The sequence below is a fragment of the Choloepus didactylus genome, chromosome 2 (genome assembly GCF_015220235.1).
Source record: "Choloepus didactylus isolate mChoDid1 chromosome 2, mChoDid1.pri, whole genome shotgun sequence".
Taxonomy (NCBI): Eukaryota; Metazoa; Chordata; class Mammalia; order Pilosa; family Megalonychidae; genus Choloepus; species Choloepus didactylus.
The window spans coordinates 158,127,345-158,254,980 of record NC_051308.1 but is presented as its reverse complement, the minus strand read 5'-3'; the positions used below and the strand labels follow the sequence as shown (position 1 = coordinate 158,254,980).

Below are 127,636 nucleotides of genomic sequence, written 5' to 3'. Positions count from 1 at the left end.
TCAGTTGTGGAAGCTCATCCAAACTTCACATGTCCAGAGTTTTTTGGGGTAAATCAGCCTCCAGCCTCCTCTCCTCCCAGAGGTAGGGGACATGGACTGATATGGGCTGACATGATATAGCCCAAAGTCCCAACCCCTTAATCACATGTTGGTCTTTCTAGCGTGGCCAGTCCCCCACCCCAAGGCTGCAGTTGTAGACCTGAGCACACCATGAAGAACAAAAGACACTCCTATCACAGGAAATTCCAAAGTTTCAGAGGTTACTTCCCCAGGAATCAGGATCAGCCAAGTTTTTCATTACACCATACTCTCATTATACAAACATAGCACACTCGATTTATCCATTTGCCTGTCAACAGAGATTTAGGTTGTCTCTATAGTCTTCTACTGTCACTATATAGCTACTCTTTAAATTGTAATTTGCTGTATATATATTTCACAATAAGGAAATAACTGAAATTATGGTACTGTAACTCATAACAACTTTGGAAATTTCCTGTACAACTACTTGTTAAATCATACTTTGAAACATATTACCTTTTTGCATATATATTTCAAAATAAAGAAATAACTGAAAATATGGAACTGTAACCTATAATATTCTTTGAAATTTGCTAACTATTTGTTAAATTGCACTTGGAAAGTTATGACTTCTATGGATATGTGTTATATTCTACAATAAAAAAATGAGTAAAAAAAAAACTGTAGTATGAATACCCATTGATCTGCTTCTTCTCCATCATGTGGTGTTGGTAATTGCTGCAATCTAACAAATATAAAATGGCCATTCATTGAGGTCTTACTTTGCATTTCTTTGATTGCTACTGAATTCTAGCATCTTTTGTCATGGAGGTTTCCTCTTCTATGTTTAAGTCCTTTGCCACTTTTCTATTGTTTTTTTTTTCTTATTGAAATAGTTTTATGGTTGTTACTGTTGTTTTGTTTTTAATGTATGTAGATACTAATTGTTTTAGTTTCTTAGGGCTGCTGTGAGAAAGCACCACAAACTGGATGGCTTAAAACCACAGAAATTTACCATCTCACAGTTCTGGAAGCTAGAAGTCCACAATCAAGGCGTTAGCAGGGCCATGCTCCCTCTGAAGTCTCTTGGGAAGAATGAATCTCTTCCATGCCTCTCTCCTAGCTGCTGGTGGCCCCAGGAGTCCCTTGGATTGTGGATAAATTTGCCTCCATTCTCACACAGCCCTCTTCTCTCTTTGTATCTATCTCCCCAGGCTATGTCCAAATGTTCTCTTCAAATAAGAACACCACCCATATTGGATTAAGGGCCCACCCTACTTCAATAGGACCTCACTTTTTCTTCCCTTGTTCCATCTGTAACAAACCTATTTCCTCTTAAGGTCACATTCTGAGATATTGGAGATCAGGATTTCAATATATCTTTTGGGGGGACTAATTCAACTGACAACACAGATCTTTTCTCAGTTTTATGCTATGGAAAGACCCTTCTCTGTGTTCACCAAATCCCATTTTTTTTTTCCTCTTGGAAGAACAATGAAACTATAATTCCAGCCTCCTGTAAACTTAGCGGGAATCTTTGCATTCTGGCTAATTGAATATGGACAGAAATAATATATGCTACTTCAAGGCTGGGTCTGAATGAATCTCCTTCCCATGTAATCCTCCATTTTATCTATGTTTCCTCTCATCAACCAGACAGATATAGAGGATCCAGTGGGAAACTCAAAGGCCCTGGCAGGACTAGATGAAGGAACTTGAGTCACTAACTGATTGAGTGGTGTGGAGCCCCTTGCCAATATTCGTTATTTCCTTTTTTTATTATTATTATCATAGCCGTCCTAGTGGTATGAAGTGCAATCACATCGTAGTCTTGATTTGCATTTCCCTAACTTCTGTATTTACTTTTAACATGTTAAAATTTTACCTAATATAGTTAAGTCTTTATTCATTAGAAATTGGCTTTTAAATGGTTTGAAGTAGGGGTCTAATCTCATTTGTTTTCCATGTGGCTACCCAATTAACCCAGAACTATTTATTGAAGAGTCCCTTCCACCTGCATTGACCGGCAATGCTCTTTTAGACTTCCTCCCAGATGTGTTAACACTAACAAGGTCTGTAATTATGTGCTAATACAGCTGACAAATATCAGAAGCTGATAATAGTCCAAGGACTTCCACCTTGCCCACTGTAATATCCCCTATCCAGGGCTCTGAGGCTCAAGTTCCAAGAAGAAAAAGAGGAGAGGGGACAATGGGTTCATGATGGGGAGAAGAGTTGGAACAGGGAGAGGTGGTTGTCCAGTTCTCCCCTTAGCAGCTTCTCTAGTATCTAAAACAGTGAAAGCACTATGCTGAGCAAGGCAAATGTAAGATGCATTTCATTTGAGCTTACATTTCATCTGCAAAGATGTTTAAGTGTTGATTTAATAATAGAAAAGTCCTTCAGAATTTTTATCCAGCCATTCATCTGGAAGCAGAAGTGTATCCCTTTTTAATAAATATTTTTAAATGATAATTTCAAGCATAGTGAAATTCAACCAAAACTCATTTGTTCATAAGCCAAACTTCAACATATTTTACTTTTTGCCACATTTGCTTTAAAAACACTTAAGAGATGGGACTTACCCTCATGAAGCTCATTACTGCAAAGGAGAGGCTAAACCTGCTTATAATTGTGCCTAAGGGTCTCTCCCTGAGTGCCTCTTTATTGCTCAGATGTGGCCCTCTCTCTCTCTAGCTAAGCCAACTTGGCGGGTGAACTCACTGCCCTCCCTGCGACATGGGACCTGACTCCCAGGGGAGTAAATCTCCCTGGCAGCTCAGGATATGACTTCCAGGGATGAATCTGGACCCAGCATGGTGGGATTGAGAACATCTTCTTGACCAAAAGGGGGATGTGAAATGAAACGAAATAAAGTTTCACTGGCTGAGAGATTTCAAACGGAGTCAAGAGGTCACTCTGGTGGACGTTCTTATGCACTATATAGATAACGCTTTTTAGGATTTAATGTATTGGAATAGCTAGAAGTAAATGCCTGAAACTATCAAACTGCAACCCAGTAGCCTTGACTCTTGAAGATGACTGTATAACAATGTAGTTTACAATGGATGACAGTGTGATCGTGAAAACTTGGTGGATCATAGCCCCTTTATCCAGTGTATGGATGGATGAGCAGAAAAATGGGGACAAAAACTAAATGAAAAATAGGGTGGGGGGGGATGATTTGGGTGTTCTTTTTTACTTTTATTTTTTATTCTTATTTTTACTTTTTCTGGTATAAAGAAAATGTTCAAAAAAATAAATTGGGGAGATGAATGCACAACTATAGGATGGTACTGTGAACAGTTGATTGTACACCACGGATAATTGTATAGTATGTGACTATATCTCAATAAAACTGAATTTAATTAAAAAAAAACACACTTAAGAGAAATAAAACATTACAAAAAAAGTCCCTTTTACACCTCTCCTGATCTCACTTGCCATCTTCCCTCACCAGAGTTAACAACTGTCCTGAATTAGGGTTATCATTCCCACAAATGTTTTTGTGCTTTTACTTCATATGTATTTTTGTCTTTATCTTTTAACAATAAATAATTAAATATTATAATTTTGCATGTTTTTAAAGCATATCTTAAATCAGAAAACAAAGATCAAGTCTATTGGAAAGGCAGTTAGTGTTTTGCATATTTTAAATTTTCATTTGAAGAACTTTTAAATACTAAACATTTGTGTTATTGTCTTTTATTTTTTAAAATTATTTTTATTTAGCAATTATTTTGCATTAATGTTCCCTTCTTTTAATATTTTTATTGTCAAATTCTATAACAGATAGTGATCATTGTTACATGTAATTGAAATATATAATCTTGTCCAATATATTGGTTCATAATAATAATAGACCATGATTTAATTGTTTATTTTTTTAAACAGAAAACCTCTGGAACTTTTAGTATAACCCATTCACAGAGAAATGGTTCACTGTTTATCATTATGGTTATTCATTCCAGTTTTAAAACATGTAAATAAAGTGTTATGAAAGACACAGAATAACTTATAATTTCAGGAACTCCAGAATCCCAAAGATTAATATCTGTGAGGAGTTTGGAAATACTAGTACAATACCCAGTTAATCCCTGCAACTTTCTTGGTGTCTGCTGGATGAAAGAGGACTTTTCTCGTGGCTTTATTTTCTTGCCATCTCAAAAATCCTGTCTGCTTCAAAGTAACATAGTTCAGCTGAAAGTCTCAAGCAGTGTGGGTGCTACCTTTAATTCAAGCATACAGCTTTCACCTTTCTCTCTTCCTACCTCTGCACCCTTCATTTTATTTCCTTCCCTTAATTCCTTCTTGCTTTTTTATTCAGTAAAATGTTTATTTATGCAATAAATATAGAGTCAACAAATATTCATTGAGGACCTCCTACATGCCACTAAGGATGCTAGACACTATTAATACAAATATCAATAATACGAGGTTCCTTGAAGTATAACAGACATTTTTCTTTTTAATTTTGAGAAAATTTCAAATACAGAAAAGTACAAAGAGTAGCACGATATATTAACCCTTCTCCACACCCACAGACCTCAAATTGAACAAATCTTATATTTCATTATATTTGCTTCTAATCTTTTTATTTTACAAGAAATAAAACACAACAAAGTGAAAATACCCTCCCCGAATGCAACCCTCTATCATGAATTGGTGTGAATCATTTCAGTCCATTTGTAATATTTTTCTCACATGTATGTACTCACAATATACAGAAAAAGTTCATTTGTTTCTGTTTATAAAGACAATATTGCTCTGTACATATTCTGTAACATTTTCCTGATTATTTGGTCTCTGAGCTATATCCATGCAAGTTCATTCATCTTAGCATCTTTATAGTAATTATTGACTGTATCATAGCACTCTATTTGTCTGTTTCCCTACTGAGGGACATTTAGGTTGTTTCCATCTTTTGCCATTACCAAAAAATACTGCAATAAACATCTGTATACCATTTCCTTGGACATGCGTGCAAGAGTTTCTCTAGGGTAAACATCCAGGAGTAGAATTTCTAGATTATAGGGTATGTGTATTTTCAGTTTTAATAGCTACTTGTCCGGCGCTGCCCCGCTCGGTCCCCGGTTCCCGGCCGGCGAGGGGAAACAGGGAAGGAGAGAGAGAGATGCAGACTGCGCGAACTAACCTGGTCATGAATCACGACTCGAACCACACGGCAGTTGTGAAAGCAAGCCCTTTACTACAGCTAGATGAACATTCTGTGTTACTGGTTCCCACACGGGGCACGGCGCCTCGTGGGAGAGCAGCCTCGATGTGGCCGTCAGGCACGGCTCCTTGTGGGCTGTCTCACCCTACCCCGTCCGGGTAAGACCTTTTATACACAATTAACAACCAATAAGCTTCTAGGCTAGTATCGCGTATACAGGATTTCGATTGGTAGGAGCGGGTGGCGGATACATGCGTCACTATGCGGAAACAGGATGCAGGCGCCATCTTGGCTCACTCGATGGGCGGGGGTAACTCTAGAGCAGGCTGCAGCGCATACGCTAGGCCCGATTCGGGAGGCGGCTTTCCACATCTCCCCCTTTCTTATTTATTTTTGACCCAGTGTCTCCAGTGATGAGCGTGCTCCCGTGAACCCAAATGGTTCACAACCTCTTTGGTGCTTTGGGGAGTCTGGACTAGGCCTCAGCCATCCAGCGGCGGAGCCTCTAGCACCAACCAGAATGCTCACGTCATATGGAGACCGGAGAGTCCGTAAGCTGGAAGCAACGTGACTCTCCCTGCAGTGCTTTGCCTGGCAACTGGGGAACAACGACGGGGGCAGGAACAGCAGTAACCAGAGTCGGGGGTGTCACTAGGTGTCTCTGTGCAATGGCTAGGGTCCAGTCTGGCCACAACTAGGACTCTGCCCTAGAGACCCACCTGAGACAAAATTATGACTACTGGTGTTGCCTTTTACACCCGAGAAACAGCCATGCGATTCGCTACAAATTTTGCTCCAAAGCGCCCCACCTGAGGCGACCAGGAAGGGGTATGGTTAATAAATCGGTCACTATCGGGGGTAACAGAGGTGGGAGTCATAGCCATCATAGTGGTAACACGCAATTGCTGCTGCGCTTGAAACAGGCGTTCTAGAATCCCACCAATAATCCCACTGCAATGAGGATCCAATTAGTTAAATTGGGCCAAGAGAACCAGGAAGAAACACTGTGCAATAGTTTCTGTAGAACCTCGCCTAACCCGGAGAGATCGACTTTAACGGGTTTTAACTTGATCCCCCCAATTGTGTCTAAACTAGATTCCACCTGTTGGGAGAGATTAACAAATTCAGGAAAATATGACCTTTTCAGCCAATCAGAGACTCTGGAAATGCTTCCGGTCACGTTGGCCCTGACAGGAGTGACACAGAGTTTAACCGTAAGCCACCGGGTGTCACATGTTTGCTGAAGCACTCTCCAGAGTCCATCTGTTTCCAGTCCAAGTTCATCTATCTCCGCTTGGAGTTTCTGAATGGCCTGGAAATTTAAGTTCAGCATCTGATTGTGGCGGCGTAGCACGTCTCGGGTAAGGTTGACCAAGCCATTTACCGTTTCCATCGTTATGGCGAGCTGCCGATCTGTCCATGCTTGTAGCACAGCCTGCCCGATCGTTGGGACAAACAAAGAGGAAGCTACACTGGCAGCATTCGATAGCCATTCTTTTATGCCTCTTGGACGCCTAGACTTAGAGAAGGGGATATTGTTAAGTGAAACAACTTGAGAAACAGGGCCAACCCAGTCGGTTGCCTTGACGGGGAGCCAGACATAACTTGGGCGATACACTAGGATAGCGGGGCGGCGAGGCATCCGGGTCTTTGGAACGGTTGCAGACTGTAGGAGCAAGCCCTGGAAGGAAAAGGCACCTTTGAGTCTCCTTTTTACTCAAGATCCCTTCACAAGACTGGCGGCTCTTCCCTGTAACGTTAAGAAATTCAAGCAAGACTCCCTTACTTAACTCGCCATTACCAGTTTCACAAGTAGCATTCGCCGCAACTGTGGTGTTGACAACCTTGACAGAGAGGTTAGCAAAAGAGAGGATCAGTGTGTCATTGGTGAGGGGGAAGGACTCGTTGAAGCTTGTGGAGGAAATATAGTTCCACTAAAAAGAAAAAGGCAGATTAGAAGGATTGCTATAGGAGAGCAAAGAACAGAGTTACCGATCCTCTTTTTGGGCAACCGCGGGGTGGTCAGTCCTACTATTATCGTCTTGTCGGTCGTCGCCATCATCAGCAGGGTCGGAGGCTTGGTCTAATGGTTCAGGTTGTATATTCGTTGGCGTTTCTGACAGCTGTTCCTTGGCTTCTTCAGGTGATGTCACGGTTCTCACCAGTCTTTCCGGAACCCACACTGGTTGACGTCCTGGTTCCTGGGGAAAAACACAAACAGAGCCTCTGGCCCAGCTGAGCACCGGGTCAGGGCCTTTCCACTGCCCCGACAGGACATCCTTCCAACGGACTAGACCTCTATGCGGAGGACTCGGGGTGGTGTGTTGCAGGGCAGGTGTCATTCCTTGTGAATTTTCGTTTAAAAAATTATATGTGAGCAAGGCTACAGACAGTCGAGCTTTTGGGGACAGGCCGTGGCCTATACCCTCTTTCTGTTTTTTAAGCAAGTCTTTGAGAGATCTGTGCGCTCTTTCAATGATTCCTTGCCCCTGAGGGTTATAGGGGATGCCATGTTTTAATTGGACATCCATGTTGTCACAAAATTTTTGGAAGGATTTACTAGTGTAGGCAGGCCCGTTATCCGTCTTTAACGTCTTTGGCTTACCCCAAGCTGTCCATGCAGCAAGGCAGTGTGCAATGACGTGGGAGACTCTTTCTCCTGGTTCAGCAGAGGCAAATAAAACTTGGGAGCATGTGTCCACCGACACATGTAAGTACTTGATCTTACCATACTCTGAATGATGAGTGACATCCATCTGCCAAGTATCCCCTGGGGTGAGACCCCTAGGGTTGACCCCAACCGAGGGGACTGCTCTCTGCTCTGCACAATTGTTGCAGGCTCGGACAATATCTCGAGCAGCTGCACGTGGTATGCTGAACCGCTTAGCTAGGGTACCTGCATTGATGTGAAACTTGGCATGGAATTCTCGGGCTTGTTGATACGGTACCAGCGTCGGAAAGATGTGCAGCTGTCGAGTGGCTACATCTGCGCTATGGTTCCCCTGGGCCATAGGGCCAGGCAAACCTGTGTGGGCTCTAATATGGGTTATGTAAAAAGGGTGTTGCCTGGTCCATATAACCTCCTGTAGTTTGGCAAAGAACGTCCTTACTGTAGAGGAATGTTTAACAATGCCCACCGTTTCTAAAATTTGTACAGAGTTCACAACATAAGCAGAATCCGAGACGACATTTAAGGGCTCGGAAAGGCTTTCCAGGACTGCAATGATAACCTGCAGTTCTACCCATTGAGGCTTTTGTGGTTGGAAGAGCACTGTTTTAGGAGTGTCCCCCTCCACACAATACGCCCCTGTTCCAGAGCTGGAGCCGTCCGTGTATACGGTGGGGGCGCCTGCTAGTGGCCTAGGAGAGGTTACTTTGGGAAAAATCACTGGGTGCCGGGTGACAAACTGCAAGAGAGGAGCCTTAGGGAACTGATTGTTAATGGGACCAAGAAATGTACACCGGAGAATGGCCCATTGATCTATGCATCCGGTGAGTATCTCAAGCTGCTGGGAAGAATAAGGCACCCTGAGATTTTTGGGCTGCTGACCGAAATGCTGCACAGCCCTTTTAATGCATTCTAGGGCCAAGTCTGCAACCGCTGTAGGATAGTGCTCTAGGACTTTTTTGGGGGAAACTCCAGGGTGGACCCAGAGCAGCGGCCCCCGCTGCCACAGTACCGCAGTGGGCTGTAATTCTGTCGGCAGCACGCAGGCTTCAAAAGGCTCATCAGGGTCTATTCTCTTCAATGCAGCGCCACTGAGCGCCTGTTCCACCTGGCATAGTGCTCGCCTTGCCTCTGGAGTGAAGCTTCGAGGTGAGTTTATATTAGAATCCCCCTTCAACAGGTCGAACAAAGGTGTTAGTTTGACATTGGGTATTTTTAGGTATGGACGGATCCAATTGATATCCCCCATGAGTTTTTGTAGATCATTGAGAGTGTGTATATTGTCTAGCCTGAGAGACACCTTTTGGGGGGAAACATGAGTGGGTGCGACTTTCGCCCCCAGGAAAGTGGTAATGTCAGTCATTTGGATTTTTTCAGGGGCAATCTCTAGGTTAGCTTCTCTAAGACTAAGGACTAAATGTGACAAAACTGTTTTAAGAAGATCTGTGTCTCTATGGGCTAAGAGAATGTCATCCATATAATGGATGATTTTCACTTGAGGGAACTGCTGCCGAGTGCTAGCTAGCTTCGCAGCGACATACAGCTGGCACATGGTAGGACTATTAGCCATGCCTTGGGGCAGGACTGTCCATTCAAAGCGTTGACAGGGCTCCTCTTGATTACTAGAGGGCACAGTAAAGGCAAACTTAGGGGTGTCTTCAGGGTGGAGCGGAATAGAAAAGAAGCAATCTTTCAGATCTATGATGAAAATCGACCAGTGCTCCGGTAATGCCGAGAGGAGGGGCAGTCCCATCTGAACGGGCCCTAAAGGCTCCATGCAATCGTTAATAGCTCTTAGATCATGTAGCAGTCTCCATTTACCAGATTTCTTTTTTATTACGAATATAGGGGTGTTCCACGGTGACGTGGAAGGGGCGATATGGCCCTTTTCTAGTTGTTCTGATACTAGGGCGTGCAACGCTGCAAGTTTTTCCTGTGGCAAGGGCCACTGAGGCACCCACACCGGAGCCTCGGTTTTCCATTTTAGTTTTATAGGTGTGGGTGGGAATCTCTCCTCAGTGGCCCCTATGAAAAACCCAAGCCTCGTCTGTCAGACTTGGGGGCAGCTTGTATAGGCTCCGCACGTCCGTGCAGTGAAGCTCCTAAACCCTTGCCGGGGGTATACCCCATTTCTTTTAGCAGTCGCTTAGAGGTTGGGGAGTAGCCGCTAATTAAAGTAACGTCCATTTGGGTCAGAATGTCTCTTCCCCACAAAGACACAGGCAGGGCTAATACATAAGGCTGGAAACTGCCTTGGTGTCCTTCTTCATCGGCCCAATGAAGGGCAGCTGCACTGAGCATGGGCGCTGAAATTTGGCCTATTCCTCTAATGGGCTCTTCCGCCCTGCTCGTTGGCCAGGTGGGGGGCCATTCTTGTTGTCTTATGATAGACCGATCGGCCCCTGTATCGAGCAGGCCCAAGAAAGATCTGCCTTGCACCTTAATGGTTAGCATAGGTCAAGACTCCAGGGACATATGGAGTCCCTCAAAAATCGCTCCACTGGATCCGAACCCTTTTTCCCCTCTCTGTCTGATTCTGCTTGGAAAGACTGCATGTAAGCTGGGTAAGAGCAGGAGCTGCGCCAGCTTATCACCTTCTGCAATGACTAAGGTGCCCCGCTGAGATTGAACCATAACTTGGGCACGGCCTGTGAAATCTGAATCTACAAGTCCTGGTATAACTGTTAATCCTTTCAGGGCCGTGGATGCTCTTCCCAATATGAGCCCTACAGTACCAGCCGGTAAGGGCCCCTTGAAGGAGGTCCCTACTAACTGGACACCCATGGAGGGGGTTAGTACGAGTCTGGAGGTGGCACAGAGGTCCAGTCCTGCTGAGCCGGGGGACGCACGAATTTGATCGGATCCTGTGTTGTCGAATGGCATGCAAGGGGGTCCGTCGAAAGGGCGGACCCCCTCTTCCCGTTTTTTGGAATCTGCTCGGGGCGGCCAGAGAGGCGTCTACCCTGCGCATCGAAAACCGATTTACAGTCTTCTGCGCGGTGGGGGCCTTTGTGGCAACGGCCACACGGCCTGGTTGCTGCACCTGGTTCGCCAAACCGTTGAGTGGCAGGGGGCTGACGTCTATTGGGACAATCTCTCTTAAAGTGCCCTGATTGGCCACAGCCATAGCACCCGTTAGACTTTGCCCCTAAGGTTCTCGGGCTTTTTGTAGCCACCTGTAGGGAGCTGGCTAGCATGGCAGCTAGACCTGCATTAGTTAAAGGGCTGCCAGCATCTCTACAGAGCCTGACCCACTCTGTCAAATTTTTTGCTCTGTTTTGTGCCAGGATAACTTTGCACTCCTTGTTGCACTGCTCAAAAATCATTTGCTTAACCACAGTCTCTGCTACTCCTGGATCTGAGAAGATTCTCTCAGCTGCGGTTTGCATCCTGGCTACAAAATCCGCAAATGGTTCTGTGGGGCCTTGGTGTATATTGCTGAGTGAGGCCTGAGCCTCTCCCTCACCTGTTAGCTTTTTCCAGGCACCCACAAAACAGCGGAAGATCTGGGCATAGACCTCTTGTGGGAAACCCGTTTGGTTCTGGGCATGGGCGCCTCTCCCCAACAGCATGTCAGCATTCCACCCGCCACGTCTCCCCGCCGCATTCCTTGCGGCCTGCTCTTCAGCTAACTCCTCAAACCATGCTTTCCAATCTATGAATCGGCCTGACGGCAAGCAAGCACGGGCTAGCTGAAAAATATCTGCGGGTGTATGATTTAGAGCAGAGAGGTTCTCGATCATGTTCAAGGTATAAGGGGCATTGGGGCCATACTGATGGACGGCCTGCCTCAATTCCGTCAATAGTTTGTAATCATATGATTCGTGCCGATTGCCACCTTGGGGATTGATAATAACCGGGTACATTTCTGAGACTGGCTGCGGCTCAAGTGGCTGGTAGCCACCCAGCATGCCAAAAGGTCTAAATGTTGTGAAAGGGTTCCATCTCCAGAAATGTCTCCCACCACTACCTAATGGCAAAGGGTCCTGAGGGCCTGTATACTCGGGCGGGGGGTACGGCAAAGGTTGCCCCTCCCCTGACCGACCCATCGGGGTTTCCGGGTCTGGCAGCAAAGGATAATTACATTTACTGGGCATGGCCACTAGAGGGAGCTCTCGGCAAGGTCCTTTGGTGGGACCGCCCAAGGCGTCAGTTGGGAGCTGGGGTGTCCCTGGGGGTGCAGCGGTAGACATTGGCGGGGCGGAAGGCCGCACGGGTGTGGCGGGAGGCTCCTCCCACTCAATTAGCGGGGATGCTTCCGCCTTCTCGTCAGTATCGCTATCTGACTCTGAGTCAGAGTCACTGGACTCCGGCGGTTTGCCCTTACAGGAGCCGTCCGCTGACGAAACTGACTGGGTTTCTTGGAGCGCGCACCGTGCTTCTTGCAAGACAGAGGACGGGCTTAGGCCGGTAGCCGATTCTAGTTCAAGGACCGCACGGACGGTCTCCCATATGGGTACTAGAATCGGGTCCATACACACGCCCGTCTGGCGCGCTCGGTCTATGTCGCGACCGAGCTTCATCCAAGAGGGTAGGCTAAGGCTGCCGGTGCAGGCAAACCAAGGGGCAAAAGTATCAACATCATCAAGAAAACGCTGAAGGGAGCTTTTCCTGACCGAGATACCCCGTTGTTTCAAAAGGTTCTTTAAGGGAGCTAAGAGAGGTGAACTTCCGGACTGCCCCATGATTGCAGTCGGCACTATACTTCAGTCACTCGGAGAGCTCTTCCGAGTCCCCCGGGGTCACCTGAAAACCCACGGGCCCTAACTATCATGTAATAAGACGCACTCACCTTCTCGCGTTGATCAGGCGCGGGAAGTCCGCCGTAAGCTCGACGCGCAGCGCTGCTCTCCTCACAGAGGGACCGTCGAGAGCGAGGCAGGAGGAGGAGCTTCCCCGTACGGGCCACCACTTGTCCGGCGCTGCCCCGCTCGGTCCCCGGTTCCCGGCCGGCGAGGGGAAACAGGGAAGGAGAGAGAGAGATGCAGACTGCGCGAACTAACCTGGTCATGAATCACGACTCGAACCACACGGCAGTTGTGAAAGCAAGCCCTTTACTACAGCTAGATGAACATTCTGTGTTACTGGTTCCCACACGGGGCACGGCGCCTCGTGGGAGAGCAGCCTCGATGTGGCCGTCAGGCACGGCTCCTTGTGGGCTGTCTCACCCTACCCCGTCCGGGTAAGACCTTTTATACACAATTAACAACCAATAAGCTTCTAGGCTAGTATCGCGTATACAGGATTTCGATTGGTAGGAGCGGGTGGCGGATACATGCGTCACTATGCGGAAACAGGATGCAGGCGCCATCTTGGCTCACTCGATGGGCGGGGGTAACTCTAGAGCAGGCTGCAGCGCATACGCTAGGCCCGATTCGGGAGGCGGCTTTCCACAGCTACTGCCAAATTACTCTGCAAAGCTCCAAATCATCTAACAAACATTTGAAGTTCACTTTTTATATGCCAGGCATAGACCTAAGCACGGATGCAGCAATAATTGGGAAAAAAAAAAAAAAAAGATAAAAGTCCCTAACCTCATGGAGCTTACATTTTAGTGGACAAAAATGGTCAATGAACATAATAAGTAAATTCTACTGTGTGCTAGAGAGTGATAAATACTGTGGAAAAAAATAAAGCAGAGAGAGGAGAATGAGGAATGCTGAGAAGCTGCCATTTTAAATAGGGTGGAAGGTAGATCTCACTGAGAAGACAGTATTTTAGCAAAAAAATGAAAACTATCTGGCTAAGTGTTCCAGGCAGAGAAAACAGCCAATGCAAATCAAGCATGTGCATGGTGTGTTTGAATAACCCCTGGTAGGACAGCGTGAGTGCAGCAGGAGCCACAGGGGAGAATGGCCAGAAATTAGGCTAGTAACAGGCTCCAAGTTATGCAGGACCTTGCAGGGCATTGTAATAACTTTGGCTTGTATGTGGAGTAAAAGGGAGCCACTGAAGGTTTTTGAGCAGAGTTTGACTTACGTTTTAAAAGTACATCCCTCAGGCCTCAGTGTTGAAAGTATATCCCCAAAGGGTGAAGATTGCAAGCAGAAAAGTCAAGAATGACTCTTAAGTTTTTATTTGAGTAACTATGAAGATGGAAGTGCCATCAATTGAAATGAAGACTGCAGGATGAGTATACTGAAGGGGAGAATCAGTTCTGTTTTGAACCTGTTTTCTCACAACTTCTCAGACTATCTACATTGAAGGGTCAGTTTGTATTGATTTGTTTTAATTTTTTTCACAGACTGATACTTCTGCAAAATACAATACAAACAAATTGCTAGAAAAATGAAATAAAGACATATAAAACACAACCCCAATTTTATACATACATAACAAAGCTACTCTGTCAAATTGCTATTACTAAGCACTCTCAATTTCTGTACTTCTTTTGTTGCAGATGGGTATCAAATATTTCATAAACTGGTAACAAATATTTTGTGGGTTGGCACTGATCTTAAGACCACACTTTGAATTACTCTGTAGTAAACATCCAAGTGGAAATATCTAGTAGAGAGTTAGATACTCAAATCTATGTTTAATTGTCACCAAGGGCAGAGGTAATATCCATAAATTTGCTTTGAATAGCATTTAATATTAATTCCAATTTAACAACCACTCATTAAGCATGTACCACATTTGAAGCACTATGCTGGCATTTTATAGCAATGCTATGGGGAGGAGACAGATTATGATCTGTGGGCAACCTGGGCAGGCTAATAATTTGATATCCCTCACACTTTTAACTATTTGTTCATTATATACTCAGTGGAAATGGGGAAAAACTGATTACTGTTTACAAACACATGTATTTCTTTCTTTACATTCAATAAGGAATTTATTAAACACAATTTGCCAAACTAGACAGCTTCTTGGGAACATACTGAACTGTTCAAAGTTTAGATATTAAGTGAGCTGAACTCATGAATAAGTTTTGGTTGAATTGTGAAATATTGTACCATCCCATAGCAAAAAAATTCAACATAGATTTTATATCAAATCTGAAGCTCAGTCCACTTGGTTAAGAGAAGACTCAATTTTATCTTTCCCTAGGATGTAAGAAGTCTCCTGTGGAAGCCCAAACTAGCTGGCAACATATTTCTGATTGACTACAGTGAAGTTTTAATATCTTTTGCAGAATGCCTCTTATAACAACACAGTGGTTACTCTGACCCTTTATCTGGTTTGGCTCTGAGGAAAGCATCATCACCCCAGAATTCACAGATGCTAAAACTCAGATTTAGAGAGTTTAATAGCTTGCCTGATGTCACTTTTCCAGAAAGGGACAAATTAAGGCTTTAAACTATGGTTTTCTAACTTTAAGTAGAGTATTGTTTGAGTGACCCCACTGTAAAAAATACTTAAAGTGCCTTAATGGTAATAATCACTATGCATGTAGAACTGGAATTTCACTGGCTCTTGATAACTGCTGATATTGTAAGACTGAAGCCAACCTACAAAGAGTCTTCCACACCAACTGTTTCTGGATATAAGGTGCAGGGTCTCACCTATACTCACAAAGAAGTCCTATTTGCTACCACATGGGCCCACATTTTCCTCCCCAGCCCCTGCACTGGCCTCTCTGGAGACATGTACTGCCTCCAGCCTGCAGATCCTCTGTAGGTTCTTGCCTCCCCTGGTGGGAAGGAGCAGCAATTCTGATGCAGTGGGCCTGTGTCCTCTTTAGTCCCCCTTAAACTCAGGCCATATTACATTCTTTGCAGAAGTGGTGAGAATGCCTTTCTCCTCACTTTAAAGTTGCACATATCCCAATTTCTTGTTGAAGTTTTAGTCCTTTTATCTAGAATTGCCAGAATTAGCCCTCTTCTCCAACAGCTAAAACTTTGTTACTGGGTCAGAATTTTCTGTCTGGTTTTCTCATTCTGAAGTGAGTGCTCTTCTGGGAAGCTCCTTAGTTCCTCATGCAATAGACTGTGGTGATTTCCCCAACCACTGTGCCAGTATGTCTTAATCCCAGCAGTTTAGGACTCAAACAAGGACACTCTCTCTCCCACCCTTCCTTCTTACAGGCAAACTGATGCAGACAAACAAAAGGATCTTCAGAGTCTTCAAACTCTAGTTTCTAAGGTAACCCTCTTTATTATATACCCATAAGATGGGTGGGGTGCCATGCATCAAAATAATAGATAGTAATAATCACCTCATACCTAATTTGTCAGATTATTTTTGTGTAAATCCAATCTGAAGCTTATCAAGATGTCCTTAAATGATCAGAGAGGTATTTCCAGTTAAGACTTCTTGACTTATTATGTTTTTGCTCAACTAACAAAACTAAATCTAATTTTGTAAAAAAAAAAAAATGTTCATGTTTTGGGTAAATTTAATTCAACATTCTCTGGAAGAGCATGCACGTGCTCACTAGCCACTATGCTAACTTTTCATTTCTGACCACTCCCAGGAAACAACAGATGGTTTGGCAATCATGAATTTGTAACATGAAGAAATTACTAAACTTTTCCAATTTAATTTCTAACTTTCTTGGTATTGTGACTTATGACTCATTCCTCCAAATGGACATTCCCTTGGGGTGTCTCTAAAAAAAGATGACAGAAAGGCTTGGTGTCTCACCCAAATCACAAGGTAATAATCCTTACTTCCTTAAATCCAAAGGCAAAGGATTATGAATTTGTTGTTTTAGGAAAAAGAAATATTTTAGAAGAGTTCAAAGTAGCTTTTGTTAGAGAGTTTCTTCTGAATTTGTTTTCAGGAATAGCCAATCAATTATATAATACAACATCTATTTTCTTAAATATACATGTCAGCCACTGTGCTACACAATGGGGATAAAAAGGAATGAGGCCCCATCCCCACCCTAAAGGAACTCACAATCTTGAGGTGGAGACATTCAAATAAACAAGCCATTGTGACACAGTGTGATACTTGCTATGGTAGAAAAACAGAGGAAAGAGTGACTAATTCTGTAGGCTTTACAGAGAAGGTGATATTTGAATCAGGTCTTAAAAAATTAGGAGTTTACCAGGGATCAAGAAATGAATAAATACATCACAGGTAGAGGTGGAGGCAGAAGAAGCAGGATGAGCAGAGACAGAGTTGTGAAAGGGCAGGACACATTTGGGGAGCAGTGGAGAACTCAGTGTACCAGAGCCCTGCATGTCAACCTGGGACATGCCAACTCCTGGGACATACAGCAGTTTACAAGGGCTATGAAAAAACCACAGGATAAGCATGCCACAGCTGCCTAGGACTTCGACTCAACTTTATGTTCTATTTTGTTTAAGAGTGATTTTAGATGTATTTTAAAATGAGAACAAACACGAATATATTGTGGAGCAGAAAGCAAAAATGTCATGAATTCTTCAAATAAAACAAATATACCTTAGTTGCAGAAGTCTATTTCAAGCTACAGCTCCTCTACTATCAGTCCTCTCTAAGCCCTGACCCCCGTGGTTTCATTCCTCTTGGCTTTTGGGGATCTGCAGCAGAGAACCTTGAGAAGCACTGGACTAAAATGTGGGTTAGACCAGGGAGAGAGGCAGGAAATGGACTTAGAAAAAGAGCTCATTATCTTTCAGTTGTCTTTTGGGTATCTTTCAGAACATTATTTAAAGGCCAGATTGTAGTGGGTAATATCAAGATTGAATCTCTGGTTTAGAATACTCTTTGACAACTTGGGGAATAAATTAGAGAGGAGGGGACACAGCAAGTCAAGAGGCTATTACTACCCTCCAGGTGTGAGATGAGGCATACCTGAGGTAAGGCAGAGGCCCAGTGAGGTTGGCAAAGAGGAGATGGATTGAGAGATATTTGGAAAAGAAAAATGACTGACTTAGTGACATCTTGGCTGTGGGCAGTAGGAGGTAGGGATGACTCAGATTTCTAGCTTTGCAAAGTGATGGACAGTGATGTTCCTACAGAAAAAAACAGATTCTGAAAGTTGCCTGAAAGATATCTGAAAGATAATGAGTTGACTTTTGGCTCTATTAAGTTGTGGAGTTTATGGTACAGTAATTTGTTTACTCATTTTTTCAAAATCTTTCTTTGGCAAGTATTAAATGCAATGAACTGAGCTAGACATGTAATTGAAAATGGCCAGTTCGTAGCTGGAAATTCAGTTCTGAAGATTCAAAGGTGTATTAGGTTGAGAATATAGAAATGCAGTCACTGGTGTGTTTAGAGGCAATAGTTGAAGTTAAGGGGGATAGATAGCACCAGGAGAGTGTGCAAAAGTGAGAAAAGAAATCTCAAGACTGAGCTTAGGGGAAAACTAATCTTTAAGGGTCAGAGATAGAAGAGCCTAGGAAAAACTTGTCACAATGTTTAGATAAGACCTTCTCCCAATTGTTTTTTTAAAAAAGATTTCTATAGTAAAAATTATTTGCATTTTGCAAACACAAATTCCTCAGAACTTTGAAAGAATCTACATGATATTCCTAAACACTATGCAAAAATCTTATCTTCACTCAGGATCACTCAGTCTGAGAAATGTTATAAATCCATAAGCCTCTTCTCAAGTAAATATTTTAATTTAAGTTGGGTGTAAAAATTAATTTAGATCAATTATAGCACCACATTCCATTCCTTTATTAAATTCTGCCAGCTTACAAATTAGGCAGTTATAAATTATCTTTCAAAGGAAAGGGGGAAAACTGTTCAGCGAGATGAGCTTCACTGTATGAATCTCACAGGACTCATAATCACAGATAAAATGAACCTTGGAGTTACTCATGGATTTAATCATCTTCCCCTGAGTCGCATACTGCCAGCTTGAGTCAAACTCTGTACAAGGTTACCTTGGCAAGAGGAAATACACTAGAAGTTCTAGGACATCGATACCCAAATGAACCCTAAGGCAGGTTCCTAGGAGCGCCCAGCTCGCCGCTGGGAATAAGAAATAAAGCTGCCCTAATGAATTCCCATCCTGCTCGACATTCTGCTCCGAGAGATCCCACCCCAGAAGATTCTCCTTCGGGTACGAGGCGTGGAGCAAACCTCTAAGACTTGGGGTCAGGCAGGGTCACTGCCACCATTACATATTTAGTTACACAACTCCATTCCTGCTAATGGGAAACTCAGGATTTAGCCGCGTCTCGCGTTGGGTGACTTCACAAGATAGCAACCAATCACAAACTAGAAACTGTAAGAGAGTAGACACTGTATTGGTGCGGTTCCTTGTCAATCTTGCCAGAGGTTTCTTCTCTTTTTTCTTAGCAACTGATGCGTCGGAGCAACGGCCGGTCAGGTAATTGCGGTTTGTACTCCTGTGATTTGGTTTTCAGGGCGAGGAGAGTTCCCGAGGGAGCTTTACTCCAGTTCCCGAGGGAGCTTTACTGCAGGGGACCTCAAAAGAGTCTTTTCTCTTCAGTGTAGCAGTATCAGGTAAGGGAAGCTCTGAATGGGAAAGGGGGCTTGGAAAATTTTTAAGTATTTTACTTACTCTCTCAAGGCCATGTCTACACGCAGTAAAGAATACAAAAAAGTACAAGACTTTTCCTGCTTGCAAAGAGCTTCTAGTGTAGCCTGGGAGACAAAAAGATCAAGGAGAGAGCTACAGTGAGGGCAGAGATTGTGCCTTGTTGACAGGTTGTATATCCCGTGTCTAGCACATGGCCTGGCACGTAGTAGTTCAATAAATATTGAATGAATGGATATGAAAATAGCAGGACGCCGATTATTCATCAGTAGAGGGGATCAAGGAAGAAAAAGATTAATGTGGGCTTAAGTAGACAGGCAACTTCAGAACCATTAATGAAGAGCTGAAATAGATAAAGAGAGAGGCAGATGAAACAGAACATTAACTCCAGGAAAGCAAGGACCTGGTGTTATTCCGCTGGGGACTAGTTTACCCAGTACTTAATTGGTGTTCATAATAATTGTCTCTCCCCTCCCCAAAGTATATTGAATGCTGAATGAATTCACTGAAGCCTTTCAGGCAGCTCTGAGTTTGAAGACCTCTGCTTTTAGAGGCCTGGAATAATTAACTTCCAGATACAGGGTGCTTAGAAAGTGTTGGGGAAAACAAGATTGTCTGAGTAAGCATTTCGGGAAGAAGGTTATATTGGAGTAGAGCCCTGAAAGATGAGTAAGACTTAAATGAGCAGAGAAATGTGTGCGTGGTCTGCAGCAGGAGGGGTGGGGAGTGAAGGGGCTTCTCTAGAGAGAGAGGGGAAAGTACCCGGACTGTTTGAGAATGAATGTTAATCCTGTGAGGCTGGAGGAGAGCTGGAAGGGTGGGTGCCATGAGGCAGATTGTGAAAAGTGTTTAAGACCATGTTTACAAGTTTGAACTTTATCCGGTTTTGCAAAGTGTGATCTGCAAATCACCAATGCAAGACTACCTTGTAAAGCTTTTAAAAGTGCAGAGTCCTGGGCTCATCCCAGACCTGCAGTATCAGAATGGGGCCAGGAAATCTGCATTTCATATGAGCTCCATTTCCACACTGCTGGATGTGCACAATAGAAACCCACAAAAGCCATTTTTTAAGGAAGCAACTTGATAAGATCTGCGTTTTAGAAAGAGCTCTGTAGGTCGACTCTATGGGTGATTGTTCTGGTTAGAACAGAGGCAGAGCGGTCAGTTAAGTGTCCATGATCTAGGTCGTGGTGGAGATCTGTGGAAAAAGTTAAAGTAGTCTGTGAACTAGGTAGGAAAAAAATTACATGTTTATTTTCACTAACCGCTAATTGAAATGTATTCACTTGATAGCAAACCACAAGAGTATACTGGCAGGAACTGTGATTTTGTCACCAAAAGAAATCAGTTTTTTCATAATACATTATGGATATTGCATATATTATTTATGCTCATCACTACCTCAGAGTTTAGGTAGTTATTAGACCCACTGCTAGATGTTGTGTTTTAATGTGTTAATAAGGAAGCACATGAATTATTATATCAGAATTTAAAAAGTGATTTGATAATCTGTACCCTTTGTCATCTCATGTTTTTATTTGATGCATAGGCCTTATGGGGCTGCCAAAGGGGTTCAGGGCATGAAACAGTTTAAGAACTCCTGATATAGGAGGACATGCTGAAGCACAGGAGGCTATGGGAAGAGAAGGGCTTGGAATTCAGGAGGTATTTCAAAGGGAGAAGTGATAGGAAGTGGCATCTACTTAAATGAGTAAATATCCAATCCACTTCCAAAGCAGCGGAAATGGATGTTGAAGGGAAGAAACAAGAGTTATTTTAAAGAAAGTATTGGCAATATTTTCTGATGCATTTTTATAAAGAATAAAGAAATAGAGTCAAAGATAGCTCTAAGAATTCTAGCCTGGAAACCTGAAGAAAAAAAAAATATATATGTATATATAATCCTGCTGCCAGAAATGAGATAGTTGGGAAAAGGTCCCAAATCTGGAGGAAGGTAATGAGTTTAGTTTTGACCATGTTGAGTTTAAGGTGACAATAATTAGAAATACAAGACCAGGACACAGGTGAGCACCTGGGGCTGGACATGTGATTGGTATCAACCTGTCTAGAAGTGCTTCTTGAAGCGCTGAAAGTGGATGAGCTCACCAGTGAGATGACTACAGACAGAAGAGAGAAGCAAAGTTTACTAAATTATTATGGTGGGGTAATAGATTATTCTCTCTGGAATAGATAGAGCTGGGTTCGTACTCTGACTCTGCTATTTAGCAGCTCTGTGAGACTGGATTATTTGCTTAATCTCTCTGACCTCAGTCACTTCAATCAGTGCAATGGGGATTGTCACACCCATTCCAAAGGCTGAGATGAAAATTCACTGAGAACATATGTAAGGCACTTCAGTGGCAATAGAGGGCCTGCCCACACAAGGTAATAATAATAAATGTGTTTTCCCCTTCTCCCTTTTAACTAGGGATGTGGGCATATATTTGAAGAGTCAAGCAATCAGAGAAACTATACCAAGGGTCAGGGGTGAGGAGAAGGAAAATAAATAATCAATGGAAATAGGAACAAAGTATAAGAGATGCAGGAGGACCAAAACAATGCAATATAACCAGAAACCAGAGGAGAGAGTTTTGAATACATCTATACGTTATTAGAGAGGCTGCACAGTATAGGGATTAAACCTGTGCCTCTAGAGTCTAATAATACCAACTCTGTCACTTACAAGCTGTATGATTTGGGGATAAGTTACTTTTCTGTGCCTCAGTTTTGTAATCTGTAAAATGAGGATAATTATATATAGAACCTACTTCATGACTTTTGAAAAGGATTACATTAGATCAGACAAATAAAACACTTTGAACACAGTTAAATGCTCAATAAATATTAGCTAATTTATTATTCTACGTGTTGCTTTCTGTGTCTTGGCCATTTCTCCTACACTAAATAATAAATTCCTTGAAGATGGAAATAGCACCTAGCCGATAGTAGATGCTCACCAAAACTTATTGATAATGATCATAAGTGATCAAAAAACTTTCTGACTACAAAAGAAGACAAACAAATCTATTCTTTAGTTTTCAAAAGTTAGAGAAGCATACACAGTTGGAAGTATTTTTGAAATGCCAAGACTTCAACAGAATGCAAAATACCCGTTTACAAAATTAACCCATATCTGGAGTCACCTAGCATATTCGGGTCGTAATGCCTAAATTGTAGTGTGCTACATTATTCTGCGCTTATGGTTCCCTTGCCAATACCTCCTTAAGATATTAAGTTGTAATCTTTAAGGAAAATGTTTTTCTCTCAAATCCTTGTATATGCTGAACATACTAACAGCATTATCCGTTCTAGTGTCTTTTTATGAGGAATGTCCAATTTTCACATACATGATTCAGGTCAACTCACTGTGAGGTTATCGTGGGCCCTACACATGGGTGAGCAAAAGGCAAGAGCCCTGTCCCTGATGAACTTACAACCAGTGAGAAAGATAAGTAGTTTAGATGAGTAGCTATAAGACTAAAATGAGTAATTGGTGGTATAATGGTGTTTTCAGGGAAGCCAGGAAAACAGTAATTCATTATCATGTTTGGAGAGGTAAGGTGGGGTTTAAGAAAACTTCACAGAGGAAGTAGCATTTTATCTGGGCCTTGAAATATGAGCAGGTTGTGATTCTCAGAGAATAAGGGGAAAGGGATTCTAGGCTGAAGTCACTGTTGGTGATCGTGGGCAACTTGCAAAAAATAGACTAATCAGAAACATTGTAGGAATGGTTATCTGTGTCTGTGGAGGGGGATTCTTTTGGGAGATGGATGTGGTATACTCATTAGAAGCTGCCTGAAGAGCCCAGGAGAACTTTGAAGCTTACTCAGGTTTTAGTTGAGATTTACCAAAAAGCAACAATTCTTGGAGACATATTTACCAGGCACCCAAGACATAAGTCTTGGACTAATTTTAAATCTATCTTTAAAAGAAAATGAGATGGGAGAGAAGCATGGCAAGCTTGCAAATATCTTGGAAAGAGAGGAGGATGACCACCTAGATAAGGTCAGATGATTGAAGACTGGGGGAAGTAGTTCTTCCCTAAAGAAGATTCTGAACGAAGAGAAGGTGGCAGTGCCACAGGTCTTCCCAGCATCAAAGATCTCATGGGTGGGAATTAGCCACCCACCCACAGATACAGGCAACAAATGTGTGCATTACAGGTGAATGATGTGAAAAGAGGAAGTTAATAACTGTTTAAAGCTTTGTACTATGTTGTGGTTTGGAGCTGTGTGTATCCCAGAAAAATATGTTCTTAAACTTAACCTATTCCTGTGGGTATGAGCCCATTCTAAGTTGGACCTTTTGATGAGCTTATTTCAGTTAAGGTAAGGCCCAGCTCAATCAGGATATGTATTAAGCCTATTATTGAGAGTCCTTTATAACCGGCTTGAAATTCAGGCAGAAAGAAAGCCACAGAAGGAGTAGACAGAAGCCAAGCATCAATGGAACCCAGAAGAGAAGGGAGAAACCAGGAGATGCTGCCATGTGCCTTCCATGTGACAAGCTAGAGATCAGGGATCCCCAGCAGCCAGCCCCAGAACACCCTTGTCTTTGGGTAGATGAATCCTTGATTTGCACTTTTTTCCTAACCTCAAAAATGTGAGCCATTAAATTCCCACTGTTTAAGCCAAGCTATCACATGGTATTTGCTTGAGCAGTCAAAGAAATTAAAACATATATCAGTATAGTTTCTATCACTTATCTCTTCATCTTCAGTAGTTATCCTCTTGAATATCATGGATTGCTCTGAGTGTTCTTATAATCAGTGCATGCTATCAAGATTTTGAACTGTTACTCAGAGGACTTACCCAGCACCATGTCTCTTGTCACCCTCTAATGTCTTTTTTTTCCTTGTTAATAAAAATTTTTATTTGGTTTATATTTTAAATGTAATAAAAAATTATAAATCAGAGAAGTTAGTAGTATGAAAGCAAGGAGAAACTAAGCTGGACCATTTAGCAAAACTAAGAGGCAACATTCATTTAAAATAAGTCAGAAATTGATTTTTTTTTTCCCCATCAATTGTGATTGAACCTGTCTATCATATTTCAGTTGCAAAAGACTTAGAAGTACTCAAGCTGAAGAGGTATCTGCTGATTTTGTTTGCTTCAATGTGAGTTCTTCACCATTAGCCTTTTTAGCAAATACCCATGGCTTTCCTTCTGTTGATGGCTCTTTTGATTTGGCAAAGAGAACAGTGAGGCCAGCAAAAGGTCACCACATAGGCAGAAGAAATGGACCCAGGGATGCCATATTGGGTCCAGTAGAGGGTTCTCGTTGCGACAGATCAGCCACGCAGATGGTATTCGTTCAGGTCAGCTGCAATTTGACTTGCAAGGCATGTGAAACAAAACGTGCCACAGAGAGACTCCGAAGTCGCTGAAACAATCACACATGCTTGTCTGCCAGTTGGAGGTTTGGGACACCGTCGACTGAGCTTGCGTTTTCGAAGCAGGGCCCTAAAAGGCTACTGTCTGAAAAGGAAGAAGTTGGTGTAAGTAGTCTGGGCATTGCTCTTGGTAGCCACTTTGAGGGACTATGCTTCACTGGCGAGAGAGGCAATTTAGATCAAGCTGTTGTTGATCTTTGAAGAGTATGATTTCTATCTTCACCTCCCCACATGCCCAGAGCAGCGACCCCTGAGGTGAAGAAATTCACTGAACTATTAACATGAAGTGTGCTTTCCCCGGTGAAAGTAGGGCGGACAGGGTCGTTCACAGCCTATTTTTAGACATGTACATACAAGGTGTCCAGCCTTCCAATGTCTTTTGCTGTTAGCATGGAAGATAGAAAATGTGTCCTTTGTACAATGGTAGCAAAAAGCTATTCTGGAATGGATGGATTCATTTACAAAGAAAATAAGTGGTTTTTATATGAAAATATTTTAATTGAATGCTTACGTATTTCTTAGTATTTCCTTTCACAAATTCTGTTCTGAAATTCAGTCAGCCATAGTGCTTTAAAAGCCAATTGTAACACAAGCTACTGGGTTAGGCATAACTTTTAGAAATAGATGAAATATCTCTTCTACTCTTCATAATCATGATTTGATTTCAGTGGGGAAAAGGAAAAATGTGGTAAGCATTTTAGAGTTATCTTAGTCAAGTGATATCTGGTATTTAACAGTTTTCGTGATTTTTTACTAGTCAATTCAATGGGGAAAATAAGATTTGGAAAATATAATACAGTGCATACACTGCTTAAAATATATAATTAACTTTATGAAAAAAATTTTCAGTAATCCCTACTGTCACTTTCCTATTCATTAAATTTTTCTTATGATAAAAATATATATAATACAAAAAGTTCCCATTTTAACCATTTTAAGTGCTATTAATTACATTCACAATGTTGTGCTGCCATCACCACCATCCATTTGTAAAACCTTCTGCATCACCCCAAACAGAAACTCTATACACATTAAGCAATAACTCCCCATTACCCCTTCCCTCCAGCCCCTGGAATCTACTTTTTGTCTCTATAAATTTGCTAAAGCCTCCTGTAATTTAAAAGCAATATATTTTATTTTGGCTTTGTTTTTAAAAATAAATTGTGCTCAAAAAATAAACCTGAATAAATAAGTATGTTTACTGAAGTAATGCAGACTACGTTATTTGTTTATTTAGATATCTCCAATTAAGAGTGACTTATTTTCCAGACATAAAATTTGTAGGGTTTTTATTATTTTAAATTACTAAAATATACTGTAAAATTTTGCCTAAAACACATATACAATACAAAATAGCTACCTCTAAAGTAATAATTTTCTTTTCAGTTTAGATTTTTTTCAAAAGGCTGACCTCAGTTAATGAATTTTTCCATCTCTGGTGCCTGGCAAGTTAGATACTATGCCTTTTAATTAAGAAGGCTTAAAACCTCCAAAAGCCTGTAGAACAACTTGATTTTTCTTTTTTGTGGGTCACTAGGCCATATTTTAGATGTAGGAGTTAATATTTGTGAAAGTAGTAAACAAGCCATTCAGGTAATGCAGCATGAATTTAATACGTGTTCCAATTTTGTCACCAAATGTACTGCTGGTAAATTTACCATCTTCCCCCGAAAATTAGAAACATCCAAATTGACCAGAGATGATTTAATAGCAGCATTTGAAAAGAACCGAGCACATGTATTTACTTTGACTATTTCTTAAGATGCTTGTATTTAATTGATGCCTATATGAAAACTTAATGGGGAGGAACCTAAGATGGCTACTAGGTGAGACAGAGAAAAAAACACCTCCGTGGAAAACACTAGATAAAAAACCAGAAAGGACCCAGAACACCACTTCCAAAGTAGCACCAGCTGGACAAGTTCTGCTAAAGCCACAGGGAACGTGCGTTTGGTGAAACCAGGAGTCTGCATTCTGAAACTAGTGAGTGAGTAGGCTGAATCCCTCAGCCACGCTGCTTTGGGGGGAAACGGTGGATTGGACTTTTTAAAAATATAAAAGCAGCCCGGGAACAGCTGCAGATAAGATGGGAGCGGTCTGGACTAATGTCTCAGTGTCTGGGGTGGAGGATACCCCTTCCCACACCCACTGCTGATTGTCTCAGGTCCAGGGAAACAAAGGGGAGACACACAACTTGCAGCAGTCTCCCCAGTGGGTGGGGTTATTCCTGCCAGGGGTGAGCACACAGGGCAGAGCCAAGCCAGGAGGCCCAGCCCCACAGCCGTCACCCCAGCAGTCAGGGCTGCTCCTGCCCAGGGCCGAGCACACAGTGCAGAGCCCAGCCAAGAAACCCAGCCTCACAGCCATCTCCCCAGTGGGTGGGGCTACTCCAGCCCAGCTGCACACACAGCACACATCCGAGACAAGAAACCCACCCTGTCAGGGAGTCTTTCCCACAGCACTGCTCACACGACACAATATGGGCCATGGACAGTGGCCTTCAATACACCCACGGCTGATTGTCCCGGAGCTGGGAGAGCGGAGCTGTGCGGAAAGGGGGAAGGTAACACATCCCATTCAACCATCTTTGAAGTGGGCTGGGAACACCCGTACACAGCCCGGTGGCCCAGGGCTTCCCTGGAGGCCGGTGCTCACTTGTGACGTGGCACGCCCCCCCCCCCCAACAGAGGTCCTGGAAAAGCACAGCAGGGAGGGGGGAACTGCTCAGAAATCCCAGGGAACCTACGCCAATACCAAGGACTTTTGTGTCAGCGGCAGAGAACAGCCTTAAATCTCTGGGAACACCTGGGAGATTTGATTGTTAGATCTGCCCTTCCTCCCTAACCACACAGGCACACACCCCTCATTGAGGGCAGACAGCACCGACAACACACCCAAATTAAGTGCACCAATTGGACCCCAAATGAATCAGATCCCCACGTACCACAAAGTTGGGGAGAACTGACTTGAGGGGAATAAGTGACTCACGGACACCATCTGCTGGTTAGTTATAGAAAGTGTATGTCACCAAGCTGCAATTCTAACAAATTAAAGACTCACAGATGCCATCTTCTGGGTAGTAAGAGAAAGTGTACGTCACCAAACTGTGTCTCTGAAAAATTAGATCGATATCCTTTTTTTTTGATACAACTTGAAAGAACCCTATCAAAAAAAACAAATGCCAAGAGCCCAAAAACAACAGAAAATCTTAATGCATATGATAAAACCAGACGATATGGAGAATCCAGCTCCAAACACACAAATCAAGATTTCGGAAGAAACGTTATACCTCGCAAAATTAATTAAAGAACTACAATCAAAGAACAAAAACATGGCAGAGGATTTAAAGGACATCAAGAGGACCATGGCCCAGGATATAAGTGCCATAAAGAAGACCCTAGAAGAGCATAAAGAAGACATTGCAAGAGTAAATAAAAAAATAGAAGATCTTATGGAAATAAAAGAAACTGTTGGCCAAACTAAAAAGACTCTGGATATTCACAATACAAGACTAGAGGAAGCTGAACAACATCTCAATGTCCTAGAAATCCACAGACTAGAAAATGAAAGAACAAAAGAAAGAATGGAGAAAAAAATTGAAAAAATCGCAATGGATCTCAGGGATATGATAGATAAAATAAAACATCCAAACTTAAGACTCATTGGTGTCCCAGAAGGGGAAGAGAAGGGTAAAGGTCTAGAAAGAGTATTCAAAGAAATTGTTGGGGAAAACTTCCCCAACCTTCTACACAATATAAACACACAAAGCATAAATGTCCAGCGAACTCCAAATAGAATAAATCCAAATAAACCCACCCCAAGACATATTCTGATCAGACTCTCAAATACTGAAGAGAAGGAGCAAGTTCTGAAAGCAGGAAGAGAAAAGCAATTCACCACATACAAAGGAAACAATATAAGACTAAGTAGTGACTACTCAGTGGCCACTATGGAGGTGAGAAGGCAGTGGCATGACATATTTAAAATTCTGAGAGAGAAAAATTTCCAGCCAAGAATACTTTATCCAGCAAAACTCTCCTTCAAATTTGAGGGAGAGCTTAAATTTTTCACAGGCAAACAAATGTTGAGAGAGTTTGCCAATAAAAGACCTGCCCTACTTCAGATTCTAAAGGAAGCCCTACCAACAGAGAGACAAAGAAAGGAGAAAGAGATATAGAGAATTTTAACAGACATACATAGTACCTTACATCCCAAATCAACAGGACACTCATTTTTCTCTCGTGATCACAGATCTTTCTCCAGAAAGGACCATAAGCTGGGACATAAAACAAGCCTCAAGAAATTGAAAAAAAAAAAAAATTGAATGTACTGAAAGAACATTCTCCAAACACAATGAAATACAAATAGAAGTCAATAATTTTTGAACTATAACTCCACTATTTACTTCCTACGTGATAAAAAATACACAAGCTCTAAGGACAAATCAGTGGTTTTGAACTCAATGTAAAATGTGTAATTTTAGACAACTATATAAAGGTGGGGGAATGAAGGAGTATAGGAACATAGTTTATGTGCCCAATTGAAGTGAAGGTGGTATCAAAGAAAAACAAGATTGATATGGATTTAAGAGGTTAATTTTAAGCCCCACAGTAAACAGAAAGAAATTATCAGAGAATATAGCCATAGAGATGAAAAGTAGAGTTTGGGTTAAGAGAAATGGGGGAAGGGGCAATGGGGAGTTAAGAAAGGAGTGTAGGGTTGCTGTTTGAGGTGAAGGGAAATTTCTAGTAATGAATGGTGGGAAAGAGCATAACATCATTCTAAATGTGATTAATCCCACTAATGGTAAGGCTAGGGAGGGTGTGGAATGGGAAGATTTAGGCTGTATATATGTTTCCACAATTGAAAACAGGAAAAAAAAAAAAAAGTCGTAACTAGACGACGACTGAATGCTAAGGATGAACTTGGATGGGATTGGAGGGTGGAGGACAGGTGGCTCGAAGGGACACAATTGAGACATAAGGAAAAGGAAATATAGAATGTAAGCATTGTATCATTGTTGAATCTCTTATACTTCTTAGCTGTGCTTAATGGAATTACATAAAAGAATGTTCTTGTTCATGGGAAGTACATATGTGAATTACAGTGTATGTTCAAGGATGTGTGCAGCTAACTCTCATATGTTCAGAAGACAGAGAAATATATGATGGATGATAGATAGGGAGGGAGGGAAAGAATAGTGATGTGACAGCATGTTAAAGTTGGTGGATTGAGCTATCGGGGGAGGAGGGTCAGGGTATGATGGAATTCTGTGTATGGGGCTAGTATTGTTTTTGCAACTTTTCATGTAACTTTCAATTTATTTCAAAAGAAAAAAAAAAGAAAAAAAATTTAATTAGCAGAAAACTTTTATTGTTATATTATTTGATCTTTCTCAGAAAATGTGATCTCCCAAAATAAAATGTCACTAAAAAAAAAAACTTAATGATAATAAGCACCTCCTGGTTCCTGGAACCTGTTGGAATGTTACTCTACATGGCAAAAGGAAATTAAGGTTACAGATGGAATTAAGGTTGCTAATCACCTGACTTTAAAAGAGAGATTATCTTGGATTATCCAGGCGGACCCAATGTAATTACGTGGTTTTCTTTTTTTTTTTTAAACTTTATTGAAAAATTAAAACAGACAAACAACAACAACAAAAAAAACAAGGGTTTTTAAAAGTGGAAGAGGGAGGCAGAAGAAAAGGTCAGAGTATGTGATGTGAGAAAGAGTGACTTTGATGATGTAAGAAGAGGGCCACAAGCCAAGAGATGTGGGTGGCTTCTAGAAGCTGGAAACAGATTCCTTCTAGAAGCAAGGAAACAGTTTTGCCTTAGACCCTCCAGAAAGGAAAGAGTTTATCCCTGCCAACAGTGTGATTTTAGCCCAATGAGACCCTGAAGTGTAGAACCATAAGATAATAAATTTGTGTTGTTTTAAACCACTAAGTTTGTGATAATTTATTACAGCAGCAATAGGAAACTAATACAGCATGCATACAGGTTATCCCACAGACCCTTAGGCAAAAGCCTTGTTCAGACTAGCTGTTCACAGGCTAAGAATTGCAGAAGGTAAGGGAACCAAGGAGTTATTAATTCAACACATATTTGGGGGGAGGATATGTACACTGTACCAGTCTCTGGGGTTACAACAGTGAAAAAGGAAACACAATCCGCATCCTCACAAAGCTTATACTCCAGTTTCAGTCTAATTTCATATGCCCCAAACTGACCTTCTAATCTTCCCTTTCGAGTCTTTTCTTCCCATGGGATCCCATCTCAATAAATAGCAACTCCATCCTCTCAGTTCCTTAGGCAAAAATCATTGTAGCCATCCTTGTTGTCTTTCTGTTGGATCCTATATCCAAATCATCAGCAAATCCTATTGGCTCTACTTTCAAAGTAGACCCAGAGTCCAATCACTGGTCCCCATCTCACTCTCACCTCCTTGGTCTAAGCTGCCATCATTTCTCCCATGGATTATTGCATGTCTCTTAATTGGACTCCTTGCTTTAGCCCTTTCACCCCTGCAACTGCAAACTTGGGTCAAAGCTGTTCATTGCCAAAAATTTTAAAAGTAGGAATTACTAAATTTAGAATTTAGGTTGTCAGAATCGCAAAAGATTGATTAAATCATAAAATCATGCCTTTCTAGGTAAAGTCAAAGATTTTGAATAGCTTCATTTATAATGAAACATAGTAAACAGTTATCATCCAAATAGGAGGGATAATGTAGTACAGTTAAGTGTGTGGTCACTGGAGCCAGACAGCTTGGGCTCAAACCCTGACTCTACCTTTGGCAAGTTACTCAACCTCTCGGTGCCTCCATTTTCTCCTCATAAAATGGGGATGAAGATGATAATAATAATAATAATAATAATAATAAAATAACTACCTAAAAGCATTGTGAATATTAAATTTAAAATACACATAAAAATTTAAATACACACTGGCACACAGCAGTCAACAAACGTGAGCTATCATTATTACCATTTGAAAAACTACATGTGAAAAATCTGAAGGAAAAAAATGTATATACACAAACACCCAGACACACCCATATTTTATTCAAGATTTTGTAATCAAGGGCCTAGGTTTAAAATAAAACTTGAGATATGTTGTGGGCTATGAAATAATCTTCAATTTGTGTTATGTTTATTAAAATGAGGCAAACCAGTCTAAGATGACTGAACTGATGATGATGAAATATTTTCTCATTAAATCTTCATAACCACCCTATGATGTTGGTTTTATTATCCCCATTAAACAGATGAAGAGACTTAGAAACCGTGAGTAATTTGCCCAAAATTGTGCAGCTGGTACATGATAGAGCATGTTTTTTAAACCCTGGTGGTCACTCCTGAAATCACACTCTTAACCGTTTAACAAGACAGGAGCTGGCGGGCAAAGGTGAATATTGAGGAGACTGCAAGGAAGGTCTGGTGACCTTTTGGCCTGTAGCTGTCCTGTCATAATTTGAGAGTAACTCTACAGAAAACTTGAGAAAGGCGTTCTCTGACAGGACAGATAGGGCCGTAGCAGTGACATGTACACATTCTAGGACTCAAGTCCTATTTAAAATTATGTTAATTTAAACGTTGTACACCTATGTGCACGTTGTGGGCCTGTCTCTCGAAGGGGACTTTAAGCTTGTCTTTGTCGCTCGGGCAGCCATGGCGGAGCACGCACATGGCATCAAGGAGTAACTTCTGGAAAGGGACACAGCTGTGAAAGAGGTGGGGGGTGGGGGGACCAGTGTTTCCCGTCAGCCCCATGGCAGCGCTTCAGGCTGAAACCCTGAGTTTTGGCAGGTCACCACCGGGTGCTTTCAGCTGACTGGCTCCCCTGGAACAGCGAGATTTTATCAGGAAGATTTTTGTTTCAATAAACCTTTGGTCACAGAACACCCATTCTATGAAGGTGCCTGTAGATATGGCCGACTGTAAAGCTGAGACAACATATTCTTATGTTTGCTAAATGATAATGCTTAGTATTTGAAATTTTAAACCAGAATTTACTAATGATGTCTCCTCTTTATGCAGCCCAAGACTGAACAATGGCTCCCAAAACTCAAAAACAAAAGAGCACGATGGGTGGCCGTAAAAAGCAAAAGCATGGCAAAAAAACCCCATTACCTGGTATGAATGGTCTTTCATATAATGAAATTTTTAATAAATTTAATATTTGTACAGATATTAATAGCCAAAGTGATTGTAGTTTTATGTATCAAGTAAAATGAAATGTTTTTGTGGTCATAAAGTAAACCCCTGCTGAATTAAATATATGGAATTCTTATTTTTTATTTAGTTTCATAACAGTATCAATTGTCATATAATGAATGCCATAGTAAATATATTGATAAAAGATAATGCTGTGAGAAAAACAACTATTCAGTTTCTCTGTTATTAATAAAATAGTTTAAGCCCTCATTGTATATATTTGCATTTGTGTTTTGAGGTTTGGTAAAATATTGCAATAAGCTGAAAGATATATTTGATTCTAAAATGTAAATTTGGCATCCTTTTTTTTTTTTTTTTTTAACATTCTAGATCATGAAGAAGAGATGCCTGTATCTATGGAGAGCTTGGGTAAGTGGGAAGACAGTTTAGAAATTATGTCCCAATTTGAAAATATTTTAATATGAAATAAGGAAGAATGTATATTACAAATTGAAGTAATCCATCAAAATGTACATGAGCTAAAATTACACCATGTCATTTAGAATATGCAGTGAAAAATGTTAAAGAATAAAAAGGAAGAGTAGAAACAGAGTTTCAAACTGAGAAATAGACTTGAACCAAGAAGCCTTTTAAAAGTCCAACATTATATGATTATTGAAAGATCATTTGTATCTATACAGTCTGTTAAGTCTGCAAGTAATTACTTTCATAGTCTAATAAAAGTATTTTTCAAACTCTGTCTCATGGGCTATATTTACCAGTACTTTGTAGTAAGGTTTATATTAAATTTTCTGTGGAAGTGCTATACAAATGCTAAGTGTCAATTAAAAGGGGATATAATGGGTATGAGATTTTTCTTTTTGGAGCAAAGAGAATGTTCTCAGATTGAGGTGATGACTGCACAACTCTGATTTTACTGAGAGCCATTGGTTGTACACTTTGGATGTATCATATGATGTGTGAATAAAACTGTTAATTTTATTTGTCTGTAGACTCTGTGTTCCTTCCCTATTTTTACTTCTGGTACCCCTTATTTTCCTGAGCTACTGGAGCTTTCCTCTGGAGGCTCATTTCAGGGAAAATAGTAATGTAGTAAATACAACAATAAATAAAAGAATCAAATGGGAATCTACACTTTCAGGATGACAAGGCAGGGACTATCATCTAAAATTCATGTCCCATGTTTTTTTCAGTTTTCCATTAATGAAATGGTCAGCTCACAGATACTCTATCCACTCCTAAGCAGGGGCTCTGTCCCTAACGCCAAAATGGAAGGCTGTTTCGCTAAAAATGAGGTCCATGCCACTACTGTCTTTGATGCAGATGATGATGTTAACTTTTTTATGAGTGGTCAAGGTCCTTCCCATCATAGCCCTTATTCCATTATTTCAAGGAAAGAGGCAGATTTTAAAGCAAAAAAACTAGAACTTAGACAACCGAAGTAGTAATGCTGCTACTTTTAGAAGCTAAATTCTAATTCCAATAGGATTTTTGGGGGGAAAACTTTTTTCTTGGAGTTAGCTTAGGGATGAACTTTGTATTTAGAAGCAGAGAGGAGACAGTAGGTATAGAACAGAGGAAGATCTAAAGAGCCTGGTAGGCCATTGTAAAGATTTCATCAAAGGAAGGTGGGGAGCTATTGGCGATATTCAAGTGTAGTAATTTATGATCTGTCATTATGTTTTTAAAGGATCATTCCAGCTACTCTTGAGATATGCAGGGGCAAGGGCAGACGCAAGTAGACAAGTTGGGAAGTTGTTGTGTAATCCAGGAGAGAGGTGATGGAGACTTGGGCCGTGGCATGTGGAGGTGGTGAGAAGGTGGGAGGATGTCAGGTAATGTAAGTGGCACTGCCTTCAGCATACCTGGAGCAAGGTACGATGCCCACAAATATTTATTAAATTAATGCATGTACCACTCAGAAACGTGGGAGTTGTATTCATGTCCTGTGGCTGCTGTAACAAATTACAGCTAAACAAATTTGGCTTAAAACAACAAATTTCTTCTCACAGTTCTGAAGGCCAGAAGTCCAAAATCAGTTGCAGTGAGCAAATTTCAAGGTGTCGGTGGGGCTGCACTTCTGGAGGTTCTAGGGAAGAATCCCTTTCTCACCTCTTCCAGCCTCAGGTGATTACTTGTGGCCACATCACTCCAACCTGCCTCTCTGGTCACAATTGCCTGCTTCTCTTCTGGGTGTGTCAAATCTCCCTCTGCCTCTCTCTCCCTTGTAGGGATGCTTGTGATTGGATTTAGGGCTCACCTGGATAATCCAGGATAATCTCCCCATGTCAAAATCCTTAACTTAATCACATTTGCAAACAACTTTTTCCTGATAAGGTGACATTTTCAGGTTCTAGGAATTAGGACCTGAAATCTTTGGGTGGTCATTATTCAGTCTATTATACGAGTCATCCTAGATTCCTTTCTTCCCCTCAACAGCTCCCTACACCCATGTAAACCACCCCTCCTCCTGTCACTTCCACCTCTAAAATATAATTCAAATCCATCCACTTCTCAGTATCTCCGTACCTGCAACCTTAGTCCAAGTCTCCACATCCCTCATCTTAACCTCTTAACTGGGCTCACGTCTTCCACTCTGGGCCTCCTTCAATCCATTCCCCACACAGCAACCTGACATGTCTCTTTCCTGTTTAAACCCTCTCATGGCTTTTTTTTTTTTTTTTTTTTTTTTATACAATCAGGAGCTCCTTACAGTGGTCCATGGGTCCCTCCATGCCCTGGCTGTGCCTTGCTCTCTGACCATGTCCCTTCCTCCCCCAACATCTACAGCCCACCAGCCTTGCTTAGCATAGAACATATCAAATTTATTCCTGCCTCAAGGCCTTTGCTCTTATTTCTCCTGCTGCATGGATAGATCTTCCCTTAGATCTTTAGGCAACTATTTCCTCCTCATTCAGCTCTGGGCTCCAGTCCCTCGTCTCCGAGAGGCCTTTCGTGACTACCTCTCCTTCACCTCCAGTTATTCTCTATCCTACTACCCTATTTTATTGCCTTCATAGCACTTACCGTAATTCTGAAGTTAAAGTATCTGTTTGTTTATGCATTTATACTCTATTTACATGCATACACAGGTTCTCGCTTGTTCTTTCTTTCTCTCTCGCACAAACACAGAAGTTCCTGAGGGCAAAAACTCTCTCCTTCACCACTGTACCCCAATGCCTAGGACAGTTCTGGACATATAATACACACTCAATAAATATAGATTGGTTGATTGGTTGAATAAACAAATGATTTCCCCTCTTCTTCCTACCTAAATAGGCCACCACCACTCCCACCCTCTTTTTTCTCTTTCTATCATCCTTTTCTTCTCCTACATAGGTGGAAGCATTTGGGAATGTTCTTTATCTTGATTGTGGTGACGGTTCACAGGTATATAGGTATACTTATCAAATATGTACACACTTGAAATATGTGCAGTTTATTGTATGTCAATTGTACCTTAATAAAGCTGTTTTTTTAAAAAAAGTATACAGCAACCAAAATGTAAAGAAAAAAAGGTATGGATGAAATGCACAGGAATATTTAAATTAACTCTTTTTCAATGCACAGGGTAATATACAAGTAACCTATGATTTATATTGTAGGGCCCTCTTTCTTTTGCACACACTGGGATTCTGAAGAGTGAATTATATAGGGCTCAAGTCTGTCTTTAGCCCCCACTCTTACAGGCTACTGGGTAAATAATTGTGTGAAGAAGGAGCAGGATCCTCTCCTGTGCCTTGGTTTATTCACACACTAGAAAGTATGGCATGGGAGTTAAAGGGGAGGGACCCTGGTTTGGATCACATCTCCCGTTTCCAACTCCCAGCAGCCAACCTTGGACGTATTACTCGAACTCTCTGGCCTCAGCTTCCGCAGCTGAAAAATGGAGACAATTATAGTAGCCACCTCAGAATGTTGCTGTGAAGACTAGATGAGTTAATAACACGCATAATGTACTTAGAATAGTGCCTGACACACTGTAGCTGCTCCACAGAAGTTACTATAATTGATATCACTGTTTTTTGCTCACATTACTTGGACTGAGGCCCGCCCCAACCTGGCACCCTGCCCTTGTAGCAGGGACTTCTGGTCTTAGCCTGCTTCAGGAGGCCCCGAAGGCCTCCTCCTCTACTCTAACACCTTTCCCACTCTGTTCAAAGCTCAACCGAGCCCCTCTCAGTGCTGATCACCACAGCCTCATTGCTGTATGCCTGAGATGCTGTCCTCAGTGTGGGCCTCAAAGCCACCAGATACAGAAGTTCTTTTAGTAAACTTAGCCAGAGACCCTTTGGGGTCACTGGAAGCATTGGGCCTTGCTCTGTTTAGTTTGGCTGCCCCGCTGGTGGGACAAGAAGGTACTAGACTGTAGGGGTTTTGTGTGGTCTTATCGGCTGCCAGTAGCCTGCAGCTATTACTGATTTCCATCCGCAGCTGGAAACAGTCTACTGGTTTTCCTAACTTCTAGATAACTTCTAGATAAAGGAATTTTAGGTTCTCTATTAAAGTTGCCTTGAAAATGTCCATTTAGTGTGAAAGGATCATTTTTGTGAAAAATATTAAGCCAGTAGAATTTGATGAGCATGTGTAGTGGGGGCAGGTAACATAGAATACAATCTTTGTCACTGTCTTTCCCATCTTTTTGATGACAGGAAGTTTTTTTGTCTTCCTGATGCCTCTGTTTATAAAGGAGGGATGCCTCCTTCTTGGCAGTAGCCCAGTGTAAGTCTTACAGTTCCACCTAGTGGTGGAACCAAGTGCAAAACTACAGAATTTTATTATGCATTTGACACTATACAAAATTACCATTGACAGTAAGTTCTTGAAGGATTTCTTGTATGTGAATCAACTCAGCTGTTGCTTTTTGAGCACCTCATGTGCCAGATGTTAGATACTAAGTGTTTTGAGGGAAATAAAAATGGGTAGTTTGGCCCTAATTTATGAACAACTTGTATTCCAAATGTTTGCTTGTTATGCCAATTGGTTTGGAAGATATTGCCTCATATAATCAGTGTATGCATGCAATACTTCAAAAAAAAAACAAAAACAAATTACTTGAGTAATTGTACCATAAAATCCCAATTTCTATGGGAAAATAAGCTCAAAATTCCAAATTGAGAGGCCATGCCCACTTCTACCCTTGCTGGCCCATCTATAGAGAAGTGGGAGGGGGACTGTCAGGATATCCAGGTGTGCAGTGTGCCCTGGGACCCTGGGACTCTGGGAATGCAGAGTTGGGGGAAGGGGTTCTGGGGATGGATGTGCAGCTGAGACTAGGATGGTAGACGCTGATGTTGGTAATAAGGATAAGAAAATGAGAAGGCTTGAGAGAAGGGAGAGGAGCAGGCAAAACATTATATTGTCCTCTTTCACCCACTGTTCCAGCGCTTGCTGCTGCTGAGGACTGCTCTGGGGTGGGTGGAAAGGGACAGGAAGGACAGCAATGAAAGTCTTCTGAATTCCTCCTGCCTCCTCTTCTTCTGAGGGTAATCCTAAGGCTAGTGAACCAGAGGGAAATAGGGGACTCCCTATGCCACTTCTTTCCTACTACCAAAGGATTATTTGGAAGAAAGTATTAAAAGATGAGAAGAACTGAGTGTTCCAGTTTGCTATTGCTGCAAGAATGTAAAACACCAGAAATGGATTGGCTTTTATAAAAGGGGGTTTATTTGGTTATACAGTTACAGTCTGAAGGCCATAAAGTGTCCATGGTAATGCATCAGCAATTGGGTACCTTCACTGGAGGATGGTCAATGGCATCTGGAAAACCTCTGTTAGCTGGGAAGGCACATGGCTGGCATCTGCTCCAGAGTTCTGGTTTCAAAATGGCTTTCTCCCAGGATGTTCCTCTCTAGGCTGCAGCTCCTCTTCAAGATGTCACTCTCAGTTGCTCTGAGTTCCCTCTGTCTGTCTGCTCGTTTATATGGCTCCAGTGATTTAATTCAGACCTACCCTGAATGGGCGGGATAACACCTCCATGGGAATTATCCAATCAAAGTCTTGCCCACACTTGATTGAGTCACATCTCCATGGAAACACTCAAAGGATTCTAATCTAATCAACACTAGTATGTCTGCCTCCACAAGACTGCATCAGAGATACTGGTGTTTTGGGGGACATAATACATTCAAACTGGCACACTGAGTAAATTTAATTTGACTATTAAAATAAAGAGCCCTAGGGAACAGAAGCACCTATATAGGCTCAAGGCAAGGTTCCTTTAAAATGGGAGCCAGTTGAGCGAATCAACATGTTGAGTGACAACAGTATTCAAATAGGAAAGTTTAAAAGGAGAGGAATAGCTGATTGTTGAGCAAGGTGGACAAGACACACCGCAGAGCCAAGTCGGAGGGGAGGGCGGATCTCCTGATTGAACATGAGGGCAGAAAGGCGGTGGCAGGATTTTGTGCTACACAGACCCTATTCCCTCTGTGAAATAGGAAGCAAGGTCACCTAGCGTGAGGGAGTTTTTGGCAAGGAGTGAGGTTGGGGGTGGCTTACAAAAGCAAGTTCGATTCGAAAGAGCCTTAAAAGATTTTATCTTTGACCAGTCATCTCACTTTTTAAATCTATCCTAAAAAAATTAAAATGTGATAAAAATGTATGCACTAGTTATTTATTTGCAGCATTTTTTTTACAATAATTGGAAACACATAGGAAAGAAATGTGCTTGCCAACGAGGATTTAAAAATTATACTGCAGAATTAAATTAATTTAAAATGATGTTTGAGATTATTTAATGTCCTAGTAAAATACTTGTGACATAACAGTAAGTGTTAAAAGCAGGATTTAGAATTTCACATGAAGTATAATATATAGATTTGGTAGAGGTGATAGAGCAAAATATTAATAGAGGTTCTCTATGCAAGATGGTATCAGGAGTCATCGTTAGTTTCTTCTTTTTACCTATTCCAAAATGTTTTATAATGAATATATTTACTTCTAAAATAAGAACACTTTTAAAGACTTTTAAAATTTTAATTGAGAATATTTAAAGCAAATGATAGCATGTTTCCTATTGCTATTATTTTAAGTGGTTACATTTAATGTCCAAATTTTGCTTTGTCATTACTAGGTCATCCAGAAGTTTATCCTATAGTGTTAACTACCAAAACCCAGGAAATATTTAACTGTCGAATAGATGAAGATGTCACAGATAAACAACCTTATAAACTTATCAGAAAAGAACATATTATTGAGGACTTGGTTAATAGAGCTGCAGTATCTGATTTCTACCCAGTCAAAAAAATTGTCCGGGTGAGTCCAATATTTATCTTTATTTCTTAGTTCTAGCTCATGCGGTTCCTTTTCCCGGTACATAGTTGTCACGGCCCACAGTGGGTTTTGCAGCCGAAAGACTAAAGAAGATGCCAAGCACGTTCTGAGACATGAGCTTTTATTCAGGGCTTACGTACTGTGGAAATGGAAGTCAGTCACATTGCCATGGATTTAGTAGTGGCTCTGAATTCTGGCAGGTTCAGAGCTCAACGTGAAGATACTCCACAAAATCAGGGGATGCCAGGGAGTGGTTTATAAGGGTTCAGACAAAAACATTCCAATAGATATGGAAGCATAAGCTCAGGAGTGGGGGTCTTGTGGACATGGGGGGGGGTGGATTATAGTCAGCAGGGAAGATGGGAGCATTATAGGTTATATGTAGACAATAGTATCTCAGGGAGTTTCAGGGAAAAAGTAATTTCAGGAGAGAGGTAAGGTATAGATTACATTTAGTGCCAGAGACCTGATTTTACAAGCAGAGTAGGTCAAACCTTAACTGACCTAGGTCATACAAGCTGCTGTGTGTACAGTCTTCAAGGCCCTTGGGCAAGGCCCTGGCCCAGGGCTCCCACAATCCACCCCCACACAGCAATTTGCGTTGACCATAGGACAGACATTGCATCCATAATCCACAACAACAATAAAGTAAACAGCAGAGTACAAGTAAACGTCTAGATATAGACAGTAATCCTATTAATAAGTGGTGCCATGGCAAGTTAAAGAATTAAACCATTTGGACCAAGGATCATCAGATAAATGTTCAATATTTTGTATATGATCTTGTATGTGATTAAGAGTTTGTGTTACATTTTTGTGAGTTATCGGGTATATATACACAGCATTGAATATTAATTAAAGCACAAGTACACCTGGGGCTGAAATAGCTAAAGGATAAAACTACCAGGCAGTCTGCTTTATTTTAGATCTAGTTTTTACTGTTTCCTAACTTTGACCAGAGAAATAAATTTCCCTTTCTGCAAACTTTCTGCAACTTTCTGTATCTATTCAGGTTTTGTCCTACATTTTCTCTTTTCTTCATTCTGAAACAACCCATCTAGGACAAAACTACTTTCTTTTTCCTTTTAATAAAAATGTTTAAAAAAACCTTTATATTTTTTATACTTAAGTTACCAAAATAATTTTGGAAACTGTTTTCAAGCAAACATTCTACAACATATAATTACCATTAAAATTTAAATGTTTTAGAATAATGCTAAGTACTTAAAACACTTCAGTTAATGCATTATTGAAACAGTAATATACAATTTTTAACAAGAATTAATGGTACAGGTAGGCATTAAACTGGATGGCTGGGTGGTTTAATAATACATAAGCTAAGTTTTCATTAGTAGATAGAAGAGTTCCAAGTGAGGAGGGTGGTTTACATGCTATATTTTTCTCCCTCTGCAGCGGCAGGGAGCCCTTCGGGGTCAGATCTACAGTCAACTTGGGGCATAATGAGTGTTTACAGAATTATGCATACATTTCCCTAGGGGATGGGGGTCCTGGGTTGGTAATGCAAGTAACTTTTGGCATTTTAGGTAATTCTAATACCCTATGGGCTTAGGATTCTCAACCAGCGTGGCTGCATGGGCTAGAACCAGAGCCAGTTGACCTTATTTTCCCCAATTTCGGGTGTTTGTGGCACAGGCAAGAGTAAATTGTTTTTGTTTTTTTTTTAATTCAGTTTTATTGAAATACATTCACACATCATACAATCATCCATGATATGCAATCCACTATCCACAGTATGATAACATAGTTATGCGTTCATCACCACAATCTATCTCTGAACATTTTCCTTACATCAGAAAGAACCAGAACAAGAATAAAAAATAAAAGTGAAAAAAAAAACACCCAAATCATCCCCCCATCCCACCCCATTTGTCCTTTAGTTTTTATCCCCATTCCTCCACTCATCCATACACTAGATAAAGGGGGTGTGATCCACAAGGTCTTCAAAATCACACAGTCACCCCTTGTAATCTACATTATTATATAATTGTCTTCAGGAGTCCAGGCTGCTGGGTTGGAGTTTGGTAGTGTCAGGTATTTACTTCTAGCTATTCCAATACATTAAAGCCTAAGAGGTGTTATCTATATAGTGCATAAGAATGTCCACCAGAGTGACCTCTCGACTCCATTTGGAATCTCTCAGCCACTGAAACCATTTCGTCTCATTTTGCATCCCCCTTTTGGTCAAGAAGATACTCTCAGTCCCACGATGCCGGGTCTACATTCATCCCCGGGAGTCATAAGGAGTAAATTGTTTTTGTTACCTTGCTGTGGTTGTAAGGTTACTGGTCCCTTTACCTGAATTTGCAAAACTTGCACAGGCCCAGTGGTTACCATCTCGACAGGAACAGGGGCAGCCTCCCCAGACCTGGAGTTGATACTGATTAGCACTGAATGCAGTCATCGAGTCCATTGCTGTAGGGAAATTTTATTATCTTTCAAGTGTTCTTTCAAAAGGCCATTCATTCTCTCAATCAACTCTGCTGCAGTGGGGTTGTAGGGCAGGTGTCCAGAGGACATCATGTTCAGCAGCCCAGGCTTGGGTTGACTGCCCAGTAAATAGAGTCCCTCTATCACTGTCCATGTGCATGGGGACCCCAAAGAGGCACTCAATTTTTCTAGGCTACATATTGTAGCCTGTTGGTTGGCCTTGCCCACTGGGAAGGCCAGCAGCAGTCCTGTAGGCGTACTTAGGTTGGTGAAGGCATATTTTGCCCCTTTGGACAGAGGAACGGGGCCCAGATAGTCTACTTGCTGTCAGGTAACAGGGATATGGTTTTGGTTGATGTGCCCAAGTCAGTGGGGAAGCATTTTTGGGCTGTCTCAGCAAGCAGGAGGGGCAAGCGGCCACTACTCCTTTTAATTGGTGTTGGGTGATAGGTAGTTGAAATTGCTGTGCCAACCTCCATAGGATCTCATATCCTTGTGCCCTGTTTTTTGATACAGCCACATAGCAGCTTCATGCTTTGTTGGTGCTAGGCTGCGGATCTTTGCCAGGGCATCTGATTCTATGTTACCTGGTAAATGAATTGGTATTATGGGCAAAGACATGAAAAATGGTTACCTTGCATTCGTGGACAATAACCATCCTTACAGCCTGTGGCTCAGTCCACTGGCTGCTTTGCAAAGCTCCAGTCTCCCACCAGAAGGTGTCCATACTGGGCTGGACAGCCACAGCCATCTAAGTAGCAGATTGCCCATGTGCCAATCTGTCAGTATACCATGCAGAGCCAGGTATACGTCTTTGTCTGTCAATGGTGGGCATGGGAGGAGCCACCTCGGGAGGATCGACAGGAAGTGGAGCATGCTGTTTTTCCACATAGGAAACCGGTCCTAAAATTTCATGCATCTCTGCACACAAAGGGCTGTTGTTAAAAATGCTGCATTGTAGGAAGTAGGCTTTCCATTTTGTCAGCGTGATCAGTTGAGCACTCCCTGAATGGGGCTTGTTTATAATGTCCTGTATCCACCCTTGTATGGGTATGGCCATCTGTAAGATCACTGGACACCTTTGAGTTAGCCCTTCTTCAAAGGGCTGTATCTGAGTTCTGCACCCTTCCATAGTTGGTACCAAAATCCAACAGGTACACATTTAGCCTGTTGCCTTTGCCACAAACCCTCCCCAAAGCCAGTATCAGCACTGGCCTCACCCAATTCACACGGTATATCAGGGTCCACTCCTCTTAAAGGTTATGCTTATACAATAGTTTGCTTAGCTTTTTAAAACACAGCCTGCCATGGAAAATCCCATTCCCACACTTTTCCTTTTCTAATTAGGGTGTACGAATGTTTTAGAATTTGTATAAGCAGTTTCCAGTAACCTAATAAACCAAGAAAAGCTATTAACTGTTTAGGAGTATGCAGTGTGGGATAACTTTGTATTTTATGAATGACAGCTGAAGGAATAGCTTTAGTTTTACCCAACCAGACAGTACCCAAGAACTTGACAGAATGTCCAGGCCCTCGTAATTTGCTTTGTTGTATCACCCATCCTTGGCTTTCAAGGTGGGTCACCACTGTGCTAGCAGCAATTTCTATTTCTGGAAGAGAATTATTGGTTAGCATGATATCATCAATATAGTGAAACATAGTGACATTTTTAGGGGGTGTCCATTTCTTTAAATCTTGTTCTGCCAGTCCTTGTAGAAGCACATCAAATGTCCATTGTTGTTTTTCCCACCTGAAGGTGGGCACTGGCTGGCTGGAGGGATCTAAGATACTAAAATAAGCTTTAGCAAGGTTTAACACAAAGTAAAATTGGCTTAATTGAGTACTCACATTCTGCAACAAGATAGCTATATTTGGCACAGCTGCAAACAAAGGAGGGGTTGCTATATTAAATTCACTATAATTAGTAGTCATTTGCCAGGTACTATTAGGTTTTTCAGTTGGCCAGACAAGGCTATTAAATGGGCTGTGAGTGGGGATTATATGCCCACTTTCTCTAATTCTTTGATACTGGCAGTTATTGCTTGATGGTTTCCTGGTAGTTTATACTGATATACTGCCATAGTTCATCTGGGGGAAGGCACCTTTTGATCAGGAGCTGCTGCTAGGGCGGCTGCCACACCATCTTCCCTCGTTGGGGGATCAGGGCATTGAATTTGCTCTGTTCTTAACCTTTTGTTGGACCACAAGAGGAGCTTGCTTACTTTCCTCAGTTTTAATTTCCCAGTCAGACAGGGGCTCATCATCTTTTGTTGAGGAATCATCAGGGTCCCACACTTTAGGGTCCCAGTCAGGGGAAGCTAGGATATGCCTAGCTTGCCTTTTGGGCAGCTTATGTCCTCTTACTCTAGTGTACTGGCATGCCAGTATTCTTAAACTTTTATTCAGAGCATCTTTCAATTCTGCTTAGGTCAATTTGCATATCCCTTTCTAACTTCAATTCTTCTTCTAAGTGGCAGATTGCCACATTTACCATTAAGACCTTTTCTGTAGCTGCATGGACAGCCTCCAAGAATGGCCAGGCTACTGCTGCAGCAGTCTAGCAGCTTTCTTTTTTTCTCATGATCCTGCTAGTCCTGCATCCTGTTGCAGGAGAGCTATTAGTACAGCTGGAGAGTTATAAACATTTCCATACTCCCTTGGCAGATTCCATTCATCTAGGAGGGTAGCCACCCCTACCGACATAGACATCGCAGGCCACCTCAGTATCCCACCTGGGGACTTCCCCTTTCCCTTCCCCAAGTTCATGTTGTCAGTGCTGGGGATTTCTTTAGTCTCCTGGCTGGCTCGCCAATTGTCACAGTCCAAAGGGGCTTTTGCAGCCAAAGGACTAAAGAAGATGCCAGGCATGTTCTGAGACATGAGATTTTACTCAGGGCTTACTTACTAAGGAAATGGAAGTTGGTAACATTGCCCTGGATTCAGTAGCTGCTCTGAATGGTGACGGGTTCAGAGCTCAACATGAAGATACTCCACAAAAGCAGAGGGTGCCAGGGAGTGGTTTATAAGGGTTAGGACAAAGACATCCCAGTGGGTATGAGAGCATAAGCATGGGAGCGGGGGTCTTATGAACATAAGGAGGGATGAATTGTAGTCAACAGGGAAGATGGGAGGATTATAGGTTATCTTGTAGATGATAATAGTATCTCAGGGAGTTTCAGGGAGGAGGTAGTTTCAGGAGGGAGGTAAGCTATAGATTACATTTAGCACCAGAGGCCTGATTTTACAAGCAGAGTAGGTCAAACTTTAACTGGCCTAGGTCACACAAGTTGCTGTGTGCACAGTCTTCAAGGCCCTTGGGGAAGGCTCCAGGCCTGGGGCTCCCACAATAATAACAAAAGTTGGAGCTATCATTGAGTTCAAATCTGCCATTCCCCATTGTAGATGAGGTCCCTCCCAAATCTGGGTTTATCACTCTGTGTGGCTTAATGTACAGACACACCAAACAGGCTGTGGCTGAAAAGGAGGTTTATTTACACCAGTGTGAGGGCAGGAGAAACTTCCCAAATCTGCCTCCCCATAGTTATTTTTCAATTGGCTTTTATACATGTTAGAAACAAAGAATGATAATCATCTTGAGTAACAGATAACAGGGGTCTGGAGAACTTCATTAGTTCCTTATCTCGGTTATTTACTACTTCCTTTAGGATTACATCCTCTATGATACCTGGAGCATTGTGCCTCCAAGTCTGGGGTGATAGATGAAAGCCTATTCATTCATACCTATGTGCAGACTTTACATATTGCTCCTCTGAGACTAAAGCTCAAATTCACAGCTTGCTTACAGTTTTAAGGTTACATTTAAAAGACTGCCACTCCACATTACCCTAGGCAAATGATAGCTTGCCCATGCCTCCTTTGGAATCTTGTTTGATGATCCTGTGAATAGGAATAGGAAAGTCCTGTCTATGACTGGTCATCTCATCCCACAATCAGAAAAGTTCATCCCTGCCCAATTTTAACTAGAATAGGAATCCACCTTTTTTTCCCCAAGCTGATTTATTTAGTTAATTTTGGTTCCGTTTTTGTTTCCAAACATGCTACAAAACACACCACCAAATGAAAGTAATGCTCCTCTTTTCTCTTCAGGAAGAAAATTGCATGGTAAATTTTCCTGAACCCATTGTGTTTTGAGAGCTTTTTTGATGTAAATAAAATAATTTTCCAATTTGGGATCATTAGCTATAGATTAGCACAATGGTTATCTTTTATACTCTATGATTGATTTATTGGAGAAATACCAATTTTGTGTGTCAATGTCTGAATAAACTGAATGACCACTGAACTTTAGCCTTCTCTGTTGCTTGTATTCCTATAGGAATATCCTGGAGATGAGCTTCTGCTTGTTTATGATAAAGACTTCAAATTTGGACTTAACTTTTTTCTTATTGGAACTGAAGAGGGCAAAGAAAACTATTTAAATGTAAGTGTACCCCAAACCCTTGCAATTTTTTGTTGCCAGAAGGAAGCTGTATCCCTGGGGAAGCCCTAAATATGGTTATGGTTATTTTCATTCATTTCTATTTCCCCATGGCCCAAATCAGGTCATGGCTCCTAGAGTAACTGTGCTGTAAATGTGGGATGAACTAAATCAGTATCTCAAGGTAGCAGGTATTCCAATTATTTGTCTGTCATTGGCCAATAAGAGGAAATCTGGAGTGCTGGGTTCTTGGCTACTCCCTGGGCCAGACTCCTGTTCTCCTCCTCTCCTGCCATCACTATGACTTTGGGTAAGTTACTGAACCACTCATTTGTAAAATGGTGCCATAAATAGTGTCCATTTCCAGGGCAGGCCTGGGGATTATATGGGGTAGTACAGGTAAAGCCCTTTGCATAGTGCCTGGAACAAAGTTAGGGGCTCCATATATATTTGCCATGATTATTTAAAAACAAAGTTTTAAAAGGACAGCTTGGTCATTGGGCAGTTGAGGAAGGAGATATCAAAGATGAGCAGAAAACAAAAGAATGGTAGTTTCCAGGGAAAGATATTAAGTTCACCATTGGGGTGTTTCATTCGAGGTGGTCATAAAGGGTAATGAATTGATGAGACTCACCTTCTGATCTCTCATCCTTGTTGGAGGCAAATAGCCACATAGTAAAGATTAGGTCTGATTGTTTGAGGGAGATAGAGAGCTTTGGTTGGTCATCCCATAAGCAATAAAAAGAAAGGAAAATATAAAATTGTAAAATGTTTTGAAGTTTTTAAAAAATAATCTTTCACTTAGCCTTAAAATTTTCAATTTTATTTTTATGGTTGCTTTTCTGTATATGTTTAATTTTTGTTATCGTGAAATATTTCAAATATATAGAAAAGTACAGAGAGTAGTATAACAAGTAGCCACATAATCACCATTCAGAATTAACAAATGCTAATATTATCATACTTACTTCAAAACCTTTTATTAAAAGGAAATAAAGTATTATTGATAGTGTTCCAATCCCTCTTGCATCTTCTCTAATTCATTTTCCTCATTCATCCCTATAGGTACCATTATTCTAAAGTTGTTATATATTCTTCTCATCCACGGTTTTATTCTTTTACCTTTATATGTATGCTCCACAAATAAAGTGTATTCTTGTTCTATTAAAGTTCACATCAAAATTGTATTATATTATACAAATCATTCCACAACTTGTGCTTTTCACTGAATTATAAAATTCTAAGATCTGTCCATGTTGCTAAATTTAGATAACATATATATGTAGATCAAGTTTGTTCATTGTAATTACTTCATGTGATTTTATTGTAGTGATTAGACCACAATTTATCAATCCATTCCCCTCTTTATACTCATTTTGATTGTCCGTTTTTTCACTATTACAAAGTAGCAGTGAACATCCATATCTATATATGATCTCCTTGTGGACATCTAGACCTAAAAATATTCACTCAATATTTATGAATATCATAATTATTTGTATTGATCCTTATCTCAAAGAGCATTACATTAAATTAGAGAAAAGTAGTTTTATACTTGATCAATAAATTTTAGCATTCTGTATAAGTAAAGATGTACAGTAAATGCTTTTTCCTTATCATATATCTTTTCCTTTTTTCCTCTTCCTTATTTTTTTCCTTTTTTCTTCTTTCCATGTCCTTGATATCCCTATCTTTTTCTTTCTTCACGCTTCCCTTTTTTGTTTAATTTCCTTTTCATAATTCAAAAGCTTGAGCTAACAAAGTAAAAAAAAGAAACTGTTAAATGCATTTATATAAAAGTAGGGTTTATTACAAAAGTTAATACATGTCTGGCTATTTATTTGGAATGCTATTTATCTTACTCTAGGCCCCAGAAGTACCAGAAGAACAGGAAGAATATAAAGAATATATCCCTGAAGACATATATATTTATAAACCACCTGTCTCTAAACCATGGGTTTCTCTGGGCAGTGAAAAAGAAATAGAGGAAGAATCAGTTAAGGAATCTACAAAGCAGGTCAGAGGCTTAAATATGATCTCTGGTCATTACTTCCCTGTAGCTGAACAGCATTTATTCCTGAGGATTCCATTAGGTTAAATTGCATGCTTGTGTTGGGAATATGGTTCTTTTTGAGGGAAGAATGGCCATTGCCTTAGGTGGGGTTCCCAGAGGCTGCCCCTGAGAGGAGGATTAGTGTGTGAATGACTTACTGTAAAAGTGTCTTGTAAGAGACCAGGAAAAGGCATCAGGGCAGCGGAGTGGAGGAGGCCCTGAAAGGGGCAATCTCAGGCACAAGTCTGGCAGAGGAAGGCTTCTGTCTGAACCCACAGGGAACTCTGGATTGTAAGTTATACCTTAGAGTTGTCCCAAATGGAATCAGGAAATCTAGGCTTATGTATGCCCCTAACAGCCCGTCATTGGTCAAGAAGTAAACTGACAATCTCTTCCCATAGCCCTCAAGCTGTCCTCCAAAGAGGAGCAGCAGGCACTGGCCGATGGAATCAAAAGCACATGGAGCTGCAGGGGTGCACAGAAAGTGTATAAACGGATCCAAGAGGATCTGGGCAGAGCACCAACATTGTCTACCACACATCCATTTTTCTCCGGAGACTTGATTTTGTTACCTATACTGCTTATATATGTTACAGATTACATACATGATTTCTCGAAAACGAAGTGAATTTGGTTCACCGATTAAGTTCAGGGACCAAAATGCTTCCAGTGTAAAAGATGGCTATATTGAATGCACATCCTACCCAGATAAAAATTTTACCATTAAGCAACTTGAGAAAGATGTTGGCATGCAAGTAGTCCCCCAAACAAAGGATATAAGTACTCAGACCAAATGGTAAGTATGTGGTGGATTTATGTATTTGTAAAACAAATTAGCAACTTCTATGAATATTTTAAGAGATCTTTTATAATAAATAGAAACAAATTGACAATGATAGCATAGATCATCACAGAGTCTTTCAATTCAGGAAGATATACTCTCTGTAATCTGCTCAACAATCTTCTTAAAATTCTTAACAGGAAAATGAGAGCTAATTGTCTAAGACTGTAAAGACGATGAAGTGGGAAAACAAGTACTATTAATAATTATAGTGCAGCTTTCAGAGAAGGGGCCCTGGTCATCTCTCGCTTGGAATATTACAATTGCCTTCTAACTGATTTTCCTTTCCACACGAGTATGCTCTTGTGTACCATCTAGGCGATTATTCTTGAACATAAGATCAGATTATGTCACTTCAGTGTGTAAACCTCTTAATTAGCTTCCCATCACTTGCAGAAATATACCCAGACCCCTTAGGATGGCGTGCTAGGTCCTCCTTCCTCCATGATAAGGCATCATCCGCCTTTCTAGCCTCATTGTCCCCTCGTCCCAGTTAGACTCGCTAATTGCTAGCCGTATGAGCTGCTTCCAGTTTTTGCCCATATTTTTCCTCTGTATACAATGCCCTTCACTGCCTTGTCCACCTGGGAAACCTCTCTTCACCCTTTCAGATGCAGTTCAGTGCCCCCTCCTCTGGGAAGATTTCCTGGAAACACGAGATAGAGCTGATCACTCCTACCCCTGGGTCCCCAATATTGCTTAGAGGTATCTTTATTATAGGATTTAGGAACCATTTTGTACTCATCTGTTTACATGCTATTGGCCCTAGATCTGGAGCTTCTTGAGTGGACAAAACATATCATTTTCACACAGCAAGCTAGCCATCAAAATTTATTCAATGAATGAATTGATGTGAAAGGAATTGCTGAAGGAATGCTCTGTGGACTTTAGCTAGGCTTTGAATATTGTGTAATATGTAGCTAACTGTCTAATTTTCAGGATTTTAAAAATCTTTTTATTTTGAAATAATTTTACATTTGCAGAAAATAAGCCATAATTTTTTGTATTTTTTTCTTTATTAGAGAAGTTATGGGTTTACAGAACAATCAAGCATAAAATCCAGGATTCCCATACACCACCCTACCACCAATACCTTGCATCAGTGTGGAACTGTTACAATTGATGATAGCATATGTTAATAATTGAACTATCAATTAAAGTCCATGGATTAACTTAGGAGTCACTGTTTGTATAGTGTAGTTCCCTGGACTTTAAAAAAATTTTATTCTGTTACCGTATATACAACCTAATAGTTCCCCTTTTAGTCATATTCAGATACATATTTCAGTACTGTTAATTGCATTCTCAGTGTTGCGCTACCATCACTACTATCCATTATGAAATATTTCCATCATTCCAAATAGGAACTCTGTACATTTTAAGCCTTAACCTCCCATTTCCTATCCCTACCCCATCCCATAGTAGCCTATATTCTAGATTCTGACTCTATGAATTTGCTTATTCTAATTGTTTCAAATCAGTGAGATCATACATTATTAGCTATGAATTTTGAATATGATTTGAAGACTTAGAGAAAGGGAAAACAGCCCAGAATTGGGGGGGAGTGGGAGTAAGCAAGCTGAACAATTGAAGGGGATGGGAAGACCAGATTTGTGTGGGACCATGAGGAAGCTGTCCTGAGTAAAATGAAGGGAGTAACAGAAGATAGGTGGAGACGTGGGTTCTCTGTGGCAGGCAGTAGGAAACTTTGGCAAGTTCTGAATCAAAGGAGAGGCAGGATGAAAGACTATTAAAATCAGATGAGCTAGGCAGTATGAATTAGAGAGCAGAAAAGGGAAGAGGGAGCCTGGAATTGGGGAAACTGGCCAGGTAGGAGCCTGTTGTAATTAAGCCAGATAAAATGTAACCAGTGTTTATAGTAAAATGGTGGAAGTAAGCAGGGTGGAAAGGAAATATGGGTGCATGCAAACTGCCATAAATCCTATCATTAAAACAAACAACAAACAGAACTCTCTAGACCCCTGAAGCTATTGTCTAATCTCTCTGCTTTCCTTGGCAACAAAACTTCATAGAGGAATGTGGGGTGGAAATTAAAAGGTGAAGCTGAGATTTAAACATAAGTCTTTCTGGTTCCAATATCAATATTTTTTCTATTTTACCACTCTGCTTTCTGCTATGGATGCTGATCTATCAGGGAAGAAAGACTGAATTGTTCCATTAAATATGAGCAAAATTCTTTATCCCTCTGATGACTCTCCATTTAAAATATTTTCTCTCACAGAGACCTTTTACTGACAATTGTTCAACAAACACAGATTAAATACTACCTTATATTTTACTGAGGACTTAAACTGTTCTAAGAGCTTTGCCTGTATTGACACATGTTCAATCCTTTTAATTATCCTGTGAGCAAGGTAATTTAAGAATTCCATTTAGAGACAAGAAAACAAGCACCAAGAGGTTAAATAATTAGCTCAGGGTCACGTCATTAGTAAGTGACAGAACCAGGTTTTAAAACCTGGCAACCTGAGTCCAGAGTCCACACTCTTAAAGACAACTTGTCATATGACCTTTCTCTGGCCCCACACCCCAGGATCAAGGAGCTCCCCAAGTCTAGTGGATGAGAATGATAAAGAAGCCAAGAGGCACAATACAACGTGGTATGTTCAATGTAGAGGTTGGGATGGATCCCTGAGAGCAGACAGACTTATTCTAGAGACGGTGCTGCCATCACTGATGAAATGTAAAGTGTTCTTAGTTTTGTATATTTAGGGCAGGGTTTCTCTTCCTTGGCACTATTGACATTTTGCTGGTTAATTCTCTGCTGGGGGTGGTGGTGGTTACTGTCCTATTCACTTTAGGCTGTTTAGCAGGATTTCTGGGCTCTACCCACTAGATGCCAGTAGCACTATCTCCCAAGTGGTGACAACCAAAAATATCTCCAGACATGGCCAAATGCTCCCTGGAGGGCAAAATCACCTTGATTAAAACCACAGATTTAGGTAAATTAAAGGAGAGAATGATAAAGCAAATATGGTAAGCTGTTAATAATTGGTGAGTCTCTGGGTGAAGAGTATATGGAGTTCTTTGTACCATTCTTACCACTTTCCTATAAGTTTAAAATTCTTTCAAAACAAAAAGGTAAAAAAATAAGAGCTTGTTAATTAAGTTGGAGGGAAATACACCTGGACTTTGAATGGCACTCAACATCAATTGTCTAGAATAAAGAAAAATATATACTAAATTTATAAAATTTAAATATAGAATAATATCCTAATATTATTGTCACAGAGATAAACCTTTGAGATGTCATGCTATGTATTTGCTTTTCTTTGTTCTAAGTTTTGATACTCAGTTTTCTTTTAATATATTAGGGCATATCCCAAAAATGCTGCTATACAATATTATCCGAGAGAATTCTCAGAAGAGGAAAAAGAGACACAAGGAAAATCAAAAAATTTGACTGATTTTCTTAACAATGTATCTGTGAGGTAAAAAATTGTATATTAAAAAATTTAAATAAGACATAAGTTGTGTATTTTTACTTATAATAACAGTTCTTAATTCCATATATGGTATCTAGATAGTAAGTATGAAGACAGTTATAAGATATGCATGAGCATATGACACATTCTACAGATTCTCAGTTGGTCTTTCCCTTCTGTTGCTAAGCAACATCCTAGACCTCCCAAGCTAGGGCTACACCAAACTCAATATGAACCTGGAAGAACGTATACAGGTGAATGTGTGAGGATGTTTTCCTAATTGTGAATTAACAGTTATGTTGCATTTACCATGGTTTCTTTGATTTGAGTCTTCTTCCCCATGCCTCATTCCCCTTCTTAGCTTAGATGATTCATCCTTGACTTTTTTATAGTATGGCAGGGATGAGGATGCTATGGATGTTTAGATGGTCATCATGATAATGGTAGGAATTTGAACAAATGTCTTTGTTTTTTTTGTTTGTTTTTTTAATCTTCATTTTATTGAGATATATTCACATACCACGCAGTCATACAAAACAAATCGTACTTTCGATTGTTTACAGTACCGTTACATAGTGGTATATTCATCACCCAAATCAATCCCTGACACCTTCATTAGCACACACACAAAAATAACAAGAATAATAATTAGAGCGAAAAAGAGCAATTGAAGTAAAAAAGAACACTGGGTACCTTTGTCTGTTTGTTTCCTTCCCCTATTTTTCTACTCATCCATCCATAAACTAGACAAAGTGGAGTGTGGTCCTTATGGCTTTCCCAATCCCATTGTCACCCCTCATAAGCTACATTTTTATACAACTGTCTTCGAGATTCATGGGTTCTGGGTTGTAGTTTGATAGTTTCAGGTATCCACCACCAGCTACCCCAATTCTTTAGAACCTAAAAAGGGTTGTCTAAAGTGTGTGTAAGAGTGCCCACCAGAGTGACCTCTCGGCTCCTTTTGGATTCTCTCTGCCACTGAAGCTTATTTCATTTCCTTGAACAAATGTCTTTGTAAATTAGAACCTGAACTCAATTCAACTGTACTTTTTGGATATGTCACCCTTATCACGAATTCCTGTGTTGCTGCCACTCTTACTGGCTCTGAAAGAAAAGTATTTTAGAGCCCTCTCCCACCCCACCCCCCAGCTGTACCACCCACACACATTGGTACTAGGACCCTGGGCAGAGCCCTGGGGATTCCAAACCAGAGGAGACTTTTGACAAAGACTCATCAAATTGATGTCAGATTTCAGAGAGGTGGAACCAGTCATGGACAAGTCTGCCAGTTGTATCCAATAGGTGGGTTTCATTTCCGACCCCCCTCAAATTAAAAATTTGTTAAAGTAAATGTTAGCCCAAGTTAAACTTTTTGTTTTTTATTTTTAAGAAAACATCATTTGTTCTTTCAGACTATATTAAAGGGCCTGACAATTCCAGCAACTCGCAAAAGTTTTTCACCTCTAACTAGAGAGAATCTGGTTCAAAAATGCATAATGAATTCAAAGAGAGTTCATTAACTATTTGCTCATTCACAAGAAGTCTGCTATATATTTTTTCCTATGTGGGGCAATGAGAAAGAACAAGGAAACCTACAATTTCTTTTCCCCTATATCAAAATTAAGTACACATTCAAAGTTTTCCTGATTAGAACATTAAAAATGAGAAGTCTGTTTTTATGTAAGACAGTTTTGAGGGGAAATTAGACCTTGAAGAAATAGAAATGTTCAAAATAAATGAACTATAGTCAATTCTCAATTGTCCTCATTGTGCATTATCTTTAGACCTAAGCTTTTATTTTTCCCTTTCAGTTGCCATGCTTTCTTAAGAGAGGAACAGTGAACAACTTTGTAATTCCCTCTCTAGGATGTGGAAAGGAAAATCCAGAACTATAAGAAGAAAGGAAAATTGGCACAGGGATTATAATAGCACTAGTCAAGAATAAATAAGGGACCCACATTTATATCATTGCCATCCTTCCAACTTTAAAACTGTTTAAAATTTTTAATGACAGAGATATCAAATAGTAACCTTCTTTAATTTTTTTTTTTTTTTGGAGTATCTACTGTTATTTTGTGTTTATATACATAATTGTCTAAATAACTTTTTTTTTCTTTATTTTAAGAAACTCACAATAGGGGACCACTTTTTAAGCTACCACATCTATAAAAAGAAAAAAGTTATTTGGACTTTGGATCATTAGGGTAAAACCTTGGATCTCATTCTAATTGTGGGAAAACTCCTAAGACGCCTTGGTAGTGAGCTGAGCTCTCAAACCCCAACATATAAAGGGACAATGAACAGTATAGTAACTATCTTAGGACAGAAGCGCATTAAACCAGGGTCCCTAGACTATTAAGAGACGAAGCCAAAACTCAGACCACGCCTTAAAGGAGCAATATTAGCATTTTTAGGTGGGTAGTTCTTCATTTTAGGAACTTTCTCATGTACTGCATATACTGCAGGAGTTTTAGCAATAGAATTAAACACAGTAGCAACTCCTAAGCATTTTGTTAACCAAAACCATCTGTCCTATACCACACATTTCCAAAATCCAAACCTACTCTTTTGAGAACCTCTTATTTGTTGTTTTGAAATATAGATTATATAAAATATAGATTTTATATCTATATTTCAGAACATTTATAATCATATAAATGTTTATATATTTATAGTTATATAGCTGTATATATAACTATCAGATAGATATAGATAGAGAGATTTGAGTACACTTATTTCTTATAAGTAATCATTTGTATGGAATATGCCTAAGAAAATTGCCTTTTGTGTTAATTTGGATTTTCCAGGAAGCAATGGGGAGACAGGGTTAGTAGTAGAGGTTTACTGAGTGTTGTACTGTGAAAAATAAACAGGAAGAAGCAGGATTTCATAGGTAGAGTTTCAGACAAACTCTTAGACAACCTCACAGGGAACTCCAGAGCAGAGATGGCCAGCTGGAGGAGTCCTGCATAAGGGCGAAACTGGTCAATCCCAGGCATCCCCTCTGGCTTGAAAACAGAGACAGATGATGAAGATGCTGGAAGCTGTCTGTCAGCCGTGGGCACTCCTTGCCTTTGACAGCAAGTTCTTTCTTAAAGAAGTTCCGAGTTGTATACTACCATTAATTTTTTTTTCTAAGTCAGTTATTTCAAATGGGGTTAATCATTAGTTACCAAATATAACTGAGAATAATTTTTCTTTCAGTATAAATGAAATAGGAGGAGCTAATGAAATTGTCATATCATTGAATACTAAAATCAAACATCTTAATTGTTTTTATTTTACAAAATAGTGTTGAAATAGCCCTGCAGCAAAATGAAATCATGAACACATTTATTGATGACTGGAAACATCTGGCTGAAGAAGAAGGCACCTTTGGGGACAAGACCGATACCCACCTGAAAGAGTACCAGTCTTTCACTGACCTTCATAATCTAATGGAGAAAACCATTACCTGCATCTCATGGCATCCAACTATCTATGGTGAGACTGCAGTGACTGGGGTGGCCTTTTGTGATGACATTGCAACTGTCTATTGTTTTTACATCTAAAATTGTAAACCAGCTCAATTTCAATAAGATAACTTCCAATTGTTGAGTGTCAGGTTCCTACCAAGCACTTGCCAGTGCCTTCTCTCAGTCACATCCTCCCAGCACAAGTCTCCCTGTGCAATACATATTATGATCTCCATTTTACAATGAAAAGACCTGAAGCTCAGCACAGGGAAGTGCCTTATTCAGGACACACAGCTGGTGCAGGGATGAAGCTGGACTCATCTCCAGCCTGTTGGACTCCCAAGGCTAAATTCATTCCTCCTAACACTGCCTCTCTGAATCCTGGACCACACAGGAAACACATCTCCTTTAAGAGTTTAGGAAATATTAAGACTGGATAAGCAATAAATTGCTTAGAAACCTATATGTATTTTAATATGTGTGCATCAAAATTCCAAGTCTCGGCTCTGTTTAAACACATGAAAGATTTGTGTTTTGTCTTTTGGGCTTGTGTGTATGTGTGTGAGAGAAGAGGGCCAATGTGGGGAGAGAGAAAGAAGGGAAGGTCCTTCTGTCTTCAGTGGTCCCACCTTTGCACATTCCTTGGCTGCTGTGCACTGCCAGTGTGAACGCCCAGTTACAGCAAGGACATGAGGTTCTTTGCCTCCAGGCCTTCGCTACATGCAGAAACAGCCTCTGTGCAACTGCTGATTTTATATCCCATTTTTAAAAGTTTTTATTTTTTACCACTCTATTGAAGTGTAAGTGACATATAGGGAACTGCATATACTTAAGTGTACAATTTGATAAAGTCAGCATATGCACCCACCCATGAAACTGTCATCACCACAATCAAGATAATGAACATATCAATCATCCCCAGAAGTTTCCTCATATCTCTTTGTAATTGCTCCCTCCTCCCCTCCCCAGGACCCCAAGTAACCACATATCTGCTTTCTGTCCTAATACATTAGTTTATGTTTTCCAGTTTCATATAAAGGAATCATACAGCGTATACATTTTTTTTCCATCTGGTTTCTTTTGCTCAGACTAATTATTTTGAGATTCATTCGTGTTGTTGTGTGCATCAATAACTATTCCTTTTTATTGCTGAGTAGTATTTCATTGTTTATCCATTCACCTATTTTTGAACATTTAGGTCATTTGTGGTTTCCAGCTATTACAAATAAAGCACCTATGAACATTTGCATGCAAGTCTTTGTACAGATATATGCATACAAAGGGTTCTCCAGAGAAACAGAACCAACAGGATATGTGTGTGTGTATACTTATATATACACATACATATTTATTTTATATATAAAAATAATATATATAATATATAAATATATATACATAATATATAATATAAAAAGGTGTGTGTGTATATATATAAATTTATTTTAGGGAATTGGCTTCTTCAGTTGTGAAGGCTGGGAAGTCCAAATTCCTTAGGGCAAGCTGGAAATTCTAATAAGTCTTAAGGTCTTCAAGTGATTGGATGAGACCCACCTACATTGTTGAGGGTAATCTTCTTTACTTAATGTCAACTGATTGTAGATGCTGAAAGCAATCTACAAAAAAACCTTCACAGCAGCATTTAGGCCACTGTTTGACCAAATACTGGACACCATAACCTAGGTAAGCTGACACATACAATAAGCTATCACAGTCCACCCCTTGTCAACATGGCACTGATACACATCTCCTTAAACCATATGTAATCTCGAAGTAAAAACAATAACGAAGTCATACTTCCGAACCAGCCAAGTTGACACATAAATTTAGCCATTACATAGGCTTTCATATGTCTTCAGTAAATACATGTGAGTGGAATGGCTGGGTCATAAGGGAGGTGTATATAGGGTGACCAACTATCCCTGTTTGCCTGGCACTGAGGGGGTGCCCAGGACTGAAGCGGTTCCCAAGATTTTAAGTTTTAAAATTGGGAAAGTCCTGGGGAAGCCAGGAAGAGTTGGTCGCCCCAACTGAATGTTTAACATTTAAAGAAACAGCCACGCTGTTTTCCAAAATGGTTGCATGATTTTACATTCCGACCAGCAAAGTGTAAGAGTTCCACTTGTTGCACATCCTCCCCAACACTTAGTATGGTCAGACATTTTAATTTTAGTCATCCCAATAGTTATGCAGTCGTATCTCATTGTAGTTTTGATTTACATGTCCCTAATGGCTAATAAGTTCATCTCTTTTCAAAGAACGTTTTTAGAACAAGCTTACAGTAGACTCAGCACATCATATGCACTGACCTCAAAAACAGCGTTTCCTTTCCCTGAGCTTTTACATGCAGAAGGAAAGACTTGCTGCTAAAGGTAGAGAGCTGTGCAACGTTAGTAAGCTAATGATAACTCTTCTCCTACTGCTATACAACATTAATTAAGGAAATGTGGGCCACTAAGAACTACATTATTTTGCTTTAAACAGTATGATTCTGGGAAAAAGGATAAATAAGGGAAAGTTAGTGTGCAGTAAATGCTGGTTGAACTGCAACAACTATGGGCATCTGGCAAAAGAGACATGCGAGTGATCCTCTGTGCTGTCAATAATTTATGTATCTGTCTCAGGGTTTGCATAAAATGGATGTAATATTCAGACTATTGTGAGGATTAAATGTGATAATAATTATAAAGCACTTAGCATATGGCCAGCACATCATAAGCAGTCAATATTAAATCATCTCTTTTATTATTATTATTGTTGACCAGGCCAACTGCCTCTTTTTCCTATATAATACTGTGGCTCTGGTTATCAAAACTGACAATATTACCCATCTGTTGTGTACTTGAATAAGCAAAGTGACACCTTACAGATCCAGCTAAGTCAGCACTGTCCAAAAGAAATAAACATGAGTCACACATGCATTTTTAAATTTTCTAGTAGCCATGATAAAAGCGTAAACAGGAACAAGTGAGATTAATTTTGGTAATGTATTTTTTTTAACTCACTCTATCCAAAAGCACTTAACGTGTAATCACTATAAAAATTTGTGATGTGATAATTTGCATTCTTTATTACTTGCTAAATCTTTGAAATTCTGTGTGTGTTTTATACTTACAGCACATCTCAGTTCAGACCAGCCACGTTTTGATTGCTAAGTAGACTCACGTGGTTAGAGGCAACCAAATTGGATAGTGCAGTTGTAGGAAAACTCTTGGTCTCCTATGGAATATTTTTACTTGAATTTCATCAAAATGGAAATCAATAGTGACTATGCAGGAAAGCAGAAGCTAAAAACACTTCTTGGTGTACAATTACTATCTATTTTAATTTCTAATTGTTTTTCAATTCAGGGCTAATAGCTGTGTCGGTGGCCGTGAGGCTCTCCTTGGAAGACAGAGCCCACTTTTCTGGCAAGTTATTGCTGCAACCATCACTGATTCTTTTCTGGAGCTTCTCTGACCCCATACATCCACAGGTATTTATGGAGAGTCATCCATAGGGTCTAAAATTTTCAGATACTATTTTCACATAGATCTTTAACAGTTTTAATTGCAAAATAGCTTATAGTCAATTAATTAATATCATAAAACTCCCATAAACTTAAGCTTTCTTCAATTCAGAATTTGTCATCATTCAATTTAAGTAAAACTAAAGTTTGCATTTGGTTTATTGAAAAGGTTTATCAAACAAATCAATGTGTTATTTAAAAAAAAAGATAGAGCAATGTTTATTTTAAAAGGCAAACTATTCTGTGGGCCTTGTTGAAATGCTGATTGTTCAAATGAAAATTGATTTTAGTTTCACGTGAATTTCCTCTCATCCAAGGATCTCCAGGCAGGTGAGGCAGTCGGTGAAGATGACTGCATGGGAGAACAATGGGAGTCGTGGGGACTGGGGACACTGGCAAGCGCACCTGCAGCTCTTTTGTTGCCAGATGGCCTCACTTGTCAAGAGAATCCAGAAATCAAGGATTTTGTTTGAAACCTCCCAGTTGTCATATAGCTCTGCTAAAATCAAATCAAAACGCACACCCATACCAACACTCAAACCAAGGCAAAACAATTAGCATTCCAAATAAAACAAGATTGAAGGCTGGGTTTGTTCCACAGGGTCTCAGTTTCCATATCTGCTCAATAAGATATTTTTCTTAGCGGAGAAAGTACTATATAGTGTTAGATTAAGTTTAATATAATATTTTATCTCTATAAAATATTCCATAACTAAGGCTTTTCCCTAATAAACCCTAGCTCCCTTCTTTTTCTTTAATTCGTCTACAGTAAAATAACTTTTACTGTAATAGATTCCAGATACTTTAATTATTATAGACCCAGACCTCAAAATGACAGATCCCTAGCTCTTTCTTATTTGGCTGGCTTACCATAAAAAATGGTGCCATTTCCTCAGTGAGTTTTTTAAACTTTCTGTAGAACTACCCTCAGTTCTAAGCCATCCATAGAAGTGTGACTAATTTCCAGGCAACTAGGAAAAAGAAAGACCTCTCCCTTTTATTCTGAAAAATAACTTTAAAAAGACAAGCAGACAAGCAGATAATTCCTTAAACAAATAATGCAAATATTTTCTTTTCTTGTTTGTTATAATCACAACTATACGACAGTATTAAAAGAAATTTTATTTTCAAAAGTGGAACTTTCTCTAGATTCCACAGAATATTAAATAAACCAAAGTAATTCACTGCAATTTCAGTTGGAAACCTTTAACTCAGCCATGGCAAACCAGTGGCCTATGAGGCCTATTTTTCTGTCCATTCTGCTTGGACCACACAGTGTTTAAAAAGGAACAGTAACTAGCCAGCTGCTTGGCTTGGTGGAACACAGCAGCATAAGTGCTAACTATTATTTTTGTAGCTATTTCTTCATACTTTTGTATCCTGAAGGCACTTGACTTCATTCCCCCTCTGGGGTCTTTATTATTTTAAATTTTGAAATATGATCACTGGCAATAATCCCATTTTCTCACATTGAACATTTTTTTAGTGCCCTTTATATGCCAATCTAAGGATACAAGAGAACAAAACAAATATTCCTGTTCTCAAAGAGCTTACATTCTACCCCTTTAAGAAAAAAAATAATTTAATGCTGTTTTTTGTTTTTAAAAACCATAATATCCCCTGAAAATGACATACCCTTTGCTTCCCACGAAGGGTGGGAGGGGGAAACCTGGTTACCCGTTGAGAATATAACATGCTCTGATACACATGATCAATTGTCCACAATAAAATTCAACTAAAACAGCTTCCAATCCCAGAGGAAGAATTCTACAAATGGGCTCTATATGCATGATTCTGATAGATAGCTAGTAAAATTAGACTTTTGACTGCCTTTATATTATTTTCTGGCCATGATCTCAATAATTTTCTCACTCTTTCTTGAATTTGCACGGTTTGCTCAGTTAATGCTGGAGAGCCCAGATGACATCTTCTGCTTCAAGTTCTGTCCAACTGACCCTAATATCATTGCTGGAGGCTGTATAAATGGACAGGTACTTAAAGATTTTTTAGCTATTTATTAATTTAGAAAACAGTCCATGATAAGGTTTGATTGGTAGTATTTTGAATTTAATTCAATTTTCCAGAAGGAGGGAGTACCAGTTTCCATACTGGGAACTGGTGTATAATGATGCATTAGACATGGTATCAGTGCTTGTTGTGGATTATTGACATGTGTCCCCGCAAAAGGTATGTTCAAGTCCTAACCCCTAGTCCCTCGAATGTGATCCTAATTGGAAACAGGATCTTTGAAGATATTATTAGTTAAGTTGAGGCCACACTGGATTATTAGAATTGGACACAATTAGGACAATTAGAATTGGACACAGAAAGAGAAGATAGCCATGAGACAGAGGCAAGCCAAGGAATACCGTAGATTGCTGGCAAGCCACCACCAACACCCTACAGGCTTCAGAGGAAGCATGGTCCTACCGACCCCTCAGTCCAGATCTCTAGCTTCCATAAATGTGAGACAATATGTTTCTGTTGTGTTAAGCCACCCAGCTGTGGTGCTTTGCTATGACAGACCTAGGAAACTAAGACAGTGCTAGAGGTGTTCAAAGTATAACTCATTATGATAACTGAAAACATAAAATCAGGTCAGATCCATTTGTGTTGCTGGGATAGAACCACACATTTTTGTGAGAGTATGTGGAAGAACAGAAATCACAGCATTAATACCTCTTGGGCAAGAAGGTCGGTAGGCCTCTTTTGAAATTTTCCTGGGGGATAGCAGTGAGGTTTGATCCAAATTTTAAACAGAAATTCACTGGGAAATATAAATATATTATTAACTATTTTTATATATACAAACATATATTTTTGACTATTTTTATATATACACACACATATATTTTTGAAAAATGGATACCGTGTTTGCTTTTTTCTTATGTCCCCTTTTGGTTATCTAATTATATCGAATTTAGATCCTATCTTCCTATAGTCCATTTCTCTAGCGCAACAAAACAAAATTCTGAAAGCTGCTTTTTGATCAGAGTTTAAATTCATTGTGATCCAGTGGGTTTGACCATTACATGGGTATATGATCTTATTTTTTTTTCCCTGTGTGGGCTAGGAAAACGACCTTGGGGTAGAAATTTAAATATCTGTACCTTCCACGCCCATTTATCCAGAACCAAAGCAACCAGAAAAACAAATATTCTCCCCCAGTTTGGTTCAACAATAACTGATGGTCATAATGATGACCCAGAGCCCATCCTCCCAGCCCAGCAAATCCTGAAATGCCTTTTTTCCTCACTACAAAGATAACACAACTTTGTTTTAGAATACTTTAGAGAAGGAAATGATGAAAATAAAACCACTCACAATCCTGGCACACTGACATTTTGTTGATATTTTAGTATGTTGAAATGACTTAATCCTCTGCAATTTATTTAATCTAATTTAATGTTGCATATTTTACTGTATTCTGATTCTTCCAAAAATGGCCATGCAGGTATATGCAAATTTGGAGTTCTAGTCAATTAAATAGAAACCATTATTTCCCAACCTTTTTGGACAATTGGGTGTTTGTACTTAACTCTGGAGAACAGGCTATTTGCCCCTGGGTCCAAAGCAGCTGTTCCCAAAACCATAGGACATTTCCAAAGGCAGAGGAAGACTTCCCAAAGCAGGGGAAATGACGTGATGCTTACCTTGGACTTTAATGAATACCAGCATTTATCAACATGAGCCAAAAATCAATGTGCTGGCTGCGCCGCCTCCAGGGTTCCCTACGGTTGACTATTATTTTGAAGCTTGAAACCCAGGGATCATTCTTGATTCTTCACCCTTCGTATCCAGCCTTTTAACCTTAGATTCTTCTACTTCTCTCCACTGCCATAGCCACCTATTTAATCCAAACCGCCACCCCCATCACCCCCAGCCTGCTGCAACAGCTATATATCTATATATCTAGCCTTCCCCAGTACCTGGCTTTCTCTAACCAAGCCATTTCCACCTAGATCCCAGAGCCACTGGCTTAAAAATGCAAATTAGCTGTGACCCTCATGTGCCTGTCACTTGCCTGTTTAAAGTAGTCATGGCTTTAGTGGCTGACTTCCCTGTGAGGTGACCAGCCATCTGGTTTCCCAAGGACTGGGGAGGTTCCTGGGAGGCAGGCCTTTGAGTCTTCCACTGGCAGAGTCCCAGGCATATCAGGATGAGTTGGCTACCCTCCTTCCCTGCCAGGCTGGACTTTCCACAAGGGTTGAGGGTCAGTGCTGTAGCCCCAAAGCCTAGCAGAGTAAGGACTTAGAACAAAGTTGTCTATACAATGATGGCTGGTCCAGGAGCTGGCTCAGAGCCTGGTGCCCTGGTGCCCACTTTTGCAAATAAAGAACTACTCACCTGACTGCTAAACTGCTATACTGCAGCAGCTAAACTGACCCCAAGGCCTAGTTTGATATGAGATATACAATCTACTCTCAGATGTTCAGAACCTAGATGAATAGAAACCAGATGGATAGAATGCTGCAGCAAATGTGGCCAAGTGTTAAAACTGGTGGATCTGGGTATCTGAGGTATGGGAGATGGGGGTGTGTTGTTCTCTATATGGGGTTTGTATTGGTTTTGCAACTGTTGCATATGCTTGAAATTTTTCAAAATAAAAAGTGAAAGGAAAAAAAATCAATGTGCTGAAAATGCTTTTATAAAAAAGGAAACATCCTTTTTTAATACTAGCTTTAAAAGTTGCACTGGGGTTGCTGACTTAAAATGTAGGCTAAATTCGATTATCCCTCAAGGTGACTGATTTATCAGGCTGCAGAGATAGCAATAGTATGTAAATTATCATATAATTTTTATATTGATAACATGTTAAATGATTATATATATATTGGGTAAACAAATATATTATTGAAATTACTTTCACTTGTTTCTTTTTATGTTTTTAATGTGGCTATGAAAATTTTAAAATACTTATGACATTATATTTCTTTTGCACAATGCCGACTTAGAGAAATTCAGCAAAAGTTACTTTTAAAAATCCTTAAGACCCAATTAGCTATTTCTGGAAAAATATGTTGAAATAACATTTATTTCTGTTTTAGATAGTCCTGTGGGATATTTCTGCACATGCTGATCGCATAGAGAACATTAAGACAGGTGGTAGCAGAAGTAAAAAAGTCACACTCAAGGTTAGCTTTTTGTAATTTTTTCACTTGCAAGGTTTTTCCATTCAGGACTTTATCAAAAAGTATCTAATAGAGTTGCCAATCTTTAACAAAAATTTAGGAAAAAAGGGTGTTATTTCTCAAGCCTTAACATCTGTGCGTGGACATGTTCTGAACCACTTCATGTGGGCCCTTAATTAGAAACACAGCAAAGCAAGTTGCATTGTCTGTCTCGGCATGTTAGGTTCATTTCTTTGTTCTTTTTTAAGATAAAATACAGGGATCGAGTGATGTATTTGAAAGAGCTCTGGACAGGAGGGCAAGGTATCCAAGTTCCAGTTCACAGTGCTGTGTTTTTGGACACGTTAATGTCACCTTACCTCAGCAAGCATCGGTTTTCTCATACATAAAATGAAGGAGCTTCGGTTCTGATAACAATGTACTGTGATTTAGGGAAACTGGATTCTTACGTTAAAAGGTTTGGGGAAAGATTCCTGAACTTCCAACTCAGTTCATACCTACCATATTGCAGTCCCCTCCTCCTCCCATTTTTCAGTCTTAACATCAGCAGGTCTCTTAACAAGGAACAGTGGGATTTAGCCCTCAGTGTGCAAGGAAAGCAATACTCCTTCAAAACGGGGGATGTCCTACTGATTGTTTAGGGAGTGGGCCAATAATACTTCTTAAATTTAGAGATAACATCTTAGACTAAACTGAAGAGAAAAGGAAACAATCCTATTACCTAAATATATGATACATAGAAACATTAATTTATGTTTTTACTTGCACTAGCATGTTTCCAAGTTACTAATTTTAATAAGCATGACAAGTAAAGTATGTATTCATTTGTCAGTTTACTGAAATTAGCTCGTAATTTTCTTTTAACATTCTTCCAGCCCATGTTTCTCCTTGAACCAGATAGTAATAAAGAAACTATGTATATCAGACATTGTGCTGTCTCCTCAATAGAAAATGGGCATAAGAAAGTGATTACAGATATACATTGGCTGTCTGACACATTCGAGGTGAGTCTTGATGGCTTCACACATTTCTCCTACTGGATTGTAAACTTCCAAAAGATTTTCTCTGATGAGGATGTTTCAAGTCAGCAATTCATTTACATTTACATTGTAAAATAACCAGGAACAAAGTATCACACGATTGGGTCACTGTTGTCAGACCAACATCTGACTTCAGGATGAGAAAAAGGCTAATCTGTCAATCTGTAGATTTTAAAAATTTTCATTGTGGTTACATATATATAACAAAACATTTCCCATTTTAAACACTTTTGGGTATAAAATTCAGTGATAGTATTCATAATCACAATGTCGTGCTACCATCATCACCATTCATTACCAAAACTTTTCCGTCACCCCAAAAAGAAACTCTGAACCCATCAAACATTAATTCCTCCCCCTGCAACCTATAATCTACTCTGCTTCTATGAATCTGCATATTCTAGGTATTTCATATAAGTGAATTCATACAATATCTGTCCTTTTGTGGTTAGCTTATTTCACTAACATGATGTCTTCAAGACTCATCCATGTTGTAGCACATATCAGAACTTCATTCCTTTTTGCTGCTATGTAATATTCCATTTTATGTATATATCGCATTTTGTTTACCTTGAATAGTTTTACCCACTAAAAACTTTGAGTGGTGTCAATGGAGAAGAAGAGGGTTTGATATATAAAAATAAAGTGCAAATGTATTATACCCTTAGAATTTCTGGATTTAAAATTTATGATTTCAGCTATTTAGGGGCCATACAACATTGCGCCTACTGAACAATCATGTAATTTGGCTCCACAATTCATAGTGAAAAATGAAAGAGTCCACATTTCTAATAATGGATAATTAAATTATGGTGCATCATCTACTATATGAAATGTTATAAGGCAATTAAAATGATTTTTATGAATACCTGGGTAAATGCTCAAATTTCTCTAAGGGAAAAATCTCAGGATAGAAAACTATAAGTGTTCTAATTAAAACTATGCAAAAATGTTTCTTTGAAAAAAGACTGGAAAAGAATATATGGCAGAATTAATATGTGATTTTAGAACTGTCTGTTTCTAAATTTCTGTGATAGTGTTATGCTCGTCCTATAAAAATTAAAATAAAGAACAATAAATAAGTAAAAAAGATTTTAAAAGTACTCAAAAGAAAAAAGTTCTAGGTATGCATTTACTAGTGAGAACTTATTTTTCTTGAATTTTTTAAAACAGATTAACAGGATGGGTTCTGTCTTTGAGAATCGAAGTGGAATATGCTGTCAACTTGTAACATGTTCAGCAGATTGGTATGTATTTTAAACATTTCCTAATGTGTGTTCATGCAGTGTATCCCTTTCTTTGGTGCTCCTAAATTCATTGTTGTTTTCTGGTTCTTAAATAATCTTTATTATTGCAATTAAGCCTAATAGACGATAGAAAGTTATAGATTATTGCTGGTTTAAAAAAAAAAACCCTTTTTATGAACAGAAATATATTGTAAAAAGAAGAAATTACTAAATTTCTTGTTGATGTCATATAGAATTATTCACAGTTATTCTGTTTCTTCACCTTCTCATGTTTATATACAATATGCGTTGCTCACATTCCGTTTTATCTCACAGTTACAAAGATTATAGCATTTTTTTTAATCTGAGCTGTTTTTTGTTTTGTTTTGCTTAACAACAGGAAATAGTTGGCTCATGGTTTCAGAGGCTAGAAGTCCAGCATCGCATCAGCAAGGCCATGTGTACTCCCTTAAGGGTGTAGTGTTCTGGTGCCGGCTAGCTGTCATCTTTGGGGTTCCTCGGCTTGCATCTCTGCCTTATGTCACATGACAATCTCCCTCTCCCTTTTATCTGCCCTTACAGTTTCTGCAAACTTCTCTTCTGGCTCCTCTTTTTTTTTAATTTTTTTTGCTTTGTTTTTATTGAGAAATTGTAGGTTTACAGAAAAATAATGCAGAAAATGCAGATTTCCCATCTACCACCCTCAAGGATTATAGCATTTAATTGGGAGATCTTCTTTTAAAAAGTGGAAGCCTTTTATATTTTTGTTGTATATTTGTAAAAAAAATATTTTTAAAAACAAGTTGGTAGCTATGTTGAAGAAATGTTCATTTAAGTAAAATTATTTCTCCCAATTTATAGAACTACAAATTCATAATGAAATAGGAAATATGAACAGAAATAGAATTTATCTAGCATCCATATATTGGAAAACTTTACCTTCCCAAATGACTTTTTCTCCAGTAGAACTGACACCTTAAGCCATAGAAGCTGAACTGTGGAATGGCAATCAAAGACATAAGTAACATTAGCTGTGGCCATGGGCAAGGGGCCAGTGAGACATGATTTATCTTGTGGGCATGTAGTGAGTAAGGGTTTGTGGTTGCAAGCAATGAATACTGACTCTGGCTAACTTAAGGGGAAAAAAGAAATTTATTGGAAGTTTATGCCAAATACTAGGTGCTTTAATAGATTGTTTTTGTATTCACAACAACCTGTGCAAATGCTTACAGAAAGAGGAAATGAGACTCTGACACCAAATACATTATCCACCTATAGCTTGCTGTAGGTAGTATCCTAAGCTATAGCTAGTAAGTAATGATACTGCTAAATCAAAGGAAGAGCTGACTCAGGGCTCAAAAAGAGCCCCAGGAATTTAGGAATGAATGGCCAACCCCTTCCATCTGAATGAACCTGCTCCAACCATTTGGTATCTCTGTGTCACTCTGCTCAAGATTCAGTGAAAGGAAAGATCCTGGTTGACCTCTGTTGCATCATAAAAAATGATTGAGTGGCAATCATGACATGACTGCATGTACTGGGGAAGATGGCAGCTCCCCAAAGAACAATTAGAATGTGCTTGCCAAAGAAAAAGGGGGCGGTGTTGCCCAAGCAAAAACACCAAATGTCACCTATAAGGCCATATGGAACATTATAAAATGATTAAAATTGTATCATGATTTCATACAGAAGTTATAATGTTATAACTTATGTTATAATGTTGATTGTAAAACAAGAGAATATAATCCTATACTGTTCTTCAGTAGCCCTGGAAAACATTTAGAAGCTCTGAACATGCCAAAGATATCACATATATTGAAGATATAGATCATAGGTGGTTGTTTTTAATGATGGACCTTGAATTAGAAAGGATGGAATGAAGGAAAGAAGAGAGGAAGGAAAAGAGAGAGGAGGGAGAAAGGGAATGAAAGAGGAAGGGGAAGGAAAGAAGTTAGTTGGCTGGGTAAATTATTATTTTTATATAAGCATGAAAACATTTTACTATGTTTCTATGTTTATTAAACATAGACTGCTCTGCAAATATTTTCTTCAAAAGTTGTTTAAGTAAAAAAAGTTTATGCATTTAGAAAGCTAACTTTTAGTTATCTGAAAAACTCATCAGTCCTAACCTTTAGACATCAGCTATGCTACAGGACTTCTAATATGGAATAAAGTAAAATTAGTTTCCTTTAACTAAGAATGTGTGATTGATTCATGCAGAAAGTTCAACTGAAGTTATCTATATTTAGCAAAACTGTTGCATGAATAATGCAAATTAATGTCATAAATAAGATTCAATAAGTGCTGTATAATTTTGAAAAACTCTTTTAAACCAACTATAAGTATATGTTTTAAAACAATTTGATGGGGAAAGAATAGTTTTTTCCAACAGATGATGCTGGGACAACTGGATATCCACATGCAAAAGAATGAAGTTGGACCCCTACTTCATGCCATTTATAAAAATTAATGCAAAATTGATCAAATAGCTATTTGTAAGAGTGAAAACTGTAATACTCTTAGAAGAAAACATAGGGAAAAATTTCATGACCTTGGATTAGGCAGTGATTTCTAAGATAGGACACCAAAAGTATAAGCAGATGAAAATCAAAACCACAAGAAAATATTACTTCACCCCAGCTAGGATGCCTATAATAAAAAAGATGAACAATAATAAATGTTGGCAATGATGTCAAGAAATTGGAACCCTTGTATATTGCTAGTGAGCATGTAAAATGGTGCACTCACATTGGAAAACAGTCTGGCAGTTCCTCAATAGTTTAAACCTAGAATTACCATTTGACCCAGTAATTCTACTCTTGGGCGTATACATAAGCTAAATGAAACAAAAAACTTGTATGCAAATGTTCATAGCAACATTATCCATAATAGCCAAAAAAGTGGAAATAACCCAAATGTCCATTCACAGATTAATAGATAATGAAATGTGGTATATCCATACAATGGAATATTATTTGACAATATAAAGAAATGAAGTACTGATACTTGCCACGTCATAGATTATCCTTAAAACTATTATGCTGAATTTAAGAAGCCAGTCACAAAAGACAATGTATTGTATAATTCCGTTTATATGAAATGTCCAAAATAGGCAAATCTATATAAACAGGAAGTAGATTAGTGGTTGCCTAGGGATTGGGAGGAGGGGGTGAGAGAAAATGGAGAGTGACTGCTAATATGCCTGGGATTTCTTTTTGGGGTGATGAAAATGTTTAAAATTCACAGTGGTGATGGTTGCACAACTCTGCAGATAGACTAAAAACCATTGAACTCTACACTTTAAATGGATGAATTACATGGTATATGTGTTATATCTTAATAAAGCCATTATAGTAAAAAGTTTATGTTAACCTCCAAACTCATTCTCATATATGATATTAATCCCAAGATTAAGTATATTTTTAAACAACTCTTTAAACAGTATAGTCCTCTAAAATATAAAATGAAAAACAGACTCATGTCATAAAATCTTCATTTCAGAGACACTAAATTATAGCTATGGTCACATTGCTAATGTGTAGTAATGCTAATGGTCATCCCAGGTTTACACCTCTTATTTGTACTTAATTAAAATATAAATATAAATATATATATATTTATAGACACACACATATATATAAATTTTCTTTTTTTTAGCACAATGTGTTTTTGGGATATCAGACCACAGAAAGCTTTAACTCCCCAGCCAGTGGAGAGAAGGAAAGAAGAAATGATTGAAATTCCATTCGATATACCTTCTACTTTTTTGCATCTAGATCTCTCCTGGAAACCTCTCACTAAGGTAAATAACATGGGATTTATTCCATCCTGATTTGCTTGCATACATTATATAATGTGTCTGCATAGACATACATATACCCACACATTTTAAAAGAGAAGCAGCTCAGATTAACACAGGACTTTACAATTCATGTATTCATTCAACCAATAATCCTTTGAATAGGAGTTATCATGATGCCCGCCTAGAACAAGCCAGAACTCACAATCATTATGCACTTGAGATCGATATTTCTTCATGTATTATAGAAAACCAAACTCTATAAACAGTATAGTGATTATTCAGTTACATTATCAGCTGCCTGAAAATTGGAGGGGTGAGAATGTTCCTAAGGTAACTGGGAAAGAATTAGAAAGAGAGGATTAGAAATCTTCTGAAGTAGAATTCACTGAGCTGTTTATCCATAAAACAAATGAAAACAAAAAAAAAAAAAAAAAAAAAAAACCAGAATAATTGCATGGCATGTGGACAAACATCCTGAAGGAGAAAAGGGGTCAGGGGATGATGAGAGGAAAAAAAGATGGAAAATGTGAGTTTCCCATGCTGGCCACCAGAGCATGGTACAGGCCCAGAACCACTCTTGCAACTTGGGAGCATGTGTGTCCCTGAGGGGACTTGGAGGTGGCCAGGCAGATGCCAGGTCTCTGCACAACTTCCTGCAGCTTCGTTTAGTTTAAAGATTTAGAGAACAGGGTAACAAGCTGTTATTATTATTATTATTATCATCATCAATGCATTTTTTATTGTGAACTTTAACATATAAATATATAACGGTGATAACGTTCAAAATACAATTTAACAAGTAGTTAGAGAGCAAATTTCAAAGACTGTCATGGGTCTCAGTTCCACTTTAGCTATCTTCATTGTTGTAAAAATATAACACACATACAGAAAGGTGTTAACTTTCATTGTACAGCTCAACAAGCAGTTATATAGGTAATTTCAAAAATTGTTATGGGTTACAGTTCCACAGTTGCAGTTCTTTCCTTATTATGAAATATAGGGTATATACAGAAAGGTGAAGGCTTTCAAAGCACAATTCAATGAGTAGCTGTAGAGCAAATTTCAAAGAATGTTATAGGTTACAGTTCCACCATGTCATTTACCTCCTACCAGCTATTCCCACACCCAGGCATCTAAAAAATACATGTATATATTTATATAAAGTTTCAGTATTCGTAGACCTTTGATCTTGTTTGCTGCTACCCCTTCCTCTCACTTAATCTCTTTCTCCATCTTCAGGGGTGTCTAGGCAGTGACCACCCTAACTTGTTCATATTGAAACGGGGTGTTGACTGTGTAGGGAAGGGGAGCTGCATCTGATTGTTGTTCTTAAAGAGGCTTTTGCCTCTGTGTTTTAGGACTTGTCTGGCATAGGAACACTCTGGTGGATTTAAGTTTCTGAGATAAAACTTAGTGAGTGAATATTTTATAGATTCTCAGGTAGGGACCTAGATATTTGGGAACTACTTTTAGTAAGGGCATGGCATACTGTGGCCATCTGGGATGTCTAGCTGGAGTTGACATAAGAGAAATCTCCAAGACAGCCTCTCAACTCTATTTGGGATCTCTCAGCCACTATGACCTCAACTTGTTACCTTTTCTCCCCCCTTTTGGTCAAGTAGGCATTTTCAATCCCTCACTGCCGGGGCCAGGATCATTCCTTGGTAATCATGTCCCGTCGCCATGGAGATTCATTCCCCTGAGAGTCATATCGGTCCTGGGGCCAGGGGGGAGGTTAATGAATTTATTTGCCAAGTTGGGCTTAGAGAGAGAAAGGCCACATCTAAGGAACAAAAGAGGTTCCCTGGAGGTACCTCTTAGGCATAATTATAAGAAAGCTCAGCATCCCATTTACCGTCCTAAATTTCATAAGAGGAAGTCTCAAGTTGAGGGCCTGATTTATTACATAGGGGGTTCCTAATTTCACTTAATATATATTCTATCCTAAGATAAATGGTCAGTTTCTTACATTATCTTCACTTAGTTATGCAGCCATCATCACTTTCAACTTTAAACAATTATCATAACATAAAATATCCCATAGCTCTTAGCAGCTGCTACAAGCTATTATTTTTATGTTAAAAGTAACAAGGGTGTAATATAGAATAGAATACAAGACATTTTCAGAAAAAAACAACACATGAGATTTTGGGATTTGGGAATATGCTCCCAGACAATTTAATTTAAGGACAATTAAACGAAACATGGAAATAATCTTTCTTACATGTTCTCCCAAAAGTTAAGGCTGTCTAAGGGTGAGACAAGTTTAGACCACTGCCCCATCAAGATAAGCCTGAATGAAGAACACCTTCTGTACAAAACACAAGGTAACTGTCTTTGCGTCACTAGAAAGTTATTTAATAGGTTGTGTTATTGGCCATCTGTGCCTAAGGTGAGTTACTTGGAATGATTTAGCTCATTTGTGAAAAGAATAAAAAAATCAAAACCTCCAATATAATAGCTACAGCTGACATACTGCCTAAACAAATGAAAAGGTTTGACAGAACTCAGTTCAATTCAGTTTCTCAAACACTTATTGAGCACATACATGTGTTTCTGAAAATTCATTGCATAAAAAACTAATGAAGCCCACTTTATGAATATGTACATGCTCAAAGAACATGAGCATGGAACATATCTGAGGTCTAGCAAAATAAGTTAGGAAGTACCAAGAAACAAATCACCATTCTCAGTCAGAATGTAATAGAAAAATTCCTATTATACAGCACCATAAGACTGAGTAAAAAAAGTAAAACTGATTTTTAAATCCCAGTCCAATTCAACCCATGTTCCTTTGTTGAACTGAAGGTTGCACATGTAATCTGTCAAAACTATCAAACATGTGTGTGACTATCTCACTTCGGGAACAATGCATAATGAAAATGTACAAGAATCACTAGTAACCGAAACATTTTCCAAAAATTTGCTCTATCAAAAGGATTTCAATTTATAAATGTTTCAGTATTCAATTAAATGATAGGACATCTAACAAAAAGCATATTATAGCTAATACCCAGATTCAGCAAAATTTCACCTTTAAATCATTGGTTTTGTTGATACTATATCTCAAGACCCCATTCTAGAAAAAAAAAATGCAGTCACTAGATTTTTATAGACATTTTCAAAGCAGGAAAATATTAAAACATTGCATGAAGTGCTTTTTAAAATTTATTTATTTGGGTTTGCTCCATTCCAGAGAGAATCTAAGGAGCATTTTCCCCTTTTCCTTCACCTCTTCCTCTTCCTCCTTCTTCTCCTTCTCTTCCTCCTCTCCTCCTCCCTTGTATTAAAGTTGTTAGTTACAATTTATTGAATTCCAGCCATATGTCAGGTACTGTACTAACGTTGCACATGCTTTCGTTCATGTATTTTTAAAATGCATATTTTGTGCTAGACCCTGGGAATACAATAGTGAGTAAAAAACAGAGACTTGTGATCACAAACCTTCAAGCCATGAATTTTTGCTACCATTTTACAATTAAGGAAGCCTAGACTAAGAGAAGTTATCTAACTTGTAAAAAGGTAACTTGTATTAAATGTACCAATTTTTTTGCCTTTTCTTTTTTTGTGCCCTTTTGAATTAGAGAACTTTTAGGTTTATAGAAAAATCATGCAGAATATACAGAGTTCCCATATACTACCCCCTCCCCACCACCGTAATTAACACCCTACATTATTGTGGTGTATTTGCTACAATTGATGAAGAATATTATTATTATTGTTCTCTTAACTGTAGTCCGTGTAGTAACATATATACAGCATAAAATTTCCCCTTTTAACCACATTCAAATATATAATTTGGCACTATTATTTACACTTACAATATTGTGTTACCATCATGACCATCCATTACCGAAACTTTTCCATCACCCCAAATAAAACTCTGTACGATTTAACATTAACTCCCCATTCCCTATCTCCACCCTGACCCCTGGTAACCTGTATTCTAGTTTCTGATTCTATGAATTTGCTTTTTCTCATTCATATCAGTGAGATCATACCATATTTTTCCTTTTGGGTCTGCCTTATTTCATTCAACGTGATGTCTCCAAGATTTATCCATGTTGTCACATGTATCAGAACTTCATGCTTTTTATGGCTGAATAATATTCCATTGTGTGGATGTACTACATTTTTTATCTCTTCTTCTATTGATGGACATTTAGGTTGCTTACATCTTTTGGAAATTGTGAATATAACACCACTATGAACATCAGCGTACAAATATGCTTGAATCCCTGTGTTTAAATCTTTTGGGTATATACCTAGAAGTAGGTGTGCCAGTTTGAATGTATTGTGTCCCTCAAACACCATTATCTTTAATGTAATCTTGTGTGGGCAGACATTATCAGTGTTGATTAGATTGCAATTCTTTGAGTGTTTCTGTGGAGATGTGCCCCACCCAGCTGTGGGTGATGACTCTGATTGGATAATTTCCATGGAGGTGTTGCTCCACCCATTCAGGGTGGGCCTTGATCAGTGGAGCCATATAAATGAGCTGACCGGCAGAGTGAACTTTTGAAGAGGAGCTACAGCCAAGAGGGACGCTTTGAAGAAGACACAGGAGCTGCATATGAGAGACAGTTTGAAGACGACCGTTGAAAGCAGACTCTTGCTCCAGACAAGCTAAGAGAGGACAAATACCCCAAGTGCAACTAAGAGTGACATTTTTGAGGAACTGCAGCCTAGAGAGGAATGTCCTGGGAGAAAGCCATTTTGAAACCAGAACTTTGGAGCAGACGCCAGCCACATGCCTTCCCAGCTAACAGAGGTTTTCCGGACACCATTGGCCATCCTCCAGTGAAGGTACCCAATTGCTGATGTGTTACCTTGGACACTTTATGGCTTTAAGACTGTAACTTTGTAACCAAATAAACCCCCTTTATAAAAGCCAATCCGTCTCTAGTGTTTTGCATTCTGGCAGCATTAGCAAACTAGAACAGTAGGATTGCTGGGTTATATGGTAATTCTATGCTTAACTTCCTAAAGAACTGCCAAATTATTTTCCGCAGGGGCTACACCATTTTACATTCCCACCAACTATGAACATTCTCTTCAAAACTTGTTATTTTCCATTTTTTTAAATAGGAGCCATTCTAGTGGGTGTGAAATGGTATCTTTCTGTGTTTTTGATTTGCATTTCCCTGATAGCTAATAATGTTAAGCATCTTTTCATGTGCTTTTTGGCCACTTGTATGTATCTTTGGAGAAATGACTGTCCAAGTCTGCAAATTTTTTAATTGGGTTATTTGTCTTTTTGTTGTTGAGTTGTATGATTCCTTCATGTATTCTGGATATTAAACACTTATCAGGTATGTTGTTTCCAAATATTTTCTCCCATTGAGTAGGTTGTCTTTTCTTTTTTATGACTAAGTCCTTTGATGCACAAAAGTTTTTAATTTTAAGGAGGTCCCATTTATCTAATTTGTTTTTCTTTCCTTGCTTGTGTTTTTGGGTGTAAAGTCTAAAAACCATTGCCTACCACAAGATTCTGAAGATACTTTCCTATGTTTTAATCTAACAGTTTTTCAGTTTTGGTTCTTATATTTAGGTCTTTGGCCCATTTTGAGTTTATTTTTGTGTATGGGAGGTAGGGGTCCTCACTTCACTTCCAGTAGAAACCTGCTGGCTTTTTCTTCATTCTTTTGCATTTGGACATCCAGTTTTCCCAGCTCCATTTGTTGAAGAGACTATTCTTTCCCAATTCAATGGACTTTGCACCCTTGTAAAAACTCAGTTGGCCATAAACACAAGGATTAATTTCTGAATTCTCTATTCAGTTCCACTGGTCTTTCTGTCCTTGTGCCAGTAGCATGCTGTTTTGATTATGGTGACATTGTAATAAGTTTTAAGATCGGGCAATGACAGTCCTCCAACTTTGTTCTTCTTTTTCAAAAAGGCTTTGGCTATTTGGTACTCTTTATTCTTGCATATAAATTTCATGATTGACTTTTACAATTCTGCAAAGAAGGCTGTTGGAATTTTAATTGGAATTGTGCTGAATCTGTAAATCATTTTGGGTAGAAATTGACATCTTAACAATATTTAGTCTTCCAATCTATGAACACAGAATATCCTTCCAGTTATTTAGGTCTTCTTTGATTTACTTTAGCAGTGTTTTATAGGTTATGTGTACAAGTCCTTTACATCTTTGGTTAGACTTATTCTTAGATATTTGATTCTTTTAGTTGCTGTTGTAAGTGTAGTTTTTTTTCTGGATTTCCACCTCAGATTGCCTATTACTTGTGTATAGAAACACTATTGGTTGAGTGGTGATCTTGTAACCCACATATTTGCTGAAATTGTTTATTAGTTCTAGCAGCTTTGTTGCAGATTTTCCAGGATTTTCTGTATGTAAGATCATGTCATCTGCAAATAGGGGAAGTTTTATTTCTTCCTTTCCTATTTATATGGCTTTTATTTCTTTTTTTGCCTAATTGCTCTGGCTAGAACTTCCAGGATAATGTTGAATAACAGTGGTGACAGTGGGCATCCTTCTCTTGTTCCTGAACTCAGAGGGAAATTTTCAGTCTTTCATCATTGAGGAGACTGTTAGCTGTTGAGGGGGTTGTTTGTTTGTTTTTCAGGTAGAAATCTTTTTTCCTTTTAATTGAGTACTTAATTCATACCATGTCTCTCTTGGCTTTTACTCTGATAATAATAGGTACCCTCCCTTTCAAGAACGTTGCATCTGAACTTGTAGAGACAGAACCAGTGTTAACCCAGGCCCCAAACCAGGGCTTTCAGCATAACAAGGAACAGTGATAACCAGCCTTTCCCTTCACTTAGAAAGACATTGTGAATCAGATGGTCAAATCTCTACTTTCCAAATGTAGAAAACCTATAGTGCAAAGCAAAAATGGAAACCAAAATGTATCAGGAGTGATGTTATATAATAACCTGTTAGTATTTCCTTGTATACAAAAGGTCAATTTGGTTTTTGGGAAATAAATATCTGACAATCTGGCCTCTTCTATTAGGAATGATCCCACCCCAGCACTTTTAAAGGAAGATGTTTTTGTTTCCTAAACAAAAAAGGGATATAATGGGTAAAAATAAATCAACTCACACAATAAACATTCCTGTGTAATGATTTTTGGTTGCTGAGAGTATTCAGCACATTATCTCAAAGTGGCAAAATTCGGGGTAAACTTAGAAAAGAGAATTTCAAAAGTAGAAACCACATTTGCTGATAGGTTTATGTGGCACACACATGGATAAAACTCCCAAGAGCTTGATCATCAAAATAAGTTATTTTGTACATTACAGTGCACAGAACAGCAGAAGGAAAGACATCTTCTTGGCAAGCAACCAAAAGACATGTTGCAAAAGTTCCATCTCAATCTGAAATGGAAAGACCAGAGCCCAGTGCCTGGTGCCTTCATTAGCTTGACCCCTCCTCTTCTTTGGTTACAGTGGCCCCAGTGGGAGCTGTTTCCTCTAAACCTGCAGGCTTCTTTTCTTCCTCTTCCTCCTCATCTTCCTGGGGATAGAGATCTGGGTATTTCTGCATGCATTCCTGTGTGGCCCAGAACTGGTCTACACAATCTGACCCCTTGACATCCTCCATGCTGTGGTGGATGCAGGAAAAGCCTGACTTAAACTGTTCCTCACAGGGGTCACTCGCCATCCCCCCCAAGGCATGGGCAATTCCAGTTCAGGTTTTCATTTGGTAGTATCATTCTGTGCTCCTCAAATAGATCATTGGGGTCATCAGCCACCAGCTCTGCATTGCTTGGAGTTTTATGGTCTTCGTGGGTCACAAATATGATTCATTCCTTCCCCTCTTGCCAGGCCATTGCTGCAGCCCAGGGCTCCAGACCTCGAAGCAGCAGCAGCAGCAGTGGTAGCTGGTCCACACTGTGTGACCTCTCCTCAGGCTGAGCATGTGGATCAGCTGTGGGTTTTATATGTATGCCCTTTATCATGTTGAGGAAGTTTCCTTCTATTCCTTGTGTTTCAAGTGTTTTTAAAAAAGAGAGGGTGCTGGGTTTTGCCAAATGCCTTTCCTGCATCTATTGAGATGATCATGTAGTTTTTTCCTTAGTTCTATTAAGGTGATGCATTATACCAGTTGAGTTTTTTTTATGTTGGGTCACCCTGCATAACTTGGATAAATCCCACTTGATCATGGTGCAGAATTCTTTTATTGTTCTGTTGGATTTTGTTGAGGATTTTTGCATCTATATTCATAAGGGATATTGGTCTATAGTTTTCTTTTCTTGTATCTTTATCTGGCTTTGGTATGAGCATGATGTTGGCCTCATAGAATGAATTAGGGAGTGTTCCCTACTCTTCAAATTTTTTTGAAGAGTTTGAGCAGGTTTGTGTTCATTCTTCCTGGAAATTCACCAGTGAAGCCTAGTACTTGGTGTTTCTTTGTTGTTAGGTTTTTGATGACTGATTCAATCTATTTTCTAGTTATTTATCTGTTGAGATCTTCTATTTCTTCTTGAGTCAGTTTAGGTAGTTTTGTGTTTCTAGGAATTTATCCATTTCAGCTAGGTTACCTAATTTTTTGGCATACAATTATTAATAGTATCCTCTCTAATCATTTTTATTTCTGTGGGGTCAGTAGTAATGTCCCCTCTTTCATTCTGATTTTAGTTATTTGTGTCCTCTCTTGTTTCATCAGTCTAGCTCAAGTTTTGTCAATATTATTGATCTTTTCAAAGAACCAACTTCTGGTTTTGTTGATTCTATTGTTTATTTAGTCTCTAGTTCATTTATCTGCACTCTAATCTTTTGTTATTTCCTTCTTCTGCTCACTTGTGGTTTAGTTTGTTCTTTTTTTTCTAGATCTTCCAATTGTGGGGTTAGGGCTCTGATTTGAGATCTTTTAATGTAAGTGTATCAAGCTATACATTTCCCACTCAGCACTGCCTGTGTTGTATCCCTTAAGTTTTGGTACCTTGTGTATTTGTTTTCATTCACTTCAAGATATTTTCTGTTTTCATTGTGATTTCTTCTTCGACCCATTTGGTTGTTTAAGAGTATGTTATTCAATTTCCACTCATTTGTCAATTTTCAGTTCTCCCTCTATTACTGACTTCCAGCTTCATTTCTTTTTGGTCAGAGAAGATACATTGTAAAATCTCAATAATTTTGAATTTATTGAGACTTATTTTGTGTCCTAAAATATGATCTATCCTAAAGAATGGTCCATGTGTACTGGAGAAGAATGTGTATCCCTTGGCTGTTGGGGGAAGTGTTCTATATATTTCTGTTAGGTCTAGTTGGTTTATAGTATTTTTCAAGCCTTCTATTTCCTTATGGATCTGCTGATTAGATATTCTTTCCATAATTGAAAGTGATGTATTGAAGTCTCCTACTATTAATGTAAAACTGTGTATTTCTCCCTTTCAAAATGTCAATATTTTCTACTTTGGAGCTGTTCCCTTAGGTTCATATATACTTATAATTGTTATGTCTTGTTGAATTGACTCTTTTATCAGAATATGGTGACCTTCTTTGTCCCTCATAAAAATTTTTGAAATAAAGTCTACTTTATCTGATAGTAGAATACTACCCTTGTTCTCTTTTGGTTATTATTTGCATGGTATAGTTTTTACTTCTTTTCACATTCAACCTGCTTGTTTATTTGAATTTGAGTCTCTTGTAAACAACATATAGTTTCATGCTTTTTTTCATCCATTCTGCCAATCTTTTTGACTGGTGAGTTTAATCCATTTACATTTAAAGTAACTACCACCAATGCAAGACTTTCTTCTACCATTTTGCTATTTTGTCATTGTAAGTCTTATACCTTTTTTAATGCTCAATTTTTCCAGTAATGTCTACTTTCATATTTATTTAATGCAAACAAAGGATTCCAACCTAATCAACACTAATACACCTGCCCCCACAAGATTGCATTAAAGAATATGGCTTTTAGCAGGACATAATATATCCAAACTAGCACAGTTGACAATTGTTTTCTTTCAGCTCTTTAAATATTTTGTCCTACTGTATTCTTGCCTTTGTGGTTTCTGATTAGAAAGCATTCTTAATCTTATTGGTATTCCTTTGCATATAACTCTTTGCTTTTCTCTTGCTGCTTTCAGAACTTGTCTTTGGCATTTAACAGTTTGGCATTCAACTTGTCTTTGGCATTCAACAGTTTGATCACTATTTGAGCAAGGTTCTCTTTGAGTTTATCCTGTTTGGTGTTTGTTTAGCTTCTTGAATGTGCATATTCATGTCTTTCATTAAATTTGGGTAATTTTATGCCATTATTTCTTTAACTGTCCCTTCTGTCCCTTTCTCTCTTTCTTATTCTTCTGGGAGTCCCATAATGTTATATAGATATACTTGATCGTGTCCCAAAGGTCTCTTAGACTCTGTTCACCATTCCTTATTATTTTTTCTTTCTGATCCTCAGCCTGAATCATTTCAATTGTCTTATCTTCAAGATCACTGATTCTTTTCTTCTGCCAGCTGCAATCTGCTGTTGAAATCCTCTAGGAAATTTTTTATTCCGGTCATTGTGATCTTCCACTACAGTTGTTCATTCATTATTTTTCTCATATCCTTTAGTTCTTTCTCCATGTTTTCCTTTACCTCCTTGAGCATATTAAGGATCAGTTTTTTAAAGTCTTTATCCAGTGTGTCCAAAGTCTGGTTCTCTTCATTGCTGGTTTCTGGATTTTTATCTTGTTCTTTTGGATGGACCATCATTTCCCGTTTCTTTGTTTGCCTTGTAATCTTTTGCTGCACACTGTACATATTAATATTTTAAAGTGTAAACTCTGAGATTTAGTTCTTCTGCTGCCTGTCCCTTAAATTTTTGCCCAGCTATTGATATGCCAGAATTTCCTTGAATACCAAGAGCTAATGAAATCAAGCCAAAACAAAAAGCACCTTTCACGATCTTTGCAAATTGGCTCTGCTTTGGTTGGTGGTTTCCTTTAGAAATTAGCCCTCCTAATGCAAAATGCAGAGTCCTCTCTGTCTTATCTGAGCCTGGTGGATCTGTGGAGCCTGCTGCTTTTCCTGAGCTTGTGCTTACCAGTGGCCTTAGAAATTCCCCTGTTTACAGTTCCAGGAGTTTGAGTTCCCTCTACTCTCTTTGAAATAGACTTTCACCCCTCTTGGGTGCTATACTGTATAATTTATTGCAGGAGTTCTTTTGTCCCAGGCTGCTTCAACTTAATTGTTTCTTACACTGCTTTAGCCATCTATGAGCTTCTTGGCCTCAGGACAAATTCTGGAAGGGTGAGCCTGAGATCATTTTTCTGGCTTAGTTTTTCAGACTTCCACCAGATAAAGTGGCACTTACATACCTGAACCCCAGTATGCACATAGGGGTTACTCTGCTCCCTCTGAAACAGGGTCAGTGACCACAATGGGAGTGCAGGCTGGCTCCACACTGCACCAGGCCGGAAAAAGTTAGCAAAGGGCCTAGCAAGGGCCTGTCATTTTTCAGGCTGCCTTTTCTTGATTCAGCACTAACCAGTTACTGCAACCCTTTAACTGTTTTCTGGAATTTTGAAGAAGATGGCTTTGCCAATTAATTTTTGCTGGTTGTTCAAAGATTCTGGGGGGGGGGGGGACTGCACCCTTGAGCATCTTACGCCATCATTTTGGTCAACCAGAAGTTCTAATTTTACTTTTTATCCATATGAAAAAAAAAAGGTGACCATGAGGATATTATGGCTTTTATATCCAATTTATTTCAAGGATATCATCACATGTTTTAAAATCTCTTATTGTAGTTACATATATATAACTCAAAATTTCCCATTTTAACCATTTTTACATATAAAATTCAGTGGCATTAATTACATTCCCAATATTGTGCTCCTTTCATAGACATCCATTACCCTAACTTTTTCATTACCTCAAACAGAAACTCCGCACCCGTTAAGTAATTACTCCCATCTCCCTCCAACCTGGATAACCTATAATCTACTGTCTGTCTCTATGAAATTTGCTTATTCTAGGCATTTCATGTAAGTGAAATCATATAATACTTGTCTTTTTGTTCCTGGCTTATTTCAATCAACCATCTTTTAAAGTGTGATTTTTTTCTTATTCATTTTTAACAATTTATTGAGGTAAAATTGACATATAATAAACTGTACCTGTTTAAAGTGTTCTATTTGATAAGTTTTGACATATGAATACACCTGTGGCACCATCACCAGAATCTAGATAATGAACATATCTATTGCCCCAAAAGTTTTCTCATGTAGGAATTCCCTTTGAATTCCCTCATTCCTGTACCTCCTCCCCTTGCACACCAGGACCTTCCTGATCTGCTTTCTGTCATCATATACCATATTTGTAGGACTTTTTTTTCCTAAAGAAAAGTTTATATTTTATTTTACTGTAGGCAAAACTAACACTTGGGAAAAAGTACATAAAACTATATACAAAAACATTGTGATCCCTTTTTTTAAGGAATCCTTTTAAACTATTTCCATATTTATGCCATGTTCATTCAACAAGTATTTATTAAATGCATGCAAAGTGCCAGGCTCTGGAGATATGGGTATGAAAAAGCAAAGTCCCTGCTCTCACAGAGATTACATTCTGGTGGGATAAACACTAAAATAAGTGACAGAAACATATCTGTGTCCACTTAAGGAAGGGCCTGTTTAAAATGAAGAACTTTGCAGCATGCCCCAAATGTCATCTAACAGGAATACTCCCCATCAAATGAATGTTTTCTTTTCAGAAAAGGTCAATTTGTAGATATTTCATACAGAAAAGTGTATTTGGCTAAATCAGTTCAGAAAGGGATGGGAAACATGTCTTTAGATTCTCATCTGAGGCCTTAGTTGCCACGTCCCCTAATGTATATTCAGAGATCCATGTTGCAGGCAATTCCACTGGTCCTGGGGAGAATTAAAGCTCACTTCGTAATCCCAGGGACTTGCTGACAGGTGTCCCTATGGTGTCTAGAGGCATCTTATATGGAAGGCCAGCTCTCTGGACTGAATTTGAGATCTAACTATGGTATTTCAGATCTCCCAGACCCTGTGCCAGCTATCCACCTACTCTGGCCAGACTTGGACCTGCTGTCTTGAATACACTCATATGCCTCTCCATCGCATTTTGTGTACTGACCTTATCCTGGTCCTCCTTTGACCATGGATTGAAAGTCAAGGCTATTCTATGCTTGACATCCCACCACCATGTATTTTCTTGGGGCCTCACTCAGTCCCTGTCGGTGTCTAGTGCGCTGTCGCCACCTAGTGGCCGTAGCCCACTCACCTTGGCCTGTCATGACAGTGCCCTTCTAATAGTCACTTTAAGAAGTTCTGTATTTATTCTAATGAGGACGCCTTTGCTCTTAATAACTTTGGAATTCCCCATTTGGAAGGAGCCTGCATTATATTCTTCTAAGCAATGTAGCATAGCAGTTAAGGAATTCTGGAGTCAGTGGTCTGGATTAAATCTCAAAGCCACAACTTAATATTTGACCAGGACAAATTACCTCTCTGTGCCTTATTTTTTTAAAATCCTCTTTGAAGAGAGTGAGAGAAAAGGGAATAAATAGTAAACATAACTCCCTCATAGGGTATTGTTACTATAAAATGAGTTAAAATATGTACAGCAATAAGAGCAGCACATAGTCAACTTAAAATAAATATCAGCCAGCACATATGGAAGCTTGAGCAAGTTACTTAATCTCCCTAAGCCTCAGTTTACTCATCCTTGAAGGCGGATTAATTCTTAACCATCTCAGGAGTTATTGTGCAGATTGAATGAAATAGTTCATGTGAAGCCCACAGTTTTGTGCCTAGGCAGGTAATCAGTATCCAATAAATATTAGCTGCTGTTATTATTTACTATTCCAGTGATGGTGAATCCATGACCTATGTGGATGACTTTGAATTTAGTCAGTATCCAAAAGTTATTCCAGTCATGTCGAGCAAATATAGTTGATGACATTTTTCTCTGGCCTCATCCTCTTTGACTCTACATCGAATACTATTGACTAAGCCCCATTCCTTGAAGGTTACAGCTTTCTTGGCTTTTGCAATTTTCCTGGTTATCTTGCTGCTTCTTTAGTTCTCTTCCTCTGTCTCCTATCCTGGCTCCATTTCACCTTGCCCACATGTTTCCAGTCTGTACATGTCCCTGTTCAGTAGTACTAGTAGAGTCATAGTAATTTCATATAAATCCCTCCCATTCAAATATGTTCAATGACATCACCTCATTGTGTCTGGGATTATGTTTCCCACCCCCAGGACCAGCTACATAATTTGCAAATGTGGGATCCATTGTTAAAAATTATTAAGAATTTCAAGATGGTGGCAGCAGAGCATTAAACCAAACATGTGGGGCCCTTCTGAGTACCAGGCCCTGTGCTACTGCACAGATCACACACCCATGAATCCAGGCCCCTTGGAACCCAAGTGTTGGATCTGAACATTGCCCTTGGAGGAAAAGGCACTCTGAAACACACACACACACCAGTGCTAGGGGTGCTGGTGCCCTTCTCAGCCTCCTGTTACCAAAGGACCCAAATCCCACGGGCCAGCCAACTCCTAGAGCCCCACTGCAGGGTGGGTCCTTTGAACATTTTCATTCACTTCCTGTGCAGGCTCAGGGTGTTGAATCTCAGTGTCCTCTTTTAGCTTGTGTCAGGTGATATTCTAAGTGGTTAGTATATGTTTTTAGTAAAGCTGAAATTTTCTTCTCCAATTTTAGTTTTCATTTGCCTGTTTGTTGGTAGGTTTTTATTTTTGTTTTCCAGTGAGTTGAGATGTGTGGGGAGGATGTTGTGAGCATATATTTCTATACCCTCTTTCTGGAAATTTAAAAATCACTATTTTGCAAAACTCATAAATGACCTGAGAAAATGCTCAAGGTATATCTTTAATGAACAGAAAAGCAAAATATAAAGCTAAAAGAGAAAATGATCACATTAAAAACATATATATGTTTATAAATGCAGAAAAGTAACTAGAGGAACATATATCAATATCTTAATCATGCTTATCCCTGGGAGACATGATGATGGATGATTTTGCTCTTTTCCTCATGCTTCTCTATATTTTCCAAAGCTTTAATAAATACAGTTTACTAATTTCAGATCGTAAAGAGACTTTTTTTTTTAAAGCAAGGTGACATCATATACTTTTAAAAAGAAGCAATATCTAGGTAATGTCATGAGTTTCAGTCCTCAGGTTAGCTATGTTCAATCATGGATGTCCAGAAATACTAAATCTGAGCTAGTTGTCAAACATTAAATTCTGTTCCACATACTATGCTTGTGGCAAACAAGTAATATATTTCAGATGGATTTTTAAATAGACATTAAAGGATTTTTGATACAAGGCTAATCTTGAATTATTTGAAAAATTTCCATGATACCAACTAAATAAAAATGGCATGACTTTTTCATTAGAGTCTTATTGAGAATATCGAGGGTGATATAACCCAGGGAATATCTTTTGTGTCTAAATTTGGCTGGAAGTAATTCTGAAATGGCATATAGACGTGGCTTTCAAACATGTGCTATGGGACCCTTTAGAGCCCTGAAAGGTGGATGTGAGCGACCAGAAGGCAAGACGCTGGGTCTCCCCCTTCCTGCCCATGATCAGTTTTACATTTAGGGGAGTCCACAAAATCTTTGGTCTGAGAAAAGGTTTCTACTGCTTAGTTAGAAGTCTAGAAAGGCTTGGACTTATGCCCACCACATTGGGGAGGGGTAGAGGCAGGGGATTTAGTAAGGGACAGAAAGTGTAAACTATGTTTTTGAAGATTTTCTACTGTAAATATGTGTTTCTTCCATCCATACTCTTCTGAAAATAAACAATATTAGCCCAGAGCAAAGCAGAGAAAACAGAGGAAATGGACCTATACCAGAATCTGGAAGCCGGGTTGGCTAATACTCTGAAGCCAATAGATGATTTCTGCACAAAGTTCTTTGTGGGAACAGAGGTGAGTTGGAATTCCCTGCTTTTGAAGTTAATATTTTAACTTACTCTGTAATATATGACTTATTTATATGAGATATTTGCTTTATGAGAGCTTGCAATATTTACATTTACACCATATTCATATTTTAATGTGCTTATGTGCATTTAAAATTTTAACCTTGATGCTCATCATTTCACATTTGAAATGTTCCTGAACATATGTGGTAGAATCTATAAAATTGGGTATGATCCTTTCTACTAATTTATTCCGTTTATCAAACACCTACAGCTTATGAGAAAAACCATGCTAAGTGTTTAGGATTTACTAAGAAAATATATTTTTTGTTAGAATATCCCAATCTATAGGAAAAAATAAAAACTCACTCAAGTCGAAAGGTAAACAATTGGATGCTATATTAATAACAATAATAGATGCTATTTTTCAGCACCAACTATAATAAAAAGTGAACTCATGTTTCTTGGACACTTACTGTGTATCAGGGTCTTTGCCAGATATTTTCCAAATTATATCTCATTTAATCCTAATAATTTCTATAAGGTTGATATTATTATCCCCATTTTACAGATAAAGAAACTGAGGCTCAGAACTTTATCTACAGTCATCCAGAGGCAGAGATGCTCTTTTTATTCATGACTCAATTTCCCTAAAATAACCCAGGCCATGCCTGGAACTATGAGACTCTATAGCTTGGCCTCAAGGGAATGCAGTTTGCATTCACAGTTTAATATTATGAAAGGATTGATCAAAGCCCACAAACTCTCAAGAGAGTACCATCTGCCAGGCTTGCACTGGGCGCTGGGATCAGAGATGAGCACAGGCCCTGTCCTCCGGGTGCTCCCTGCCTAGCTGAGGAGCAGACACATGGAGCATGATAAACGCCACCCCAGAGGCCACGTGGCCTGGAAAGGGAAGGTTGGGAAGGGCTTCACAGAGAAGGGGACCTGTGAGCCAGCTGGACCTTGGAGGTTGAGAAGGAACCCGGAAGATCAGGGTGAGAGGACACGTTCCAAGCAGAAGTAACAGCCTGGTCAATATTTTGAAGTTATGACAGTCCAGGATTTGTCTGGAGATTATGAAATAGGGAAGGATATGCCTAGCATGCTAGGTTGGGGTCAAATACTGAAGGACATTTTTTGCTGTGTTAGGCAATTTGTATTTCATTTGGTAAGCCATGGGGCACTACCAAATAGACATATGTCTTTTAAGTTGGGTTTTGTGCCAAAGATTTTTAAGCAGGGGAATAAGAGCCTCAGATCAGCTTTAGAAAGATAAATGGCCACATGATCTTAAAACAGAAATTGAAGCATGACACCCTTGCTTAAACTTCATTGGCAACTCAGTGCAACATGAATAAAACCCAAACTCCTCACACCATGGCCTATAAGATTCTACGTAATTTGGCTCCTGCCTCTCTCTCCATTTCCATCTGTCTACACCACACTCCCTCCCACTCGCTTCAGCCTCTCTGACTTTTCTCTCCTTTGTCTTATACACCAAGCTCTTCCCTACCTTTAGAGCCTTTGCTCTGTTTTGAGTTCCTTTGCTTGCAGTCCCCTCATCCATCGTTCAACAGATATTTATTGAGGTTTTAATATATGCTAAGCACTGTTGTTGGTCCTGGGGATATAGCTGTGAGCAAAACAGACGAAATTCAATAAAAAAATCAAGTAATCATTTTGAACCTCCCCTCCCAGTGGTATCGAATTATTATTTGATTAAATTGACCTGTTGTTTTGGTCACAATCAGTCTGAGCCCATGAATGTAGGTCTTTTGTCTCTTAAGCTGTCATTGTCCTCATCAGGAATCTATCATATTTTTAGGAAGGTGAAGTAATATACACAGATTGGAAAATGGAAAGAGACCACGAAACCGGACGATTGATGAGTAAGTTTTAGTGATTACTCAATTATTAAGAAGTTCCTTTTAATTTAAACTACCTGAAGGAATCTTGCTAAGTACTGAATAACTCCAACCTTGGATCCTACTACAGGCTTACTGAATCTGAATCTGGATTTTAATAAGATTCTCCATGGTGATTTGTTTTCATACCAAAATTTGAGGAGCACTTGTCTATATAATGCTAAAATGGCTAAGAGATTTAGACAAGTTAATTAAAAATTAACAATTCTGTCTCAATAATTTGACAACCCCAGTAGCTCCTTGGTGTGGAAAAATCTAAGTCAGTGTAAGATGACAAACTAAATTTACAATGATGTTGAAGACCCCAGGACAGTAAAGAAGTAATGAGGGACCCTCATTTGGGGCTGGGATATGTGGTGTCCCTGTGTTCCCCTGCTCCCAGGCCCTTGACACTCAGGGCATCTGAGCAGAATAACCATAAACAAAGGAAGGGGGCAGCCCCTGGGACTGCTAGGGAAAGGCCGGCAATAAAGTTTCAGAACGCCACCAGTGGGAGCCGTGTGGTGGAGCAGCTAGGCTTGGTTTGCAGAAGGGGATCTGGTCAATATTGTGGGTGGATGGAACCAGTGGAAACGTGACTGGCTGACCAAAGTCAGAGGTCAGGGTCACAGCCCACAGGGAGCAGTTGCTGGGGCTGCGGTCTTTACCTCAAGCCTCACCCCTTCCCTCCTCCTACCAAGTCTGTCCCATGGACAAGAGCATGCCCTAGACTTGGGAAGACTGTTTTGCCGGCTTTGCCTCCAAGGTAGCCATTTTCATCTTAAGAAAGCCAAAGTACTCCTGTTTTTCTTACATAGCATCACCTGACCAGAAACCCAAATGTGTGTTATGGATGACAGTGGAGCATTGAGAGAGGATTAGATGTGACCTGAGGGAGAATCAAGTGCATGCAGAGTTCAGGCTGATTTTCTACTTTCTATTCATGGTTTAAAGTTGAACCGCTCAAAATTATATATTGGATATAATGAGTTCCATTCAACTTCTTTTATGCTTACTCATGCATCTATTTATTCAATAATTCATGAAAGTTAATTGTGCAGCTACTGCATGCTGGACAGTATATAACATGGCGCCTGTCTACATCACACCCCTGGGGCACAAGCTGAGGACCAGATGCCATGGCTTGGTTGTGTGCTGGTGGACATTGGTTCTTGTTGATATCAGAGATTTTCTTGGAGCCCTACCACTTCCTGTAGCTGGCCCGCTAAACTACATTGGAGAGCGACCAAGACAAACAATTTTCATTAATTTATTTTAACTGGATTTTGTTTCATTTATAAAATAGCCAGTAGTGATATACTTCAAACCCACGAGCTTTATGCTTGAACCTCACTGATGTCTGTTTGTTCCTTCTTTCTTACTTTTACTCATTCATTACTTCATTACTGAGAACTGATTTATGTGCTGGGTCCTGTGCCAGATGCTGGGCACTTAACCAAGACATTAACCTTCCCCCTGGGAGTTCCATGATCTATTAAAGTCAGACACATAAATACATGGTGACATTACCGTATCATGAGTGTGGAGTGTGTAGAAAGCAAACACAAAGTGACATGGGGGTCTGGGGTGGGAAGGACTCTTTTGGGCTCTTAAGAAAAGGTCCTAGTTAAGCTGGGTCTCAAGGGGTGAGGAGGAATTTTCCAGATGTAGAAGATACAGAAAGACATTCCAGGTAGGAAGAGTAACAAGTGCAAAGACATGGATGCCCCAAAGAGCACTGGGCAGGAGATCTTGTGACTAAAGCATAGCAATAGGGAGGACAGCAGCAGGAGGTGACAGGAAGGACCTTTGGGTCCAGATAGCAAAGAGCCATGAGTGTCCTACTGACAGCTTTGGACTTTATCCTAGAGCCACCAGTATAATCAGAAAATCACTCAGACATTGATGAATTGGCAGGACTTATAATGGAAGCAGGATGACCATTTTCATTAGCCCACATGAGAGATAGTGAGGACTGAGCTACAGGCATGCAGGAATTTACAGCAGGGGAAATAGGAGAAAGACTTAGCGGTTAATATGCCAGGAACAATGGGATATGGGTGATAAGGAAGACCAGAAGTTGCTTTTAATTTCTAGAATTTAACTTATTCCAAAAAAATGGGAAAATAGCTTTAACCACCTATTCTAAAGGATTATGATAATTTAAAATCATTAACCAAGTATTTTGAATGATGATACTTGACATAATCATTTCCTATATTCTACCCTCAAATCACCACGTGTCCTACACCGGGCACTTTTCTAAGCACTTTCCATTAATTTATTTACTCCTTACAGCAACACTATAGGATAGCTACTGTGAGTGACATTATCATGATTTGAACCCAGACCTAGTCTGTCTTCTCAACCACATCACTCTACTGAATCCTGCATTAGATAATGACTCTGGAAGGACAATTTGTTTATTGCAGTTTTCTTATGCTAACCTGTCCAGGAGGCTCTGGCACTCCATTAGTAAAATTAATAACTCAAGGGCAGCTCCATTCATTGCCAAATTCCCCTAAGGTCTTTTAAAGTAAAAAAGGAAAGAAAAGCTATTACAGGTTGAGAACATTGAGCATGTTATTTATTTATTTTTATTGTGGTAAAATACACATGACAAAATTTTCCATTTTAACCACTTTAAAATGTACAGTTCAGTGACATTAAGTACATTCACAATGTTGTACAATCATCACCACCATCTAGTTCCAGGACTTTTTTTTTTATCACCCCAAAAGAAAGCCCTGTACACATTAAACTGTCACTCTTCCCACCCCCTCCTCCCAGATCCTGGCAACCCTGAATCTGCTTTCTGTCTCTATGGACTTGCCTATTCTGGATATTTCATATAAATGGAATCATACAATTTGTGGCCTTTTGTGTCTGACTTCTTTGACTTAGCATAATGGTTTCAAGGTTCATCCATGTTGTAGCATATGTCCATAGTTCATTCCTTTTTGTTGCTGAATAATATTCCATTGTATGGATATGCTACATTTTTAAAGTCCATTCATTAGTTGATGGACATTTGGGTTCTTTCCACTTCTTGGCTGTTGTGAATTGTGCTGCTATGTAATTTCATGTACAAGTTTTTGTTCGAGCACCTATTTTCAATTCTTTGGGGTATATGCCTAGGGATAGAAGTGCTGGGTCATATGGTAATTCTACATTTAACTTACTGAGTAACTGCCAAACTGTTTTCCAAAGTGACTGTACCATTTTACATTCCACCAGCTATGTATGAGGGTTCCATTATCTCCACATTCTCTCCAACACTGTTATTTTCTATTTTTAAAATTATGACCACCCTAGTAGTTGTGAAGTTGTATCTCGTTGTAGGTGCGATTTGAATTTCTCTAATGATTACTGATATTGAGCATCTTTTCATGTCAGCCCTTTGTATATTCACAAACATGGTATTTTAAAGTATAATCTTGATGGTTGTCATTGTTGCTATCACCAGTCACCATTACAGTTCACAGAGGGCTTCTAGACTCCTGTACTGCAATGCTTACCACGTGAGCTGGTATCTGGGGAAGCCCCACTAACCCAGAAGGCAAAAGCCAAGCTCTGAGAAACTGGAGCAGCAGGAAGAAAGCAGCTGGTTCCCAGGGATCTCACACCTTCCCAGGAATCTTCCAGATCACTTCCAGGATGACCTGAGCAGTACATCTTTCATGTTCTCTTCAAGATGGGGCTTTGGTTGGAAGAAAATTGGTCTTTTTTTTTTTAACTCAGAAGAGCTACATGTAAAATGTTTAATGAATTTATTTATACTTTATAAGGTTTTTAAAAGATTTAGTAGCTCTTTTTCTGCTTAATGCCCTATCTGGTGTTCTGGGGGGTGGAGTGGGGAGATAACAGCCCTATGTAGCTATTAATACAGCGCGATTAAGTTTGTGGTCTTCATATAAAGTAACCAGACACTGTGGTTTGGCCTCAACAGGCATGTATTTTCATGGCCATCACTGGTGCTGTGGTTGTGGGCAACAAGGAATGGGGAGCACACAGCCCTGCAGCCAGGCCTGGGGGAGAAGACACCCAAGCAATGGCTGGGTAAAGAGACCAGAAAGTCCAGGGAGCATCCATCAAAGCCACTTTTCAGGCTTAGTGGGACTGTTCATGTTCTTATCAATTTACTAATTCAAGGATCCTGGGGACCTGGGGCAGAAACTAAATGGAACTCTCGATCTTAACATCCAAACCTGTTCCTCCTCTATTCTTCCCAGATGCAATAAATGGAAATTCCATTGATCCCCAAATGCTCTTGTCAGAAACCTGGCTGTCATTCTCAACACACCATCTCTCCCACCCTTCCTAATTAAGTCATCCCAAGTCCTGTCAGTTCTAGCTCCCCAGAATTTCTTGATGAGTCACTTTTCTCCACTGCCCCTAATTCAAACCATCATCACCTCTCGCCAAAACTACTGTCTCCCCTTTCTGCTTTTGTGAGCCTCCAATTCATTCTCCCTATAGCAGCCAGAAAATCTTTTGGAAGTGTCAATCCGGTCATCTCACTTCTAGACTTAAGGACTCGTTAAAACACAAACACTTAGAATATAATCTAAACTCTTTTCCTACAAGGTCCTGCATGATCTGTACCCACCTGTCCCCATTTGTTTCATCTTACTGTGTGATTTCAAGACTCCAGTCATATTATTGCCTTCCTCAAATTTATGAAAGTCACCAAATACTTCTCTCCTTGGGGCTTTGGTGTGTGTTTTTCCCTGTGCCTGGAAAGCTTCTCCACACCAGAATCTTCCCATGCCAAATTGCTACTCAGGCCTAAATGATTAATCTTCAGGGAAGTCTTTTCTGACCATTTCCTCTAAATTGTGAATGCCCCTTGTTATTCTTTCTTGTAGTTTTTTTTTTTTTCTTTCCTTTCTAGCACTTTTCACAGTATTTATCATATACTTTGGTGTTTGTTTATTAACTATGTGTTTTTTCCACTAGACTGTAAGCTCCATGGGGACAGGATCATACTTGTTTACCATTGTTTACCCAGCCAACTATAGTACTTGCTATATATTGTCAGTCCACAAATATCTAATTGACTGAGTGAATTAATGAATTAGTAAATTAATAAGAACATGAACAGTCCCACTAAGCCTGGAAAGTGGCTTTGATGGACGCTCCCTGGACTTTCCATATAAAAGAGAGGAGCTATTCCTTGTCAGTTTTTATTTACCCCAGCTAACTTCCGGTTATCCTCTTGGACCTCATCAATCTGGAACCTCTCTGTCTGTCGGAAGCCTGTCCTTTCTTTGTTGTGGGAATCTAAACCGTGTTATTAAAGATGAAACGGCCTTTTTCACTCCAACAGCAAAGAAGCCAGTAAACCTGTGCACTGTCCATGATGGAGCTGTCCACACTCTCCAGAGATCACCATTTTACAATGACATTCTCCTCACCATTGGGGGATGGAACGTTGCCATCTGGAAAGAAGGTGTTATGGTAAATTGCATGCAAAATGGATGAGTGAGTGTGTGTTCCATGGGAACAATGGACTGTTCTGACATAACAGTGCCTTTGGGGCACTTCTTAGGGAAATTAGATGGCCAGGGTGCCAGCTTGTCAGCAGAATCACTGTCAGCCTTTTGAAAACAACCATTTGCTTTTCTTTTCTAAGGAAGGAAGCAGCATTTACAGGTCCCTTGTTCTCTGAAACCTAACAATCGCTTCTTTGAGATACATACTGTGGGAAATTGACTTGCTTTGTGTTTTATCCTCCCTTTAAATAAAAGATGGGATACTGATTATGATATGAAGTCCAAAGAGAAACATTGGGTTCATCAGCTTTGCTGTTGCATCAGAAATATGTTGGCAGATTCAGAAGGTGGGTGTAATAAGGTAAAAGGTCCATTACCAGGTAGAACATGAGATGTCCAGAGACATACGTGGGTCAATGGGAATGGTCAGGCAGTGACAATCTGGTGCTCAGGACAAAGAGCAGGGCTAGATCCAGGCAGATAAGATAGATGCTAAACTGGAAAAAGATTGATAAAGTAGGGTATAGGGAATTCAGAACTTTTGATGGGGGTATATATTTGTATATACATTTTGTAGACAACTTGACAAGATCTATCAAAATCTGAAATATGTATATATATTCCATAGCTAGAGATTTATATGTATACTTTGACCTGACAGTTAACAGTTCCACTTCTGGGACTCTAACACAAATATTTAAAGAAATGTGTGTGGATATTAATGCAAGGGTGTTGACTGAAGCACTGTGTATCACTGAAAAAAATTGGAAATTACCTAAATGTCCATCAACAAGAAGACTTCTCCTTTATACCAAGTGTACCTCTGTAATGTTGAAGATTTTTTTTTTCTTTACAATGAACAAGTATTTGCTCTGAAGTTTAAAAACAGAAAAAAATTAAGCAAGATTGTCTAAAGTCTACACAGGGTTGATTCTTGGTTATCCACAGAAACTGAAGGAGTAGGGCAAAAGGAGCAAGGAAAACAGGTTTGAAGTACTGACTCTAAGGTGTCCATGAATCTGTGACACTCTTCAGTGCCCCACAGGAAAGTCCTATGCTTGTACTGCAGTATGGGAGACAACTTATAGTGTAGTTTAGTTCCTGCAGATGTAAGTAGGTAAACAAGTATACCTGGTAGCCAGATGGGGAAGTAAGCACATTCTGATCTTCTTTGTCTATGAAAACCTCAAAAAAGATGAACTACCCCGTGGTAGAGAAAAGAGAAGATGATGTCATGAGGCTTTGGTGGTCTAAAATTCCTTCCAAATATTATTCATAAGCCTTTGGACACTTCCACCTGATGTTATTTAACAAATGTTTGCCAACTCTGCTGTTGATTTTCAACATGCAGCTTACAGCTGGAATTGACATACTTTTTCATTTGCTTTTCCTGGCTCCCAGAGCTGTTTCCATGGGAAGCAGGCATCCGATAGCAAAATAAAGATCTACAGTGATGATTTACTTACAATCTTTACTTATCTAGTGTCCACCCATCCCCACAGAAATGGCAATGGACTTTTTAGCAGCTGTTGCGTTATAAAAAACATCACAGCTCAATTTGAAGTTTTGGTCTTTTCTAAAATGTAACTAAAATTTTAAAAAGGTGTGAGGGGTATTGTGATAGCACATAGGAAAGAAAAGAGCTGATATATTAAAACCCTACCACACAAAGAAGTAAGACTTCTGAATGGGCATACTTTTGCTGTTATATGATCATAGCCACCTGCTTTGTTCTTAAATCTACTTTAGTTTCAGAATTGAAACTCATGAATTTCCCTCGGATAACAACTTTGAATCTGTCTTTTTATTATTCTTTTTTAAGACTGGACCTCTCCTTCAGTCATGCTGTGCACCAAAAAGGTATACCTCAGGCCACTGGTCCCTGACAAGGCCCGGAGTTTTCTATATTGGCCGAGAAGATGGATATGTCGATATCTGGGACCTTCTGGAGAAAACCCACGAACCAGCCCACTCACAAAACATCTGCTTAACAATGATCACCTACATCATACCCTGGACCTTTTCTTGTATGTTGATTCTGATCAAATGAGCCAACTCATTTTGCCTTTTTAAGGGAACCCAGGGACATTTTGATATTCATCTGGAAAGCCTCTGATGTTTTCACTCAGATTTTCCCTTCCCTTCCCTTCCCTTCCCTCTTGATCTCAAATCTTGGATACAGCCTGCTTCTCTCACTGTTTTGCTGGATCAACAGTTATTTCTGAGACACATTCATACATCAGAGACTGATTTCGAACCACACAATAGAATGCATCCTTCTCATCTTCTCCAGGCCACAGAAGGGTGATCCCTAAATCTTTACTACTTTTTGTTGTTTCTTCTCTAGATGGAATCATTTTCATTTCTTTATAACTTTTCACTATAAATCATATTTTTCAATATTTTGGCACTTCAGTGGTTCTCCCCTGGACAATATCAAGCAGTTCCTCAAAATCAAATGACTTTCTGGGGTTATATACCTATTTAAACTTTGATTTTTTAAAATTAGTTATGAGGAAAAAATGATGCAAAACAAACATGCAGGACTTCAAGGATGTGTCTGTAGAAAAGGAATTTTTTCCTTCTTCCCAATTTTTCTGTTTTACCCAAGTCCTACTTTCTATGTAAATTCAACATATTTGCCTTCTTAAAAAGAACATTTTCCCTTTGTTCCCAAAGATATACAGGCATAAAATTCCCTTTTTATCCATTCCTTTCTCAGAAACATTAGATTTGAAAACTGAATCTTCAAATCGGAGAGTCATAGTCTGGCTACTGCTTAGCCAGTGTGTGTCACCAAAGTGTGTTTCCATCTTTGGTATAAAATATTGCTTTTGCATACCTACAGGGAGGAAGAGTCCAGAATATAACAATTTAAACCAGGTTTTCTGCACATGAGAAAGGAAAAAAACACAGGATGAGATAGAAAAATGAAAATTCTCCAACACATTTGCATTATATCCATTTTAAATACCCAAAGGAAACAATTTGTTTTTATAATTGGAAAATTATGAGTCTGGCACTGCCTTTGAAATTTATCTGGATAATGGTTTCCTTAGCCCTTACTGTGTGTTTGGTGAAAGTATGCTTCATGACTTTTCTTTGAAAATCTTTCCATGTGTTTGTTGGTCCTGCTTTCTTCTCAAATCTGCCCAGTGGGCACAAAGAGGGTCAGAAGCCAGACTCCTTATATAGATGCCAGGAAAACAAGATTTGAGGAGGGCAGAGTGGCTGACAAAGGCTCAGGGATTCAGCTTTCATTTCGTCAACGGGAAAAAATGACTTTTCCATGTCTATGTGGTCCCAGTCATGAACATCTGACAAAAATGCCAAAATTGTTGTAACCACAAGCAGGACCCTTGGGAGGCCACAACGCAAAAACACGTTTCCCAGTCAGCCTCTAAGATGTCTTTCTATTTGTTGATTTTTTTCTCCTGCTTTTTTAATCTTTCAGCTAAGCAGCAATTTTTAGCCATAGCTGATTATTATGGAACGCTGCATATATTAGAAATTCCTTGGACATTAAGTCACCCTTCCACCGATGAGGTTAGTAACTTTTAGCTTTGGGGATTTATATAACCAGCTATTTCTGAAGCATGTTTTAAAAATGTGTTCGAATATGACAACATTTTTGCTCTAGAAGAAAGCTAAAGAATCATACAGTCAGAAATAAGGGGATATATTCCTATTATGTGAGTTGAAGAATTTGAGGCTAAAAACAAACAAACATGAGATGGGGGAAGGCCAAGTGCCAAGTAAAGGAAGCCCAGATCTGAGAGAAGAATTGATCTGAGGATTTGTAGCCATCAAGTATTATTTTTAGTTCATAACTGAAACCTAGGACCCTTATTTCAGTTGTGCCCTTCCCTGAGAGCCCAGTGAGGTTTTAGGCATCTCTCCACCACTCACCCCCCACCCCAACCACCCTCCCCCCAACTTGGTATATTACAGACACCACTTCTGAACCAGCAATATTCTGCCCCTCCATATTCATCTCCTGAGAGTTTCAAGCAGTGTTAACAAGGTTATAAAAAGAAGATCAATGAATAGAAATACCAAAATATATATGCAACCAACCTTAGCTGTACAGATTAAGATCCTTGCAAGTCTCAGCAGCTTCAGCCTGGTTTCTGAAAGACAAAATGCTTTCCCTCCACTGGTTGCCTCCCCAAAGGGGTCTTTCCTGTTTCTATTCTTGTGCCCCCACACACTACCACCCTCCAGGGGACCAAAACTCAGGTCTGCCTCCAGTCCCTTTAGAGTCTACTTAATGCGCTCGTCTGGATTTTTCCAAATTTGGCTGATGACATGAAACTTCCCTGAGTCTTAGAAGTTAGAAGGAAGAAAAGAGCAAAAGAAATCCCTGAATATTTCCTCTATGAAGTTGCAATTTTTGCTGCTCTCTACTTCCAGCCCCACTCTTTTCCTGAAAATCTCCAATTCACAGGACCCTAAACCTTATCATCACAGCCCCCAAATTGAGCTGGCTTCTCAGGCTGTGGACTCATGTGGACCCAGGTTAAATACAAGTACCACTCTTGATGTTACTTGGATTAAAAGGCCATCACCAAAAGTTTATAATGGTAAAGACAGACTTTCTCTTTTTCCCCACACTTACAAAAAGTACTCAATAAATGTTCATTGAACTGCCCTGAAATCATGCACCATCCAGGGCCTCTGCAATTACATTTTGGGATACAATCCAAAATCATTTTAATCTTAACATCAAGCAGTCCCTGATTTACACAGGCAGTGAAGATGAGTCAGAGATGTGACAATTTTGAAGGTTTTCTTTCCGGTAAGCTTTGCTAAGAAATATTAGGAATCCTCGCAAATCTAAAAGACAGAGTGTAGACCTTGGAAACCACTTTATCAAACACTGATTTGCACAGACACCCTCTCTGAGATTTAGGCAGCTTAGTTTCCAAATTAAATTTATCTAAAGGATTAAAACTATCCCAAAATAAATAACCTACCTCACGAGTCACAAGCAGCAGAAATTCCACCATAGCCTTGGGAAGAAAATGGCCATTTCCACGTGGGTCACCCCCCCGGGGGCTTTTGTTTTTAACAGGTAGCGAGTATAAACTACTACTTTGAAAGAGAAGTCAAGCATCTGGACTATGTGGAGCAGCGCAGGAAAATTCGTGAGCAAGAACAGCGAGAAATGGGGCTGGAAATGGAGAAGAAAAAAGTTGTAAGTTAAATTTCAGAAATGAAATTTGCTTTCTTTCTAAAGCCAGTGGAAATGCATTTGTTTGGCTTATTCCACCATTTTAATAGTAAAGTTATACATTTTCATGTTCTTTCCTTGGTCTCACAGGAGTCAAGAGGCCATTTCTCTCTTTGCCTAGTTCACCATGAGTGAGAATTACCCATTGCACACCTGGCAAGATGTATTCCAGTTTAAGTTCTCTGGAACTTTCTATAATTTCAAAGTACTTTAGTATACTTACAATCATTCAAAATTTGAATGCTTTTATTATATAGAATTTCAACATGTAGTGAATAATATATTAAAACAGGTAGTACAAAAAGAATGGAATATAGAGCCAAAACCTGTGGGTCAAATTCCAACTCTACTACTTACTAGCCATGAGAGCTTTGCTGAATTTGCATTCTCTCATCTTTATCACAGAAATAATAACTGCCTCGGGTTATGTGAGGTTTTCAGTTAGGTAACCTGACAGATACTAAATTCTCTTTAAATGGTAGCTCATTATATCTTAAACTATATGTACGTATATACATGTGTACAAATTTTACTATAATATAATATACTGGAGCTGTGAAATTTGAGACAGAGAAGAATTTCGTATAAGACACATCCATCTTAAAATCTACTAAAAAGAACTTAAAGCTCTAAAGTCCCCCACCATCCCCTTTCGCAGCCTCTCTCTGTTTAATGTAAATTCTGTCCCTCTCTTGGTCTTCCCTTCCCCATCTGGAATTTGGACCTTTAAATGTTCTGTGAATTCAGCTTTTTTCTCTTTCTTACCTGAGTTATCAGGTCCATATTTCTATTTCTTTCTTGCTTGCTTATCTAGCTCTGTTATCATTCCCTCCTTTTGCCCTATAGTCAACACCAAGTTCATCACTGATCCCATCTCTAGTTTCCTTATAGCTAAAGGTATAGAATTATCCAGTCTAATTATTCATGTAAGAGCCTAGGTCTTAATTAAAAGCATCAAATGTGGGAATATTTTAATGTACTGCATTAGCAAATAGATTAGTATCATCATTTATAGATAGATACTAATTAGTGTAATAAAGGCAGAGGGCCTCATGTCTGAAACATTGTTTAGTGGTGACAAAGTATAAAAGAATACCAGTTAATTAACTTTTTATTAATTATTATTGTTTTCCCCTGCTACAGGCAAATTGATCTTGGTTTGTTGCTTTGCACACTCACAAATGTTGGTTGAGATTCTTTTGTAGGAAAGAATGTGCTGCCCTTCCCCTAACCCAGCAATTATCTACAATTATTATGAGTGTTTAAATATCATAGTGACATCTCCTAAGTATCTACATCAGTGGAAGCAAGTAGAATTGTGAATAATCCAAAAATAACTTGCATGCAAAATACTTTTAATATGAAAAGTAAAATAATTATTATAAGATAATAATCATATCTTAACATAGTTTCACGATCTCTGGTTTCAAAACTTTTCCAACCCCTTCTTGTAACTTCCTTTCCATTTAACTTTGTACCCCCTCCTAAGTACCACTTCGCAAATTTTCTCTGGAGTTAAACTGTGGGTAAGTGAATGAATTTAAAAGGGCTCCTCTGCTACATTTAGAATATGAAGAAGCTCACCGAGGAAAAACAACCAGCATTAATATAAAACATCTCTTATAAGCAACTTCTAATAGAGGGGAAGTTGGAATAGCTGTATCCACCTCAGAGGATTGCAGTGGAGATTAATGTGCTAAGATATTTACAGCAGCGGGACAGTAACTGGCACATGGAAAGGGCTAGTTAGTTTGCTATTAGTATTACTATAGAGGGCAGAAAGAGGATCACATTTGTCCAGCAGGACATCAGTCATTGTGAGGGCTCAAAGGAGGAAATCATCTTTAAAAAAATTAGCTACTAAAGAAACTAGAATAAAAGTTTAGAGAACTGGCCCCTTTATAGAGTCCAAAAAGAAAGAGCTTGGCGTCCCAGGAGCAGGAAGTCACAGGAAGTCAATAGGATGGGGAGAGGACAGGAGGAAAGGAAACTAAGACCATACAAGGACGATACTCCAAGATGAAAATGATTCTGAAGTTCATCTGCAAGAATAAACAGATGGGGAAAAAGTCTCAAAAATCATAATGTCAGGGGGCCTTGCCCTGTCAGCTATTACAATGAATGAAATGTCAAAATAATTAAACCAGCATGCTACTGACAGATCCCAGAACAGACCGGATAGTCCTGAAACTAATCCTGGACTGTATAAGAGCTCCATGAAAGAATCATCACAAACTGATTATCCAGTGAGTGATGTTGGGTAAACTGGCTGAATAAGGGTTCCGTGTGGGGATGCTCTCCCGTCTCAACGTCTCTTCCCTCAGTAAGTAGCAGCACTCTGTCCCTTTAGCCAGGAGCTTGCAAGCCATCCTGGTTTCTTCCCTTTCCCTGAAACTCCACAGCCAGCCCATCAGCAAATCCGGTCTCCTCCACTAGGAGATATCTGGGATCTTTCCACACTGGTCACTCTAATGCTGCTTCCCCCCTTCAGAGGCAGCAACTCCTCTCCCCAACTGTGCTAAGAGGTGCCCCTGCCCTTCTGCCCTCCAACAGACTCCTTCCAGAGAGCAGGAGCTAGGTCAATTGTTCAGATGTGGCGCTTTCTCATCCTTTGGTATTTTTAGCTATCAGCATCTTAAAGGGATGTCTTGCTTTTCCTCCTAGAAAACCTATCAGAAGACAAAAGAGCAAATTGAGGTTGAATTGAGAATAGACTATGAAAGCTACTTGGAATTGGAAAAGAGCATCCTCATCAGCCTTGGACTAATCAAAGTCACAGAGACTGTGTCATACATGGACATGCTGTAGAAAATCCTCCTGAAAGGGTATTTGGGCAACTTTATGGGACTTTCCCCCCACTTGGGTGTTCATTACTTTATGTAGGGTGAACTAGCAAACTACTCATAGATAGGTTAATTTGTAAATGTAAGCTTTTCTTTCATTGACATTAAAGCTTTTGAATTATAACAATATCTATTACCATTTTTGTACAAGGCTATTAGGCTGAATATGAAAATGTTTAATAATGACATTTTATTTTCCCATAGTAATATAGAGCTTCAGACATCCCTTCCACCACCACCACCACCCCCATCCCTGCTATCCATTCAGAGGCCCTAATCCCAGACAGAAGTGGAAATCTACTTTTGCTCCTATCAGGTTGCTTTTGGTCACCTTTCCAAAAAGTGCTCCCCTGAGCCACTGCACAAAATGTAGGGCCATGTGCTAAGCAAAATATTGGCAAATCAAATCCAGAAAAAAATATACATATATATGGTAATTCATGAAGACCAAGTTGGGTTTATCCAGGGAATGTAAGGTTAATTTATTAGTAGAAAACAAATCAGTGGCTGATTAAAGAAATTGTGATGCCATCTCAATAGATGCAGAGAAACTTTTCAAAAAATTCTACATCCATTCATAATGATAACGGCATCACATTCTTAGCAACTACAGAAGGAAGGGGGCTTCCTTAACCTGATGAAGGATATCAAAAACATCATACTTAATGGGGAAAATTTGAAAGCCTTTCTCGGAAATGAGGAACAAGACACGGCACCCACCAGCATGCCTTCTATCGATGTTGTACCAGGGTAGACACGAAAAGGAAACAGCACATGATACTGCCTAAGTTGCAGAAGAGCTTGATGAATAGCAATAAGAAGTTCAGTATCACAGGAAAGCGCTGGGCATGGGAGGCAGAGGTTGGGGGGAAAGCAGCAGGAGATGAGACTGGAAAAGTAGCTTGGGAGCCAGACTGCAAAGGCTCCTGTAAACCAAGCTAAGGAAGCTGGATTATATTTTGTACATAATGGGGAATTAATAGAAGGGTTAAGCAGGAAGGTGACATGATCAGCTTTATTTTTAGGAAGATAAGGAATGGATTAGAGTGGGGAGAGCCTCATGGCAGGAAATCCTGTTAGGAAGCAGTAGCAATAGTTCAAGGTAAATATTAGGATGACCTGTTCAAAAGCTCAAATAGAAATGAAGAGCTAATTGGGTGAGGAAAAGAAGACAAAGGATGATGCCAAGGTTTATAAACCAGGTTGCCAGAAAAAAGAAAACCTTGAAGTCAGATTAGCACTTACCACCTGTGTGTCCTTGGACCAGGGACTTATCTCAGTGAAAAGGATTCCACTTCTATCAAGTTTGATTGATTGTATTGACCTTGCAGTAGTTTTTATGAGGGGTAAATGAGCACCTGCATATGAAGTGTGGTGCCCAGAACATATATCCTCATGACTGGAATGTCTCAGGGCTTGTTCTTGCCCTTGAACTTCTTGTCTGTCCTTTCCTTCTTTCCTTCCTTCTCTCCCTCCCCCTTCCTTCCCCCTCCCTTCTTTCTTTCTCTTTTTCTTTCTTTCTTTCTTTTTTCTTTTTCTTTCTTTCTTTCTTCCTTTCTTTCTTTCTTTTTCTTTCTCTCCTTTCTCTTCTATCCTTCCTTGCTTCTTTCCTCCCTCTCTCCCTTCCTTCCTTCCTCTTCTTTCTTTTTAACCTACACTCATCTCTTAGGTGAATTGTCTAGTCTCATGGTTTTAAATACCACCTATATCCCTAGCTTGGACTTCTCCTATGAATCAAGACCTGTATATCCCTCTCATTGCTTAATATCCCCATTGGATGTTTAATAGGTGTCTCAAATTTAACCTGTCCAAAATTGTGTACCCTATTCTTCCTCCCTGCCCCCCCCCAAAAAACCCATTCCTATTAAGTGGGGATCAACCTCCTACTTAAACAGCATATCCCCATCTTGTGCTTTTCTCTCTGTTTTGCACTTATCACTACCTAATGTTATTTAGTCATCTATTTTATTGTCTCTTTCTTTCTCTCCCTGAATTCCATGAAGGCAGGTATTTTTGTCTATTTTATGTATCCCTGATTCTCCAGTGCCTAGAACAGTGCACTGCACATTATATAATGTGTCAATAAATATCTGTTGGGTTATTGGATAAATGATCAGATCATCATTTATTATATGACTAGTATGTGCCAAGAACACAAAACAAGCAAGAAAAATTGTATCTGTTAAGTAATACTCTATCTGACATTTGATATTAGGAAACTGAGGCATGGAGAGGTTGTCAATTTTCTCAAGGTCCCTTGCAGAACCAGGGATTTTTAACCCATGAACTTCTGAGCCTATGCTCTCTTCCACTATGTTACATAATCAACACACACTTCGATGCTATAGGTGACAGAGTAAGTTGGGGTGGGGTGAGGGGGAGAGACAATGAGTTCTGTTGGGATATGTTAAGTTTAAAGAATCTGCAACTCCTCAAGACTGACCTATGTCTTATCCCAGAATATAAAAGCTGGAGGCCGGGAGAAGAGCATTGGCAGCAGATAGATGGTAGGTGGAAACATAGCAATGGATAAGATCACCAAGGAGCATGTATATAGAAAAAAGAGGACTGAAGATGGAACCCTGGGGAACCCCAACATCTAAGGGATGAGTAAAGAGGCAGCTGTGGAACCTGGGAAGAATGGCCAGAGAAATAGAAAGAAACCAGTCAAGAATATGGCCACAGGGAGGAAAGAGGGTTCAAAGAGAAGCTCATGGTCACCTGCAATACATGTTGAAGAGGGGCAAGCAAGAAGGGGCCTGGAAAGCCTTCCCCTTTGAATTGTCTGGAAGTCATAGTAGACAGTCATCAAAAGAGTTCAGGGGCAGATAGGGCCTCAAAGGCCAAAAGATTAAATAGAGAGAGGAGGAAGGGGGAGAGAGACAGAGATAAAGACAGAGAGAGAGAAGTGTGGGGATGGGAGGGGGTCCCCTTCCAACTGAGCAGGATCAGAGGCAGGAAGGGTGGCTGGATTCAGAAAAGAGCCACTGGTGGCTGCTCTGGGGCTGGGTTGGCTCCTGACTGGCTTATTTGCTTAGAATGAGATCTCTGCAGGATGGTTCCTCAGTCTTGCATTGTACATAGATGCCTTGGTGTTAGAAGGCATGTAAATACAAGGGCGATTCTTTGAATTTTCTTATAAGAAGTTTTACTAAATATATAGAAAGAGAAAAAAGAACAAAAACTACTGATCTACAAAATTAAAAATAATTACCTTTTCCCTATTTTATTTAAATGCATTCACTCAAAAAAAAAAAAAACGTGTATTGAGTGCTTGCCTGTGCCATGCCAGACTCTACAATTCTAACAGGCTTATTGGGATAGTGACATTTGAGGAAAGACTTGAAGGGGGTGAGAGATTTCACCCTGTAGCCTTTTAGGAGAAGCATGTTCCAGGCAAAAGAAACATCAAGCACAAAAGGCCTAAGGTAGGTGGTATCCAGTAGGTAGAAAGAATAGGTAGGAGGCCAGGGCGGCTTTTGCGACAACCCTCACCATGGCCAGCCCTCCCTATCTGTCTCTTACTGCTCCCACTATTTCTTCATATCATGTGGCTTCAACCATTTGGGTCTCCTTGGCATTATTCAACCACTTCCCACAATCTTTGATCAAATATTACCATCTCAATTAGGGACTACTCTGACCACCCAATTTAAAATGTCAATTCTCCCTCCTTCCACCCCTCCATATGCCCTTACCTTGCTTCATTTTTTTTCTCAAAGCCCTCAGTACTTTCAAAGATAACCATGATTCTCAATAGGGGTGATATCACTCCCAACAGGGTAAAAATTGGTTTTTGGAGGGGTTGAAAAAATGTTAGATATCACTACAATGGTTTGTGGCTCTCCAAAGGTCCACAGTACATAAACAGACACACAATGTATCTATGATATTAGAATTTCATGGGAGTAGGGGGTGCAATTAGGGGAAAAAGTCTCATAAGGAGAGTCATAATTTAAAATGTTGAAAAACACTATAAAATACTATACCATTTACTTATTTATTGGGTTTATTAATTGTCTATCTCACCCTGCTAGAATAGAAGCTCCAGGAAGGCAGAAATTTTTGTCTCTTGTTTACTGGTGTATGCATGTACAGATATCAGTGCCTGGTGCATTAAGCCTTCAATACATATTTTTTGAATGAATGAATGCTTGGTTTTAGATCTTGAGTTCACTGTGTACTACGAGAGTAGCCTTGGATAAGTTCATTTTTTCTCTGTCTGACTCAATCTCCTCATTTATAAGGTGGATGTAATCATAATATTTACTTTATGGAGTTCCAGTAAGCAATGCAGTCACCTACAGGCAAAAGGAAACCTATGAGGATAACTTAAACAAAAAGGAGTTGATTTTTCTTACATAAATAATACCAGAGGTAGGCCGGTGCTGGTGCTGGTTCACTTCTTGTTGATTCTATCATGGACCCAGGACCTCTGCTTCTTCTCTGCCATCCTTGTAGAGTTGGCTTTAATCCCAGAACCCAGATCTCTCGCTGCTCCTAGCAATTTCTTATTAGGTCTCATGAAGGGAAGTGGGTTGTGTGGCCACCCCTCAATACAAAAGAAGCCGGGAGTACAGAGAACAGGAGTGTCAAGATTGCGTGACATAAGCCATTACCTGGGGCTGGGCACATTGTTGTCCCAAACAAAAGCAGAGTTTTGTTAGCAGGGATGAAGCGGGTAACGGAGACCAGACAAGTGTCTGCCTTAGGGTTATCAAGTAAAGAGTTTAATATAGTATCTGGCATACAGCAAGCACTAAATACATTTTGCTAGGATTTTGCCTAATTTACAAGCAGAAAATGATTGCAACATTCTTGCTATAGAAACTACACATGGGGTTCATCACGCTTACAAAGGCAGTATTATCAGTTCAGTACAATATTTTCATTGTGTTTATAACCTCACTTTTTCCAGGTCTCATCACTTCACCAGCCTGTTGCTGATGAGGTCGCATCAGTGGCAATAGCCCAGTTTCAAGGGATCTTGCCCCATCTGCTCATCCAGGATCTCACCATCTGCAAAGTGCCCTCAGGTGTGTCTAGGAGTCCCTGGGGGTGACAGTAGAGTCACATAGGCTTGGAAACAAGCCCACACCACCAGGCAATCAAGTCTCCCTCCCTCAATTTGCTAGAGCTGTCTGATGGCCTGTAGCAAGGGGGAAGGTGGGGAATGATACCAGGACAACGTCTCTGTATTAGTTCAAGTCCATCAAGAAGCAAACACCAAGCAGGATTAGCTGTGCAAGACATGTATTGGGGAAGGTGCCAGGAGAAGTTGGGGAGAAGCTTCAGACCTTGAGGCAGGTCTCATACCTATGGAAGAAGAGAGGAAAGGAAGACGCACTGGGTAGGATGATGAGTCTTGGTCCCATTTCCCGTTGACACTGAGGCTTTGGAACTCAGGCAAACTCACCGTTCTGCCTCCTTCTCTGGAATGCGTTCTCTCTGGGGCTCTTCAACTGCTCAAGCCTTTTTCTCAGGCCCAGCCCCTCCATTTAGCAGGCCAGGCATGCTGAACCTTAACAGAGAACACAGCTGAGGCTCAAGCTAGGAAAGTAACCGCCTATAACTGAAGATGTAGGAATACTGGACATGAATGAAGATAGAGTTGTTGTTTGTTTGCCTCCCTCCAATTCCCACAGTTCTGACCCTTTCCTCTACTGCCCATTTCTTCCCATCTACGCTGTGGATCCATCCAGTCGTCTTCTCCTGCCCTTAAAGCCTTTTGTTCTGGTATACAATGTAGTGTAGAAACAGGGAGATTTAGATCCTGGCAGAGCTGGGTCCAAATCCCAGCTTTATCACCTTAAACAAATTGCACTTACTCACCAAAGTCTTAGCCACCTCATCTGTAAAATGGGAGTAATAATGATACCTAGATAATGTGTATAAAGTACCTGGCACATAGTAGGTGTTTGGTAAATATTGTCTCCTTTTCTTGCTTGGTCTCAGGTATGTACCCCAGAGAAACCCTAGTGTCCTCTGTAATAATCTGATTTAAACATTTATTATTAATAAAAACGGGAATGTCTTATTAGCAAATGTGATGTAAGTAGTGGCTATGCATGCCTCTGATCATTTTAAGATGAGATCAGAAACTGTTGGACACAGCATTTAAAATTTGAACAGTAGCTTTTTCTTTTTTTGCAGAACTTAAAAAGACAATTACCATTTTGCTCAGAAAATAACCATTCTAATATCTAATTTAAATTTAATTATCATTCAGCTGAGAAAAATTGCTTTTTACCCTCCAAGAAATGTTGTGTAATTAAACCAGCATATTTTTGTGTCCTCAGATAAATACATTGTCTGTGTGCACTCCAGATGAAAAAGCAATTAACTCCAGTAGACAGTGGCCCTGTGTACTCTTCCGCAGCCTCACTAATCCACTATTGTAAATAATTAACGTCTCCCCACGTTCTTCTACCAGGCAGACTAGTGCAGGGCAGGCAGCATTCAGCCCTGTTGCTAGGTTGCCATTACCAGGTCAGATACTATGTAACTGAGCAAGGTCCCCCAGACGGAAATTAAATATCTCAGTGAAGGGCAGATTAAACTTGTGTGATGAATTCACTCCTTCCATGGGTGATGAACTGCTGTGTGAGGGTCAGGTCACAGGCTCATGTAAAACAACCATGCAGGATCAGAGCAGAATCTCAAACATCAGAGAAACCAGCTGAGAGCTGTTGTTGAGAAATGCTGGCAACTTGGAAGTTTATTGGGAAACAAACAAAGTTGGTACTTGATTCCAGATGTTTTCTTGTTCACAAATACATTAAAAAGATGCACAATGAGTATGGCAAATAATTAGATTGTGTCTTCCTGCAAAAGTGTGAATGCTCCAAACTCAAAAAAAACAAAAAAGAAGGTTTCATGTAACTCACTTGCACATGGGCTATTGAACTTTTTTTAAAGCAGTTTTATTGAGATATAGCTACACTCCATATAATCCATCCAAGGCATACAACATTGATTCTCGTTATAATCACAGAGTTGTGCTTTCATCACAACAATCAATTTTAGAACATTTTCATTTCTCCAAAAAGTAAACTCCCCTACCCCTTATACCCTCTATTGTTGACACTTAGCATTGGTATGTGTGCTGGTTTGTAGATCTTACGTCCCCCAGAAAAAGCCATATTCTTTAAAGCAATCTTCTGGGGGCAAACATATTAGTGTGGATTAGATTGGAAGCTATTGGTTCAGTATTTCCATGGAGGTGTGTCCATGCCCATTCAGCATGGGCCTTGATTAGTTTACTAGAGCTTTATATAAGCTCAGACATAAGGAGCTCACAGCTGTAGCTGAGAGACATTTTGAAGACGGCCATTGGAAGCTGATGCAGGCATTTTGGAGAATGCCATTTTGAAACACAACCTGGAAGCAAGCAGACGCCAGCCACATGCCTTCCCAGCTAACAGAGGTTTTCCAGATGCCAATGGCCTTTCTCCAGTGAAGGTACCCTTTGTTGATGGACACTTGATGGCCTTAAGACTAACTGTGTAACCAAATAAACCCTCTTTATAAAAGCCAATCCATTTCTGGTGTTTTGCATCCTGGCAGCATTAGCAAACTGAAACAGTGTGGTACCCTTGTTACAACTAATGAAAGGATATTAAAATATTACTGTTAACTATAGTCCGTAGTTTGAATTAGGTGTATTTTTCCCCATATACCACCCTTTTATTAACACCTTGTAATGGTGACATATATTTGTTATAGTTCATGTAAGAATGTTCTTGTTTTTGTACTCTTTACCACAGACATAGTCCCCAACAGGTTCACTGTGTTCAACAGTCCATGTTTTATCTTCTAGGTTTCCTTCTAGTGATATACATGACCCTAAACTTCCCCTTTCAACTGCATTCACTCACAATTCCACACTGTTAATTTTACCCACAGTAATGTGCTACCATCACCTGTATCCATTTCCAAATGTTTACAACCAACTTAATTAGAAATTCTGTATAATTTAACATCACCTCCCCATTCTCTACTCTCATTCTATCTCCTGGTAACCTATATTCTAGATTCTGACTGTATGACTTTGCTTATTATAGTTATTTCATATCAGTGACATCATAAGAATATTTGTCCTTTGGCACCTGGCTTATTTCACTCAACATAATGTCCTCAAGGTTTGTCCATGTTGTCACTGCATCAGAACTTCATCCCGTCTTACTGCTGCATAATATTCCATCATATGTATATTCCACATTTTCTCTATTCATTGGTTGATGGACACTTGGGTTACTTCCATCTTTTGGCAACTGTGAATAATGCCACGATGAGCATCAGTGTGCAAATGACTGTGTAAGTCCCTGCTTTCATTTCTTCTAGGTACACACTTAGAAGCAGGATTGCCAGATCATATGGCAATTCTATACTTAGCTTCCTGAGGTGCCGCCAAACTGTCTTCCACAGCAGCTGCAACATGTAACATCCCACCAGCAGTGAATAAGTGTTCCTATTTGTCTACATCTTCTCCAACACTTATAGTTTTCTGTTTCTTTAATAGTGGACATTCTAGTGGATGTGAAATGATATCTCATTGTGGTTTTGATTTGCATTTTCCTGATGGCTAGTGATGTTAACATCTTTTCACGTGCTTTTTAGCCATTTGTGTTTCTTCTTTGGAAATATGTCTGTCTATTCAAGTCTTTTGCCCATTTTTAATTGAGTTGTCTTCTTATTGTTGAGTTTTAGGATTTCTTTATGTATTCTGGATATTAAACCCTTGTCAGATATGTGTTTTCCAAATGTTTTCTCCTATTGAGTAGGTTGTCTTTTTACTTTATGGACAAAGTCCTTTGAAGCACAAAAGTTTTCAGTTTTGAGAAGGTCCCATTTATCTATTTTTTCTTCCCTTGCTTTGCTTTGGGTTTAAAGTCAGTGTAGGTTGTTATGTGTTTCCAGGAATTTGCCATTTCATCAAAGTTGTCTTATTTGTTGGCATGTAATTTTTCATAGTAACCTCTTATGATCCTTTTTATTTCTGTGGAGTCAGCTATAATGTCTGCCATCTCATTTCTGATTTTATTTATTTGCATCTTCTCTCTTTTTTTCTTTGTCAGTCTAGCCAAGGATTTGGTGAATTTTATTGATCTCAAAGAATCAACTTTTGGTTTTGTTAATTTTCTCTATTATCTTTTTAACATCAATTTCATTCATTTCTACTCTGATCTTTGTTGTTTCTTTCTCTTTGCTTTGAGATTAGTTTGCTGTTCTTTTTCTAGTTCCTCCAGGTGTGTATTAGGTCACTGATTTTACCTCTTTCTTCATTTTTTTTAAATATAGATGTTTAGGACTATAAATTTCCCTCAGCACTACTTCCACTGAATCCTAAGTTTTGATATGCTGTGTTCTTGTTTTCATTCTTCTTCAGATATTCACTGATTCTCTTGCAATTTCTTCTTTGACCCACTGATTGTTTAAGAGTGTGTTGATTATCCTCCATATATTTATGAATTTTTCAGTTCTTGGCCTGTTATTGATTTCTACCTTCATTCCAGTGTGGTCACAGAATGTGCTTTGTACAATTGCAATCTTTTTAAATTTATTGAGACTTGTTCTGTGACCTAACATGTGGTCTATCCTGGAGAATGATCCATGTGCACTTGAGAATATGTATATCCTGCTGTTTTGGGGTACAGCATTCTGTATATGTCTGTTAGGTCTAGTTTATTTATTGTATTATTCAAGTTCTTTGTTTCCTTATTCATCCTCTTCTTAGGTGTTCTATCTAGATGAGAGTGGTGTGGTGAAGTCTCCAACTATTATTGTAGAGGTGTCTATTTCTCTCTTCATTTTTGCCAGTGTTTGCCTCATGTATTTTGAGACACCCTAGTTAGGTGCATAAATATTTATGATTGTTATTTCTTCCTGGTGGATTGCCCCCCTTTTATTAATATATAGTGCTTATATATTATAATATATAATGTGTGTGTGTATATATATAGTGTCTATATGTATTCTTTGTCTCTTTTAACAGTTTTGCATTTAAAGTCTAATTTGTCTGATATTAGTTTATCTACCTCAGCTCTTTTTTGGTTGCTGTTTGCATGGAATATCTTTTTCCATCCTTTCACTTTCAACCTAATGTATTCCTGGGTCTAAGGTGAATCTCTTGTAGGCAGCATATAGGTGGATCATACTTTTTTATCCATTCTGACAATGTGTGTCCTTCGATTGGGGAGTTTAATCCATTAACATTCAATGTTATTACCGTAAAGGCAGTACTTACTTCAACCATTTTAATCTTTTGGTTTTAATATATTATATCTTATTTTTAGCTCTCTTTTTACCCTTTTAGTTACCCTTACTGATAATCTTCATTTCTACACTCTCCTCCAAACCTCTCTTTTTTCTTTTCCTTTTTGCTTGCAGAACTCCCTTTAGTATTTCTTGTAGGGCAGGTCTCTTGTTGATGAACTTTCCCAATTTTTTGTTTATCTGTGAATATTTTAAACTCTCCTTCATTTGTGAAGGACAGTTTTTCTGAATAAAGAATTCTTGGCAGGCAGTTTTTCTCTTTCAGTACCTTAAATCCCACTGCCTTCTCACCCCCAATGTTTTTGCTGAGAGATCAACACTTAATCTTATTGCTGTTCCCTCGTATGTGACAAATCGCTTCTCTCTTTAATAAGAGTTGTGAAATTTTTGGCCATTCTTTCCTCAAATATTCTTTCTGCTACTTTCCCCTTCTCTTCTCCTTCTGAGACTCCCTTGACATGCATGTTTCTGTGCTTCATTCTGTCATTCAATTCCCTGAGACCCTGCTCAATATTTTCCATTCTTCTATCTGTTCTTCTGTCTGTGAGATTTCAAATGTCCTATCACATTCTTTCTCCTGCTTTTCAAATCTGCTGTTGTATGTCTCGAGAGTATTTTAATCCCTTCTATTGTGCCTTTCATGCCCATAAGTTCTGTAATGCTTCTTTTCATACTTTCAAATTATTTTTTATGCTCACCCAGTGTCTTCTTAATATCCTTTATCTCTTTAGCCATATTTTCCTTCATCTTCTTGAATTAATGTAGGATTTTCATTTGAACATCTTTGATTAGTTGTTCCAAATTCTGTGTGTCCTCTAAAGTTTTAATTTGTTCCTTTGACTAGGCCATATCTTCCTGTTTCTTAGTATGGCTTGAAATTTTTTGCTGATGTCTAGGCATCTGATTATCTTGATGGGTTTAAGCTGAAGGTCAGTTTTTCTCTCTTTTCTAGGGTTTTGTTGTTGATTGGCTTTGTGTTTAATCTCCTCTTTGACACTTGGTTTGTCAGTATTTCCCAGCCAAAGCAGGGCCAGCTTGTGCCCCATGAAGGGGGCACAGATCAGTTCCAAAAGGCCCTGGAGAGAGGGTCAGAAAAGACTCCAAATAGCATTTTTTGTCGACTCCCCAAAGTTCTCCTTTCCTGGCCTGCCCATCAAATGGTGCTCTTAGCAAGCTGTTACCCACACCCCTAAGAAGGCATTGTGTTTTTATGTTTGATGGCTCCACTCTTTCAGAGGTAGGGTTGAAAAATATGTTGCAGAGGCCCCTGTCCAGGGTGGGCTAAAACAGCAGGAACCAGTGGTGTAAAGTCACAGACCAAAAGCTGTGATCTGCACTCAGCCATGCCCACCCTGTCCCCATTCTTGGGGAGGAGGGCTCCCAAGTCCCTCTCCATCCACAGCAGCCAGCCAGCCAGGGACCGGACCCAAGGCTGCTTGCCTCAAGAGTAGGGGATGGGTGCCAGTAGCCACAGCTGAGTGCATCACAGTTTTTCAACACAGTTTCTCCATCTCTTTGTCCTGCTCTTCCCTGGATGCTGCACCGTGCTCGCCTGGCATGCAGAGTCCCAGAGCAGATGTCTCAGACATTTCTGCCTGTCCTGGGAGAAGGAGCGAGCCCTGGAGCTCCCTATTCCACCATCTTCTCCACACTTCAGAGAATTTACACAGTTTTTTTTTCTTTTTTCTTTAAAAGAAGGAAGACATAAAATAGAAGATTTCACATTCTTCTCTGTCATCCAAAGATGCATTGTCCTTCCCCTTTTAGGAGCGTTATTTTAAAAAATAGTTATTTTTTGGAAAAAAAACTCTTAAAAAACAAATAGATGCTAAATCAAATCTAAAATACAAAAGGCTTCTGCTTTATTTCAGCCTTAAGAAACAAGGTAAATTCACAATTGAAACTGAAACCACTTCTCCATTTTTAATGAAGTTCTCTGGACTTTATGGATTTAAATCTAACAGAAAAAAAAAAAAAAAAAAAGGAATAAACTCCCAGTTATCCAGACTCCTAATGACCAACAACTAGAACTTTACTATTGTCTAGTTCTATAATGAAAACATTACAACAAAAGGCAAATAAGCAAATTAAGGGTTTATTATTTTTATAACCACATTTTAAGGTCCATCTTTCTGTCAGTAAAATTCACCCAAATAATCTTATCTACAGGATTAGGCAATAGTCACTGATAGTCCGCAGTATAAAGACAGCCAGGGAAAGTTCGAGCTCAGCCACTCTCAAACTTTATAACATTGGGCAAATAACTTTTCTGATCTTTCATTTCTTCATTACCAAGCAGGGAAAATAACTCCCACTATACAGAATTATCAAGAAGATTAGGTAAGATAAAGCATATGAAAGACTTTGTAAAGTCTTAAGTGCTATAAAAATGGGAATTATGATAATAGATGCTGAACTATTTCAGGATTTTAAGGTGATTTATGAATCTTTAACGGAAGTTTACTTATATTTATTGTATTGTAATTTTATTACATTGTAGTATCTGATATAGTGCTCACATGTGATGCACTGCAGACAGAGTTTGAAACAAAAAGCCTCTTTGTATCAGTTCATTATAAGATTATTAATTTTAATTCATTGACAGCAGCAAAAAACCTGGCCAGGGAGCCAGATGCAGAAACCATTAATATTTGTCAAATATCCATGTGCACCTCTACATTTTCCAGCCCTCTTTGTCATTAGATTGGAACCTGTGACTGAATTCTAGCCAAAAGGCCTGGCTTTAATTCATCTCATGAAATCCTCCAACTTTATCTTCCCAAATGCCATAATTATAAAATAAAGACAAGTCGTTTGACCATATCAGATTTTCCATAAGCAGGAAATAAATCGTACTTTTATTAAACCCCTGAGACTTCAGGGTTTATTTGTTATCACATCATAGCCTAGCCCATCCTGACAAATGCAGGTGGTTTAGAGAATACTAGGTTTCATTAGAACAGATGTACCCAAAGATTGGACATAAGGAATTGGACTTAAGTCTATGCACATTTAATAAGACAGCAGGGGAGAAAAGCAATTACCAACTATTAAAAGAAAAAAAAAACTTAAATTGAAACTTTCTTGTGTCTACAGGTTGAAAGAGCATGCTATGTTCCAGGCAAAAATCAACAAAAACACCTTTATAATTGCATAGATGCTGGCAAAATTCTTGATTTACAAGTCTAAAGAAGAAATCCTGTTGCCCAGACAGAAATAAACATAAACACAAAACCAAAAAGGACAGATTATACACAGAGGAGCAAACACAGGGAGTCCAGTCTCCTCTGCACCCCAACGACCATGGTAAGATAATGGAGCATCAGCTACAGAATTTAAGGGGAAAAGGTTGCAATCTCTCAAGTCTACACTCAGCTAAATGCTCATTCTTGCATGAAGGCACTAACAGAATATCCTTAGAAAAGTAAAGGTGGCAAAATATATACCTCAAGCAAATGAGAGAAATGAGATTACAAGCTTGAAAATGAAAATTATGAGGGAAAACTGGTGAACACTGAAACTAAACACACAGATGAGTCTAAAAAAAATTGTCAGTTGGTTTTATAAAGCAAATACAAGTAGGAAAAAATAGTTCTTGAAAGAGTAGACCTATTTTGAATAAATTTCACAATAATTTGAAACCTCGATATGGCAGTAAAACTGCACACTTTTCACAGGTATCCTAGGAGTATAATTTAAGAATTTTATATTTAAGTAAGGGTATATTTCCACTATGCCAGTTATATTTTTTAAATTCTAAAATAGAGTACTTATCTTTACTCCTAAAAATCTGAAGCAATTGAGGGACAAGTGATAGCCTTTTCAACAAATTGGCATTCACAGGCAAAAAAAATGTAAACCTTAACCTAAAACTCACATCTTATTACAAAAGGTAACTTAAAATGGATCATGGACTTAAAAGTAAAACAGAAACCTATGAAGGTTTTAAGAAAAATATAAGAGAAAATCTTTGGGACCCAGGAATAGACAAAGTGTTCCTAGACTTGACACCTGCAGTGGGTTGACTATTGTTGTCTCTTCTCCCCCATCCCCCAAAAAATCTATGTTCACCAAGAACTTCAAAGGCAACCTAGGGTCTTTGCAGATATAATTAGTTAAGGATCTCAAGAAGTCATCCTGAACGTAGAGTGGTCCTGAAATCCAATGACTAGTACCTTTATAAAAGAAAGGAGACGGAGATGTGGAGACAGACACCATGTGAAGATGAATTCAGAGCTTGGAGAGATGCTCTACAAGTCACCGAATGCCAAGAGTCTCCAGTAACCAGAAGAGGCTAAGAGAGAGGCAGAAAACAACTTCTCCTTCAGAGAAAAAGCACCCACCTGGCCAACACCTTGATTTCAGACCTCTGGCCTCCTAAACTGTGAGAGAATAATTTCTGTCGTTTTAAGCCACCCAGTGTGTGGCAATTTGTTACAGCAGCCCTGGGAAACGAATACAACACCAAAAACAGGATCCAAAAACTTGCTCCTTGATAAAACTTTTCCTCTGTGAAAGATTCTGTTAAGAGTATGAAAAGACAAGCTACAGACTTCAAGAAAAATATTTGTAAGCCATATAGCTGACAAAGGAAGGGATGTAATAATACATCTTATGAAATGCTGTGTTAGACACTGTTATATATATAGACTTACCTAATCCTCACAGTTCCCTAATGGAGTACCAAGCATTATAATTTCCATTTTATTAACAGGGAAACTGAAGCACAGAGAGGTTAATAATTTACCAAAAGTCACACAGCAAGTAGTTGGCAGAGCCAGGACTTGAACCTGGATAATCCTGCCTACAGTTCACGCTCTTAACTCCTAGACTGCCTCTGCTTGCATGAAGTTGTGCATTCCAGCACTGTTTATCATAGTGGAAAATGGAAACAACCAATATGTCCATCAGTGAGGGCTGATTATGTAAATCATTGAAGGTCTATAAAAGGTAATACTATAAATTCATTAAAATGAAGATGTGGATCTATATTTATTAACCAGGAAAAATCCCCAGGATATAGCGTTGATCAGAATAGCACATATGATTCCATTTTTGTAAAATGCCATGCATGCAACTACATATATTGACTGTAGGATGTCTGAAAGTGTATTCACCAACCAGTAGTCTAACCATCTTTGTGTGTTCAGAGATCCTTTTCCAAATTGTTTGAGTTTTTTAAACAAATTATATATATATTAATACAACATAGCCAGTTTAAAAAAATCCATTAGGAACAGCTTTGAATAAATGTCATGCAAGTTATTAGAGAAATACTTCTGATGACTGTAAGCATTTTAATTTATTTGTATCATCAAAACTCTTACTCATGGACATGTGCTTTAGAAAAGAATGAATATCTGCTAGCATTTGCAAAACAGTGTTCTGAGCTTGGAAATGCCTAGGTTGCTTTATTTGTGCCATCAACTACCCCAAAGAATCCACAGCTAGAGCAGACAGTCACAGCCTTGACTGCCCATGAGAATCACCTGTGAAGACTGTAAAAGGACAGCGGTATTACTAAGGTTCAGAATCAATGGTCAGAAGGGGGAGACACAGGAAAACAAGCAATTACAGGAAGGCTATTGATCCTCACTGCTATGAGAAATACCTTCTGAATTGAAGCCTGAAGAGTAGCCAGGTGGAAAGGCTTTGGGGAGGCAGGGGCTCGGCAGGAGCTCTCAGCTGTGGCACTACGGAGTTTGGGACTGGGTAATTCTTTTTTTCTGGGGGCTGCCCTGTATATTGTAGGATGTTTAGCAGCATCTTTGGCCCCTACTCACTAGATGCCAGGAGCACCTCCTCAGCTGTGACAACCAAAAATGTCTCCAGACTTTGCCAGATGTCCCTTAGGGGGGCAAAATCACCTCTTCCGATCCCTGACCATGGGCTGGAAGGAAAACAGGGAGTTTCCTGGAGGGAGAACCACACTGCAAAGACTTGGGACTGTATCCAAGCAAAGCCCTAAGATTTCCTTGCAGTTAGGTTGTGGTGGGGCAGGCACAGAAGAGGTGATGTTTCGGAGAAAAGAAATTGCCACATGATGGGAGGCAGCGATGCAAGTCAAAGACCCCAAGTTTGGGGCAAGCAACATCTGACTTCAGGAAGAAAGCATGGCCTTGCTGATGCCTTGATTTGAGTCTTCCAGCCTTCCAGCCCATGAGCCAATAATTTCCTGTTGTTAAGCCAATCCATAGTGTGGCATTTGTCATAACGACCTGGAAAACTTAAACAGGGGGAATATCAAGTTGCATAACAGTATGTGTAATATGATCCCAGGTATATAAAAATGTATATGTGTTCATACAAATATAGAGACATTTGTATTTCTCTGTGTGTGCATAGAAATGTCTGGAAGTGGTAACCATCAAAATGTGAGCCCTACCGATAGTGTTCTAAATGTTTTAAATATTATTAACTTGCTTAATTCCCTCAACAGTTCTATGAGGTGATGGGTACTATTGTTGTTCCCATTTGTGTTAGTCCTCCAACTTTGCTCTTCTTTTTCAAAGTTGTTTCTGTCTACTCTAGGTCCTTCATGTGTGTATTTACATTAATTTACATATGAAATTCTGACTTTTATAAAACTCCCACTAGCTGATTTGTTAGGGCCCCAACTCCTTTGTAACTTGGGCCCTGTATAAATGCCTTAAGGACATAACTGTTAATGGCCGAAGTATTATTCAGTGGTGGCGGAGGATGTACATATGGGGACCTGAGTTGGTGAATACAAGAGCTGACAATCTTTCAGAAATGAACGTGCCATGGAGGGATGGAACTGTAGCCGCAGCATCAAGGAAGTCCTCTGTTAACTGAAAGAATAAGAGAAACTAAGATGTTCCTTTGATGTTTTCTTATGTATATTCTTTAATAGGGTTTAATAAACTCCCATTTAAAAATAAGCTCCATTCATCCTTAACAGCCTAGTATTTTAATCAGGCAATGAGAATGCATTCATCCTAGGTGAAGTTGTAGAACTAAATGGAAGGTGAGTTTTTCCTGGAAGTAGGGGAGGAGAAGGAAGATTTTGTTGGGCATCAGAGGGAAAGCCAAGAGTGGCTGGAATTTGGCAGTTCCTCAGAGAGTTAAGTATAGAAGGACCATATGACCAGCAATTCCAGTCCTAGATACATACCCAAAAGAACAGAAAGCAGGGACTCAAACAGATATTTGCACAGCAATGTTCATAGTGGCATTACTCACAATTGCCAAAAGATGGAAGCAACAGATAAATGATGAATGGATAAACAAAATGTGGTATATCCATACACTGGAATATTATTCAGTTGTGAAAAGGGTCGACATCCTGGTACATGTGACAATATGAAGGAACCTTGAAGACATAATGTTGAGTGAAATAAGCCAGACACAAATGAACAAATATTGTATGATCTCACTGATATGAAAGAATTAGAATAAGCAAATTCATGGAGTCAGAAACTAGAATACAGTTTACAGGGACTGGGTTGGGGGGAGGGTCTTAACTGGTACAGAGTTTCTGTTTGAGGTGTGGAAAAGTTTTGGTAATGTATAATGGTGATGGTAACACAATATTGTGAATGTAATTAACACCACTGGATTATATACCTGAATGTGGTTAAAAGGGGAAAATTTAGGTGGTATATATGTTGCTAGAATAAAAATTAAAAAAAAAAAACAGGAGTGTACAACATAGTGATCCCTAATGTAAACTATGGACTAAATTAATAGTACAATTATGGTAACATTCTTGAAACAATAGTAACAAAAGTACAACATTAATGCAAAATGTTAAAAATGGGACTGGGTGTATATAACTTTATTTTCTGCATGATCTTTCTGTAAATCTACAACTTCACAAATTCAGAAAAAAAAAAAAAGACTGGTTGGGATACCTGAGGCTCGAGGCAGCCAGAGCTTGTACGTGAGCACAGGGCCTGAGGAGGAGATAACTGGAAAATCTTTGTTGTTTTTGGCTGCCAACATGCAATTCAGCATTTCCGCTTCCTGTTCCATTTGAAGAAGGAGCCCAAAGTTCATCCTCTGACATTTGATCATTGTAGGGGAAAGCAATAGGAAGTAATCGTTAGGGAGAAACATCTTGCACTTCTCATACATGCACAGAAGGGAGGGAACTTGTTCGCCACTTCTCAAGAGGAAAGAATAGGAGAAGATCACTTTCACCTTCTCTCTGCCCCACTCTTTACTCGTCCCCAGGGCACAAAGGCACAAACTCCTCCAGTTGGTGACTAGGAAAGGGCCTGAGCATGTTGGCCGGGTGCCTTCTGGGCTCTGACACCTGCAGAGCTAGTCTGTGTAATACGCGCGTGTTTTCTGTGAGACTCGCTGGCTCTGTCACTGCCGGGAGAGGCCGGCTTTTGACCACCTCTGCCAGAGACTGGGTGGGAATGGTCAGACCACAGGGATGTACAAGAAGCCTGCTTGGCCACAGAACCAGGCCGTATTCTGCAGCTCAGCTTAATTAGTGGTCAATCTGGCATTTTGATTTCCATGTATCTGGCTCCTAAGTCTCGTTTCAAACATCAGGAGGGAAAGATAGGTGTGTTAGTCTCCTACCACCCCCACGGTAAGAGGTAGTTCAGGGGAAGATATGCTGGCAGGAGAGGGTCAAAAGTATGAGATGAAACGAAATGTAAAAGAAAACATTGTCAGGGCCACAGCATTGAGAAGTTGCATAGGCAGAAACTCAGGCTGTAAGGATTGGGCTTTGGCTCAAATACCGACGCATGACCTTGGACAGACAGCACTTTACGTGCTGACATTTCTTATCTGCCAGTTCAGACAAGCTGTTTTCACTTACCTAATGATTGAAACTTGCTCTTAGGTGAAAATGTGGGTTTTACAATGGCTACAAGAGGGGAAAAATATCAGACAAGAACAGACACAAACAGGGTGACAACCTACTGTCCATTTAGTGAACAAAGTTCAAGAACAAGAGGTCACTATTCAATATCTGCAGCTGTGAAAATGTGAGCGGCAGGTTTGCAGTCTCATAACTTTCACAAAAACCTCATGAATTCAAGGGACATTTTTGTGAAAGTCCCTTTACTTGATTTGATATCCATTGTACTTTTCTAAAGTGGAATTTTAGACTCTTCTTGAAAGTGTTTATTTTGACGAGTAGAATTTCTAGTCAAAGAAATATGCAGGATATTGAGACCAACACCAAGTTTTCACTACATTTACCCCTAAGAGGCAAGGTTAATCCAAATGAGTTAAAAGCATGCAAAGTGGCCTCGTCAAACAAATAAAGATTAAGCTAGCCTAATCCAAAGACAATATTTGGTCATTTTTCTCACTTGCTTAAAACAAACACTTGACATTGAGAACTATGAAACCAGTAGATGTAGTGCCTGTTCCCTGAAGTAGTCTCTGATATTCTTTCTCATAAAGAAGATTTCTATTCAAAGGGTTCATTCAACTTCATGAGAATATTATTTTAATAATATGAAAAATAGGTTTTTCCAGTTCTAGCAAAAAGTATATACTGAAGTGAATTGGGCCCAAACTAAGAGGATATAGTTCACTCATGATTTCTGTAAATTAATAAATGAAACACTTCAACAAAAGCTTTCTTAGAGACCTTCCTTTCTTAATGTAAGATGTACCTTTTCATGCCACCTCATTTAAATGTTTCCACTGTGTCTGCAGCACAAACAAAAAGTTACCCCAAATTTACCAACTCACTAACTTTTTTAGTCACTAACTTCCCCAAGAAATTTAGGTAAAATTCTAATTTTGGAATTCTAATTCTAAAAGAAATACGAGTCATTTTTAAAATGATAACATTCCTTTCTTAACCCAAATAATTTATTACTCAGGCATGAATATTTTAAAAATAGACATTGTATCTCATAGTATCTTAGTCTTTTCCTGACAAAAGGACAACCATTCTCTGAGTATCCCTTTACATTCACTCATTAATAATTAATTGGACATCTATGTTATAGTCCCAAAGTATATGGCAATGAACTAGATATACTATATCCCTGCTGCCATGGAGATTGCATCTAGTAGGTAGACATAGATAATAAAAAATAAAGTTAATTTCATGTAACAATAAATGCCATGATGAAAATAAGCCAGGGTGAAATGACAGTGACAGTGGGTGTGGATATACTTAAATTGTTTTCTTCCTAAATTTGATTTTTATATTTGACAAAATTATCCATGCCCATTCTTTAATCAAATAGTACCATAATACTTGTTATAAGAAACAGAAATCCATATCTCCTTCCCTAATTCTCAGAGTAGGCTGCTGATTGGGTTTTCAGAAGCAGCCTCTCTGAAGTGACATTTGAACAGAGAAGCGAATGACGGAAAGGAACCACTGGAGTAAGATCTGGAAAACAAATTTTCCAAGCAGAGGGGATGGCAAGTACAAAGGCTTTAAGATAAGAATGAGGTCTATGTATTTGGGGAACAGAAAGAAGTCCAGCGTTGCTAGAGCACAAGAAGCAAATGGAAAGGCCTAGGAAATGATGTAGTTTGTTTTTTTTTAAGATGACTTTGGTTTTTATGGATAAATGGATTATAGGTGTGGATAGGGGAGAGTGACCGCACAGGGAGAGATAATGGGGGCTTGGATGAGGGCGTCAGTAGTGATGGACCAAAGTGCACATTTTAAGGACATGCAGCAGTCAGACCTGTTGACGGATTGGCTGTGAAGGGTTAGAGAGACTCCAACTTTGGGGCAACTGGATGAGATAAAGACTAGGGAATGCTGTGGATATCTGTCACTATTTTGCCTGCTCAGCAACTGAACCCCCTTCTTATAGTCAGTATTTAACATTGTGTGGGTTTAGGGAGAAAGACAGTAGCCAAAACAACTAGCAAATTGCTCTGACTCATGGAAACTGGGACACAGTGTGTGACCCAAGAACAGTCACTCTGATGCTTCTGTCAGGGACTTTGAATCAGGAATGATGAAAAGAAGCTGGGATTGTTATAATCTATTACAGTGGTATGTGGGGCTGTGTTTGAAGATAGAGGCGGCAGTAGCACCCCAGTCAGACACAGCCTTGATGGCCGTCATTCTCACTGCCTAGCATCTTGGTTTCTGCTTATTTTCCAAGTCTATTTCTTCAGCTTTCCCAGTTTTATTTTAAATTTACTTTGAACAAAAATTAAGGTATGCCTTACATAGAATAAAATGCATAAATCTTAAACATGCAATTTGTTGTGCAAATAACCTGTGAAACCACCACCCAGATCAAGGTATAAAACATTTTCAGCAACCCAAAATAGCCTTCCCTTTGATACATTATTTTTTCAATAAATTCAGTTTCTGCCCAAATTAGCCAGAGGCAGTCCTTGGCTGAGTCAGAAGGAAACCCAAAAATCTGATATATAGGAATAAATTTAACCAAGGATGTGAAGGACTTTTACACAGAAAATTATAAAACATTGCTAAAAGAAACCAAAGACACCTAAATAAACAGAAGGACATTCTGTGTTCATGGATTGGAAGACTAAATATTAAGATGTCAAGTCTACTCAAAATGATTTCACAGTTTCAATGCAACCCCAATCAAAATTCCAACAGCCTACTTTGCAGAAATGGAAAAGCCAATTACCAAACTTACTTGGAAGGGTGTAAGGGGTCCAAATAGCCAAAAGCATCTTGAAAGAAAAAAAAGAATGAAGTTGGAGAACTCACACTTCCTGACTTTAAAGCATATTAGAAAGCTACAGTGGTCAAAATAGCATACTACTGGTACAAGGATAGATAACCTTGACCAGTGGAATCAAACTGAGAGTTCCAGAATAGGCCCTCACACCTATGGCCAATTGATTTTTGACATAGCTGCCAAGTCCACATAATTGGAAAACAATAGCCTCTTCAAAAAATGGTGCTGGGAGAACTGGATATCCTTATGCAAAATAATGAAAGAGGGTCCCTACCTCATCCATATACAAAAATTAACTCAAAATGGGTCAAAAACCTTAATATAAGATCCAGGACCATAAAGATCCTAGAAGAAAATGTAGGGAAGCATCTTTAAGATCTTGTGTTGGGCAATGGTTTCTTAGACTTTACTACCCAAAGTACAAGCAAGGAAAGTAAAAATAGATAAATGGGACCTCCTTAAAATTAAAAAGCTTTTATGTTGCAAAGCACTTCATCATGAAAGTGAAACGGCAGCCTACTCAATGGGAGAAAATGTTTGGAAACCACATAACTGATAAGGGTTTAATATTCAGAATATATAAACAAATCCTACAACTCAACAAGAAAAAGACAAACAACCCAATTTTTTAAAAATGGGCAAAAGACTTGAATAGACATTTCCCCAAAGAGATCTACAATACAAATGGCTAAAAAGCACATAAAAAGATGCTCAACGTTACTAGCTACTAGGGAAACGCAAATCAAAACTATAACGAGATATCATTTCATATCTACTAGAATGGTTATAATAAAAAAATTACAAGTGTTGGCGAGGATGTGAAGAAATACGAACACTCATTCATTGCTGGTGGGATTATACTGTGGAAGACAGTTTGGCGGTTCCTCAGGAAGCTAAGTACAGAATTGCCATGTGACCCAGAAATCCTGCTACTAGGTAGACACCAAGAATTGAAAGCAGGGACTCAAAAAGGTATTTGCACACAGATGTTAATAGCAACATTATTCACAATTTCCAAAGGATGGAAGCAACTCAAGTGTCCGTTAACCAATGAATGGATAAATAAATGAGGTACATACATTAGATGGAATACTATTCAGGCATGAAAAGAAATGAAATTCTGATGCATGCAACAACATGGATGAACCTTGAGGACATTATACTGAGTGATACAAGCCAGGCACAAAAGTACAAATAATGTATGATCTCACTGATACAGACTTATAATTAGCGAACTCATAGTTAGAATCTAGAATATAGGTTACCAGGGGAAGGATCAGGGTAAAGAATGGGGAGTTGATGCTTAATTTGCACAGAATTTCTGTTTAGGTTGATTGTAAAGGTTTGGAAATGGATGGTGGTGATGGTAGCACATTATTGTGAGCGTAATTAACAGCGCTGAACTCTGTATGCGAATATGGTTTGAAAGGGGAAGTTTGGGTTGTATATATTACCAGAAGGAAAGTTGGAAGATAAAACATGGAACTATGTAACACAGTGAACTCTGTTGTGGACAATGGACTGGGGTTAACAGTACAAATATAACAATGTTCTTACATGAATTATAACCAATATTTGACACTATTACAGGATGTCAATAACAGAATGGCATATGGGGAAAAATACACCTAATGTAAACTATAGACAATAGTTAATGGTACTATTTCAATATTCATTCATCAGTTGTAACAAAGGTATCACACTAATGCAAAATGAGAACAATCGGAAGTATATGGGAATGTTGTATTTTTTACATGACTTTTCTGTAAACCTACTTCTCTAATTAAAAATGGTACTTTTTAAAAACATTATGCTAAGTGAAAGAAACCAGACACAAAGTACCAGATAGTGTATGATTCCATTTATATAAAATGTAAATATAAATAAATCTATAGAGACATAAATACATTAATGATTATGTAAGGATGGGGAAAGACAGATTGAGAGGTGACTGCTAAGGGATATGAAGTTTTGCTTTTCAGAATAATGAAAATTCTCTAAAATTGTAAACAATGCATAACTCTGTGAGTATACTACAAGCCATTAACTACAATTTGGATGGATTGTATGGTATTTGAATATAACTCAATAAAACTGCTTTAAAAAAACACAAAACTCTGATATCTGGTTCTTCAATATTTATCAAATATGAGTGTTACTGAATTCAAAAGGAAAATTAGGCAGTGGGAAGAGCCAAAGATCATTCCTCTTTGTACCAAAGTCTTTAAATCAGTGAGACACAAATTAGGATTTACATTAAAGATAAAGCTTTATCACAATCTAAGTACCTAAAAATTAATACTTTTAAATTATAAAACCCAACCCAAATCATCATATGGTATTGAAACTAAATTCTTTCCAGGAAAGTTTAGTTAAACTTGTTTCTTTAGGATCTAATAAAGCTACACAATCTGAAAATTTCCGAAGAGTTATTATGTGGGACTTTGCTTAGATGTATATGGATAGTCTTCTTGCTTTCTTATTCTAGCAGTAACTTCATAGGCATCATCACCAGGTACAGAAGCATTATTTGACAGGAATTCTGGTAGTGGCATTTTGGTAGCTACTATATTAATACCAACATCCAATACAAGGAACTCATTTTAAAAATATGAGGCTATTCCTGTCACAGCCCACCGGCAGGTCCTTTGGCTCCTACGTAATAATATATCCAGAATCCAACCACTGCTCACACGCCTAGTGCTTCTACCCTGGTCTGAACCACCACCTTTCTTCCTGGATTATGGCAAAACTAGATGCTTAAAGATAAAGATATGCCTTCAAAGCTCTAAAGGAAAGTGACTTTGCACCTAGTACCGCAGAACCAATCAAAATGGAGGAATAAGGGCTTCATCCGAGATGCGAGGACTC

At 39.2% G+C, this 127,636-nt stretch overlaps 1 protein-coding gene and 1 pseudogene across 6 annotated transcripts; one reads left to right on the top strand and one right to left on the bottom strand.

Annotated features, from left to right (window-relative positions):
* The first annotated feature begins 19,066 nt into the window (after positions 1-19,066).
* Positions 19,067-119,970, top strand: DNAI3 (dynein axonemal intermediate chain 3). 6 transcript variants are annotated; one of them, XR_005215326.1, is made up of 25 exons: positions 19,067-19,223; positions 32,694-32,789; positions 33,201-33,239; positions 39,907-40,088; positions 46,891-46,995; positions 48,860-49,009; positions 49,642-49,841; positions 53,222-53,338; positions 56,625-56,815; positions 60,135-60,259; positions 62,194-62,283; positions 65,341-65,427; positions 66,300-66,428; positions 67,638-67,711; positions 71,348-71,492; positions 73,732-73,819; positions 87,271-87,389; positions 89,211-89,274; positions 94,619-94,749; positions 96,607-96,811; positions 98,239-98,330; positions 99,859-99,981; positions 102,682-102,842; positions 107,779-107,896; positions 116,232-116,246. XR_005215326.1 is itself a non-coding variant. In XM_037826747.1 (24 exons), exons 2-24 carry the CDS (start codon positions 32,708-32,710, stop codon positions 116,234-116,236), a joined length of 2,661 nt encoding a protein of 886 aa, XP_037682675.1. In that variant the 5' UTR covers positions 19,067-19,223; positions 32,694-32,707; the 3' UTR covers positions 116,237-119,970. The 6 variants fall into 6 exon arrangements, 4 of the variants coding, with proteins under 4 accessions (XP_037682675.1, XP_037682674.1, XP_037682677.1 ...); XM_037826747.1 differs by lacking the exon at positions 102,682-102,842 and having other exon boundaries at positions 116,232-119,970; XM_037826746.1 differs by lacking the exons at positions 107,779-107,896; positions 116,232-116,246 and having other exon boundaries at positions 102,682-102,942.
* On the bottom strand, positions 78,877-79,420 carry LOC119528163 (annotated as a pseudogene).
* Positions 119,971-127,636: the final 7,666 nt, after the last annotated feature.

Bases quoted from the DNA above. Each gene is read 5' to 3' on its own strand.
- DNAI3 (XM_037826746.1), top strand. From the start codon at position 32,708: ATGGCTCCCAAAACTCAAAAACAAAAGAGCACGATGGGTGGCCGTAAA. The intron at 32,790-33,200 runs GTATGAATGGTC...TTAACATTCTAG, and splicing joins CAAAAAAACCCCATTACCTG to ATCATGAAGAAGAGATGCCT. The intron at 46,996-48,859 runs GTAAGTGTACCC...ATCTTACTCTAG, and splicing joins GCAAAGAAAACTATTTAAAT to GCCCCAGAAGTACCAGAAGA.